The sequence below is a fragment of the Typopeltis vanoorti genome, chromosome 14 (assembly GCF_054136105.1).
Source record: "Typopeltis vanoorti isolate ZY-2024b chromosome 14, IOZ_Tvanoo_1.0, whole genome shotgun sequence".
NCBI classification, from domain to species: Eukaryota; Metazoa; Arthropoda; class Arachnida; order Uropygi; family Thelyphonidae; genus Typopeltis; species Typopeltis vanoorti.
In genome coordinates this window covers 84,857,307-84,986,680 of record NC_143562.1, presented here as the reverse complement: position 1 = coordinate 84,986,680, position 129,374 = coordinate 84,857,307, and the positions used below count along the sequence as shown (strand labels likewise).

Genomic DNA, 129,374 nt, shown 5'->3' with positions numbered 1-129,374 from the left:
TGTGCCCAGATTTGGTCACCTGGTTTTCAGAAGGATGAAGAGATGTTGGAAAGGGTGCAAAGGCGACTGACTAAGGTAGTTTCTGACCTCTGGAATGTCGAGTATGAGGAAAGATTGAAAAGATGTAATTTGCAGAGTCTAGTGGAGAGAAGGAAGAGGGGAGATATGATAGAGACCTACAAGTTGGTAAGGGGTTGTTATAGGATCAATTGTGGAGAAGTTCTGCAGAGAATAGTGGGAGATCAGGGGAGAACCAGAGGTCATACCTGGAAACTGTATAAAGAGGGTGTGAGTAGGGGAGTGAGAGGCAGGTTTTTTTCGTGCAGAGTTGTGAATGATTGGAATGCCTTGCCTGAGAGTGTGGTGTCTGCAAGGAGTTTGAATGTGTTTAAGACCCGGTATGATGAGATGTGTGTGAGATAAAAGGACCTCCTAGATGAGTCTTTGACTCCATGAGGTCTTGTTTTAATAATAATAATAATAATATTTTTATGAATGCTTCTCACTTAACCAACTCTTATCCTTCTCCACTTTCATTCCATTTACCTCTTTTCTTTTTCTTTGGAATATCTTATTATTATTATTATTATTATTATTCGTGACACCTCCAATGAGTCCAAAGACTCATCACAGGAAGACACCCATTGTACAACTCTCCGTCTCCACAACTACACCGAATCTCGACTACCAATCAACAACATCCTTTCTCAGAAAACAGTGCGTGAAAGAGTATTCCAAAGTTATAATCTGTAACTGTCAAGTAATATATTAGTGGGTTCCTTTTTTTTTTTTCTTAATCACTTACCAATGATGCTGTTGCTGTTTTACCACACAAAAGTTAGGAACCCTATGTATGCATTGATATACAAAATACAAAAAATTAAGTTTCATATTGGATAATAAATTATTAGATTGAACATCAAAATAGCTGGATTCAAAGCTCCTTTGCTTTACAGCATTATAAAAGGCAAACTATATACACATTATATTTGGAGCACCTCTGACAAAATTGCTTAATCTAAGTCTGTTCTGACAAGGTTCCAAGAGAGTGAAAATATGATTGCATTAAATGAAGGTGGCTGGTCCAAAACAGAACCTTCAAATTAAAGACCAGTTAATATCTTGGGAACAGTGGTTAAATTATTGGAAAAGTTGTTTAAATGTAAAATTTAGGAGTGGGTGGATAAGAAATTATGCAGTCACAAGGAATAATTACCTGATGCAGCATGTGATGGAATGTACTAGAAGTTTGAGAGTGCAAGATCTAGTAACTATCAGAGAATTTGTCTATAACCAATATGACCACATTGCCACCAATTGTGAGAGTGATTATATGGTCTTGACCTGGAAGGTGGCTAAATGTATGGAATTTTCAGTTAAGAGGGAGTATATGTGGAATTACAGGGCTGGTAAGTATGACAAAGTGATTGCTTGGATCAGTGCCATGCCATATCATGTGAAACTGCAAGGGCTAAATGATAATAGTGCATGGAAAGTGGTAAAACAGTGTTTGAGGGAATTAATAACAGGCCTGATACTTGAAAGGAAGAAGAATAACAAACTGCATACCTGGAATCATGAAAATACATCAAGCCGAAGTTATTAAATGGATGAATACCAACATTAAGCTAGAGCTTCAAAAAATGAAAAATTTCTACAGGGAATCCCAGGAGAAAGGTGACCAGAACAAAACAGATCTCAGAAGGATAAACAGTGTCATAGGAAAGACAAAAGAAGAGTATGATATGAAATTAACAGTACAGACGAAAAATAATCCCAGAGTTATTTCAATGTGTTGCAAGTAAAAGAATGTTCATAGCAAAATGATTTTAAGGAATGCCGATGGTAAGGAGGTAACTTAATCAGGCTAAATAGAAATTCTGTGATCATTTTGCAAGAATATGTCATTCAGGTGGAGATATCGCATTAACAAGAGGCAAAGGCTTGTATAGAAACTGGGGAAATGAACTGGTGTCACATATTACAGAACCTCGATGGGATTAGATGGTATACCAGCTCGAGTTTTAGAAGCATGTGCTAGGGAATTGGCAATGCCTTTGACCACGTTTAATCTTAGTCTCATGGGGGAGGAAATATGGAAGTTCTGTTGCATAATTGGGCTCCAAGACAAATGTAACAAATTAGTGACTGATTCTCAGGAGTCATAGTCAAGAGCAAAATACAGGAATGGATAGACAGATGATGAATACTGTATTGTGAGCAACATGTTTTGTGAAGGGTAGGTCATGCCTCAGTAAGTTGCTAATGTTTTATAATACAGTGATACTGCTGGACTTTGCAAAAGCATTTAACAGGATACTGCATGGAATTCTAATTAATAAATTGCAGCACATATGGATAGATATAAAGTTGGAGAAGTAGATAAGAGGGTGGTTGATGAAGAGATACCAGACTAGTTTACTCAGAAAGGCATGAAATTAGTAGTAGTCGCATGAGGCTGCAACTATTTAATTTGTACATTAACAATATAGGAAATGATCTGAGATGAACTATTCAGTTGTTTGCAGACAATGTAAAACTGAGAGAGCAATATATGTGGTGAAGTGTAAAGTTATGCATTTTCGGGTAAAAAGATTATCAGCTGTGTACCACATTGATGGAAAACATATGCCAGGAAATTGATGAAGTCAGGGGTTTTGGGATGTCAGTGGATAGGGAGTTAAACTTTAGATGGCATTTTGCAAAAGTGGCTAAAGCAACTCATCGGATTACTTAAGAATACCTGACGAGCAGATTATTATACCTCTTTATGGAGCCTTTTTAAGACACCCCCCCCCATCTTGATTACTGTGCACAGATCTTGTCACCTGGATTTCTTGTGAATGAAGTCAAGAGGATCCATAGGCGAGTGACAAAGGTGTTAGCAAGTCTATGGAATGAACCTTACGAGAACAGGTTGAAGATTTGTGGGTTACAGAAATTGGTTGACAGGCAGAAAAGGGGTGATATGTTTGAGGCATGCAAATTATTGAAGGGTTTTACAAGAATACAGATAAAGTTTTTCACATCAGGTCTGATGGTGGTAGAACTAGGATCCATCCTTGGAAACTGATCAAGAGTGTAGTTAGCAGGGGTGTCACGACTAGATTTCTTGCTTGGAGAGTGGAATGAGCAGAATAGGTTACCAGAGTCTGTTGTGGGTGCCATGACTCTGAATGAGTTTAACAGCAAGTTTTCCAAAAGAATGAAAAAAGAAATACAAAAGGCAAAGGAGTAAATCTATAGCACATATCAGAACTTTGGGCAGACAGCAGTCTTCAAGGCAGATAGTGGAAATACTATCTGGTTTGACACTGATGTATGCAATATATTGCTAAAAATGTTGGAACTCTTAAGAAATACTGATCTTGCAGCTTTAGTTGCTAATGCTGTAATCCCAGGTTATTCCTGTAAGAACACAAGCAATTAACAGGCATAATACATTGGTTTCATAGCCTGCTTTGCTTCGGCCATAAATACAAAACAATAATCAATAGCTGTAATCCCGAAATAATCAACAAAAATAGATCAAACTGTTAACCCTGCTTAGTTTACTAAATGAACTTAGTCTACATGGTAAATTCGTCACATCAATATTTCATGGGGAATTAAGCTTGATTCTTGCAGGACTCTCTGTTTCTGCTAGTGATATTCACCTACGAGGACTATTAACTATGTTTCATTCCAAGCACTGAATACTAAATTATAATAAACAATGATGTGTAATGGGGTCTTTTTGTTGGAATTGGTATGACCTTTCAGTGTAATATTCCATGAGTGCAATGTTATCTAGAATCTGGAACCTTTCCTGGGCAATACTGTTTTGTGTTGCAGGAAACTGGGTCATGTATGACCTCATAAATTTATTGTTATTTCCCTTTCTTTTTTAATGAGATTTCACCCACAAAAGGCAAAGAGGTAAACCTAGCACACGAAACCTTAGGCTGACTAAGGATTAAATTATCTGGACATTGTGTTAGAGAGAAAATACAGAATTCTACCAAGCTACTAGCCTCCAATAAGCATAGTTCTGCTTACATAACACCTAAAGACATTTGACAAAATTATGCCTGTCATTGGTAGGATTTCAACTCATGCTCAATAGGCTGGAAAACAGTGATTATTATTATTATGTGACACCTCCAGGGAGTCCAAAGACTCATTGAGGAAAAGTGTACCAACAGCATTGAACGATTGATCCACTTCCAACTACCAACTGTCAAACTTGCTTAACTTTTGCTGAGCCATTAGCAGCAGAGGGTCTGCTATCCATTTAGCTCACTAGATTGTTATATACTGTATATGTGATTGACATTGAGCAAGCACTACACTGAAATCGCAATTAATAAAAATCAAAAATGAAAGTTAAGCACAGAAGGAGAGCAGCTTAGCGATAAAGCAGCAGGGGATATTAAATAATAAGAAATGAAAATGACTAGATTTCTTGAAATAGAAAAAGAATGTGGTAGAGTGTGATGTGCACAGCATGAAACAGAAAATAGTGATAGTAAGAAATTATATATGGAAAAAATGGCATCGAGAATTGAGTCATACATTGTTTCCTTTCAAAAACAATGAGCTCTAAGTTATTTATTTATTATTATTATTATTCGTGACACCTCCAAGGAGTCCGAAGACTCATCACGGGAGGACACCTATTACAACTGTCTCCACCGAACCTCTACTACCAATCAATGGCATCTACCGCCCACCGCAACTAGTATTTTTTGTCTGTAAATTGTGTGTTCTGAAGGGCCAATTTGTATGAGGGATGAAAAACCCGAGTTTCCGTGAGAAAAAAAAAACCCTGCTACCTCCGTATGCGATCAGCTAACTCACCTTCAATTGAAAAAGTCCACGTAAAGATTCCTCCCATCACGACGAGAATCGAACTTAGGCCTATTCCAATCGAAGGGTGCAATGTACCGTCGTTCTTCCAATTGCACTACAGAGGCAGATTTATTTGCATTTCTTTGGGTATAAGGCAATACATCGAATAGACAAGTGAAAAAATAGATTTGTATATATTAATTTATAGATCGACTGACACTCAAATTTTGGTATAGGTCAACAGGAAGGTTGAGCAAGAAAAATCACAATGATTAAAATTACACATTTCACATATGGATATCAACAAATTAAGAATTCTTGCATTATTATATATATACAACTAATTTGAAAATGCAATTTTGGTATATTTTCTAACATAGGTATTGGAATCGCTTGTGTAGCCATATGGAAATTGTTTGCATCCATAACACTAGGTTGCCCAAAGAAAGCTGTTCTTAGTTCAAATCTAATTGCTGTCTAGAACTTTTTCTAGTACTTTCTTTGACCAGTTTATGAGTTTGTTGATCTTGAGAACAAGCAAGCAGCTTTTTAGTCGTCGAAACTTGTTTTTTGCAGTAAACTCAAGAAAAGCAACCACAGAACCAATTCTATTTCAGACAATAATGTATACTGCATTATTAGGGTTTGGGACCATGAGATGCAGCACTTGTTTGCCTCTCTTCAACAGATGCCAATTATAATTAGTGATAATCTTGAGCCAATTATCTCTGATTAGAATCCACTAAGAGCCTCTGTAGCTCAGTCAGTATACACGAAGTTCTTTGGTCGGAAAGACCTGGGTTCGATTCCCGTCAGTGACGTGAGGAACATTTAACTGGCCTCTTTCAACTAAAGGTGAGTTAGCCGGTCTCATACACAGAGGTAGAGGTTTTTTTCACCGAGAAACTCGGGTTTTTCGGCTCCCAGAACAGGCAAACCAGCCCTGTGAACACACATGGATTACAGTCATGAATACGTCCCAGCCATATGCCAGTCCTGAGCCAGATAAAATTGGGGGATTGGGGAAAGCAGTGGTGAACTATCCTGTAAAAATCTCACCAGGAACACTTTGTGGGCAATTTCTTTAAAGTCACCTAAGGTCAGAAACAACTGAAAGGAAAACCAGGTAGCATCCAGTAGAAACTGAACTTTCCCCTCAGTCTAAAAGATCAGAATTTTGTCCAAACTCTATACCAAAAAAGAGTGGTCATGATAGCATATCTCCTATTGTTCTAGAGGTTTGCACTCCAGAGTTGATCCTGTTAACACCTTCAGATTCTCTCCTGTTTCTAGAGTATAGAAAATGAACTCATGTTCGACCCATTATTAAGAAGGGTGACAAATCTTTATTATCCAATTACCCTCTAATTTCTCATCTTCAGTTTTGTTTTTATGTAAAAGAAAACTGTTAGCATCCAATTTCTACATTACCTTGAATTCAAAGAAGTGTTAAATGATCATCAATAAAGATATTCCTTTCTATTTCAGACAGTCAATAGAGACTCATCTTGTGTGTTATACATCTCTGGATAAATGCCAAAAAGTTTAATAATGGACTATTCACATTTCACTTCTGTTATGTTGAGCGCCACGATATTTCCAGTATAAAAATTTGCTAAAGAAATCTGCTAACACCTTTCACTCCACAAAAGAAGTATGCAAGGCCATTTAAGCTATAACTAACGTGTTATGAGAATTCACAACACAGAAAAGGAATCTCTCTCTTTACTCAGGGTTTCTTGGTCCAAAAGAATATTAAACACTGTGTCAAAGACTTTAAACCTGTGAATAGTAAACTTTCAGTAGTGAAATTAAAAAGCAAATCACTAAATACAAGTGATGCAATATTAACAAACCTTGGATTACCCAAGACATATTAGACCTTTTTCATCAGCTGAGAAAATTACGACCGATTTGGCTCATTAGGAACGAGAATTAACATTACAATTATCTGAATTAGACAGATTAAAAAAAAAAAACTTGCAAACAATAAGTGGTTATTCGAAGAATGTAAAGAAATTGAGGATTATCTTCCCAAGAATAACCATAGAATAGCATATTTAGAACTTAACAAAACCTTTTGTTTGTTAGCGCTGGATAATCGAGGATGAGGATGAAAAAATATTAGTGATCATGAAAATGTATTTTAAAGATGGATGGTTATTCAATTAAACTATTCGAGTATGATGGTAGCTTGGACTAACAAAATTTAGAGGAAATTGTCCCAATGAAACAGAGAACAGTGAGTATTCTGTAGTTAGAGAAGAAAGGAAAAGAGCCATCTTAAGATCAAAACTTAAAAAAAAAAAAAAAAACAGCAGGAATTGAAAATGTCCCATCAGAACTATTTAAAGAAGAGGAGAATCTATTGTTAATGTACGTCGCAAAATTTGCCCGCAGGTGTGGAACACTGGGATCTGTCTGAAAGATAGGAGCAAGATTATTCTTTTTCCTATTCCAAAAAAAAAGGAAACAGGAAAAAAGTGCAATAATTTTAGGACAAAAAGCCTCATCAGCTGTCCAAGGTATTTTTTTATTTATTTTATTTTATTTTTTATTTTTGGATATCTTACTCTTACGTATTATTATTATTATTTTATTGTTATTATTATTCCTGATACCTCCAAGGAGTCCGAAGACTCATCGTGGGAGGACATCTACAACTGTCTCTAGACCTAACCTCTACTACGAATCATCTCCATCAACGCAATCTACCGCCCACTTCCAACACCACCACAACTAGTAATTTTTGTCTGTAAATTGCGTGTGTTCTGAAGGGCCGATTTGTATGTATGCGGGATGAAAAACCCGAGTTTCCGGGAGAAAAAACCCTGCTACCTCCATATGAGATCAGCTAACTCAGCTTCGATTGAAATCGACCAGATAAAGATTCCTCCCGTCGCGACGAGAATCGAACTTAGGCCTATTCCAATCGAAGGGCGCAATGTACCGTCGTTTTTCCAATTGCACTACGGAGGCGCTCATCATATTGAAGTGAAAAAAATGGAATTCAAGTTTTCAGCCTAGATTTAAAACAAACAGGAGTACAATTGACCATATATTTAAGCTCCAAATCATTGGAGAAAAAAAAAATAAATAAAAAAAAAAAAAAAATCAGCTAACACCTTTTTATTCCCGTATATACGGGAGTAGGCGAGGCCATTTAGCCCTATCTAACTTTTGGAGACTGAGTGGGCAGTTCAATCTCCACTGGTACCCAATCAGAGACAGATGGCCCAAGGCTATCACTAATTAAGCGGTACGCAGTGAAGAGAGACGGCTCAAATGTGCCGCCATCTCGTGGTCTCTAACCCTAACACAATATATTTAATGTCTGAAATAATGTGGGTTCTACGGTCGATTTTCTTGAGTTTACAGGACGAAAAACCCGAGTTTCCGGGAGGAAAAACCTGCTTGCCCGTGCCAGAGATCGACTAACTCGGGAACCGGTCGAAAAAAGGCTTAGAAAAATTTCCTCTAGTCGCCGACTAGACTCGAAACCAAGACTTCCTTCGTGCGGCCTAGCGCGGTGGTGTGCAAACGCCACATCCACTGAGCTACACAGGCTCTGCCTGTGTAGCTCAGTGGATTTGAGAAAAATACGTAAAACTTAATAAAATAATGCCCATAATTTTGTTGACCTACAAATACAGAACGTCTTTGATTCTATCAGGATTAGTACCCCTTCGAAGATTCTGCAACGTTACGGAATAGACCACAAAATAAAACGGCTCACTGAATCCTTGTACTTAGCTTCTGAAATGATGATAATTGAAATAAAGGGGCATTATAGCACTCCCTTTCCAGTGGAGTGAGACAGGGAGTGCAAATTATCACCAATGTAATTCAACTGCGTCCTCGAATAAGTTGAAAATGAAGCCCTAAAGAACTGTGGTATTGGAATGACGGTAGGAGGAGGAAGAAAAAATCATCTAAAGTTCGCAGGGCGGTCGCCAGATTAGATCTCGCCCAGAGGCAAACAATTAAATATCGTCCTTGATGGATTATAAGACAAAATTATAAGAAAATCTCCAATTGCTAATTTGTTTTTAGTACAAGAGAAACTTTAATGCAAAACGATTACATAATATTAATTAAATAATTGCTCTAAGGGGATATCGCAAAATAAAACTAATTATAAGCTCTTCTAAATTTAAATTATAAGCTATGTCTGCCTCTATCTATATAGTTGCTAGACCAACCAATCTTTCTTGGAGCATTGCTGTTCGCAAATAATTTTTAATCAGTTTAAGCTTGGAAAAACTTCTTTCCGCACTTGCTACGCTAACAATTCCTGTTAGCGTAGCAAGTGCAGAAAGAAGTTTTAACAATTCCTGTTAGCGTAGCGACGGCGCCTACCGCAATATGGCTGAACGAGTGCCCTTATCAAGCCGCGTCGTGAGGCACGCTGCCTCTGTGCTACACCCTGTCGACAGTACTGAAAATTCGATATTGATCTCCTAGCGGAAAATAAATCTGATCTTCAGGAAATTGCCACAAAATTAGCTTAACTCTTAAAAATATGTCTTAACCATAAGTACCCAAAAATCAAAAACAATGACAAATATCTATTTCTAATCAAAAAGGAAGTGCTCTGGCAGATGCTGAAAAAATCCTACTCAAGGTGACACCCATAGAAGAAGTTGATCACGTTAAATAAGCAATATAAGTCGTGTAGCTCAGTGGAAGTGATGCTTACATTTTCTGCGAAGTTAGAACTGAGGTTCAAATCTAGTCGTCAACTGGTGGAATTTTTCTAATTCTATCTTCGACCGGTTCCCGAGTAAGTCGATCTCTGGCACTGGCAAGCGGGTTTTTTCTCCCAGGAACTCGGGTTTTTCGTTAATTAAACTCAAGAAAATCGACCGTAGAACCCACATTATTTCAGACAGTAACATATCTTGTTACGGTTAGGTATGGTACCAAGAGATGGCAACATTTGTTTGCCCGTCTCTTCACTGGTGCCATATATAATTAGTGATAGACATGGGCCAGCTATCTCTGATTGGTTATTGGTGGAGATTGAACTGCCCAATCAGTCCCCAAAAGTTAGATAGGGTTAAAAGGCCTCGCCAACTCCCTATAAGGAATAAAAGGCGTTAGCTGATTTATTTCATTTTTTATATCTTTAATAAAGATTGAAGATCAGTTTTTTCAAAAACGAATAATAGTTATCCTTTTATGGTAGGATTTCATGTTCCTTGATACCGTTATTCAGAATGGTATCAAGGAACATGATACCAATTTTGATGAATCTTTAGCTTTATTCATCGCTATCACTCAAGGTTCTGTGAAGAAGGGTAGATGACAATGAATGTGTGTGTGTGTGTGTGTGTGTGTGTGTGTGTGTGTGTGTGTGTGTGTGTGTGTGTGTGTGTGTGCGTGCGTGCGTGCGTGTGTGTGTGTGTGTGTGTGTGTGTGTGTGTGTGTGTGTGTGTGTGTGTGTGTGTGTGTGTGTGTGTGTGTGAATTAGTGACATACAGCATCTGAAATTTCGATTACTTTGTGAGAGTTCAAACTGTCCATATCAATCTTAATTATTATTCAGAAAGCTATAAAGAATGCATTTAAAGGATTTTCATTTCATAATTAATTAGAATTTAATTTGAATGCGAAAGTTTAATGCAAAGCCTTTAATGTGTAGGCCAGTAGTGATACACATACCAGCCACTGAATTAGAAAAACCTTTATGCAGTTGTACATAAAGTGAACCTCACTTGCTCAACGTATATACAAAATACTTGGTTACATGCGTAACCAATTCGTACTCGTCAATAGTATTGATCACAATGGGAAAAACAAAGGATGTTTTGGAGTTCGATAAAGGACTTATTGTGGGTGTCCATCTGGCTGGAACCATGATTTCAAAAACAGCGGAGTTCACTGGTTTCTCCAAAAGGTGAGTTATCTTGGGTGCTTAATCAGTAGAAAAAAAAACCACCTTGTTCATCTAAGAAGCATAACTGTAGTCCTAGGACAGCTTGTAAAGAACAATGAGGCTTATTATGGAGAAACTGAACGTCCTGTGGGAAGCAATTGACTGAAGCATTTAATGAAGGCTGTTTCTGACCAAATCTCATCGAACTATGTGCAGGGAAATTGAAGAAGATCTGTATTGGAGGTCACATGCTTATACGGAAACCACTGATTTCCGTATAAGCATGCGACCTCCAAATTCAGTGGCCGGTAAATGTATTTGGCTTGAATTTTCACTGCTCAAAAACTCCTTTCAAGTAAGTAAAGTAATTTAATTTAATTTAATTAATTTTTTTTTGTTCCACAGTCGTCCATAATACTTCATGAGACCTAGCTTTAAGTATTACAGAGAAAGAAGTTTTGTACAGATTTCATTAATGGTATCATTAAACATTGTTATTCCATTGTCTTTCAGTTCTTTCCAGCATGGCATTGTTTTCTTATTCAGCTATTATAAGTATAGAAAATAGCAATATTTTATGAAACAACCACGCAATCCAAAAATAAATAAATAAAGAGCCTGTGAGCTCAGTGAAAGTAGCGTTTACATTCCTCAACACTGGGCCACCTGAAGAATGACCTGGTCGATTCGATTCTAGTCCCGGACTAAGGAAACTTGTTCTAAGCCTTTCTTTGACCAGTTCCTGAGTCAGTTGAGCTCTGCCATTGGCAAACGAGATTTTGTCTCCCTCACACTTGGATTTTTCGGCTGATAAACTCAAGAAAATCGACCGTAGAACCTACACAATTTCAGACATTAAAAATGTTTTGTTAGGGTTAGGGACCACGATATGGATGTCGCTTAAAATTAGCGATATTCATGACCCAGCTATATCTGATTTTTTACCAGTGGAGATTGAACTGTCCAGTCAGTCTTCAAAAGTTACATCGAGCTAAAATAGCCTCTAATACTCCCTATAAGAGAAGAAAAGGTGTTAGCTGATTTATTTTTGATAAAGTGGAATAGCCATACAGAGCCGGCGGAAGCGGCCATTCAGAGAGCATGCGGGCGCCGCTACGAATGGGGTGCCGCCGCGGGGAGACGCCCCCTTTGCGCCTGCAGAACCACACATGCCCGGATCGTTACAGGGGGGCGCTTAGATAGAAATTGCATGCGGGCGCCAAAGACCCTAGCACCGCTTCTGAGCCCATATACAGGGTGTTCGGGATAAATTTGACATATTTATAATTAATTATATTTTTCCGTAAGTTACATGTATTAACACACACTTCTCTTCATTTAAAAGTTTGGACCCTTCTTCATTCATATACAAGATGTCAGAAAGGATGGATAGCTGGAACCCACCTGAATCATGGAAGAGAATAACTTGTATCATGATGATTCGTGCCCGCCATCAAAATAAGGATATTACGACTGCTGCCCAATGCTCCCTGAATACAGTAAAAACAATCAGGCATGAACTAGAGACTTGCAATGGTGACTACGAGGATGTAGCAAGAAGAAAGATCCCTAGCAGACGATCTGATTGCGTTCGTACAGCAGAATTCCTCGCAAATCTGCAGGAACAGGTGTTGAAGAACCCTGGCATTGGAATTCGGGCTTTGTTCGTGGAGTTGCTAACTGTAGTCAAGCCCTGGATAACAAGGGTAGCCAATGGTAGGCCGTATGTATGGCAGCAGGATTCGGCCCCTTGCCACACCTCTGGGAAAAGTCAAAAATGGTTGTCTGAAAATTTCTACGACTTCACCAGTCCAAATGTTTGGCCTCCAAACTCCCCAGACCTTAACCCCATGGATTATTTTGTATGGGGCGCAGTTGAAAAAGACACCAATCGCACTTCCAGTAATACAAAAGCCCAGTTAATGGATAAAATTAAAAGTTTTTGCGGCCCTTCCCAGGGAGACTGTAGCATCAGCTTGTTCGAGGTTCCGAAGCAGAATTGAAGCTGTGATCGATGCTAATGGTGGTTATTTTGAGTAAATCTTGTTGATAGTATTGTAATTAACTCTGCCTGTAATGTTTTTTTGTCAATTCATTAAATTTAATAGATACAAAGAAGATTTTCTTTTTCCTTACGAAACTGTCAAATTTATCCCGAACACCCTGTATTACATACATACTAACAGTATTCCTTGTTATATTTACAACTATTTTTACCTGCTTTCGTTTATAAGTGCCCATTTTTAAAGTCATTGGCTTTTTACTCAAGAATTCTTACGGCATTACAGATGTGTTTTTTGAGACAAATATATGCAGAATAATAGAGGAAGAAAATTTACACATACCTTGTTTGGATGTTGTTGTTTGGTTGTCTTCGTTCTGCAATGTGCATACTTCTGCTATTAGGCTGTTAAAAGGGGATGGTTTTTTTGGAAAAGTGGGGGAGGTTGAGGCAAAGTGGGAGAATTAATTTGAAAAAACCAAGGTTTTTTTAAAACAATATATACATATATTATTATTTTTAAGGTCGCTTTTTTTTAGGAAGGGGAAGGGTTTATGGGACCAGGGAGAGAGTTAACAGGGTCCGAGCCGTTTCGACCGTGTCTCATCGTTGGAACATCTTGGGATAAATGTAGGCTATGCCATGTCAGCTTGGTTTTTCTGCCTTTGAAGTGCTTGTGTTATCGCCTATTGGTCGGAGTTGTGACCTAATTTTTATGTTGTCGCGCTTCCAACACTCAGAGATTATGTAGGGTCGGTGGACGTTGAGTTTTCGTCACATTTTATGGCTATCGTTTTCCGATATTCTAAGCATGGTTTCGTTAGAATAAGGGAATCATTATAAGTTTCCTTCATAAAAACAGAATGATTTGCGGGGTATGTTTCTGTTCAAGGGCGTGAACTGATATTTCTGTTTTCCCTGTACTTTGTATTCTATTTTTCTTTTTGATATTGCGTTTTTTAGTGTTAAAATGCCCTATGGATCAAAACATCAGCGGACAACTAGCGGAATTGTTCCTAGAACACATAGAATCACCCCTACTCCCCCCCCCCCCCGCATCACCTTTTAGGGCAGATACGTGAACGATATTCTATACATTGGAGAATCAACACACATCACCACCTTAAGCATCCCTTAACAATTACAGCAACAGACTAAAATTTACCATAAAAACCGAACAGAACAAATCCATCAATCTCTTAAACCTGACATTAATGAGAACTAACAACAAAATAGCCACGAAAATATACCACAAACCCACGCATATTGGAAACTACCTCCATTTCCACTCATACCATCCATATTCAGTTAAAAAATCAGTCATCCACTCACAATTTATAAATGCGTACAAGTTCCAAACTAACCGTAATTATCTCAACACAGAATTAAAGAAATTAACACAGATTTTAAAAAATCGCAACTATCCCACACAACTAATAAATTACGCAAACAAAACAGCAAAAATCCATCAAAACAACCCAACAACCAAAACAAACTTCCAAAAAAAGTTATCAAACTGCCATACATCCAAAAAACCTACAAAGCCTTCAAATACATTTTCAAACACACTGTCTATAAGCTGGTATTCACCACAAACCAAAAATTGGCAACACTTCTAAAACCCACTGTCTCACAGTGTGAGATTTAGTATTTCTTTGTTTGTGTGAGACTCACACAAACAAAGAAATATTAGAACATCACAACGTAGTCTACAAATTTCCTTGCCAAACAGACTGTGATATCACCTGCACAGGCTCTACTATCAGGTCTTTACTACAAGAACACATCCATGACTGTGACATCCCTATTTCAGAACATTTTAACACTAAAAAACGCAACATGAAACAGAAAAATAGAATACAAAGTACAGGGAAAACAGAAATAGCAGTTTATGCCCTTGAACAGAAACATACCCCACAAATCGACAAGGCCATAATAATAGACAGACAAGACAACGAAACAATGTTTAGAATATCGGAAACGAGAACCATAAAATGTGACGAAAACTCGATGTCCACCGACCCTACATGATTTCCGAGTGTTGGAAGCTCCACAACATAAAAATTAGGTCACAACTCCGACAAATAGGCGATAACACAAGCACTTCAAAGGCGGAAACATCAAGCCGACATGACATAGCCTACACTTATTCCAAGGTGTTCCGACATGACACACGGTCGAAACGGCTCGCACCCTTACCTCTCTCCCCGGCCCCTTTTCCCATAAACCCTTCCCTTCCTCAAAAAAGCGCCCTTAAAAATAATATATGTATATATTATTTTTTACAAACTAATTCTCCCACTTTGCCTCAAACCTCCCCACTGTTCCAAAAAAAAAAAACCCTTCCCTTTTAACAGCCTAACAGCAGAAGTATGAACATCGCAGAACGAAGACAACCAAACAACAACATCCAAACAAGGTATGTGCAAATTTTCTTCCTCTATTATTCTGCATATATTTGTCTCAAAAATACATCTGTAATACCCTAAGAATTCTTGAGTAAAAAGCCAATGACTTTTAAAAAAAAAAGGGGTACTCCTACACGAAAGCAGACAAAAATAGCCGTAAAAATAATAGTTTTTAAGAGGAGTAACATGGGAATTTTCCCAGAAATAATACCAGTATTTCTTGTATGTAACTGCTTTTAGAATGAGGGAATCATTATAAGTTTCTTTCATAAGAAAAACAGAATGATTTATAAACAGTTATTCCTTGTTCCTTCGTATAATGAAACTGCTTAAAAATTGAATTTACATGTGTCGACAATGACCTCTTTCTTTACATTTGTGCTAAAATCCAAATCTCCTAAAATCGATAGTCCTGCATATTATAATCCCCAAAAGTTCTTCGTTTATTGACAGATTTACTAAAGTTGTAAATAGCTCGCTTTGCTAAATTAGGTGCAGTATTGCCATGGTCATCAACATTAGAAAATGTTGATGAATGCTATACAGTGCTAGTCTTTTACTTCTTTATCATAGATTGTAATTTTCTTCCAGTAAAATATGGGAATATGTCGTAGGAGCGCTATTCGTCATCCTTGAGCTATAACAAAAATCGTTTAATAGACAGCTGTTCCCTTTCTCCATTGCACAAATTCACAGAAGAACAAATGCAAATTGAATACAACCTAGCCTCAACTACACAACTGTAGAAATGTACAAAAACAACACAAAACAGCTACAATTTAAACATCAAATATTATTTTTAAAATTTACGAGAAACTATCATTGCAGTTGTCTTCTAAACAGTAGCGTGATGCAAAATTTAAAATAAAAAGAAATCCGCTAATGCCTTTTATTCCTCTGTAGGAGTAGGCGAGGCCGTAAATAAAATCTCCCCTAACGCCTTTATTCCTGTAGGCGAAGCTCCTTTAGTCTTAACTAACGTTTCCAAGATAAGTTTGTGTCCAGTTTCCATCTTTGAGTTCTCATTGATATAGAGCTCAAGCTATCAAGAAATCCAGGCTTTCAGGGAGTGATTACGGCGGTCAATGCGGCCATCTCTTGGTCCAAATTAGGTCCGAAATAATATGGGATCCATGGACAATTTGTTTAGCTCCGAGATTAAAAATCTCGCCTTTTCAAGAGGAAAATCCTTGAAGATGGGCGTTTTTTTGAATTGATTGAACTTGCACAATGAACGTTAAAGCAAGTTTTAAGCGTCTATTAAAACTTGTATTTCTGTTTCTCTCAATGATGATAGCCGTGATAGTACTTGTTGGAAAATGAAGAAATTCTGTGATTTGTCATTAACTGACTTCTGTCTTAGTGATTAAAGTACTATCCATCTGATAGTGTAAACATTAACACTGCAGGAATCAGCCTGGCTTTATCTGTCTGTCATCCCGAAATTCAGGAGATCAATCTTCTTACATTAAACAGATAGGCTGATCAAAGATTTATTTAGTAGCACGGTCACTTGCTACTTTTTTTTTTTTAATCATAGATCGTCAATTTCTTTGTTATCATTTCAGTAATCATTTGGTGTGCACTAATCGTTTCTTCATAAGAACAGAATAACGTGTACCTGAAACTTTAACTTCTGTATATCATAATTCCTAATCATCTCCAAATTCCATCGGTAAAATATTGACCTCCTTGGTTTAAAGTGTATTGCATATATACACTTTAAATACGCAGTTGCCCGCGTGATAAGAATCACGTGGGCAACTGCATAAACAAGATCTGGGAAAAAATGTTTTCCGTGATGTGACCTTATGTTGTTACTTAATGTAGATTATCTGCAGCAGTGTTTTATCAGCTGTTTAGAGAAACGTAAGAAAATAGCGCCATTATGAAATATCAGTGATACTTAACCAAGCAGTTCAGTGTTGCTACCTGTTTTATATTTAAAATTATGTATTACTTTCTGTATTTGGCGTGCCTCGTTGTTGTGGGTTCAGGTAAGAAACTAATCATTACTGTTTTGGCATTTTCGTGATCGAGTAATAGTATAAAATAATCTCTTCATGGAATTCAGTATGTAGGTGGTGTTATTGCCAGAAAGTGAATAAGGTGAAAACAATGTTTTCAGCCTCGTCCAACTTTCTGGCAGAAACCGCAGGGGGAAAAAAAAAAAAAAAAAGGGTTCCGCTCTGCGTGACCCTCTACAGAATAGATTACAAGGTAAAAGTTCAGGCAGCAATCCTTCCCTTCAACGGTAACAAGGCTAGAAATGAGAACGAATGAAACCTTTGATGGTCTTGGATACAGAGCTTTTGATCGAACTCTTTTGTTTGGGCAGCTATATTTGAGGCTTGCATTGGTTGAGTACTTCTTCCAGAACGTCTTTTTTTATTTATTTTTTAAGTATACGTTAAACAATTATTAAAAACGCCATCGGATCGGATTGCGAAAATTATTAATTTAGAGTTTTTATTAAAATTACTGTAAAAATGAGCTATCTGCATTAAGGATCTGTCTTATTTTTGCTAAGCATGAAATCGTCTGCCAAAAGTGGAGATTTGAGTTTTTGAATTCGATGAATTCTTGGATTCCATGAAGGTGTCACATAATGATAGCAATCTGTTCTAGGACCTTTTCTGATTCTCATGAAGTAGAAAAAGTCTATGTAACTGATCGCAAACATTATTTTAATAACAAGTGTAATTATAATTGATTATGAACATTGATTTTAATACTCTTACTCATCCGCATATTTAAGACTAGGATCCTCTACAGTGTAATTTGCAGCAGTATATATATATATATATATATATAAAACCAAGTTTATAAAATTACTTGGTAACCCTAATATATATATATATATATATATATCCTCTATCCCAGTGGCACACCCATGTGGGCCAAGGGACCCTGCCCCCCCCCAGATTCCTAATTAAAATTCATTCGATTTATTTATGTTGTGTGTTGTCTTCTATTTCTATTCTACTTATGAATTAGCAATTGTTGGAAATGCTCAGTCATAGGGGGTATGTGACGTGTAGTGTGTATTCTCAAATCGTCTACTCAACCCCCCCCCCCCCCCAAGATTAAATCTTGAGTGTGCCACTACTCTATCCTATCCTTCTCATCTGTCCCTTAGGATTGGTTGAGTCCCCTAATGAGGAATTTACAATGAATTAATGCAGTCAGCTCGTCACTCCTCTGCTGCATCCCCTAAGGGCAAGTATTCATGACTGTAGATCCAAACAGGGCTAATTTGCTTGTTCTGGGGGATGAAAAATCTGAGTTTCTGGGTGAAAAAATCCTCTACCTCTGTATGAGACTGGTTAACTTAGCTTTAGTCAAAAGAGACCAAATGAAGGTTCCTTACATCATGGATGGGAATCGAACTCCCCAAGATTAAATCCTGAGTGTGCCACTACTCTATCCTATCCTTCTCATCTGTCCCTTAGGATTGGTTGAGTCCCCTAATGAGGAATTTACAATGAATTAATGCAGTCGGCTCGTCACTCCTCTGCTGCATCCCCTAAGGGCAAGTATTCATGACTGTAGATCCAAACAGGGCCAATTTGCTTGTTCTGGGGGATGAAAAATCTGAGTTTCTGGGTGAAAAAATCCTCTACCTCTGTATGAGACTGGTTAACTTAGCTTTAGTCAAAAGAGACCAAATGAAGGTTCCTTACATCATGGATGGGAATCGAACCCAGGGTCTTTCCAACCGATGCATTTCATCTATATCGACTGAGCTACAAAGGATATATATATATATATATATATATATATATATATATATATATATATATATTTATCCCACACATGAGGGGTACAAGAATCTCTAGCACCTCAGCACCTCGTGTGAGATGCAGATGAGGGTTGAGAAAGAAGAAACCTCTTGACATTCTTCTTAAATAGCTGTAGGTTGAAATTGTTGGAAAACACATCATGAGCTTTCAGAGGACAGAGGTACATGGAATGAACGAGGAAGAGGAGAAACAGGTTTGATGAGTTTGCAGGTGTACTATAAAGGAATGTTGGATAGCAGCTGCTCTCGTTTTAACAAGCCTAACAGCAAGTGGAGGAATGATGTTTGCCAATTCATTGGTGCAGTGACCATGGAAGTACCTGTAGAAGAGACACAGAGCTCAAACATTGCATCTGTGAAATAGAAGTTGAAGTGAGTCTGTGAGGGGAAGGGTCATCTATGAGCTGAATTGCTCTCCTCTACACAGCATCAAGAATTTTTAAGGAGGTTTTAGGTTAGGATGGATTTGGGATTTATGTAGGGTTAGTAGCTGGGTGGGTGTAAAATAGCTTCTTGAACAGAAAATAATGTCTAGTTTTTCAGAAGCTGTGGAAGCTATTGATGTAATGTGTTTGTGCCAAAAGAGAGAGGTTAAAAATAAATGTCAGTCCAAGGAGAGAGAGAGAGTTCATCCTCATTAGTGATGTGTGTGTGTATTACTGAGGATGAAGGAAGACAAGTTGAGATCACTTTTGTGACAGAAAAAGGCAGGACTGCATTTTGGCAGCATCGAAGGTGACTAAGTTATTTTTTTCTGCACTGAAGGATGGTATGGAGATCATTGTTTAAGGCAGTTGCAGATGATCCTAACATAAAGGATGTCTGAGAACTACATGGTTTGTCAAAGCTGTTGAATGTAATTGTTTTCATGAAAGAAGTGAAAAGTCTAGACATGTGGGAAGAAGAATGGAAAACATCAAAAAACAGATCAACAATGAAAGAATTCTTTCCCAGCATCAGAAACAGACTCCGACTGAAAAGACGCCATTTCTCCAGGTTTAACTAATGGGACATGGAAAACTAAGACACTACTTACACAGATTCCATACCCTGGAATCACCATCATGCATTTGCAGTCCACACCTTCAACAGACTGTTGACCACATACTTTACGACTGTCAGCTGTTGGATTCCATCTGGATGCATGCCCCTAATGCAACGCTTCATCACTTCCGGAGACAAGTGGCCAGTGTCAAGACAGAGACTTATCGAAAAGTATTACATAGAATTAATTAAATTTGCTAATAAAATCAACTTCTAGTCCCTGTGATCTAACATAAATACTGTTATTATGTGAATTATACTGTATAGTGTTAATATATGTATATATAAAAATCTAAATGTAAATATGAAAATTGATACAAAAATATAAATAGAAATGTTAATCAGTACTTATAAGCTACATGTAATATAAGCATTGTAATGCAATGGAGCATGTAGGAATAAATTACCTCCTGGTAGGGTTACTATTGGGAGAAAAAAAAAAAAAAACTCTTACTCACTCACTCACTCACTCTTTGCAATTCTGATATATTGGAGACAGTGCAAAGGAGAGTGTTAAAAATTATATTAGGATTATGGAATACTGATAATGAAGACAGATTGAGAATTTGTAGACTGCGCACACACACACACTAGCAAACAGGAGAAAGTGGGGTGATATGTATGTCTATATCTAGATATCTATCTATCGTTATATATTATAAAAAGTATATGTACTTAACATAAAACTGTGAAGAAATAATCAATTTTTTAGACTTTTATTTAAACATAAAATTCACTGTTGAACTAGAGGATCCCCAAAAAATTACCATTCCTTGACATCCTTCTCTAAGTAAATGAAGAAGAAAGAAGATTGATCTTTTTGGTATACAGAAAACCCCTACTGCAACTAGATTTTTATGTGCCACTTCACACCACCATCCATTACAAAAAATAGGCATGATTACGAAATAAAACATTACTAGATGAAGCCTACAACATTTCGATTATGGAAAGAAAGAAAAAAAAAGAACTGCACTACCTGAGATATACTTCATCCTTAATTGGCATGAACTGAAGAAAACCAACAAAATTCTTAATGCACCTGTGACAGCTCCTTTACATAAATAAGATTTCAATGATGCAATTACATTATCTTACATGAAGAATGTTGTAACATTTGTGCTTTGTGATTCCAACATGAAAAAGTGGCTTTTTTTGATATAAGATCTCCAGGTTTTATATCCACCAAAACCCCCACATCATCCCATGAAAAAAACCAGGAGTTTGCAAAATTCACTACTCTTGTGGCATTTGCTATGCAGGGCAGAAGAAGATCTTGGGAGATTTACATATCTGAATATGTGAAAAATGTTGAAAAAAGAAGACAGCATAAATCAGGATTAGCCTTCCATACAACAGATACGTCACCAACAAGGTGACGTGTCTGTTGTATGGGCCCCAGAGCATTCTTGTGCCTCGGGTCCTGCCTGCCTTGGAAAAAGTGCAAGTACGGCTCTGGCCACCAAGTAGTTTGGCAAGAAACAGAAATGCCATATAACGATCCCACCACTGCCATTGTATTTTGCTGGCCTGGTTGGCCGAGTGGTGAGCGTATCCACTCTCCAGCCAAAAGGCTGTGGGTTCAAATCCTGCTGTGGGCATGGATGTTTGTGATTGTCTGTGAAAATATAGTGATGGAGGTCAATGGTAGATGTCGTTCGTGTAGATGAAAGTAGTTGTAGTTGGTGGATTGAGTGGTGGAGATGGAGAGTTGTGGAGTAGGTGTCCTCCCTTGATGAGTCTTGGACTCCCTAGAGGTGTCATATAATAATGTAATAATAATGATCATAATTGTTTTACAAGAAAGTTTAAGGAAGCCTCAGAAATATTTGTCCCAGATCCTCGCACAGTGCAGTGAAAACCAAGGCCTAATCCTACATCAAGTTTGGTCTGCTTTCATCAAAAATCTAACAACTGTAGATCTTGGATATGACATGTATCATGTCACAGAATGTGACAGCAACAACTAGCATTGTCCAATTCATATAGAGCAATTAATTAATATAAAGTTGTTGTTTTTTTTTCCTGGTAACTTGTTTGTATGCACTAATTTAAAGTTCTGATAACATTTGCTATGTGTAATTTTTTCTAAAGTTTTGGTACCTGCTGATGATGTAAGTCTGACCATTTATGAAACTTGTTGGGTTATATTATTTATTTTATTAAGCCTATAATAAATTTAGTTTAATCCTTCATCCAAGTGTGAGCAAACAAAGTTTGCACCTGAAAATATCTTCAGTACTGAGGTAAGGTGGTGCAACTCCGAGCAAAGGTGGACCAAGCTCTCATCACTCCTTGTCTCAGTATCTCCCATAATGCAAAGCATATCTTCTTGCAGAGATGTATATACTGCTAAGCATTAAGGGAAGGGCCACTACCCTGACTGGCTTCGATCTTTATTGAGGTCTCGTCAGTGGGAGGCAGACCCTAATGTGGAGATACTAAGGTAAAAGCGATAGGAGAGGTCGTATTTATCTATATAAGTTGCCAACAGGTGTACCACCTTATTATTGAATTACTCTGGATTTAGAGAAAGATGTTGGAAGTTTATTTTGCACTTGGTTAGACTATTGTTATATGTTTAGAAACGTGGTTTCATTACCAAAAATTAATTGAAGAACTGCTAAACCACAGAAACCACTGTTTATCTGGTAATTAGAGTTATGTTTTTCGTAGCCCATATCCTTCTCCTAGCTAGGAATTGTGTGGTTAGAACAAACTACATGTACTGTGTTTGTTCTAACTAATCTAATACTGTGTTTGGTTCTTGTTGCATTTAGTGGAAACATGGGTCACTTCAGCCACTTCTTTTTTAAGTTTCTTACATAGCTGTTTTGACAGCTTTCTATAACTCTAAATAACATCATTTTTAATTAGTGGTATATCAAGCCATCTTGACTTTTTTGCTCTAATTGGAAACTGACAAAAACATATTCTATATTATTTTGATGTTAATTACTCTGTGTTTTTATGAGAATATAGGGAGTGGTGAATAAGAGGGTTAAGAGCTTTTTTTATATGGAGAGTGGTGGGTGACTGAGTGGAATGCATTGGAGTATGTTGTGAATGCTAAGAGTGTGAATGAGCTTTGGTATGATAGATATGTTGCAGGCAAGGGAAATTTTCCATAAGTGTGTGGACTTTTGTAATATATGTGTACTTCTTTCACATTGTAATATGAACGATATCTATACTTCTGTGACAAAAGATAACTGATATTGAGTTTAATAGGTTGTGATGATGGAGATAGTTAAACTGATTAGTTTGGTCACATGTGCCTTCTGCTTGGTTAGGGTGAACAAAAAAATACAATGAGGGGCAAACACGAACCATTACATAACTAAAATCGAAAATGAAAGGAACCGTTACACAAAAGTAAAAAAAACAGAACCATATGGAGGCTGGCAGAGCCAGTCATTGTTCAGTAGGTGTGCATGATAGTTGGCAGAAAAGTTAACGTCTGATATGGGGAAAAATATAATAAGTGACTTCTAAATATCACATTAAATCATTCCTTGGTTTCTTTTGAGTGTGTCTTGTGAATGGATAACTATCATAAACTTTGATGTTGCAAGCACTGAAGCTGTCTTCTATGCAAGGCATGGAACTCTTGTCCCATTCAATATTGTGGTGAGTGTGGGAGAAGTGGAAAGTTGTATGAGCCATCTTCTCTGTCGTTATTAACATCTCCAATATGATTTTTTTGTTGAATTTCCAAACTTCTAGATGTTTGCCTTATATAAGCAAGGCTATAAGAACATGGAATATTGTTAACCCCTGGATGCTTGTTGAATGGGTTGTGGTCCTTAGGTGAATGTAATAGAGCTCATACAGTCACAATGGGCTTGAAAGCCACTCTTATATGAGTGGCTTTACATCACTCACCAACTTAGTCACTCTCCTCTGAATCCTCTCCAAACTTCCTCATCTCCAGGGAATCCAGGTGACCAGACTTGAGCACTGTAATCCAAATGTGGAAGTATCAACACCTTATAAAGGGGAATAATAACCTCTTTATCTCTGGATGTTAGTGTGTTCTTTAATAATTATGTGCAATCTTGGATACCTTATAATATTTTGGATACCTTATAAAACATAATATTTTATTTATCATCATTTTTTAATTCTCTTTAAGTGTATTGCTATTGTTTATTTATTTTTCGTTAAAATTGTCAAATCAGTAATTTTCTTATAAGTCCGGGTAAATGAATTAATTTGGATCAGTGGAAGTCAAACAGTGAGCTGAGTGAATACGATTATAAGCAAAGCATATCGTGTGCGTTTCGTTTATAATCGTGTTTACTCATAACTACATCACACACTTCCCACTACCCACTGTTAGAATTTCAGTTGCTCTAAATTTATCGTTGGATTTACCATTATTTTGTTCGCTAATTGATGTCATAAACATTTTTTATTTTAATAAAATAGTTAAAAGTTATTATTTTTTTTAATTTGAGGATAATCATGAATGTCTCAAAGAAATCGAAGGCGTATTATTTTCACAAGGAATAGGAAATGGAGATGAATTTGTAATTCATCTGTAGCAATTCCAAAAAAAGGTAATATTGAAAGACATTTTCGATCGCTACATGCAAAATATGATGAAGATTTTCCAAAAATTCCGAAATACGTGAATCAAAAATTATAAATTTAAAGGCAGGACTTTCTGGACAACAAAATATGATTTCGAAAGTAATAAATAAACCAATATCAGCCACTATTGCATCTTTGAAAGTTGTCATTTATTAGCAAAAGCAAAAAAGCCTTTTACTGATGGAGAGTTAATAAAAGAATTGTTTCTTGCAGCAGCAGAATCTTTATTTTCTGATTTTAAAAATAAAAATGAAATCATTTCGAATATTAAAGATTTACAACTTTCCAGAACAACGGTTATGGGAAGAGTTGAAATTTTAAGTGCCGATCTGAATACTCAGTTAATGTCAGACATTCACCAGTGTGTTGCATTTTCATTACAATTTGATGAATGAAACGACTTCACTGATACTGCCCAGTTAATGGTATTTCAAGATTATTCAAGTAAAGAAGAACTTTTGAAAATTGCACCATTGTTGGGAAGGACTAGGGGAGAAGACATTTTTTCAGCATTTGCTGAATTTGTGAAACAACACAAACTTCCGTTTTTTAAACTTGTGTCTATTACTACTGACAGTTCTCCTGCAATGATAGGTAATAAATCAGGCTTCATTTCATTATGTAAAAACGATGGCAAATATCCAGATATTTTAATGTACCACTGTATTATCCACCAACAAGTACTGTGTAGTAAAAGATTAAACACAAAAGATGTTTTGGATATTACATTTAAAATTGTAAATTCTGTTCGAGGAAAAGCCCTGCAACGATGGTTATTTAAATTACAGGCAGATGATGATAAGGAGAAATTAGCTGTGTTCTCCTACCAGAATCTTGGCTGACTAGCCATCAGTCATGCTTGTAGCATGTTGAGCATAGATAAGCCTGGGATGGATTTCCGTGGTGGGCTGGCAACCTACGACACGGTCAAAAACCCTGATGGAACTGATATAGATGGCAGTGCCAATATTTCGGTAAAGTCCGGAGGGCCATATCCAAGAAGTCTTAGTATCATGCCTCCACGTGGACCCCCTGGGAAACATGGTGTCGTAATGAGCCATGGCAAAGTTGATACTAAGCAAAGAGCTGGTAGAAAGCTATAAAATGCATCTCCCAAGATGTTATGTGGCCAGCATGGGAGATGTTAGGACTGCAATGACATCTGCTGTTTCATCATTGGCAGAAGAATTCATATATCAACGGCAGTGTGAAACAACTGGCAGGCAGAAGATGCTGAATACAGATCAATGGCTGACAGAGTGAGCCAAGTTAGCTGGCTTTAGCTGGCTATTGCAGACGTGGAAGAGATCGGGGCCTCACCACATTACTATCCTTTAGTCGACCATGGAGAAACGGAAATATTTTACAAGCTATGCTTTGGAAGTTGAAACCTCTGCAACGTCCCAAGCTGTAAATAGTTACAGGGAAGAAGACACTGAAACTGATTAAAACGAGTGCTGCAAGTGCACTCAATGATGATGTCAACTTAAATCCGAAAGGAAGGTTGGCATCTGATATTCCTCATTTGAAAACAAGAAACAGAGTCTTGAAAATTGGAACTTGAAACGTGAGAACATTATATAAACTAGGGAATTTTGACAACCTTATACAGGAAATAAAAAGACTTAAAGTTGATGTGATGGGAATTAGTGAAACAAGATGGCCTAACATGGGAAAACTAGAGAAAGATGGATTTACATTTGTATATTCTGGTGGGGAGAAGCATGAATATGGAGTGGGTTTAATGATTAAGAAAGACATCTTTAAATGTGTAATGGGGCTGTGGCCCATAAACGAAAGAATAATACTTATTAAATTATCCGCAAAGCCTTTTAACATCATAATTATCCAGGTTTATGCCCCTACGACGACTCATAATGATGAAGAAATAGAAGATTTTTATAATAACTTACAAAAATCTATAGAATATGTAAAATCAAATGAGATACTCATAGTGATAGGTGACCTGAATGTAAAGGTTGGAGAAGGGGAAGAAAATCCAGTTGTTGGAAAATTTGGACTAGGCGACAGAAATGAAAGAGGTGAGAGATTGATACAATTCTGCATTCAAAACAACTTGCACATAATGAATACTTTCTTTCAACATCCAAAGTGCAGACTGTATACTTGGACAAACCCAGATAACTCTAAAAAACCAAATAGATTTCATAACGATAAATAATAGATACAAAAATAATATAACCAACATAAAAACATACCGAGGTGCTGATATAGGTTCAGACCATAACCCTGTTGTGTCCACTTTAAAAATTAAACTAAAAAACATTTCTAAAAACAATCATACTGAAAGACTTGACTTCACAGCTCTGAATATACCTGACAACATAATGGTGTTTAACTCAGAAATTAGATCATGTAGGATATAAAACAGAAGACAATATACTTTGTAACACAGAGGAAATTGAAAACAGGTGGTCAAATTTTAGAAGTGCAATATATAAGACAGCTAACAAGGTTATCCCAAAAATTAAATACAATAAGAAAAAACCCTGGATGACTGAATTAGTACTAGAACTTATGAATGAAAGACAAAAAAAGAAAAGTACACACCAGTATAGAATACTCAGTAAAATTATAAAAAATGAATGCAGGAAGGCTAAAGACCAGTGGCTCAATGAAAAATGTAAAGAAATAGAGGAACTGGACAAGAAACACAATAGTAAAGAAATGCATAAATCAATCCAAGCCCTGACAAATAAAAGAAAAATTTCAACCATAATCCTTGTATAAAAGATCAAAATGGAAAAATGCTACTAGAGACACGGGATATCATAAAAAGATGGAAAGAATATGGAAAAGAACTGTTTGACTCTGATCGCACAGATGCACCAGATATATAAAATATGGATGGTGAACCAATTACATATGAAGAAATAGAATACACTCTAAGTCAAATGAAAACAGGTAAAACACCAGGCCCTGATCAGATCCCTATTGAATTGTTAAAGAAAGTAAATTAAAACACACTTAATGACCTAAAGGTTATTTTTAATAACATCTATGATTCAGGATATATCCCTGATGATCTAAGGAAATCCATCTTTGTCACTATTACCAAAATTCCAAGAACTTTTGAATGTACAGAATATAGACTAATAAGTTTAACAAGCCATGTTACAAAATTACTACTGAGAATAATCCTAGAAAGAATAAAAGGCACTTTGTCAGCAGAAATAGAAGACACTCAATCAGGTTTTCAAAAAGACAAAGGTACAAGAGAAGGAATCTTCAATCTGAAAACATTATGTGAAAGAAGCCTTGACAACCAGAAAAGCATATATCTTTGTTTTATTGATTACACCAAAGCATTTGATTCAATAGATCACAAGAAATTAATACATATCCTACGGAATAATGAGTTAAAAGGAAAAGATCTATGTATAATTATAAATATATACTGGAATCAAATTGCCTCAATAAGATATAAAAATACATATTCTGGCAAATTTGAAATCAAAAAAGGAGTAAGGCAAGGATGTGTCTTATCACCCTTACTGTACAATATATATAGTGAGCAAGTTTTTAAAAATATTTCAGAACTGAAGGGTGTAAAAGACGGAGGTAGGAACTTCAACTTCAGGTATGCAGATGACACAGTTCTTATAGCTGAATCTGAAGATGATCTTCAAAACTTAATCACAGAAATTTACAAAAGAAGCTTAGACATGGGACTAATTATTAACCTAAAGAAAACAAAGTGCATGATTATTTCAAAAGAACCAATAAATAAGAAACTGAACATAACTGTTAACAAAAAAGAAAATTGAACAGGTTCAGTCTTTTATATATTTGGGACAAATGTTTACAGACAGAGGAAATTCCCTTAAAGAAATAAAAAGAAGAATAGAGATAGCAAGAAAAGCCTTTACTGATATGAAAACTGTTCTAACATCCAGAGACATTAATATAGACACAAGAAAAAGATTAATAAAATGCTATATCTGGTCAAGCCTTCTCGACAACAGTGAAACTTGGACTCTAAATAAAGAAGCAGAGAAAAAATTAGAAGCTTTTGAATGGACCATCAGAAGAATGTTGAAAATGCCATGGACAGAAAAAATTAAAAATGAAGATGTTTTAAAGAAAGCAAAAATGAAAAGAACATTAATGAAAATAATTAAATAGCAAAAACTTAAATATTTTGGACATCTAACTAGACAAGAAGGCATTCAGAAATTAATATTAGAAAAAGGAAATTGGATGGAAAAAGAGGGAGAGGTAGACCCAGGAGAATGTGGTTCGAAGACATTAAGGACTGGACTGGCTTGAATTACCATAAATGTTCCAGAGCAGCAAAAGAAAGAAAAAGGTTTCCGTGACATGGTTGCCAACCTCCTTCTAGCAGATGACACTTGAAGAAGATGATAGGGAACTTCTGTTGTACAATAATGTTCGCGGACTCAGCAGAAGTAAATTTTTAGAAAGATTTCTTGTATTAATTAACAATATAAAAAATTTTCTTGATGAAAAAGGAGATATTTATCCACAATTGAGTGATAAAAGATGGTTGTTACACTTATCATTTTTAGTAGATTTCTGTACAAAATTAAGCAATTTAAATTTAGAGTTACAAGGTAGAGATAAAAATTTAATTGACATGTTAAGTTCAACAAAAACTTTCCAACAATACTTACTTTTATTAAAGAAAAATATAAATGACCACAAATTTAGACATCTCCCATATTTATTAAACTTTTTTGAACAAAATCAAGAAATGCTTCGCTGTGATTTAAAAGAATTTATTCGTGAAATAGAATTAGTTGAGGAAGAAATAAATTCAAGATTTAAAGATTTTAATAAAACTGAAATGATTGTATCTTTTATCAATAATCCATTTCAAGAAAACTTGAACATCACAGAAATTTCAAATAAAATTAGTGGGCTGTTTGATATAAACCAAGCTAAACTTGAGATAATAAACATTCAGAATAGTTTGCATTTAAAATCAATAAACAATAAAGTCATTTGGAAGTATACACATGAAAAATTTTCAACATTAACTGATATTTGCACGAAAAATTCTGTTGTGTTTCGGATCGACATATTTGTCAGAATCCGTTTTTTCAAATATGAACATCATAAAAAATCAATTAAGAAACCAAATTACAAATGATCATTTGTATGATTGTCTGCGATTGGCCACTTCTTCATATCAACCTGCCTATGAAAATATTGCAAAGTCCAAACAATGCCAAATTTCACATTAACTTTTTTTTAATCAACCAGCATTTTCTGTAACTTGTGAGTTTGTAATCAATCTGTTGTTTTTTTCTAACTTTGGTTTTCCAAAATAGAGAAATAAATATTTTATTCCAATATATTTGGGATTTAGCCGACCAAATTGTATTCTTATTGGTTAAACCAAAATATAGAATGATGGTACAACATGACAAAATTTCATGCTGGCTGGGGCGTCGCCCGGTTAAACAAGGCCCCCGTTGTTTTCGCCAGGGAACCAGGGCGAACAGCGAAAGTCAGCTACTGGAACAAATCTGAAAATAAACCCCAACTCAACATCACCAGAGTTAAAGATCGGTACTATCAATGTAAGAAGCCTGAATGGCAAAGAAATGGAGCTAGCTGAGGAATTAGATAAGTACCAGATCGTCATAATAGGGGTGACTGAAACAAAAAAGACCAAAACTGGTGAGATCTTTCTGAGCAATAAATACAAAATGTTATATTCAGGCAGTGACAATCAAAGAAAAGGAGTAGCCATAGTATTCAACACAAAATACGAGGCTAATCTTCTTGAATGGCAGGCAGTCTCAAGTAGAGTAATGTGGGCAAATATGAGAATGGGAAACTGGACAATGAGACTTATTTGTGCCTATGGTCCCACAGAAGGTTCTACTAAGGTGGAGGAATTTTTTGAGGCTTTAGAAAAAGCAACTGACACAATGAAAAATGAAAAGTTGGTCCTTGTTGGGTATCTAAATAGCAGAGTAGGAAATGATTGTGAGACATACAAAAATATTTTGGGAAAATTTGGAGAAAAGAGCAAAGCTAATAATAATGGCAAATATCTGTTGGATTTCTGCTCAGGACATGGACTGGTCATTACTAACACCATGTTCCAACATAAAAATGTGCACAAATTCACATGGAGAGAAGAGGCTAGGAATAAGAAAAGTCTCATTGACTATGTTATTGTTGATAGTGATGTTTTCTCCCTGGTGCAGGACACCAGAGTGTACAGAGGATTTGAAATTGGAAGTGATCACTATTTAGTCTTGAGCAGGATAAAATTGAATTTCATATTGAAAAGAATAACATGTAAGAAAGTTTTAAAGTGAATAAAAGTTGAGCAGCTCTCAGATGTGAACTGTAGACTAAAATACACAAAGATTATTGAAGAAAAAATGAAAGAGTTTTAGAACAGGAATCAAACCTTGGAGATTCAGTGGCAAACTCTGAAGAAAACATTGATTAATTCTGCCAGAGAGGCATGTGGTGAGGTTGTCTGTAAGGATAAAAAAATCAGAACTCCCTGGTGGACACAGGAAGTTAAAGAGGCAGCGAAGGAAAAGAAGAAAGCATACCAAAAGTTCCTGTCAAATAAGTCAGCTTGTGCTCCTAGAGAATATAGGGACAAATGCAAGAATGCTAAACACTGTGTAATACTAGCTAAACAAAAGTCATGGGAGGACTTTGGCAAGAAGATAGAAAATAAATATCAAGAAGGTGGTAAAATATTCTGGAGGTTGTTGAAGAAGCTTAAAAATGGAGGAAAGAGTGCTGTAAAAGGAATTAGAGATGATAAAGGTGACATGAAAACGGGAGAAAAAGATATCCTTGAAGTATGGAGTAATTACTTTGAAAAACTGCTAAATGAAACAAGCAGTGATGACAGCACAGTGGTAAAAAACACTGACCAGGCATGCAGTCAGGAATACATATCCATACTTGAAGTAGAAAAAGCCATCAAAGGCTTGAAATGTGGAAAGGCAGCAGGAGTAGATGATATTTGACCAGAAATGCTGAAGTATGGTGGTATAAGAGTCTTACAGTGGCTGCACTGCATAGTTCAGAAAGCCTGGACAGAGGGACGAATTCCTGATGATTGGAGTAGAGCTCTCATTGTACCCATATATAAAAAGGGAAATAAAACTGCATGTGAGAATTAGAGGTATTTCCCTACTGAGTGTTCCTGGCAAGATCTATGCAAGTATACTTGAGAAACGGTTGAGAAGAATTGTGGAAGAAAAGCTTGGTGAAGAACAAGCTGGATTCAGGCCAAATAGAGGCTGTCAGGATCAGATCTTCACTTTACGACAAATAGTCGAGAAAGCATGGGAATATAACAAAGATCTGTATTTAAGTTTTGTCGATCTGGAAAAGGCATATGACAAGGTGCCAAGAGAGAAGCTATTCAATACGCTGCAGTTATATGGTGTGAATGGGGCATTATATCAAGCAATACTTAGTCTTTATTTGAGTTGTAAGTCAGCAGTTAGAATTGAAGGAAGTGCAGGAAGATGGTTTAATGTTAAACCTGGTTTTAGACAAGGATGTACATTATCCCCTCTGTTATTCATTATCTATATGGATCACATTATGAAAGAAAGTGGTATTAAACATGATATCAAAATTGGAGATGTTAATGTCAGCTCTTTGCTTTATGCGGATGATGTTATACTTCTAAATAAATCTGCTATAAGTTTGCAAGATTCTCTGACTAAATTGAATAGCTGTTGTAATAGATATGGTATGAAGGTCAGCAATAAAAAGACAAAGACAATGAAAATAGGCAGAATCATTGAAAATGTCAACTGTGTTGTGAATGGAGAACCTGTGGAACAAGTGAAACATTTCAGCTACTTACGCACGATTTTTTACTGAAGATGGTAAATTAAATATAGAAATAGACAACAGAATCAGCAAAGCTGGTATGGTAGGAAGTCAATTGAATAAATTCATATGGAATAAGAGAGAAATTAGTCAGAACTTAGCTGCTTACAAGACAGTGTTCAAGCTAGTTTTAACTTATGGATCTGAGAGCTGGGTCAGAAGTAAAACACTTGACCAAAGACTAAAGACCACAGATATGAGAGTCCTGAGAAAGATTATAGGCATGAACAGATGGCATCAATGGCAATATCATATTAAAAACGAGGATATTAGGAATGAACTTGACATTGTCAACATCCAGGAATGCGTTAGCAGAGCTAATCTCAGGTGGTATGGTCACTTAAATAGAATGGGCGAGGAAAGATTAGCAAAACAAGTGTTCTCTGCCAGGTTGGCAGCAAAACGACCCAGAGGAAGACCAAGATATAGGTGGATTGATACGGTACAAAGTGCTTTAGACGATAGAAATATAAGATCTGATAATGTTGGAGTCTTGACAATTAACAGACTGAGTTGGAGGAAAATTGTAGATAGGAAATTAATAATGATGTAAATTTTTTCATGTACTATCATATCCTGTCCACCCCATGAGGGTACATGGCAAGAATTTGATGATGATGATGATATATTTGTTTTATTTGTTGTATTAAAATAATTAAAAGTGATAAATAAATTTTTAAATACACAAATATAAAAGTTTTTAGTTTCTTTAAAGTTTTTTAGGGCTGGGAGAGTGGGTCCTCCGAAGTGAGTGAGCGCATTTAACTGCATAGTTGTGCATAATAAGATAACGGTTGGGGGAGGTGATCTATATAAGAGAGTAGATTGCCAAATAACTTAGTATAGAAAAGTAGCTCGCATAGTAAAAAAGGTTGTGCACCATTGTAATCTAAAGTGTCTTTAGATTCATAAAATCTAAAATATCTGTCATAAAATTTAATTTTATGACAGAAAGAGTTAATAGATGAATGATAATTGTGTAACTCAACCATATTGTATTTCCAGATTATAAATATGTCACTCCACCAAAGTGGCGGTTTTGCATTTGTAGATAGCACGAAATCTTTTTCAAAGTTTTTCATGAATAAGTCAGAAATTCCATTCTCTCAGAAATAATTTGAGTTGAGGCAATGTCTAAATAGTTGAGAGATGTACAAATGCCATGACTTTGTCTACAGAAACATTTGTGAAACATCATCATCATTAAATTCCTGATATATACCCTCAAGGGGTGCACAGGATATGATAGTACTACATGAAAAATTTACATCATTACTAACTTCCTATCTACAATTTTCCTCCAAATCATTCTGTTACCTGTCAAGACTCCAACATTATCAAATCTTATATTTCTATCTTCTAAGGCACTTTTTACTGTATCACTCACCTATATCTTGGTCTTCCTCTGGGTCTTTTTCCTGCCATCCTAGCAGAAAACACTTGTTTTATTATTATTATTATTATTATTATTTTTTTTTTATTTTTTTATTATTATTATTATTGAGGCCTCCAAGGAGTCAAAAGACTCATCGAGGGAGGTCCTTCCTAAGACATAAAGTCTGTCAAGACTCATCGAGGGGAGGTCCCCCCCTGAGAAACACAAAGTCTATCATACCACTCTTTAAACTCGCTGACTGTTCTCGCTCCCACCACTCCATCAGGCAATGCATTCCACGGCTCAACCACCCTCCACACAAAGAAACCACTCCTTACCCTCTTGCTCACAGTTTCCTTTCGTAACTTCCAGGGATGGCCTCTTGTCATCACTCCTTCCTGCTGTTCAACCAAGCGAAAGAACTCCCCAGTGTCAACCCTGTAACCACCTGCTAATCTTTCCTCTCCCATTCTGTTTAAGTGACCATACCACCTGAGATTAGCTCTGCTAACACATTCCTGGATGCTGACAATGGCAAGTTCTTTCCTAATATCCTCGTTTTTTATATGATATTGTCATTGATGCGATCTGTTCATGCCCCTAATCTTTCTCAGGACTCTCATATCTGCGGTCTCTAATCTTTGGTCAACTGTTTTACTTCTGACCCAGCTCTCAGATCCATAAGTTAAAACTGGTTTGAACACTGTCTTGTATACAGCTAATTTAGTGTTTTGGCTAATTTCTCTCTTATTCCATATAAATTTATTCAGTTGACTGCCTACCATACCAGCTTTGTTGATTCTGTTGTCTATTTCCATATTTAATTTATCATTTTCACTAAAAATTGTCCCTAAGTAGCTGAAATGTTTTACTTGTTGTATTGGTTCTCATTCAAAATGCAGTTGATATTTTCAATGATTCTACCTATTTTCATTGTCTTTGTCTTTTTATTGCTGACCTTCATACCATATCTACTACAACAGTTATTCAATTTAGTCAGGGAATCTTGCAGACTTGAAGAGGATTTATTTAGAAGTATAACATCATCCGCATAAAGCAGAGAGCTGAGATTAACATCTCCAATTTTGATATCAGGTTTAATACCACTTTCCTTCATAATATGATCCATATAGATAATGAATAACAGAGGGGATAATGTACATCCTTGTCTCACACCAGATTTAACATTAAACCATCTTCCTGCACTTCCTTCAATTCTAACTGCTGACTTACAACTCAAATAAAGACTAAGTATTGCTTGATATAATGTCCCATTGACACTACATATAACTGTAGCGTTTTGAATAGCTTCTGTCTTGGCACCTTGTCATATGCCTTTTCCAGATCTACAAAGCTTAAATACAGATCTTTGTTATATTCCCATGATTTCTTAACTATCTGTCATAAAGTGAAAATCTGATTCTGACAACCTGTATTTGGCCTGAATCCAGCTTGTTCTTCACTAAGCTTCTCTTCCACAATCCTTCTCAACTGTTTCTCAAGTATATTTGCATATATCTTACCAAGAACAGTCAGTAGAGAAATACCTCTGTAATTCTCAAAGATACAATATCTAGACTAGCTAGAATCTGTTTTGGTAAGGTAGAAATTTCTCCCAGTTTTTGATGGAGGAGTCCATATGTCTGGTGCCATCTTTTAAAAGATTATTTTATTACAGCATCCTTCAACTACCAAACTTACAGCCACTAATGCAACTTGCTCCAATCCATATCTATTAATGGTATGGATTGGATCAGTGGTATAATTGCTCTGATCCTGTATAATTGGAGGGGAAATGGAAACTATATCTGTAAGGTGGCTATACAATAATAATTGTAAGCCAAAAAAATCAGTTCAGCTGTGGTTGAAGGATACTGTAATAAAATAATGTCTGCACAGCATTATTCCAAGTAAGTTTTAGTGAATATTGCTCCCAGAAAGTTATAAACTTAGGATTGTCCGAAAATTAGAAAATTTGTTTCCTTGCCCTATAAGACCACTCTGCTTATTTGAAACCACTTCTGGCTTCAAATAAACAGGATGACAGTAGTCTCATACTGAGTGATAAAAATTATTTTCCAGCTAAAGGCTGACAAACATCCACATCACAGCAAGATTCAGACTTACAGCTTCATTGGTTTCAGAGTGAAGATGCTTTCCACTTTGCCAACCAGGTTGATAACAGGCTGATTGTTTATTCCTATGAACACTTGATGATCTCATTTATAAGTGCATTCAAATTTGCTGGCTTGGGTTCACACTAAGAAAAAAAAAATACAACTGTGAATTTTCATTGCTTACATGAAATCAAATAAGCATTAAAAATATGCTTCATTTGCCATTTTATTTTATCATTTAAGTTTCATGTATGTAATTACATATGGTCATTGTCATTTAATCCCCTCACAATTGGGATTATGAGGAAGATGTTAATAGAAACATTAAAATTACTGATATAATGAAAACATCTTTTTTATGTAGAATAACAGTGTGCATGCTTTTAAACATAAGATACTATCAGTATTATTAATTAATTTTACTTTTAATTCATAATAAGCATTGCTAAAGGGAAAAATAACTTGAATATATATATTTATATATTTATATTTTAATAGCTGTTCCTGTTGAATTGAAGCAGAAATATCTCATACAACCATCTGCCTCCATCAAGAAATGGGTGGATACAGGTTGTGAATGTCAGAATTTCACTTGCGGATGCTGTGCCCACTTGGAAATTGCTAAGATTGGACTAAATGATACAGGTTTGCTACTCATTGGTTTAGAATATATTGTAAATGATCTGTGCATTGATAAATGTGAAATTTCAACATAAGAAAAATTTTTGTATATACAGCACCTGTATTCTTTACAGGTGCTGCTAACTGCAAAGAGATGGAATTTAAAGAAAAAAAAAAAAAAGAAAAGGAATGAGGAGAGCTGACCAGAGCTTCTGACTTAATGGACAATCTTTACTTTCCTTTGAGGCATCCCTGTTAGTAGGTATCTAGCTGAATATTGAGTGACGATTTAGGGTTAAGCTGACCAAATTGTGTTCTCTGTTGGCTTAAACCAAAAGACAGTGATGATGCAACAAGATGAAATGTCAAGGCATCTGGGATAGCGTCTGGTTTAAGTTCAAATCAGTGTAATAAGTATTAGTAAAAAAAAAAAAAAAATAGAACTGGCAGAAGAATTAAAAGTTCCACGTTGACATAATTAGTATTACTGAAACAAAGAAGACAAAAACACGTTAGAGTCTCCTAAATAACAACTACAACTATATTCAGGCAGCAAAAAGGACGGAGTGGCTATAATAGTGATATTGGGAAACATCAAAAAGGAGAATTGGACAATGAGACTTATTTGTGCACAATGAAATCAGAGAAAGTTCTGCTTAACAAGATGAAGAAGCTGAATTTTTCAAGTCATTAGAAAAGACATCTGACTTGAAGAAAAAGGAAAAGCTGGTTCTTGTTGGACATCTGATAAGCAGAGTAGGAAATGAATACTAGATGTGTGGAAATTTGGGAAAAATTTGGAGAAAAGAACAAAACTAATAAAAATGGTAAGTACTTGTTGGATCTGTTTACACAGATCCAACAAGTTACAGTTGGAACACATTGTGTTCCAACATAAAGAGGTACACACAAATTCACATGGAGAGAAGACAAAATAACAAGTCTTATTTACTATTTTATTGTCGATAGTGATATTTTCATACAAATGCCAAAGTATATTATTTGAAATAGGAAGCAATCACCATTTAGTTCTGAGCAGGATAAAAATGAATATCATGTTAATATCAACCAGAAATGCTGAAATACAGAAGTGTAAGTTTATAGTGGCTGCTCTGCAAAGTTCAGAAGTCATTGGCCAGAGGGTCGAATTCTAAATGAGTGGAGTAGAGCACTCATAGTATCTATCCATAAAAAGGGAAATAAAACAATGTGCGAATTAGAGGCATTTCCCTACTGAATGTCCTAGATCAGCACTTCCCAAACTGTGGGCCATGGCCCCCTTGGGGGCCGTAGCTTTTGTTGAGGGGGGCCATGAAATAATGAAAACAAATTTAAAATGTTTTAAGACTAAGTAGATTTTTTTATTTTAAAAGAAACGTATTTAACTTTTATTATTTATTATTTCTTTTTTGTTATTTTTTATATTTTAACGGAAAAATTCACACATTGGTGTTCGTTCACAAACTTTGCTTCCTGCGTATTTCGGCGCTTAACGAATATTAGTAAATATTGCTTATTCATATGTTTCATTTCAAAGCAGTGGTTGATTGTATTTACTTCCAATTCTCTCCAGGGAAATTCCAAATCTTCCTTTCCCTTTCATTGCGCGTTCCATAATCAGGGACTGTTGATACTGACTTTATATACATATCAAAACTCGTTTTTTATTATCACTGTCATCCAAGCTAGTTTTCTGTTACCAATAAAAGTTTCGCATATACTTCACACATGAAAAAAAGCTTAAACAAGTTCATGTGGGGAGATAGTAGTAACTCCCTTGCAGTGGTAAACGACACGCCCTCCCTAACAGCCACTATACTGCAGAGGCAATAAAAACAAGTACTTTTATTATGCCAGTGAATAAGGTATGAGGAGTCTGTGTAATATATTTCTCAACAAATAGTGCAATTAGAGACAACTGGGATAAAAACACACTAATTAATGAATCACATATCCCCTTATACAGAAACTATGCTGTATAGACTGAAACAAAACCATATGTTGCATGGGCAAACACACTATCTAACTAAAAACTATTGTTATTAATTAGATGTGTGTGAGTTCGATTTCCCAAGGCAGCAATAAAATTCAACCGAACGTGTTAAAATTCGTAAAAGTGTTAAAACTAATGAATGTTATGGCAGTTTCACATATGGAATTCGGTTGAAGAGAGTTAGCATTTCAACTCAATTGTCAGCTATGCTTTTATCTTTCGGTTGCGCTATCTTTTGTTAATTCTGCACCAATCATATGCACGTTTTAATAACCTGCCTTTGCTCTGTTTCGCATTAGGCTTAATTGCCGTAAAGGGAGAAAAGTCACAAAAGAGAAAAATGTTCCTGGTCCAGGGATTCCCTTATTCAGGTAATATTCACTAATTTCATGTTATCAGTCTGTGGTGTGCCAGTATTGGTAAGTGGTGATATTATTTGATTTATTCTACGTTAAAAATTTTAACCCTGAGATGGATGAGTGGCTGATAAAAAATAAAAAAAAATCCCACGAACAATCAGAAGTAGAAACAGACTCAAAAAAAAGGACAGTATTTTATATTTTACCAGAACAGCCCGCATCGTCTTCAGAACCAAACGGTAAGAGGCAAAAAATGTAATATATGCATTTGATTTTTGCAATATTGGCTGTGTTTGTTTTGTATTGAATATAAATACAATAAATATTATAATAATATATCTCTCTATTACGATTTTTTTCGAGGGGGGGGGCATGAATATTTTAATTTTTGCAAAGGGGGCCCTGACATCTGGAAGTTTGGGAAGCACTGTCCTAGATAATATTTATACAAACATACACCAGAAGAGCTAAGAAAATTGTGGAAGAGAAACTTGGAGAACAATCTGGGTTCAGGCCAAATAGGAGTTGTCAGGAACATTTTTAACAAGGATCTTTAAGTTTTCAAAGTCTGAAAAAGGCACCAAAAGAAAAGCTTTTCAAAATGGTAAAATTATATGGCGTAAATGGGACATTATTGTCTGAGATGCTTACAGCTCCCCAGCAGAAGCTGTAAATAATTGCTTCACTATGTGGTGAAACTGATGAGTCTTTAGTTTTTGTGTTCTTTTAGTTGCTGGAGATAAGGCATAGTTATACCTTGTTATTAAAATCTAGAACAAATTTTTAGTTTTGATAAAAGCAAGTTATTTTGACACCCTATCTTTTAGATCATCTGTAGTTACTAAGTTTCTAAATTACACTAATTGTAGTTACTAAATTACACCCTATCTTTTTATCATCTGAATGTCAACATGACCTTCCCTTAGTAACCACAGATTTTATGATGTTATTATAGTTGAGTGGACAAAGGGAATGAATACACCATGATACTTTTGTACTTCTTGAAAGCTTTTGACAGGATATAGCATGGAGAACTAGTGCATAAGTTGGAGGATTATAAACTGTTAGGATGGCTGGCTGACAAATATTTTAGATTTGAATAATTGATGTGTATAGAGATGTAAGTGCAAGATTTAAGGTGACTAGTGTGGTGTATCTCAGGGATCAGTCCTTGGTCCATTTTTGTTCATTATGTACATTAATGACATTGGGAAGGATTTGACAGAAAACATACTGCTTATTATTATTAACATCTGAACTCCATGGAGTCAGAGACTTGTTGTGGGATGTACACGCTGTTGCACACAATGCTCATCCAACCGTGCCTTAAACTAATTCAATGTGTCCACATTCACAACACACTCAGGCAATGCATTCCACTCACCAACCACTCTCCATGCAAAGAACCTTCTCCTCACTACTCTGCTCACACCCTCCTTATACAGTTTCCAGTGATGGCTTCTTGTTCTAATCCCCTCTTCCATTCTATGAAAAATCTCTTCTATGTCAACCTAATAACAACCTCTGACTAGCTTATATGTCTCAATCATATCCCCCCCCCCTTCCTCCTATTCACAAAGGTTTACAGCTTACATTCTCTCAATCTGTCCTCATGCTCCACATTCCAAAGACCACTGACCACCTTTTGTGAATCTTCTCTGGGCCCTTTTCAGCATATTCTCGTCACCATGAAAACCCAGCAACCAAATCTATGCACAGTAATCCATATGAGGCCTGATCAAGGCCTTATACAATGGTATCATAACCTCTCTATTTCTACATGTTAGAGTCCTCTGCATCATTGCCATTATCTGTTGTGACATCATCACAACTTGTGCAATGTGGCCCCTGAATTTCAGGTCCTTGTCCGCCATGTCCGCGATCTCAGATAAGAGATCCTCCTAGATCTCTTATCTCCTCTACTTCCTTTAAAGTTTCCCCCAAGTGTATACTTTGCATCCCATCATTGCTTACCAAATCTCAAAACCTTGCACTTTGCAACATTGAACTGATAGTTCCACTTACCTTCCCATTCATGCAATCTATTCAAGTCCTCCTGTAAGGTGATAACATCCTGATGATGCAAGGTAGGCGGGTTAATCAGTAATGTATCTGACATGCAATACTAGTAGGATGTTATGAATTGCCTGGAATTGTGGGGGAATAAGAAAATAGTTGCCAGTTCATTGTTAGTAAATGTCAGGTTTTGCACTTCGGTGTGATAAGATTTCTGGTGGTGTTTTACTTTGATATGTAAGAATAATGAAACGAAGGCATTTTGGGTCATTCAGGTGAAATCATCAGGTGGCTAAAGCTGCATAATTTTTAGTTTTGATAAAAGCAAGTTATTTTGACACCCTATCCATTAGATGGAAGAAAATATTTTATATTTTTCTTGTCATCCTGTTAATCATGGTGATGACCATTTTTATTTGGTGGATCCACAGAATTTTCACACTTTTGATGGGTTATCAAATTAATCAAAGTTTATTTCTCAATTATCCAACTACTGAATTTTTTAACTAACATTTTAATCCTTAAAGTGATTTTTTTTTAAAATTTTCATTTTCATGCAAACTAATCTCTCCTCTCCCCAGAGTGGCCATAGTACGTAACATTGGCTACATGTGGATCGAGGGTCTTGGATTTGATTATCTCATCAGAAGATGTTGTAAATGAGGTGTCACATCTTCCTCCAATTGTGAAAATGACCATGAAGTGATCACTTGGGTAGTGGACAGTCATATTAGGAAAGTCATGTCAGTTATAACTCTTTTGTGAGAAAGAGTTATATGTGAAACTGTAAGGCAGGTGATTATGACAAACTCAGGAGGTGATATCATGGAATAATGGGTAGTAGGGAAACCAACGCTGCTTGGTCACTATTCAATGACTGAGAGCAGTAGTGCACTCAGGATTTAATCTTGTGGGGGTGGCCGAGTTGAGTAGACGATTTGAGAATAAGCATTGCATACAACCTATTATTGAGCATCTGCAATGATCGCTAATTCATTAGTAGTATAGAAATAGAAGACACGACATAACATAAATAAAAACAATGAATTTTAATTAGGAAAAGATTTTTGGAAATTTTTCTAGTGTTTTTTCCTTTTTCTTTGGGGGAGCCATGTCCCCTTGCCCCCCCCCCCCATCTGGGTGCGCCACTGACTAAGAGTATTCTAAAGGTCAGGAGATTAAATAAGGTAGGTGTAAAATGTATGACTGAAGAGGTGAAGCATGCAATCTGCAAGAAAAAGGCATTGTGGAGGCCACACAAGATGAGTGGATCAGTTACATAAGGAGTACAAGAGCAGGCAAGGAAGGTGACTCAACTTAGTAAGATAGCAGAAGTGCAGTATTGGCAGCAGTTAGCAAATGAGGCTAAAAGAAATCCTAGTGAGCATGTTTGATATGTGGCCAGTAGAAGGAAGAATGATTATGGGAGAATCATGTTGGTCAGGGTTCATTAAAGTATTCCATCCTTGTGATTGTAACATAATGCAAAACTTCAGAGCAGTGGGAATGGGAGAGCAACCAATCACGGTGAGGGAGCAGGAGGTATATGAGGAATTGAGTAAACTTGGTGTCAATTAGGCCATTTAACTTGTTGGTGTATCACCATCTGTCTTGAGGGAATGTTCCAGGGAGTTAACGACAGCTCTAACTTACATTTTTAACATGAGTCTTATGCAAAGGCTTTCGACAGATTGCCAAACGACAAACTAGTAGTTAAATTGGAACAGATGGGGTTGGATAGTAGATTAATGCATTGGATTGGTTAATTTGTATGTAAATAACATTGGAAAGGGCTTAAATAGTGATATACAGTTATTTGCAGATGATTCAAAGTTGAGGAGAGTTGGAGAAGTAGAGCAAATGTTATAGCTTTGAAAGAGGATCTAAATAGAGAGAAAGAAGAGAACCATCAATTACCAACTTCTACACTACATCGAAGGCAACCAGCTATTAAATAACCACCAGTATGGATTCCGTTGCTGCCAATAACATGAGATCTGCTCACATATAGCACCCATCTCTGGGCAAATGCCACAGAGAAGTTTGGTGAATCTCAAGCAGTTGCACTTGATATCTCCAAAGCTTTTGATTTGGTTTGGTGCAAAGGCCTACTAAGCAAACTCCCATCATTTGGTCTATCTTAGAACTTCTGCAGTTAGATTGCTAGCTTTCTGTCTGTACACACACTATGTGTGATGGTGAATAGTTCCTTATCTTCTCACCATTCAACTAATACTGTGGTTCCACAAGGTTCTAGTCTCTCACTAACCCTCTTCCTTCTATATATCAATGACCTACTTCAGTTGACCTCCAACCTAATACACAGTTCTGCAGATGACAGCATATTGCACTCCTCCCTTTCATTTGATAAACTTTACTCTACACAAATCATCTCAACCTACAGAACATCAACCACCACTGCCCTCAATTCTGCTCTAAAAGCCATCCTCCAGATGGCCTTTAGATCAGATAACCTCATCAATTTCAGTTGATGAGGTTATCTGAGCCCTTCATCAAATTGATGAGGGGTTCAGATAACGTCAGCAATTTCAGTGCTAGCAAAAGGTAGTTCTGCCTTATTTCTCACAATAAAGCATCATTTTCTTTCACTATTATCTTTGACAACATTCAAATATCCAGAACCCTCTGGCTATTCTGACATCCACTAAGTTCCTTGTGATTGTCATCATTCTTACTTTGGGCAAACTGGACACTCAGTAGAAAAATGATTACAAGAACACTAATCTTACATCAGCAACAGGAAATCCGAGAAATCTGGCACAGCACAGAATAGATACAGACCACAATATTCTATGGTCTGAAACATATTTGCTTCATCCGTGTTACTATAAATTTGAGGGCTTATTTAAAGAAAGTGCTGAAACCTTACTTCACTATCCGAACTTAAATCAGAACAGCTGCCACAAGTTACCCGTAGTGAAACTAGTCAGTGTTTTTATTTTATTTTATTTATTTATTTTTTTTTTAAGCAACCAAATAAACCCAGTCTCTTTTAATAGGTGGCTTATACCAAATTTGGTAAAATTCATCCCTTCAGCCTGGGCACCTTTTGAAAATTAAGATTTTTTTTTCCTTGCATCTTTCGGCATATTTTCTTTATCCACTTATCAAGACATAATTTATTTAGGGGTCTCCAGGATAGTGTGAAGTAAGCAAATTACATATTTCGAGAGGTTTTATGTCACCAGCATTAATGTAAAAGTAGAATGAAACATAAAAATTATACAGGTTGTAACTTTTATACCTGTAACTGAGCTGTGCAAGCAATGTAATTTCATATTATTAGGATTTGAAAGAACAAGTACACTGTGGCTTTTTGAGAACAATGCGTAAATTTTGTTTTTTTATCAAATATGCTAGCTTTTCAGACATTCTCCTTTAATTCTTGTATTAATCAGGATAATCTGAGTGAAGGAAGAGTTGAGTTTTCTTCATTGTGAATTACTAGAATAATCAAGAAAAGAGTAACTGGTTTCTAATTTCATTCTGATCATATCTGATATTTTTTTCAACTTTTTGCACTGTTCTTTTTATTTCTTTTAGATAAAAATGTAGTTTCTATAAGCAAAAGAGAGAAACTCATTCAGGGTAGCTCATGCTTGGTTAACTGATTCCTGGAAAACATGCACTCCATCTCAAAGACTATCATAACATCTTCATCTGTTTTTTTTTTTTTTTTTTTTTTTTTTGACCTCATCCATTAAAGGTTGTAAACCTATAATACATTAGTACCATGGGTGGGCTAAGGTTTTTTTTTTTTTTTTTTTTTTACTGTTTTTATTGATTTTTATGATTTTGTATTTTTTTTTGCCTCGTCTGGAAATCCTGCTTTAGAGACCAGACATGGATTTTTTTTTTAAGCCACTTCAGGCCTCCATAACATTGAGTACATGTAGCCTTACCTAGTACTAGTTTTAGGTTCACTTTTCTCACACAGCACCAGAGTGATTTCTCTTCATGATTTTTTTTGTGTGTGCACGCATGTGTGTACAGCAAATGAGTCACAACATTTAGTACCATACAAACGAAACAATTTTTCCACATACATCTTTATAATGATATGTACAGATACATACAGTACTGCCTACATCCGATCTAAGTTTTACTAATATGGTTACATAATTCACTCTCATCTGTTAATTGAGATGATCTAGAATAAACAAGTTTATGAAGCACTTCTTTAAGATAAAAGATCAACAGAGAACTCAGTCATCACAGTTTTTCATCATGAGAACAAACTCAAACTTTGCACCAAGACATCTAACATGAGACTTAACAGAACTGTGGTGAGGATGTGATGGCAAATAACATGTTGAATCCTGTCTCAACTATACATCTACATGCTGGATGGGTTGCAGACACTCGTGTTCAAACTTGCCTGTATTACCACAAGCTCTGCAGCCTCTACAGTCCTTATAAGTTTGGACATGAGAATTTCAGTTTTATGTTTCCTGTTCATATCTTACTCTTCCTTTGATTAAATTCTTATCATATCTAATTTTAAAACTAGAGAGAGGCAATATAATCCTCAGTGATCATATTATTATATCACATCATATTATATCACATGAACAGTATAAAGCGCAGGCCAGAAGAGTAACGAGTATGGTAAGAAAAGCAAAAGTGGATTATGAAAGGGAATTAGCCATGCAAGCTAAAGAGAATCCCAAACAGTTTTTTCGATATGTTGCACGTAAAAGAAAAAATGTATACGGCAGAATGATTTTAAGGAATGGCGATGGTAGGGAGGTAACCGAATTAGTTGATATAGTGGAATTACCGAGCGAGCTTTGCAAGAGTATATCATCCAGATGGTGATATTGCAGGAATGAAGGAACCAACAGCTTATATGGGAATTGTGGTGAATGAAGTGGAGGTGAATAGTCTATTACAAGACCTTAATGTGAATACATCTGTGGGATTGGATGGTATACCAGCTCGTGTCATACGTGAAGCAGCTAAAGAATTGTCAGTGCCCTTGACCATTTTGTTTAATTTGAGTCTCGGGTCTGGGTTAGTCCCGATGGGGTGGAAAGAGGGGAAAATAGTTCTACTGCATAAAGGAAGTTCCAAGACTGCTGTTGCAAATTACCGATTGATCAGCATATCAGGAGTTGTTGTCAAAGTCTTGGAGAAAGTAGTCAAGAGGAAAATACAGGAATGGATAAATGAAAATGGGATACTGTATGGAGGGACAGCGTGGTTTTGTGAAGGATAGATCATGCCTCAGTAACTTGCTCAAGTTTTATAACACAGTGACGGCTGAACTGGATAAGGGTAATGGGTTTACATTCATTAACGATATAGGAAAGGATCTGAGAGGAACTGTTCATTTATTTGCTGATGATGATGCAAAGTTGGGTAGAGCAATAGTGAATACACGTGATGTCAAAATTTTGCAGGATGATTTGGATAGTTTGGAGGACTGGGCTAAGGGGAATGGATGTCAATTTAATGTGGCAAAATGTAAGGTTATGCATTTTGGGGTGAAAAGATTAGCAGCAGTATACCACATTGGTGGAACTGTACTCTAGGAGATTGACAAGGCCAGGGATTTGGGAGTGTTGGTGGATAGGGAGTTGAAGTTTAGGGGGGCACATTGCAAAAGTGGCTAAATCAGCTCATCAAATCACTGAAGAATACTTTGACGAGCAGAGACAAGCAAGTTATTGTTCCTCTGTATCGAGCCTTGATAAGACCCCATCTTGAAGAAACCCTAGCGCCCAGATTTGGGCGCTAGGGTTTCTTCTTGATGGGGAGGAGGTAGAGAGGATCCAGAGGCGAGTGACCAAGATGATAACAGGTCTATGGAATAAACTTTATGAGAACAGGGTGAAGATTTGTGGGTTGCAGAAATTGGTTGATTGGCAGAAAAGGGTTGATATGATTGAGACATTCAAATTACTGAAGGGTTTGCGTAAGGTTAATTCAGGGGATAATTTTGAGAATGGGACTGGTGGTTGGAGGACTTGGGGCCATCCATGGAAGCTGGGCAAGAGTGTGGTTAGCAAGGGTATTAGAGCTAGATTTTTTACTTGGAGAGTGGTGAATGAGTGGAATAAGCTGCCAGAGTCTGTTGTGGGTGCCATGACTGTGAATGAGTTCAAGGCGAAGTATGATAGATACTGTGTGAATGGTGAATAGTTGTTCTTGACATGATGTTAGGGCCTCCCTCTATGAGTCTAAGGACTCCTTGGAATTGCCCGTAATAATAGTAAAAATGAAATATTTTAGTGCCACATGCCAAATTCTAAAAAAAAAAAAATTCAATTATAGATTAGAAGTCCTCCAATTAGACATTTGTCACTTCATGTACCTGTATATTAATGTTAATTTTTTTTTCTTTTTAAGCATTCATTCATTTACTTTTTACTCTCCCGCTAGGTATTGTCATGTGGCATTAAAATATGCTGAAAGATGCAACAACACACACATTAAGTAAATAAATAAAAAAATTGAAATTTTCTTCATTTTCAAAAGAATGCCTAGGCTAAAGGGATAAAAATAACAGGAGACTAATTTTGCTTTATAGCCACTATCAGGAATATTATTACTATTATTATTATTTGACACCTCCAGGGAGTCGAAAGACTCATCGAAGGAGGGCACCTACTCTACAGCTCTCCATCATTCAATCCATTAATTGACCGCAACTACACCAACTAGAACCACCGACTACCACCACCACTAGTTTTACCACAATCACAAACATCCATGCCCACAGTGGGATTTGAACCTGCAGCCTTTTGGCTGGAGGTTCAAATCCTGCTCGAAATAAAAAAATTGCAATTTTCTTCATTTTGAAAAGAATGCCTAGGCTAAAGGGATAAAAATAACTGGTGACTAATTTTGCTTTATAGCCACCTATCAGTAATATCTGTCATAAAAAATTTTCAAACTTTTATATGTACCACACATAACTAATTTTTGGGCTTCAAATTCAGTTTTTTTAATTTTTTCCAAACTTTTTTTTTCATATAAAAATAAAGACTTCAGTCAAAGTGATTTTGGGAATATTATTATTATTATTTGACACCTCCAGGGAGTCCAAAGACTCATCGAGGGAGGGCACCTACTCTACAGCTCTCCATCACTCAATCCATCAACTGACCGCAACTACACCAACTAGAACCAGCGACCACCACTAGTTTTATCACAGACAATCACAAACATCCATGCCCACAGCGGGATTCTAACCTGCAGCCTTTTGGCTGGAGAGCGGATATGCTAACCACTCGGCCAGCCAAATTCTATCTATCTATTCATTCCATAACACACAAAAAATCATCATCAAATTCCTGACATGTACCCTCAAGGGGTGTACAGGATATGATAGTACTACGTGAAAAATTTACATCATTACTAACTTCCTATCTACAATTTTCCTCCAAATCAGTCTGTTACTTGTCAAGACTCCAACATTATCAGATCTTATATTACTATCATCTAAAGCACTTTGTATTGTATCAATCCACCTATATCTTGGTCTTCCTCTGGATCATTTTCCTGCCAACCTGGCAGGGAACACTTGTTTTGCTAATCTTTCCTCGCCCATTCTGTTTAAGTGACCATACTACCTGAGATTAGCTCTGCTGACGCATTCCTGGATGCTGACAGTGTCTAGTTCAGTTCTTTCCTAATATCCTCGTTTTTAATATGATATTGCCATTGATACCATTGTTCACGCCTCTAATCTTTCTCAGGATTCTCATATCTGCGGTCTCTAGTCTTTGGTCAAATGTTTTACTTATGACGCAACTCTCAGATCCATAAGTTAAAACTGGTTTGAACACTGTCTTGTATACAGCTAATTTAGTGTTCCGACTAATTTCCCTCTTATTCCATATGAATTTATTCAATTGACTTCCTACATCCAGCTTTGGTGATTCTATTGTCTATTTCCATATTTAATCTACCATCTTCACTAAAAATCGTGCATAAGTAGCTGAAATATTTTCCTTGTTCCACAGGTTCTCCATTCACAACACAGTTGACATTTTCAACAATTCTACCTATTTTTATTGTCTTTGTCTTTTTATTGCTGACCTTCATACAATATCTATTACAACAGTTGTTCAATTTAGTCAGGGAATCTTGCAAACTTATAGCAGATTTATTTAGAAGTATAACATTGTCCACATAAAGCAAAGAGCATACATTAACATCTCCAATTCTGATATCATGTTTAATACCACTTTCCTTCATAACGTGATCCATATAGATAATGAATTACAGAGGGGATAATGTACATCCTTGTCTCACACCAGATTTAACATTAAACCATCTTCCCGTACTTCCTTCAATTCTAACTGCTGACTTGCAACTTAAATAAAGAGTAAATATTGTTTGATATAATGCCCCATTGACACCATATGACTGTAGCGCATTGAATAGCTTCTCTCTTGGCACCTTGTCATATGCCTTTTCCAGATCGACAAAACTTAAATACAGATCTTTGTTATATTCCCATGTTTTCTCAACTATTTGTCGTAAAGTGAAGATCTGATCCTGACAGTCTCTATTTGGCCTGAATCCAGCTTGTTCTTCACCAAGCTTTTCTTTCACAATTCTTCCCAGCCATTTCTCAAGTATACTGGTATAAATCATGCCAGGAACACTCAATAGAGAAATATCTCTGTAATTCTCACATTCAGTTTTATTTCCCTTTTTATATATGGGTACTATTAGAGCTCTACTCCAATCATCATGAATTCGTCCCTCTCTATGCCTTCTGAACTATGCAGTGCAGCCACTGTAAGGCTTTTATACCGCCATACTTCAGCATTTCTGGTCGAATATCATCTACTCCTCCTGCCTTTCCACATTGCAAGCCTTTGATGACCTTCAAGTATGGATATGTATTCCTGACTGTATGCCTGTTGAGTGTTTTTTACCACTGTGCTATCACTGCTTGTTTCATTTAGCAATTTTTTGAAGTAATTACTCCATACTTCAATGATATCTTTTTCTTCCGTTTTCATGTCACCTTTATCATCTCTAACTCCTTTTACAGCACTCTTTCCTCCATTTCTAAGCTTCTTCAACAACCTCCAGAATACACACAAAAAATCAGACTTCTGAATTTAATCTAGGACCTGCAGGGTAGAGTAACAAGTGGGGAAAAAAGAAGCACTCAGAACACCTAAAGCAGGATTTTTTTTTTCTTTTGTCTAAAAATACTAATAAGGAATCAAAAATAACACACCCAGAGAATTTAAACAGCAGTAAAAAAATCGGAGACAATTTTGAAATAAGGTGTGATTAATTTTAAAAGCCTCGGAGATTATAAAACTTCTATGGATTCCCTAAATAAAAATGGTTACCATAAAAGGATACATTAAAAGGATGCAGGAAAATTCTAAAAAAAAAATACATCCTTCCTAAAGCAGGGGTGGGGAAACCTTTTTTCTGCCAAGGGCCATTTGGATATTTATAACATCATTCACAGGCCATACAAAATTATCAACTTAAAAATTAGCCTGCTATATTTGGTCAAACATTTAATTAACTCACCTCTAATGTGATGGCTGGAACTGTTTTTCTTTCGTGAGGTGTGTGATATTAGCTGGTATTGATGATGTTGCTACTAGCACCTGCATTTCTAGGTTTGCGTCTGTCAGTCTGGAGCACAGTCGACTCTTTGTGATGGAGTTTTGAAAAGAACTGCTCACAGCAGTAAGTTGTTCTGAACACAGATGCATATATCAATGCATGTCTCCTCAAAGTGGGAAATTCATCATTGCTTATGTAACGTTCATAGAACTCAAGCAGTGGGAGGTTGTTGTACCTAGCTTTCAGCTCATCATCGCTTTGCAGCTGAAACATGTCTGATAACCTACAACAAGATTTCATGTTGTCGGTTATCAGACACATCATCAGTTGGTTCCACATTGAATGGTGTAGCAAAGATGTTCCATTCCATTTGTTTACTTTTCACGTCCTTGAATCTTTCATTAAATGCCTCAATTAGTTTTGCACATTCATCAGCATGTTCAAGTGTCGTAGAAGGCTTTTGTCCTTCCAGAGTGGGGAAATGCACCTTGTTATTCCTTTTGAGTTGCACTTTCCACGGTCTTAATTTAGCTTCAAATAAGTTCACGTTTGAAAGCGGGGAGCTGAGAAGCTGGTTGTTGGCCTGCAGCTTGACGTTCAGCTCTGAGAGATACTTGGTAATGTCCACCGTGAACGCTAGATCACACAGCCACTTGCTATCATTGAGTTCCCTGACAGGTTTTCTCTTTATCTCCATGTACTGCTTGACTTCATCCCGCAGTTCGTAAAACCTCATGAGCATGTTCCCGTGACTCGGCCACTGCACTTCACAGTGATAAACAAGATCACCGTACTCAGGCTCAAGATCATTCAATAATTCCTTAAACTGGCGGCTGTTAAATCTGCTTTTGACAAAATTTATGCATGACACTACTGTTGATATCAACAGTAGTGTCCCTCAGCTTCTTTGCGATTAGCTCACTCACTGCATAACTTGTCTGAATAACGTTGTCTCTGTCACAACGAGGCCCAGTGAAAGCAGCTTGTTGTGATTCCAAACTCCATTGAAGAGCATTGATTTTATCCAGGCGCATTTGGCCTCCAATTCATTGAGTTAGCATGTTTTGAGCTGTAATGACTCCAGATTGCCTTTTTTCATTACTGCTAATGCATCACCACAAACTAGGCACACTGGTTTGCCTTTGACGTCAACAAAAGAAATAATTGTTTGTTCATTTCTCTTGGAAAGATCGACACTCTGCATCAACTTTTCTTTTTTTTGTAGTCGCCATTTGTAGGATGTTACACCACTTAAGTTTTAATAACTATCCAGTGTGTGTGTCACCAGCGACGTGATTATTTTGCTTTGATCGCTGTTCTAATCCTGCATCTTGGATTTTGAACATATCCAACATTTGTACCATTGATTCTCTAGGTCTTCTCGTTGGCTTCCGCGGCAGCCGACGAGAAGACCTAGCATACGTGTCTGTCCTGTCATGTATGAGAAGCATATGTGTCTGTCCCGTCATGTATGAGAAGCATATGTGTCTGTCCCATCATGTATGAGAAGCATATGTGTCTGTTCCGTCATGTATGAGAAGCATATGTGTCTGTCCCGTCATGTATGAGAAGCATATGTGTCTGTCCCATCATGTACTCGTATGTGTCCTGTCTATCCCTTAATGGACATTCCTTGCTTGTCCCACAAAATTTACATCATTATTATGATTCACTTAATATAAATTTATGTTGCTATGAAAAAAGCTCCTAGATTTATTGAATTTTGAGTCCTGCCTGCAGTCCTTGGCAGGGCCAGACCAAATGATTTCATGGGCCTTATAACAGCCTGTGGGGCGGACATTCCCCACCCCTGATCTGAAGGATAGAATAACCAGATGACTCACTTTCATCAAAATGCAAAATTATGCAGCTTCAGTTTAATTTGATAATTTCTCATGGAATGATCTGTTTGCATCTTTACAGGACCTTGCAACTTAAAATGGATCTTTGTGGCCAGATCTGGTCTCCTAATTTCTGAGGTAATGCAGTGCATAGCGTGCAAGGAGAGTGCTAAAGATGCTGTTGGGATAGTGGAATGTAGATTATGAAGTCAGATTGAGAATGTGTGGACTGGAAACACTAATATATAGGAGAAAGAGAAGTAACATGATAAAGAGCTACAAACTTCTGAAAGGGTCATATCATCAAGTACTTCATTATGTGAAAGAGATTTTAGTCAGAATGTAATAAAAATGAAGTTCAAGTCATCAGTGAATTCTTACACTCTGAATGATTTACCCAATTTAAATTTGGACTCAACCTCCCCTCCTTTCAAAATACCCCCCTTCTGAGCTCATGCAGCAATCCCACTGCTTTCGTCATATGAATACCCCTTCCCTGTTTATTCCAGATCACTCAGTGGGTAAGTGGCAACCAGGTAAAGACACACTGGAAGACATATGAAGTCCTTATGTAAATAAATTGTAAGGTCAGTGGAACACATTTTTAACATATCTTAAGGAAAGGATATTTTTTGTCATAAAGGGATACTTTGAAGAAAAATTCTTGGCCCCTTGATGGAATGATAGTGAGGATTATGAAACTTTTCCATGTACACTTAGTAATTTTTTGAAATCCTTCTATAACCAGTCTTTCAACATCTGAAATTTTCAAAGTTGTATTTTTAGCTGCAACATGCCCCTTAATTTGTGCCCAGATGAGTTCTATGGGATTCAGTTCACAATGGTGTGGTGGAAGACAACAGTGTGTCCTTTCTGTTCGCCAGTACTGTCAATGCGATATTTTTGAAACTGACTCTTGACATTTGCCACCAAGTTCATTTCACCATATCAGAAGAAGTAAAACCGATTCCTTTTCCCTTCAGCCATTTCTGAATGTCCTTTTTGTGTGTAGCCTGAGATGCCACATTTTCCAGTCGGACAGAATGGTAAGGCGCATTGTCCATTACAATAATGTAGTTAGGCTCAATGTTTGGCAAAAACATGTTCGTGAACCAATGTTCATAGTGCTTTCCATCCATTTCCTTATGATAATCACCTTGTGATTTATGCATTTGTAAAATTTCAAGGGCCCCCTGTACAAATCATAATGCCAGCATGCATTATGATTATATGTGACCCCTTTCCACTTGGTGCTTTCAGGCCTATTGTTAAGCCCAACAAAAATGCTTGACGAGCACTTTTTACTGTCATGTCCTGGAGAACTTTAGTGCAGGTGTGACCGGCATTCACTCAGGTTTTGTCTGTATAATAAATTTTTCGTCCTTCGCAACGATATTTCCTGATAGAATGCAAATACTGGCGACACATAAAATTATATCTTCCCTTTCAAGTAATGCCGATGATTCCATTCTTTTGGTTGCTTTGTTTTGGTGTAAACAAAACCAAGGTCCTTGAACAACCGGTAAGTTGTTAATGAAATGTGAGGGAGATCTTCATCATTGTTTACAGCAGTCATTACCTTATATATTGTAGGAATTTCATTCTTTCAGAAGAAATCGTGCACTTTCTGATGAATTGCTGACAGCGTAAAGTCGTCATATTTCACTGAGCATGTGCATAGTCCTACAGTGCTAGGCCTCTTCTTTCCCATCGTGGTCAGTTCCTTCTTCATGCGGTATACTGCCATCTTGTTTACACCTATCAGTTCTGCTGTTTGTTTCACATTGCCCACTGTTTCATCAGGATTTCTCCTCCATAAACCAGCATAAACATTTAGTATGATGCATTTTTCAGAGCTTCTCAGAGGTTTGCCTTTAGAATGCCTTACTAATTTAGGACTACTGCGAGTGGGAATACAAGATCCAACACCACCAGTCATCTCCGCCATGTTTAGGGTAACGTTGGCGATCAGCGGAGAGCACTTGATAGATAAATTGCATTTTCCAAAAATCAGTTCTCTGTAACAATTTTATGTTACAGAGAACTGTTAAGGAACTGTTTTATGCAGTGTATGCCTATAGTACGAATGGTAAGAAAAGTTGGAAATGTAGCTTATTCTGCTACTTTCAAGATAACCTAAAAAATAGTATAGTAAGTTAAGTTAAGGGGATAATATATCCCTCATTATTTTAAAGCCGGATACGAAACTAGGAGATCTAAATCTAAGAGTTTCATGCCGAAAAACTGTCGCGATATCTATCGGTTTACTTAAACCTTGGTATTATCCAGGTCTACCTACTCAGTGATGAGATCTCAATAAAGGTCGAAACCAGTCTGGGTTATGACCTTTCCTCATAATGTAAAACAGTAATACATCTCCTAGGAGCTGCATTTTACATTATGAGAAAATATTAAGGATAGTGATGGAGCTTGCTCCACCTTTGCCCCGAGTTGATCTAGTTTTGTACTACCCAGGTGTTGACTTATGCTTGGATTCGCCGATAGTTCTTCAGCATGAAACTCTTAGATTTCGATCTCCGAGTTTCGTATCTGGCTTTAAAATAATGAGGGATTTATTATCCCCTTAACTTAATTTACGCCACCGGAAAAAAAAATAGGCTCTTTATCGTAGAGTATAGTAAGGTTGCTTACCATATATCGTAATCCTTAGGGAGTTGCATGAAAATAATATTGTGTGTATATTATTGTATGTTTGCTTATAAGAACATTCCTGCACCATAAAGTTGTAATGTGCAGTTGCTCTACTGATGGCAGCTATGTTGACACCAGAATTTTGCTTTGAATCTCTGTAACAGACATGCACATAGTTGTGAAGTTTTAGAACTGTTGTTGCTGGGTAACAAGAACACTAGCAAACGAGTAGGCAAGCAAGAAGGGGAGAGCTGGAAAGGAGGAAAAACTACTGAGTTATCTTTATCTACTCTCATTGAGGAACTATAAAGTTAATACTGAAGGATAGTATAATGTATCAAGCTTTCATACATCAGTGAGAATGTTATGTGCTTAATGAAAAACAAGTGTTCTAAGGAGCAGGATGGAATCTGCAGTAAAGATTTTATTTGGAACTGTTGAGTTAAATGTATTCTTATTGTCTGGGTGATTATTCTTCATTCCTATTTCAAACTACTTGTTTACTACAGGAAGATACATGCAAGTTTATTAATCAAGTGAGATCTTCATACCATCTTTTATTGTGATAGCAGGAATTTTAGAGGTAAGACAGGCTGAATGAGACTGTGTGAGTAGGAACTAAAAGAACAACAAAGAGAAGATAAAGAGGACAGGAAGTTCCTGTATAGTCAAGAGAAACCTACAGAACTTTTACCTGAATGTTATATTCTTTGTTTTAGAGTATTTGAGGTTGTCCTTCAGAATTTGAATTTAATTGTGAGAGTCAGAAAATCAGGGAATTTCTCTTTGAGCTCATATTATGAAATTCTAGAAAATGGCAATATATTTGTTGTCTGGATTGAATTAAAATTTAAGAGTGACATATACAGAATATTAGAATTTACTAATTGTAATTTTGTAGAGAATATGAATGTCAGATCTCCATAGAGAGAAAAAGAGAATTACTTAATATACAGAATTGAATCTGTTGTATATTATTATTATTATGTGACACTTCCAAGGACTCATCACAGGGGGACACTCTACTCCACTCTGCTATACATATCTAGCTGTCTCCTCTACTATTTAATTTTCCTACTACACACAACTACCATCAATGGCATATACTGCCCATTACCACCACCACAAACAGTATTTTTTGTCTGTAAATTGCATGTGTTCTGAAAGTCAATTTGTCTGTACACGGGATGAAAAACCCAAGTTGCCAGGAGAAAAAATCCTGCTGCCTCTGTATGAGATTGGCTAATCAAATGAAAAAGCCTATATAAAGATTCCCCTCATAACAACGAGAATCAAACTTAATTGTTTTCCAATCAAAGGACACAATATAGCATCATTCTTCCAATTGTGCAATGGAAGCCAATAAAAAACATAGCCAACATAATGATGCACCGTGATAAACTATCATAAAAATTGAATAGTCGTTTCAAACAACATTGTTTACAATAAATAGTTTATTCATTCTTTGAAAAACACAACATGCATGCTTATTCTAACCTACTTAAAATAAAGTTATATTTAATTTTATTATAGCAAGATGGGGGAATAACTTAAGGGATACAACTTCTTTACAGGATTAACATGGTTATTAAGAATTATAGATTCAGGATCCATTACTGCTGTGTGTTAGCTCTAACTTTATCAAAGCCCTGTACTGTAAAATAGTTCTTCAAAATGCCTAATTTCAAAATAATAATAATTTATTGTAAATCCATTGTGTATTAAAAATAACTTTGAGTAACTGCATTTTCCTCTTTTATACTAGGTTGTATAAATCTTACCTATATTCCACATGATTATGGTATTTCATTTACCATCACAATTGATAATTTGACAATCTACAATGAGACAATCTCAGGTAAGTTGAGCTAATTTTCTCTTATATTTCAACCAATTCCATTGAATGACACTAATATTTAGTGTTTTTGCTGTTCCATCATTGCATCACATTAACCTAATCACCAATTGACTATCCTTTAATTATTTATTAATTCAATATATGTTTCATTTTAACTTTCCTATAATCTGTTGATTATAGTGCATATTAGGGATGAAATAAGATGTGAAACATTACTTGAAGTCTGTATCATGTCTTTTATGAGGTGCTATCAAAAAGAAACTGGACTAGACTAATAAAATCTTTACAACTTACCCAATTTAAATTTGGACTCAACCTCCCTTCAAAATAGTCCTCTTATGAGTTCATGCAGCAATCCCACTGCTTTTGGCATGCTTCTTAGAAGTGTTTTAGTTGAAGTGCATCAGGCACTGCCTGCGATTCATCTTGGATCTCCTTAATGGTGTCGAACCACTGCCCCCTTCAACTTCAATTTCATTTTTGGAAACAAAAAGAAGTCACAAGAGGCTTAATCTGGTGAGTATAGAGGATGAGTGCCATGCTGTTGGGCACCATAAACTCTCACATTGTTAAGGCATGGTGGGAGAGAGAGAGAGTTGTTAGTTGTTATGGTGGAAGAGCCAGTTGCAACTTCACCACAGTACTGGTCTTTTGCGACAAGCATCTTCCTCATCTTCCTTAAAACGTTGCAGTAGAATTCTGCATTGACTGTCTGACCAGGTGGGACATACACTCGATGCATACTTCCCTTAATGTCGAGAAAGATCATCAAACATACTCTTTGTTGCATTCCTGACTTGCCTTGCCTTCTTCAGTCTTGGGGAATGTGGACTCTTCCACAGTGATGATTGCTGTTTTGTCTCCCGGTTGTAGCCGTAAACTCGTCTCATCCCCTGTGACGATCCTTGAGATGAAGATTGGGTCATCAATGACCTTTTGACAACGATCTTGACAGATGTTCACATGGTGCTCCTTCTGGTCAGAAGTCTAGAAATGGGAAATGAACTTGGCAGCTACCCAATGCAGGTTCAAATCTCTTGTGATGCATCGATCTGCTTGGATGATCTGTCAAATTTTTTCAACAGATCATCCATGGGTTGTGCTGGTGAATGTCCCAGCTTTTTGTTGTCCTTTCTTAAAACATTCTAAGAATTCAAGCACTTCCACTTGTTGACATATTCTAAGCTGGTTTCATAGAAATTCTCGACTACCTCAAAAAACTTAGCCTCATTAATTTCTCGTGAATCTACTAACATATTAAGTTGTTTTTTGACATCATTAGTTACAAACACTTCACTTGTATGTGTTTAGCCATTAACCTATCAGTATCTCTAGAGTGGTGGTGAAGATATTGAAAAAGTTGGCAAGAGCATACATGAAATGAGTTAACAGAGAATCTATACAATGAACAGCATGGGTTTACTAAGAGAAGGTCATGTTTGAGTAAATTGCTCACATTCTATAATAATGTTATGGTTCAGTTGGACAAAGTGGATGGATGTACCATAAAACTTTTGAATTGTGCTAAGGCTTTTGACAGGATACAGAATAGAAGGCTGTTACATAAGTTGGAGGATATTGGATTATGAACTGTTAGCATGATTACAAGGATGACTGACTGACAGATATCAAAAAGTTGGGATGTGAGTCTGCAAAATTTAAGGTTATCAGTGGTATATCCAGGGGATACATCCTTGGTGTATTGTTGGTCCATGGATGTTCACTACAATCCAGGTGATCACTCTTATCAACTGGAGGAATGCATGAAATCCCACTCACAGTTACATCCTCTGATGAAATGATCAGATCCAAAACTCTCACCTCTCCTTTACATGCTGGCTGAGATGTCTCTCAAGAAATTCCTTTTCCTTATTCCTAAATGCTACCTCTTCATTCCAATTTATACTGCTATAATTAAAATTGACCATAATAATCACCCTTCCTTTGTTCACTAACCTAAGTTGTTTATACATTTTTTATCACCACCCTCCACATTCCCTGGCCTATAGCAACATCCAACTAAATATTTCTTCCTGTCATCCTCCACCTCACACCACACTGCCTCATAACCATTGCCACTATTTCCCTCTTTCATGTCTACCTTATGTGGACATACTGTATTTGCCAGCATATAAGATTCACCCCCTTTTTTTGTACACATTTTTTAGGAAAAAAACTTTATCACTGAATATTATAATGAATTTACAGTATTTCAAATATAAAGTAATAAGTAGGTCTACTTTCAACAAATAAGTAATCTAACTAGAAAAGAGTACCCACCTTTTCATCTTCTTCATCAAAACCCAGAAATTCATCTCTTATCATATTCTTATAATTTTCTCAGTTTGGGGTGGCACGAAATGCCTCTCTGCAACCCTGTTTCCATGTTCTTTAGCATACGCAATCACACATAGCTTGTATGCAATATTGTAGCAATGCCAACGTTTTTCTGCCATAATTTGCCAATAAATTTAGAGAAAATTTAACAGCAGAAATTTATCACCGTTCACAACCACCGCCGACAACAATTGGAAAGTTTAAACGAACAGGAACACAGCTGTGGTCGTCTATGACAGCACATGCGCATCCACTGAACTCTACGTAACTGGAATGCTCTCACACACCACAAGGAAAGAAGCAAGAAAGAAATCGCGTAACTCGGAACAGAGAAAATTTCCAGAAATGAAAGTAATAAAAAACTGAGTATCGGCCTATAAGACACACCCTGTTTTATAGACCTATTTTCAAAGGTAAAAAAAGTGCATCTTATATGCCAGCAAATACAGTAATTCCCCTGCTATCATCCGCAACACTCCTCTTCCCTTCTTTTCCTTTCTATCCTTGCGAAAACACTGTACCCTTCCATTTCTGTTTCTGTTAGGATATCATCTTCATTCAACCATGTTTCACATATTCCAATGATTTTGGGGAAAATAAACTCAAGATATGCCTTTTTTATCTCCCTTATTTCTAATATCCTGACATTTGTAAATAAACACAGCAATTCATTTTTAGGCTTATAACCAGTCCTACCCAAGCCACTTGTTGGTTGTGATTTCCCCTTAATTGCACTTGCCCATTCACCTTTATCACTGCATACCACATATGTCTGCTCAGTCTCAACTACAACCTATTCCATTTCTATGCTGATCATTCCCATCCATACATTTGCTACTACTTCCTACATCCACTCTCCCAATGCTATGCCATGTCTCCCTGTTCCTCTTGCATTCCTATTCTCTCTTCATCTTTCACACTATTATTTCCATTACCAAGCACTTCTGTCTCTTCAATACCACTCTCCTGATCTTTCACATCTCTTGCTTGCATCACACACTGCACTTCCATTTAGCAATAGCTTCTCCAGTTCATTCAGTCCAAAGCCATTCAAATGCAATTTATCACATCTGTATAATTCCATTCTTCCCTCAAATACATGGCATACATCCACAAACTGCACTTCCTCACACAGCTCTGCTAGCATACCATTCATGATTCTGGTTCTGTATTTCAACTCATCATTGTTATACTTTGGCAACACACTGACAACCTTTCCCACCATACTGTTATCTTTCACTCTGCTCAATAATCTCTTGATATTCACCCTTACATTCACCTTACATGTCCACTTAAATCATTTGTCCCCACAACCACCACTAATTCTCTTGCTATTTTCTTCCTCATGTCCAAAGCATGAATTATTTAACTTGCTCATTCTCCCTATTGCATAGCAGACCTTATGCTCTCTCATTAACCAGTCCTTTAATGATGGAATCTCCATGCACTTCTATTCTGAAATCACTCATCTCTTTTACCCATTTTTCTTTCATTCAATTAATTTCTTTCACTCTTTGTCACTCCTGTAGTCTCACTACTTCTCATTCTGGCACACCTTATTTTCATTTCCTCATTTGTTCTTCCTTTCGCTCCCTTATCACTTACTTTTGCTTCTACATTCTTGCATTCTTTCACTCACTCTCTCATTCTCAGAAGCTTTCATTTTCATTTCATTAATTCCTTCAGTCTGTTTCACATTCGTTAATTCGTAGTCTAACAGAATATAGCACTTCCTACAAATACACACTTTCTCTCATCTCCCATTCAATCTCTCCACAAACACATCTTTCATATTTCACCCCACATACATATTACACTCGTGACATCAAACCTTTCTTGAAAAATCCACCTTGTTAACAGAATTTGATTTTCTTCATGTTCAACTAGTTGCACTGGTTGATTCCTGTGACTTCATGAGTACCACCATTGTATTCTTTCACAGAAGGCACGATTCAAAATTTTCAATTAATAAAGTTAATAACAATTCTCCAGGGCCAAAATCATACAAACACACTAAGTTATCAATAATAAATAATAGTGTACTAAAATTCAATCAATATCACCAATTATTGTGCAAAATAGTACTTATCTTTTTTGGAACTCTTTGTTAACACATTGCAGCTCTCTAGTGATGATGGAATGTAGATTATGTAGACTGCAGACACTGTCAAATAGGAGTAAGTGGGGTGATACAATAGAAACCTACAGACTTCTGAAAGGATCATATAGGATATACTTGTAGATTGAATTTTTCATTCTAACAGGGCATCTATGGAAGTTGAGAATCAGTGTAATCAAAAAAAAAAAAAAGTGTGAGAGCTAGATTTTTCTCTTGTGGAGCTATGCATGATTGGAATAGCTTGCCTTTGGAGGTGATAAATGCAGGTAGAATGACTGAATTCAAGAAAAGGGCTGACAACTAGTGGATGATATGCAGCTTCCCTCAATAAGTCCCTGACTCTAGAAGTCATCATCAAATTTCTGACATGTACCCTCAAGAAGTGTACAGGATATGATAGTACTAAATGAAACTTACATCATTACTAACTTCCTATCTACAATTTTCCTCCAAATCAATCTATTACCTCTCAAGACTCCAACACTATCAGATCTTATATTTCTCTCTTCTAAGCCACTTTTTGGTCTTCTTCTGGCTCTTTTTCCTGCCAACCTGGCAGAGAACACTTGTTTAGCTCATCTTTCCTCTCCCATTCTGTTTAAATGACCATACCACCTGAGATTAGATCTGCTAACACATTCCTGGATGCTAACAATGTCAAGTTCTTTCCTAATATCCTCATTTTTAATATGATATTGCCATCTATGCCATCTGTTCACACCCTTAATCTTTCTCAGGACTCTCATATCTGTAGTCTTTAGTCAAGTGTTAGCTTTGTTGATTCTGTTGTCTGTTTCCATATTTAATTTACCATCTTCATTAAAAATCGTGCCTAAGTGGCTAAAACATTTTACTTGTTCTATAGGTTCTCCATTCACAATGCAGTTGATATTTTCAATGCTTCTGCCTATTTTCATTGTCTTTGACTTGTTATTGCTGACCTTCATACCATATCTATTACAACAGTTATTCAATTTAGTCAGGGAGACTCTGGTAATAATAAGACAAAATTTTAACACTGATTAATCTCATGCTATATGAAGTTGCTTATTTTCATTGTCTTCTGCCTATTTTCATTGTCTTTGACTTGTTATTGCTGACCTTCATACCATATCTATTACAACAGTTATTCAATTTAGTCAGGGAGACTCTGGATGTCTCTGATAATAATATGACAAAATTTTAACACTGATTAATCTCATGCTATATGAAGTTGGTTAACTTATTAATATTTATAGTAATCAAAATAATTTTACGATGCAATTCATGGCAAATTCACTAATTTGTTATGAATCACTTTCTCCCCAAATGCCATTGACCATTTATGGGGAAAGTTGAGCTTTGCAATCATCTAAGTAACAGCAGAACTATTTCCCCCCCCTCCCTCACAATACACACATCCAATTTTTCTTAGCCATGACCTCGGTCTGAAGTGGTTGAAGTAGGAATATGATGGTGGTCCTCAGTCAGTATGGGAAATACAGTTGTAACTTTGTTATTGTCCATTATACAATATTTCTTTGCTCTTCATCTATTAAATACAATATCCTGGTTGGTTTCTTTTCATATTTTAGTAATGCTTAAAATATTACTCCTTTTATTTCATGGCTTTCTGGTTTCGGTTGTTGCTTTTTTTTTTTTTTCCCTGTATACATGTTAGTATTGTAATACTTTTTTTCCTGTGCTGATTTTGGATTCCACAGCATATATAGCATGTGCACACACAAAATCCCACAGCAGTTTTTATTCTATTATTATTTTTTTTAATTTCTGAGAGCTGAATACTAGTTTTTTTAATTTACTGTCATCATCATCATCATCATAATTCATCAGATTCCTGATATGTTCCATAAAGGAATGTATAGAATAATATGCTAGTACTATATGATTTACTTTACTTTACGTTATTACTAACTTCTTATCAACTATTTTCCTCAAAATTAGTCTGCTCTTTTTCAAGACTTCATTATTGTCAGATCTTATATTTCAGCCTTTTAAGGTACTACTTAAAATCTATGATCCATCGGTATAACAAATAACCTGTTTGGAGGATGAAAGAAGGTTGATAGTATTTAGGCCTTTTTCTTTGAGCATTTCTTTTGATTTTTTTTTTTGTACAGAGTTTGGTAATTTATGGATTAGATTTATGGAGGTATTTGGAGGTAAAGGACTGGAAAATAGAGGTTCTTTGTTTATGTGAGCATTTAGCTGATCAAGACCTATTTTCTTCCTGATAGTGTCATCATATTGTAAAGTTGATGATCTATGAAGTCTGCATTTTTGATTCCAATGTTCATAAGTTTTTAGGGAGATATGATCGCTTTGGTAGCTTCTGATATTATTTATGAATTTTATGGTGACAAATTTTCATCTATCCTCCAGCAGGTCAAGTCCACATTCCTGTTGGGCTCTGATGTTGTTAGTGGATGAGACTGCACCAATGATAATCTTGGATGCTTTTGCTTGTATTTTGTCTAATTTTTCCTTTACTGATGAGACCGAAGGTGATCAGATAGGTGCTGCATATTCCATTATTGGTCTTATTAGTGTAATGTAAGTAGTTTTGAGGATTTTTGGCTTTGCGCCCCAATTTGTTCCACAAAGCCTTTTCAGTATATTTAATTTTTTTAGAGCTCTGTTGGAAGTGTTAGAGATGTGTTGTGCAAAACGTAATTCCTGATCAAGTGTAATACCAAGATATTTTGGATTTGTGACTTTTTCAATTAGCTTGTTGTTGATCATGACTTTGGGATTGTAGGAATGTCTATTTTTCCTGTCTGAACAGGACATTATAGAGGAATGAATATCAATACAGATGATAAGAGAACATATAGAAACTGCAACAACTGCCCCAATACCGAACTGACACCCACTCACATCTTTACCTGTCCAGCAATTACAGCAGCCTTGCAAGAAATAGATCCTAATCCTGAACAACAGCTCTATACAAACAAAATAATCGACATAGCCAAAGCAGTTCAAGGAGCACATGGAAACATCTAAGATTCTTCAAAGGACAAGACAACAACAACAAGGTGCTTCTAACTTGCATCAATCTAATAAAGCAGCATATAGTCTTCCTTTGGGTCTTTTTCTGGCATTACATACTTGTTTGATTAGTAGAGATTTGATTCAGAATCCTAATCCTGAACAACAGCTCTATACAAACAAAATAATCGACATAGCCAAAGCAGTTCAAGGAGCACATGGAAACATCTAAGATTCTTCAAAGGACAAGACAACAACAACAAGGTGCTTCTAACTTGCATCAATCTAATAAAGCAGCATATAGTCTTCCTTTGGGTCTTTTTCTGGCGTTACATACTTGTTTGATTAGTAGAGTGCAAGGTTTGTCTCAGTTCTTCCATTACAACTGGTAATTGCTTTCTTTTATATATTTCATTGTGACCTATGTTTTTACCAAGTTATTTTTTTTTTAGGAATACAAGCTTGAGTCAAGCAAACATCAGCATACTTTGATCAGTTTATAGTTTTCATTTTCTAATACATTGTTCTAAGTTAATACTACTGTTCAAAAAATTAATGAATCATAACTAACACCCAAATCTTGCTACACATGCAGGTTTTCTTAAGTATTTTATTATGATTATTATTTCAGCCTTCTGGCAGGAGACCTAAGTCCAATAAAGAGTGACTATTGCATTAATTATCAATTACTTTTAAAAAGTGCCCTACCCTACATTTATGTTTTAATATATTTGAGGAGAAAATTGGAATATGTGAAATAAAAAATCAACCTTAAGTACTAACAGTTAAGCTATATATTTGCTAAATACCACTGAGGCGACAAACAAAACACATTCATCTTCTCTGATTCTCAGTTGAATAGGATGACCTGCCCTTTCCCATATTCATGCCTCTCTTACATTCTCTCTCATCCTTTAACTTATTTATACATACACTACAAGCAATATTAGCATGTTCAATAGAGATAAGACATTTGATAATAATTACTTATTATCAAATGTCTTATCAAGTCACTGTATTCCTTGATGTCCATATGAACTGCTTAAAATTTCTCATTATAATAATAATAACAAAATCCATAACGTCTTTCACTAATCGATTACTGAACTGCTTAAAATCTCTCATTATAATAATAATAACAATATCCATAACGTCTTTCGCTAATTGATTACTAATTGAATATCACCCATCTGACATTCAAAAACACAGAAAATTGTCAACAGCAATACCAGCTATTCAACATTACATCAGGATTTGTGTTGCCAAAGTTAATTCTTCTCTAACTAAGCAAAACTACCTTTTTCCTTGCTCATAAGAGCAAGGGAAGAGGTGATTTTGCTAAGTTTTAAGGGATTTTTCTCTATGGGATTCATCCTGATCTGATGGAGGATTTTGCTGTTAGCCTTACTTAAATTTGTGTAATGTTGCTAACAATGATATTGAATTTATTGTAAGTTTTAAGTTTGTGTTGGTCTTGAGAAAAAAAAAATTAGGAATAATTCTGTGAAATTTTCCTTTTTTTCCTATTACTCATTAAATGCCCCTACCATTGTGTTTTTGTCCTTGTTCTTCACTGATTTTAGATGCAGGCATTATAGTAGAGTAGTCTTTCCTTACTTCCCTTCTTACTACATTTCTCATGTAATATGTGATTTTTATTATTATTATTATTATGTTCACAGAGTTGGAAGACTCATCATGGGAGGTTCATTCAACTGTCAGCATATTTATCATACTGAATCTTAAAATCCTTAACACTCTCTGCATTAACAACCTATTCCAGTAATGCATTCCATTCACTGACTGTTCTCCATGTAAAAAATCTACTCTTCACCACATTTGTACATAATTTCCAGGGATGGTCTCTGGTTCTTCCTCTCTTGCCTGTTACTCTTTTTATGATCCCCCTCTGGGTTAATCTGATAAAAAACCCTCAAAATTCCCTTAAACATCTTTATCATATCACCACTTTTCCTCCTATCCACCAAACTCTGCAGTCTACATTTCTTCAACCACTCTCCTTAACCAGCATTCCAGAGTCCTGATATTGTCTTAGTCATTCATCTCTGGACCCTCTCCAATGTTTCCTTATCACGTTGAAAACCAGGTGACTAAATCTAAGTGTGGTCTGACCAGTGCTTTATACAGTGGCACAACCACTTCCTTATCCCTACATGTTAGAGTATTTTTTATCATAGCAACACTATGATGTGCAGTCTTTGCATAACTTGCAATATGCCCTCTAAACTTCAGTTTACTGTCAACCATTACTCCCAAATCTCGAATCTCATTCAATTCCTACAGTATAGCACTGTCAATATACTACACAACCTTATATTTCTGCATTAACAAAATGCAAAACCTTGCACGCATTAATATTAAAACTAAAACCTCACTCCTTTGTCTTTTTTTTTTTTATGTTGAGCTCATACACAGTAGGTTGGTTGGTCAACCTATAGTACATTAGTACCGTGTATGGGTTGTGGGTTGGGAAAGGAGGAATTTGTTTACATTTGATTTGAATGACTTTAAATTGTATTCCTTGGAAAACACAGCAGGTGGGAGACTGTTCCACAGTGCAGTAGTTGCAGGGATGTAGGAAGAGGAAAAGAAACTTGTTCTGTTTGTTTCTAGGTGAACTGTGAAGAGGAGATGTTGTGCAGCAGCAGATGATGTCTAAGTCAAAAGTATATTCAAATCTTCCTGAAGGGAATTAACATCAGCAGTGCTACTTATAATTCTCCTCCCAGCTTTGCATCATCAGCAAACAGCTGAAGATCTATAGTTAGTCCATATGATATATCATTTACAAATAAGTTAAACAGCAGGGGCCCAAGAACCAAATCTTGTGGCATGCCACTGGTTACTCTCCTTTTTTGAGACATTGCTCCATCATACACAACTTGTGGGTATTGTTCAAAGAATCAATCACCAATCCATCTAACCAATATACTATCTATTCCAATCCTCTGCAGCTTGTACACCAATTTATCATGTGGTAATCTATCAAACATTTGATTCCATCAAAACTAATGCAATAATCAAAGCACTCCAGAATCAGGGAGTTCCCGGAGAATATATGGACCTCCTTCTCCTCCAGGAAATATACCACACTGCAATAATCCAACTTTACACAGGTAGCAATAAAATATCAATTGAAAAAGGTGTCTGACAAGAAGACTCGCTATCACCCAAATTTACAACAGTCCTTCAAGAAATATTTAATAATATAAACTGGACACACCTTGGTATAAAAATTAATAACAGAAACTTAACACACCTAAGATATACAGATGATATCATAATTTTTGCAAACACTCCAGAAGACCTTAATATAATGATAGAAGACCTGTATCATGAAAGCAGAAAAATTAGTCTAAAAATAAACAGAGAAAAAACTAAAATCATTTTGTAACACCAAAAAACATAATAATAGAAGACAATTTCTTGGAAAGAGTCTCTTCATATACATACTTAGGTCATCTCATTGATGTAAACTGTGGACTCCAAAAGGAAATAAATAGGAGAGTTCAACTTTCCTGGAGTGCATTCAGAAAATTGAAAAGCATTTTTCAAAACAATGATGTCCCACTCTGTTTATAAAGGAAGACATTTAACCAGCGTATACTTCCAGTCATCACATATGGTTGTGAAACTTGGTCGCTAACAAAAGCACTGGCAAATAAACTAACAACAACTCAAAGAAAAATGGAGAAGTTGATGCTAGGCATCACGTTAATGGATAAGAAGCCAGACTTACATCACTGACATTATTCTTCACCATAAGCGACTAAAATGGAAATGGGCCGGACATCTATCCAGAAGAGAAGATGAGCGATGGACCACCATACTACGAACTGGATTCCAAAATAAGGGAAACGAGGTCGAGGACGTCCTAAAAGAAGGTGGAGTGATGATTTGTCAAATTTTGTTGGGGGAAATTGGTCAACCATTGCCGAGAACAGAGACAGGTGGAAAGAACTGGAGGAGGCCTTCGTCCAGCAGTGGACAGAAAATGGCTGAAAAGAAGAATCTATCAAACACTTTTTCAAAGTCCAAGAATATCACTGTACATGATTCTCCCTTATCTAACACACTCATTCCCTTATCATGAAATGCAAGTAAATTGCTAAAACAAGATTTATCCTTTACAAATCCATGCTGACCATCACGAAGAATGCTATGTACATCAACCCAGTCTTGTGTTATATTTCTAACCAATCTCTTGAACACCTTGACTACAACTGCAGTTATATAGACTAGTCTATAGTTGGAAACTTCTGTCCTAGAACCATGTTTGTGGAGAATAACCAGGTCAAGGGCATAGTGCTTGACCTGGTTATTCTCTGTTTTTCCCAAAGTATTTTTTTCTTTTTAATGAGAGCAGAGATATTTTATTGTAGTTTCACTGTGAGAATCTTATCATTGTCTGGTTGAATTTTGTATACATCCTGGACTTTATGAATACTATCATATCATAGTTGTTTCCATAATTTCTGAGATGTATTTTGTAACATTCACTTCCTGCAATACAGCACCGTCAATATAGTACAGTAGTATAGTATACTACTATACTACTGACATACATTATGGAATTACAGATGTCTAGAATTCAAGTATTGGGTTGCAGATGGGATGTCTCTATTCGTAACTTGATTTTTCTGTGAGACTGGTGTTAAGTTCTCATCTTGTTCTGTTGGAAGTGAATATTAGGCTATAATAAATGAAACTGTATACAAGACAGTGTTCGAACCAGTTTTAACTTATGGATCTGAGAGCTGGGTCAGAAGTAAAACACTTGACCAAAGACTAGAGACTGCAGATATGAGAGTCCTGAGAAAGATTAGAGGCGTGAACAGATAACATCAATGGCAATATCATATTAAAAATGAGGATATTAGGAAAGAACTTGACATTGTCAGCTTGCAGGAATTCATTAGCAGAGCTAATCTCAGGTGGTATGGTCACTTAAACAGAATGGGCGAGGAAAGATTAGCACCAGGTTGGCAGGAAAATGACCCAGAGGAAGACCAAGATATAGGTGGATTGATACGGTACAATGTGCCTTAGACGATAGAAATATAAGATCGGATAATGTTTGAGTCTTGACAAGTAACAGACTGATTTGGAGGATATTGTAGATAGGAAGTTAGTAATGATGTAAATTTGTCATATAGTACCGTCATATCCTGTACACCCCTTGAGGGTACATGTCAGGAATTTGATGATGTTTCTTTCGTTAGGTGATTTTATATAAACGTGTGTTAGATCTGAAATGGGCAACTTCACTTACAATGAAGTCACCCATCCAGATTCTAACAGAATATGCCCCACTAAGAGAGCATACTTGTCGTTTCAGCAATTAAGTTCATGTCATAGAAGAATTAATATCATGATCAATAAGATGAACGAAATATTTAGTATGTGTTTGACAGATCTAAATTAGAATTGTAGATGTAAGATAATCAAAGAGTATATGTAAAGATAATTACTAGTGATTTATAACTACACATGCAAGAGTGTCAGTACACTGCTTAAGAAAGGGCAATGGTCGCTCAAATACCACTGTAATATTGTAAGACCCGTGGTTAGTGGAAAATATCTAGAGGCACGCGTTGCCGAAAATGGAAAGCCCTGTATGGCGGTGCAATGAGGTCACCCAGTCAGGGATGAATCGAACGGCAGAATATGCAAAATCTATCTCGAAAAGACGCCGCTGGAAGGGGAGAATATATGCAGCAACACAGGTCTGGATCCCTCCCCCCATTTGTTTTTGTTCCGGTTTTCTCTCCGTGTGCTTCTCAGTGGTCGACGATGTCCAACTCCTACGTGCCCGGAGTTGACTACCATAGGTCCTGGCAAGGCATCGCAGCAGACTACGGCAGATAAAATTACGTGCCATCGGCAAGGAAAGTGCATCGATGTAATTCTTGAAGATGCGAGCACCAGACTCGAAGAATACACGTGATTTCCACGTGGCAGCAAACCTTGAACAACAAAGTTTTCCACTACGAAGGAAGGACGGAAGGAACCCCGAAAACCTGTGCAATGTAGATAAGTACTTTACATATTCTTTGTCCCTTAAACATTAGGATGACTGTGAACGGAAGAAATTTTGTGTTTCAGAATAAAAATTGAACTTTGAAGATTAAGCAGATTATAGAACAGTTTAAATCTCATTGGACTGACTGTCCGAGAAACATGAATTTGTTAAGAACCAATGTTTTAACCCATACGAAAAGGAAACAACATGTGTTTGTGCCTAACGAGCACCTGATCAACTGCATATAGTATTTTAACCATTTGAAGGAAACATTCTATGTAATGAGAAAAGGTATGAGAGAGTGAGTGAAACCTTAGATGATTTTAACTTAGTATTGCTTACATAATGTCTGTGTCTTGTATTACTTATGAGTTCATTAAATGTGTTTCATTGTTTCATACGTGTGTGATCTGACCATGCAGACTGACTCTTACCACTCATAAAAATTACGAACCTGTTAATCTGTATATGCACGCGGGGATTCCCAAAGTAAGATAAGAAGGAAGGGCTATGACCATAAGATTAGAACACCTACGGCCTCTGATTTAGTTGTAATTAGATGCAGAAATTAGATGCCACATTAGTGGCATCTAATTTCTGTGACCCTCCCTAGGTTGAGATATACTCTGTACCTATGCGCAGGCTGGCGCAGTATATAAATTCGTCTGAGAAAAAAGGGGATGCCTCACACAAGTTAGAGAGTAGGTAATCTAAGGGCCCTTAGATTAAAAATATGAAGATAAAAGAGAAAACGGGATTTGAAGCAAATCCCTTTTTCTCTTTTATCTTCATCCCTTTTTCTGAATTATGTTGATTTCAATTCATGGAAGTGAGGGTTACATACTTTACATTATTTGGACAGATAGTATCTGTTCAATTTGTCATCATTGTAATTTGGAAGGCATCTAGATTTGATTTCTGATTATATATGTTCAGAGTGGCTGTATTTTTTCAAGTACAGTTTTGTATCTTTCTGGCCACAGAATTTTGTACTCCTGTTTATTGCTTACATTTTGAGCAAAAGCAGATTTTTGAAGTATTGCATCAGGTATTTGGATGAAAATGAGTTTGTTTTTTTTTTCCTCTTAAGATTGGAAGGGTCTGTTTTTTTTTTTTCTTACTTCTCTGTAGCATTTTATCTAGTTGAGTTTGTTGGTAAACTTGATCATGACTGAGGAAGGAAGATTTTTTATCCTTCACATTTTTTGCAATAATAATAATATTCACTGACAGAATTTTAATATTGTTATTATTTTAAATAATAAACTTCTCTTACTTCTTTTACAGCTCATAATCCTCCACCCTTATGTTTTGGAGCACCTGGACTGAAAGAATATGCTGACTTATGTATCCGATTTTATGATCTTAATGTAACTTCACACAGTGTGCATGGGTGTGTTGAGCTGGAGGGCAGGCTGCATCATGTAATTGTTGCTACTTATAAATTGGGTTGTTTTAACTTTGGACAAGATTCAGTTTGGAAAATAATACATTTAAAAAATGCAAATACAGTTAATAGTTCTAAGCTGACTTATGTGCCAAAGCACTTCATGTCTAAAAGATACTGATTTCTGATTCTAGTATCTAAAAAAAAACTTTTTGATTTGGCAAACAAGCTTTTGAAATTGGTATATTTGAAGAAGTTATCACAGGGAGAGATCATAATGCAATAAGATACTCGTACTCTTGTTAGAATATTTTTATTCCAATTAAATGGGACATTGGTGTTTTGCTCATAGGCAGTTGACATTGGAGAGAGCTGATATATTTCAAGAAGAAATGAACAGGAACAGCTTACAAAACTTATAAATGTCATACAGAATGAAATCTTGGTTCCTCTTCAGAATGCATGATATTTGGAAGTTGCTCATCTGTTCTAGGATGAGTGACTTCCAAATGTAGTTAAAGTCAGAAAGATTTGATACAAAACATTCTGATACAATCTTTCCTACGCTGATAATCACCAGCAGACATCAAAACATGTCAACATTATATGTAATCTGAATAAGTATTTTAATGAGAATTCCTGGTATCTTATTGCTTTAAATTAGGCATGTTTTTAAGAATACAAAGAGACACATCTTTAAACATATAGGATGCTCCAGTGTGTATGTAATCTAAAAAATCTAGCTGCTCCAATCTAAAATAATACAGTTGACTCTCACTATAATAAACACTGCAGCAATGCTGCAAAGGAAATTCTCTTTAACAAACTATGCTTGTGGTCCCTGTAAGTTTGCTATAGCAAGAATTAACTATATTTGATATAAAAATCATCAACAGTAGCCTAAAGGTGAGTGTTGACTATTAAAAAAACGTAATGAGGATATTCCATATTTGCAGTTTATTCCCTAAACTGAAAAGGTTAGGGAATAAACTGAAAAAAAGTAACTTTCAACAGAAACTATTTAATTCTTCAGCCCTTTTTTACTTTTATAGTAGCATGCCATTGGCATCTCTTGTCTAAAGATATTTATAAGGAGTGTAAATTTATAAGCTTAGAAAAAGTTTTAATAAGTTATAAAGTGTGTATAGAATGTAGTTATTAGAGAATGCATATTAAGTACTACGATTCTTAGTAGCAGGATTTCTTGGCATTCAGCAGAGGTTCAAGGTAATTATTTACTCTACTGTTTGAATATATTCTACAGGTTCCAGATTTCTTCACTGCACTGCATGCTATTTTCAAAATAAACGTTTGCATATACAGGTAACCCTCGTATAACGCGGATATTAGGTTCCACAAAAATGCTGCATTATATAAATTGCATTATGCGAGACTCAGATCACATAGAAAAAGTAGGATTAGGTTCCAAAATCGTTTTTTTTTTTTTTTTTAAAGTGAAGAGCCAATAGGCTTCATTTCGGCAATGTAAAACATTATTTAAATTAAGGGAATATTAAATCCCACATTGTTTTAAAACTGAATAAGAAACTCAAAGATCGGAATAAAAGAGTTTCATGCCGAATATAGTAACTATAAACGTATCGGCGACTACTAGCGTAAATTAAAGCACGTAGTTCAAGTACGTAGTACAAACTAGGGCAACTCGTTGCAAAGGGGGGGAAAGTTCTGATTGCTATTCTTAGTATATTCCATAATGTAAACCCATCTCCTAGGAGATGTATGATGTTATACATTATGGTGGGAGGTCACTACCCAGACCGGTTTCGATCTTTATTAAGATCTCATCAGTGAGTAGCTAGACCAAGTATAATACTAAGGGTATAGCGAAAAGAATTTATCTAATAAACAATGTGGAATTTAATATCCCCTTAATTTAAATAATGTTTTACATCGCCGAAATGAAGCCTATTGGCTCTTTACTTTAAATAATTTATGGGTGCACCTTTTTGACAACTCTTATAGCAGAGTATATAAGTTCTTTTCACTATACCCTTAGTATTATACTTGGTCTAGCTACTCACTGATGAGATCTCAATAAAGATCAAAACCGGTCTAGGTAGTGACCTCCCACCATAATGTATAACATCATACATCTCCTAGGAGATGGGTTTACATTATGGAATATACTAAGAATAGCGATCAGAACTTTCTCCACCTTTGCAACGAGTTGCCCTAGTTTGTACTACGTACTTGAACTACGTGCTTTAGCTTACGCTAGTAGTCGCCGATACGTTTATAGTTACTATATTTGGCATGAAACTCTTTGATTCTGATCTTTGAGTTTCTTATTCTTTTTTTTTTCTTTAAGATTATATAAACAATGAAATATCCAATAAAGATATATTTTTATTTAACTCAAGTAATTCATGTAAGTTAAGAAAACAAATAAACTATGAAACAAATACATAGTATAAAATTATAAAAAATTATAAATTGTACGTAAACTTCATTGCACATAATACATAAATGTTTTAGGCAAAATAAAGTAAAGTGCATATTTTAATCGTCATCACTCTCTTCAAAACTAACATTTCATAGGTATTCTTTATTCATGAGTGGCCGGACTTAAAATCTCTTGGACATCATTAGTATAATTCTCATTGCATACTTCGGTTGGTTTAATTATCAAGAAGTCAGTAATAAGATCTTGCTTGCCACTATGCTGCAATTTTTTATTAAGTTCATAATACGGAGCTAACCAAATATCCAATTGTCTCGTGAATTTTCCCGAGTACTCCATTGAGAGATCATTATCCATAAAATAACTTTCTTGCCAATCTTTCTACTAATTTCTTTAAACTGAATTCTTTAACGGATTCATCACAATCAGAATCTTCAGCAGAACTTTCCCCACCCTTTGGTTCAGCGTCATCTATTAATTCTACCAGTTCCTCCTCATTTAAATCTATTTTCCCATCAATTAATTCACTAATTTCGTTTCTTATAACTATATGCACAATACGGGCAGACGCAAATTTAACGAAGATAAAATTAGATTTTTAAGTCACGTGTTGAAAAATATATGAAAAGATAAAGGGCTACTACAGTTTGTGGACCGTCTTATATCAAAACCGCGTTCAACAAGGGTCACTACAATTTGTAGACTGCGTTGTATAAGTACTGTGTTATATGAGGGTTACCTGTATACTGATGCTTTTATGTAACTTCACATGCAGTAGTCTAAAGAGTTAAGGTCGGAAAATCCAGCTGTTTAAGGATCTGTCACTATCACCAGTCCAGCCATGAGTTAGTCACTTCATATAATAAGAAACCTATCATAAAAAAAATGCAGTGAAGCTCTTTCATTATGAAAATACATGCGGTCAAGAAAGAGGCCTTCCCAAAAAGTCCTATCGGCTGATTTTTGAAAAAAAAAAAAAAAAAGTTTCCCTATTGATTGTTGAATACATATAGTCTAATGAATTTTTCCCTCAGCAAGTCCAAATTATATATTTACTGAAAATCAGCATGAAAAGTTAATTTCATATAATGTGTAAAGAGTTTGCTAGCCTGTACAAGTAATATACATTTCATCATGAGGAAACTGTTTCATTTGCAAGCATAAGTATTTGTGACAAAAGTTCATCTCTCACAACTCATAATCTGCCTCTTTGTAGTGTTATACTTCTTACAAATAGCATGAATGTAATGCTCTTTACTTTGGTGTCTTTTAAACATTTACATTAAGAACTCTGATGCATGAGATATATACCAAGTCAGGGCCATTGCCAGATTAGATTGTGCCCTGAGGCAAACAATTATTGTAAGAAAATATAAGAAAAATATAAGAAAATCATCGATTGCTATTTTGTTTTTATTACAAGAGAAACATTAATGCTAAATGATTACATAATAATATTAATTAAATGTTTGCTCTACGGGGATATCGCACAATAAAAATGTTTATAAGCTCTTCTAAATTTAAAGTTAGTCTAGCAACTATATCGATAGAGGCAGACATAGACTATATCGATATAGTTGCTAGACTAACCAATCTTTCTTGGGCCATTGCTGTTCGCAAATAATTTTTAGTCAGTTTAAGCTTGGAAAAACTTCTTTCTGCACTTGCTACACTAACAGGAATTGTTAGCATAGCGACACCGCCTATGCAATATGGCTGAACGAGCACCCTTATTAAACCGCGCTGTGAGCCTGGCTGCCTCTATGCTACACCCTGTCGATGGTACTGTACCAAGCACTTGTACTGGGACTGTTGTACTGCTCCAGGCATTCTGTTTTGAACTTGGTGATTAACATCATGTTCAGATACAAACAGCAAATAATCCACATACCTACTAACATCAGTATCTCAATAAAAATAAAAACTGGTTGATTAGAGAAAATTGCAGTCAGGAAATCATGTTCAGTATTTCTCAACATAGCTTGCTTCCATTGCCATTATATAAACCATAAAAAATTGTGGATATCATCATACTCCTCATTTGAAAACTTAGCATCTTTTTAGTAAAAGCAGGCAGTTGAAATCATACACAACAGCACATAATGTGTTACTGTTTATAAACTGTGAGAATGCTTGCAAGAACTAAACATGATCAGATGCTACAATATGTTTACAGTCAGTTAGTGCTGCAGTTACTAGCGGCCAGATTGTAAAATAACTGCATGTTTAAATCTATTCAGAATTGACAGGAATTTTTTGCTTCATATCACTGAAGGAATACTTCCCACCCCTAAATTTGGCAGATTCTTCCTGTATGTTTTAATACAAACTTCGCTGGTAGTTTGACATTGGAATAAGTTTGTGATCATCTATCAGTAGGGGGAAAAAAGCTGTAATAGTAACTAATAAGATCAGTTTCATCCTCCTCCTACCAGACTTCATCAGGTGCAAATGCATTAAATTAGAGAAAGTAATTCATGAAAACATAACTTAAGACATTGCAAAGCACAAATTATAATTGCAGGTTGCTCCTGCATGCTTCTGATTCAGGTTGCTTCTGTTTTGCTTAGGTTCATACTCACACTTTGTAGTCAAATAGCAGGCTGAAGTTCAGGTTTCAGAGGTGAGAAAGTGCTGTAGAAAGAGATGTTGCCTTCCAGCCCTGAGACATTTCAATAAAGTAGTCAGTGACATAAAAAGTCACGTGCACATACATACACATTTTACTGTCTTTTATGTTATCCAAAAAATGTAAACAGACCAGTAAACAGCCTGGAGCACCATTAAAACATGACATGTAGCACAATATTCTACATGTTTAAAAGCAGTACTCATATTGACTTATTTATCTCCCATAATTAAAAAAAAATTAACTAATCAAGTCCTACTGAAATTTGGGAGATCAGAGAGATTTATTTGTAATAAAGATTTTCTGTGTAAAGATAATTTAGGAGATTTGAGTACATATTCTGATTTCAAGTTAAGTTTTATTTTATTAGTATTATTTAGTTTCTGTGAAACTTTATTAATTTTTATATGAATTACCTTTATTTTGTAAGCAGCTTTCTTTGTAATAAAGAATTTAAATATAAGTCTGCATGTGTAATTTACTTGTGAACATTGCAAAATGTGAATTTAATTTTAATATTGTCTGTTTAAGTCAATTATACTCCATTAAATTTAATTATGTGGTTGCAAAGCTGTTATAAAAGTAGTCTGTGCAGACTGATCTAAATTTAGTTTTGCAAAAAACTAAATTTAGATTTAAATTTAGATTGCAGAAAACTAAATTTACATACTTTAATCTAAAATGTGAAAATTTGGTTATTAAAAGTTATATATTTTATTATATTTTAAAAGTAACTTCTTTTGTTAGTCTTTTTAAGAAAAAGTTATAATTGCTACATTTTTCTAGTCTAATAAATACTTGTCATTGGTAGTAATGCATTAGTTAATAATATGATGATAGTCCATAGTAAAATGTTTTGTAAAATTTCTGCAAATTATAAATATACATTTTGATTATTCTTCCTAGAACGGGAAGGAAGGAGAGAGAGAAAGGGGGGGGGAGTGAAATTATGATAAAGTTCATAAGATAATTAAACAAGTCTTTGTGATATAAATGACACCCAGGAACCAATCAATTTACTCCATTATAAGAAGTTTAAAATGTCCAAATATTTGTTTACATTGTTAGAAATATAAGTAATGTGAATGTGTAACATATGCAGTATAAATGAGGTGGATTACACACAAGTTAAGTTTTATTTTATTAGTATTATTTAGTTTCTGTGAAACTTTATTAATTTTTTTATATGAATTGCTTTTATTTTGTAAGCAGCTTTCTTTGTAATAAAGAATTTAAATATGCATTCATGTGTAATTTACTTGTGAACATTTGGATCTTATTGATAGATATACAAGGTAACTAGTTATGGATTGAAGTAATATCGATCTTATGAGATGGATGATTAGTTACAATTCAGTGATATAGCTCTTCTCAAAAAAAAAAAAAAAAGTAATATTAGAGAACAGTAGTAAACCACCTGAACCTTCATAACTTAGTAGTGATGATGCTCATTGCTAGGAAAGACCCATTAATTATTATTACTATGGAGGTACCTATGCAAATTATTACTATTGCATGGGTACCTCCATGGAGTCAAGCACTCATTATGGGAGACCCAAACTATCCACATAATATCTGTCCTATCTCTCCTTGAATCCATTACAGCACTCACAATTGACTATGGCAACCCATTCCATTTGTTTATCACTCTCCAAACAAAAAAATATAGTCCTCACCCTTTCTAAAGCGTTGATATGACCACAGCCAACTTTTTCAATTCATAAGCACTCAATCTATCCTCACAGGGAGCATCCCTCAGACCACTCACCATCTTGGTCACTTGCCTCTTGATCCTCTCCACCATTTCCTCACTCCCAAGAAACCCAAGTGATCAGACCTGAGTACAGTAATCCAGATATGGTCATATTAAGACTTTCTGGTCCTTGAATGCAGGCATGGATTCAGATCCCACTCCTGACAGCTGTTTTTTTTTTTATTTTTGAGGAACAAGGGGTCACAACTAGAAGTTGTGTAAGAGTATGCAAAGGTTCTTTGCTTGGAGAATGCAGAATGGATTTGTTTGTGAAAATTGTGTGAATAACGGTTAGTGTGAGTCTCGCAACGAGTCTTTTGACTCCACCTGTATTAATCCTTTAAGTAACCAACTTTTACAATCCTCAATTTAAATCTGTTGTCATAGGGAGTAGACCACTTACCATCTTGGTCACTTGCCTCTGGATACTCTCCACCACTTATTTCCTTGGAAACAAGGTAACGATACCTGAATACATTATAAAAGATGAATGATAACTCCCTTATCTCTGCTTAGTGTGTTCTTCAATAACCAAGTAATTCTTTGGCAATGTTGCCTCTGTACTTCGATTTATCTACTATCCCGTACCCCCTTCAAATCCCTGTATCAGTTTCTTGGAGTAGAGTTCGCTCAGTGTGATATACAGCTTGTAATTTTATTTTTTTACCCCAAAATGCATAACCAGGCCGTTTCGTGGGTTTGCAAAATTTTTGTGCCCCCCCCCCCTTCCATTATAAAAATTAAAAAACCCGAAGTACAATAACACGTTACGAATCATTTTATTATACTGCACATATTAAAATAAAGAAAAAACGAATGGTAACAAAAAACATTGGGTTTCATTACAGAAAAATCTTTTATATCTTCTAAATCTAAATTCGTACATGTTTCATTTTCTATACTTAATATGGATAAATTTTTTAATCTTTCTTGGGAAATACTCGATCGTTAGTGAATTTTTATTAATTTTAATTTTTGAAAAGGATCTTTCTCCAGAAGCAAGTGTTAATGGTATTAAAAAAATTACGTAAAGCTATTACCAAATGCGGAAATAACTTTGTTGTTAAATTATTTTCAAATATTTGAAAGGCTTATGTGTTCGTTGTTCATGGTATTTTATCAGAACACAGAATTATAAGTAATTATTTATTGACTTATTGCTGATATTTCGCTGGTGTTATAAAAAGCATCTTCAGAGCACAAAAACATTTTGTCACAGTATGCGCGACTACAACAATATGGTGTAACAAAGGGACTAATTTAGCAAAATTGTAGCAACAGGCAAAAAGACAAGTTCTAATTAGGCACCCTCTATCTAAATATAAATAAATATATATATATATTATATATACTGTGTAAGATAAACAAAATACTAAATGCTCCTAAGAAACCCCTTCCACTATCCACCACTGAACTACAACAAAACGGTCACCATCCCATACGTTAAAGACACATCGGAAAAGATATCTAGAATTCTCAATAAACAACTATGCACTGTATTCAGACTGTGTGTCAAATTAGCAACTCTCATCCGTTCGCCCAAGGACAGCATCCCTCCTTTATCACATCCGGGAGTCTACAAAGTACCCTGCTCGTGAGATCAAGCCTACTACGGTCAAACAGGAAGAACTGTGGACATTCGCATCAGTGAACATAAAAGATACATCTGGCACTATCATTATGGCAAGTTGGGTCTAGCAGGCCATGCTTTGGATACCCCTACATACAGGATCAACTGGAAGAAAACAAAAGTACTGCACAGAAGCTTTTACAAGATTGTTCTTAGAAGCAACAGGAGTCCTGAAACATACTCCGAATCTCAACAAATATGGCTATAAATTTGCCTAAGATTTGGGAGACAGTCATCTTAAAACACAACTAGTACCTGCTTTCTCTTTTTTTTAAATTTTTTTTAGGACTTTAGTCTTTGTGTTATTGCTACTATATATATATATATATATATATATATATATATATATATATATATATCAGCAATAAGTCAATAATTAATTATTTATAATTCTGTGTTCTGATATATACCATCAAAATGAAATAACATATTTTCAAAGATAAATTGCAAAATATCTAAACATGTCATTTGTGGTTTTAAATAATGTTTAATAGTATCTAATTCATCGCATAAATCTAGGGCATTTATATTGGAATTTTTTGAGTTTGAGTTTTTATAATATACTCGTAGTATAAGTTGACTCGAAAAATTTCTTTAAAAATAAAAATTGAGAGTTTTTAAGTAAAATTTTTATACAGGCGTCAACCACTAAGATCATAACTGCCTTTTTAGTCCTTCCATTCTTTGTTTTAGCAAAAGATATAAAATACCTAGTTGACAAAAGAAATTTTATTTCGTATTGACCAGTTGACCAATAGTGAACTAAAGTGCAATGGCTCCTTTTAAAAGAATGAAATATGACGCGAGTTTTAAGTGCAAAGTGATTAAATTTGCAAAAGAAAATACTGTGTTGCTGCACGTCAGTTCCGAGTAAACGAAAAACTAGTTCGCTATTGGAGAAAAAATTAAACTAATAATGAAAATGCCAAAAAATAAGTGCGCATTACGGAAAGGAATTTGTAAGTAGCCTATTCTGGAAAATAATGTTGCGTGTTGGGTTCGAGAAAATCGCCAAAATGGACTCATTATAACGAGAAATAATATTCGTTTATTTGCTTTGAAGTGGGGCAAAGCAAATAAAAAGGACAGCGAAAACTTCAAAGCTACAGTGAGTTGGTGTAGCCGGTTTATGGAAAGGAAAAATGTAGTGCTTCGACGAAAAACGAAAATCACACAGAAGCTGCCAAAGGATTTGGATGATAAGTTAAGTTTTCAAAGATTTATAATTGCTAAAAGAAAGCAAAAAAATTATTTATTATCTGAAATCGGATATATGGATGAAACTCCAGTTATATTTGACATGATAGAAGTAAAACTATTCCTTTAAAAACAACTGGACATGAAAAAAGCCGTTTCGCAGTTGTACTTGCTTGTATGGCTGATGGTACTAAATTAAAACCTATGATAATTTTTAAAAGAAAAACAATGCCAAAGATCAAAATTCCAAGAAATGTTTTTGTCCATGTTCATGAGAATGGTTGAATGGACGAAGCAGGAGTTAAGCTGTGGATAAAAGATATTTGGAATACACGACAAGGTGCATTAAAAAATCCAAACAGTCTTTTATATGTTCAAATTGCATTTAACGAGAGCACAAAATCTTTATTAAGAGAGAATAATAGAATAATACCAATATGGCAGTGATTCCAAGTGGGTTAACTTCACTAGTGCAACCGTTGGATGTTTGTATAAACAAGCCATTTAAAGACAGTTTAAACAGTGTGTGTGAATGGGTAGCGAAAGCATGGGATGAAATAAAACCAGATACAGTAATAAAATCTTTTAAAAAATTTGCTATATCTAATTAGCTATGATGCTCGAAAGATGATTTTTTTTTTTTTACAATGATGACGAAATTGATGCTAAATCTGATGGAGAAAACGAATACAATTTACAGTGAAAATTAAATTTTAATTATGTAGTTCCCTACCTGTTTTCTTTTGTAAATAAATAATTATATAACATGTAAATAATTTTTTCTGTAAATAAATTTGATATAAGTCGAAATATTTTTACTTATTAACCATTTTATATATTGCTAATAAATTTAACAGAATATGATACATACTAGTTTTTTCTTGGAAAGCAATCAATTTTTGACCCGGCGTATAAGTCGACCTAAAAAATGTAGTACTTTTTTATAATGCTGAAAAGTCGACTTATACGCCGGAATATACGGTATATCAGTTTCTTTTCTGGTGTCATTAGATAATTTATTTTGTAGATCTAGACAATATTTCATTCTTGTTTCTTTCGGAATGTTTGATAAACGTAGATATTTATTAAAAATCATCAACTCTGTACTTTGAGCACAAATTGATTATGTATATTATTAATTATTTTTGAGAAACACAACTCGACACTCTAGGCCATTCTAGGTTAAGTAAGACAAAAAAAAAAAAAAAAAAATGCGGAAGAAGCTTACTCAAGTAATTTGGAATAAATATATCCCGTATGTTTATTTTCATTACGAAAACAAGAGATCCCATTTCACTATGTATTAAGCATAAAATATTTATTTTTTGTTTAGTGTTAATTACTTTGTTTTTGTATATTTATATTACCATTCTTATTATTTATTGTATGCAGCCATTATTAGATGCACTCACTCCGCATTCTCTATTTTACTCCTAGAATGTTTGTTCAGTGTGCTGAGAGCAGTGATTAAAGTAAGTTGTGTTGACGCTCGTACCATTTATTTAACTACCCAGCGACTCAGCCGATCACTGAAATCTCTCACATTCGAAGGTGACAAATATGCACAAACAGTTCGGTGTATTATTTATTCCCTATTTTTTATTAACGTGTTCGATTATACCGCCCCTAAATTGTGCCGCCTTAATTCATTGCACGCTTTGCACCCCGGTACGGAATGGGCCTGTGCATAACTTTATAATTTTCACATTAAACTGACATACATTATTATTTTTTGCTCATATTGTCAGCCTATTAAATCATCCTGCAAGCTCTTTACATCACCTTGATTAACTATTACACTACCCATCTTTGCATTTGACTGAATATCATTTATGTACAAATTAAACAGCAGTGTTCCAAGCACAGAACTTTGCAGCATGCCACTTATCATCTGCTTTCTCCTGCATTCTGCTCCTTCATATACTGCTTATTGATATCTATCAACCACTCTTGTATCCATATCACAAGTTTCATATCTGTCCTTATTTATTCCAGTTTCCATAACAGAGTTCCACGTATTATCTTGTCAAATACCTTTGCAAAAATCCACCAGTATCATTGTGTAGCCATTCCCTTTATCAAACTCAGCTGTCAAAAAAAGTTAGTAAAATACTAAGACATGACTGACCCTTCAGAAAGTCATGCTGCCCTTCCTAGAGTATCATATTCTTATCCACCTATTCCTGAATTCTCTTTTTGACCAACTTTTTAAGTACTTTTACAACCACTCCAGAGATACTGATCTGTAATTTGCTGCCACAGACTAAAATCCTCCTTTATTATTATCAACAGACTTCCATGGAGTCAAGAGACTCATTCTGGGATGAGTTATACAAGAATTATTTTGCTCTTCCACTCCCTGGGGATTTTGCCAGAGCTGAGACTTAAATCAACTCTTGTATTAAAAGGCATTTCCTGTTTCCTTGCACATTCTTGTAAAACGTGAGCTGATATGAGCCCATCTACTCTCACAGCTGTGTTTGCAGCTAGGTTCTTTAATATCCTAAGTCATTGTCATATCCCCACGTGCCCTCGAAGGTATACAGAGGTCTGACATACGTCGGTTTACAGGTCGAAGTTAACCCTGTGAGAATGGCCAGTCCTCAGCAGAGTGCCAACAGCATCGAACGATTGGCTCCCCTTCCAACTGCTAACCGCGCTCAGACTTGATTAACTTGTGAGAGCCATTAGTAGCGGAGACTCTACCAATCGACCAACCTTTGTGGCTTAATATCCTAAGTACCTCCAGATAATCAGCCCTTTTTCTTACATCAGTCCCTGTCATCTGTCACAACAGTATCCTCCTTGGATGATACATCCTTTGTGAAGTGGTCACTCAGTAACTCAACAGTTATTTCTGCCTCTATAACGTCACTGCTATCAGTGCTCATTAAAGTCATTCTTCCTCGTACTTGCCACATAATGAAAGAATATTTTAGGATTTCCTTTGACCAACTTGGCTATTTTTTTCTCATAATCTGATTTTGCCTTCCTCACTATGCTGGTCAACTTTCTTGCCTGACTTGTACTGTTTATGCGTTTGCTGCTCACCTATATACCTTCCTTATATACCCTCCAAAACATTTTCTTTCTTTCTTTTTTTTTTTTTTTTTTGCATCTTGTTTTTATTGATGTATTATCCTGGTTCTTAAGATAGTCAGCCATGGTTTGATTAAGAGTATCATAGACTCCTGCTCTGTTGCTCACAGTGGCTCATAGGTTTTAAACTGTTAACCACATTGTATGTCAAAAATTTGAAGAAAGTATTGAATTGCTGTGATTTTGCTTTCAACCTTATTTTTCATTTAATACTAACAATTCATGATATTCAGTTGGATGGTAATTTAAGTCCTGTATAGTTAAAATTCAGTGTAGTACGCCATTTTTTTTAATCGACTGCTTTGTTGACACTGTATAATCTCTTTGTTATTAGTCATTTCTTTCCGTGAAATTGCTCCCCCCCTCCCTTTCTGGATCACTTTTTCTTCTTTCTTTTTTTTTTGTAAATTAGGTAAAATAGTGTCAGAATAAAAATACAAAAACAGTGGGTTTCAAATTTAGTTGAAAATAGTTGAATGATATATTGATTCAACCTGTAAACATGTGAGTGGATAAATGAATGCCAATACTATCTTTCATTTCAGGCTCGTTTAGACTGAATTTTACAAGAGATAAGAATATAAGATGTAACTATATTTCAAATGTTCGGTTTTCAATGTAAGAAACAGCTCCGATTGATATCGTTAGAATGATGTGACTTGTAATGGAGGAATGACTCCCATCCCTTACAATCTTCCCCTTCATATTAGTCCGAGTGGGCTGAAATTCACTTAGAGCATAAACAACATAACTAGTGTGTTCGACAATCTGTACATGTGCTACAAAGGGAAACCCTTTAATTTCAATCTCCTAGTCCAATCTCCTTATTTTTGTCCAATAATGCTGAATTTATCAAGAGATATAGAACAATGTAAAGAGAACTATATTCCAAATTTGGCTAAAATCAGTTGTGCAGAAGTGTGTGGGCAAGAGACTTTTTTGACAATTTCCACTTTTCAAAGTGCTCGTGTTTTATAATAGTCGGGCTTAATTTGTCAGGATGTGTCCTTTTTTTGATAACCTTTCGTATAAATATGGCAGATTAATTATACACTCAGACGCCGTTACAGCTGGTCGAATTTCGGGCCTAACGATTCTTGTAATAGTCCTTAACTCACTCCAGTATTTGGGTTAAGAGGCACTCAGAAACTTTTGTTGCTGGGTATTTCCGAAATGATTTTTCATCAGGTGCCTGAAACAACAATACTTCGTGAGGATTTTTAAAAACATTAGCAAGAAATGAACAAAAACACGAAAATAAACACCCAAAAATATTTCTGGATTCTTTACAAACTTCTCGACTTTTAGCAAAGAAAAAACAAATTATCATCTATACTCCCTCTCAATTCTGAAATTGTTAGTTGTTAATGTTTGTCCAGTAATAAGGAAATATCACCGAACTGTGTTGAGATGGGTCGATTCAATCGCATTGTTTATATATATATATGTAAAGAAGCCAACCACAAACTACAAGCAGAGTTTGTTGAAACTAATGTCATGAACATGTGAGTTAGAGCCCTGACAAATGGATACAATGGTTCTACTTGAGTCCCATTTTAGCCTACACAGAGATGAATTCTAGATTGTTTGATCTGGAATGCAGTACTATCCATCCGCCAAAAAAAAAAAAAAAAAGGGACACTTATGGTGGAGGCAATGATCGCATGTAGGACAGAATAATGATAAATGTCTGCACATCTCTTCATGTTTTTTATAGGACACCATAATTGTGCAGATTACTAAGAACAGATCCTTTAATCCTATGCACGAATCTGAAGGATTACAGTACGCATAGATTTTTTTTCGTGCATGCAGTTCTTGGGTATTTTCAGTTTCAAAATACTTCTCCGTCACTTGATTTCTATGAGCAGTGCCACTGTCATGATTCATTCATCCAGTTCTCATCTGTCAAAGAAGTGTTGAATTTCCCTGATTAGGGATGTCAAACAATTAATGCAGCCAGCTTGCCATTCCTCTGCTGCATCCCTTTAAATATATTTTATGTCTGCAGATATGTGCACGGGGCTTGTGGTTTGCCTGTTTGTGGGATGAAGAATTGAGTTTCTGGGTGAAAATTCCTGCAGCTTCAGTGAGATGAGCTAACTCACTTTCTGTTGAAAAGGCTGTGATAAAGGTTCTGCATCATAGACTGGATTCAAACCCAGGCCTTTCCAACCTTTAAATTGCTGCACGTAAACCGATCGAGTTGCGAAAGCAACTCGATCGGTTTACGTGATTTTCTTCAGCCGATACATTCCTTAGAACGGCTAGATTCCCCACTTACGGGACGGATGGGTGAATTAATGTAACCAGCATTCCACTCCTCTGCTGTTTCCCCTAAGGGAAATTATTGATGCTTGTAGATCTAATTGTTCATGGGGCAAGTTGCCTGTTTTGGGGAACAAACAAGACCGAGTTTCTTGGAGGGAAACCCCTCCACTTCCAAATGAGATTGGCTAACTACCATTGATTGAAAATACCCGATAAAAGGTCTTCACGTCATGGACCCGATTCGAACCCTGGTCTATCCAAAGAGTTCGTCTGGAGCTATGGAAACTCAACCAACTGATGGAAGAATAGAATTTGTTGCCACAGAATGTTAGAGCATGGTCTACTGCTATTCACGAGCATATTGTATTGACTTCTTTAATGTGATTTTGGTCATTTTTTAGAAAAAAGTTATTCTAGCATATTTATTTTGTTATTCGGAATAACTCTAATGAAATAGTAATTTATTATAACTTTTTTGCTATTTTACAGAGCCAAATTTCAAGCTTGATAGACATTGACTGGACTTCGTTTGTACTTTTAGAGAAATATGGGCAAACTCATTTACGATGGCCTCTACATACTTTTTTGTTCAAAATATAAATAAATAAAAAATCAACTAACGCCTTTAATTCCCATATAGGGAGTAGGCGAGACCGTTTTAGCCCTATCTACCTTTTGGAGACCGAGTGGGCAGTTCAATCTCCACTGGTAGTCAATCAGAGATAGCTGGCCTAAGGCTATCACTAATTAAGCGGCACGCAGTGAAGAGACAGCCCAACAAGTGCTGTTGTCTTGTGGTCCCTACTCCTAACACAATATTTTTGATGTCTGAAAATAGTGTGGGTTCTACGGTCGATTTTCTTGAGTTTACGGGACGAAAAAATGTATTTTTTTCGTAAAGGAAATGTAGTTTTTTTCTCCCGAATTTCCGGGAGAAAAAAACCCGCTTGCCCGTGAGAAATCGACTAACTCGGGAACCAGTCGAAAAAAGGCTTAGAAAAAGTTCCTCTAGTCGGCGACTAGAATCGAACTCGTAACGCTCTTTCTGCGGACGGTTTAGCTGAGGAGTGTAAACATCACTTCCACTGAGCTACACAGCCGCTTTTTCAAAATATTAACTTTGCAAAAATCATGCCAGCGAGCTTTTTTGGTTCTCTTATATTTACAAAAAATGAGAGCAAAAAATATGGACTGAGATGTAGCAAGCACGGACGTCCAGGAACATACACAAACACATGCAGGAAATCAAATGAACAGAATTTCTGGAAATATTGTCGAGAAACATTTTCTCGAAAATGTTCTTTGAGAATGCTGAAATGATCACTGCGAGTAACAGGGCCGTACTTTCACTTCTCCCAAGGCGTTAGAGTGTTCTGGAGCCCGTCATTGTTTCGGCCCTTAAATTGGCTCTAATTTTTCGGAGTTCTCAGCTAGAGCTTCGTGCGTTTGTGCATAAGTAAGGCCTTGGCGAGTAGTGCACCTTTTGTCTATGGGCGACTTCTGTCCATTTCAGAAAATATCTGCTCGTAATTCATGGCTATAGTATGGAGAAATTTTTTCGTAAAGGAAATGTAGTTAACTGCCAGCATTCGTAACGTCTATGAAAACAAACAAAATAAAAAAACACTACCCTAACCAGAAGACTATCAGACTACTTTTTTTTTGCATTGTGTAGAGCATAGAGCACAATTTTTTTCACAAATTTAGCTATGGCTAAACTATTTTGTGTACTTCTCTGGGAAATAAAGACATTGACGGATTTATTTATTTATTTTTAAATAACTAGGAAGTCTAATGTGAAGAAAAAAACGCAGTTTCTACAATAAATCATTATGAATAAGGTCATTTCATATGAGCAAAGACCTGTCAATCATCAGAACTTCCTGTATGCACATGCAATTGCTGTAATACGTTGTTTGGATCATTCATTATATTGATCAACCATATGCAAACTCGCCAGTAGATCAGCTTCCTTCCCGTCAAGAATTATTGCCAAACATCATAACATATGATGGTAAAAGCTAATGTTTAAACGTCGAAATTTTATACTTAAAAAAAAAAAATTAAGATTTTTCTGGCCAGGTTAGCAGAATAATTAACATACTTATGATCCAAATAAGCTACGTGTTCGAATCATGCCGCTGGTATGGATGTTTATGATTGTCTTTAGGTTATAGATTAAATTTATCACCAGTGGAATCTACTGCCCCACTTATTGGAGTTCTGAAGTGGCTTGAAAAAAGTTCCATGTTTGGTCTCCAGGGCAGGTTGTCATTGGGCTCTACTAATGATGAAGAGTAGAGATAAGCTGCCTATTGATTTCAAAAATTAAAGCAAAAAAGAAAAGCCTTCTAAAGATTTTTTTTATTTTCCTTATTTATTTTTAGAATGCATCTATATGACTTTATTGGTTCATAGTGTAATTTCAGTTGAAAAATGCTGGTCTAGAAGAAATTAAAGATGATTAGACACATTTTTATGAAATTGATTCATAAACATTTAAATGTTCAGTTATGCTAGGTAATTTGTGTTCCATGATCAGCACTATGTACACAAAGCTGTTCTAGGCCTCAACACGTACTGATTTACGAAATTTAATTTAAAAAAAAAAGGCACCAAATTGGTGCCTGAGAACCCATCACTGCTCATTACACTCTGCTTATTGATTTATTTTGTTAATCATTTTTTAAATGAAACTAATAATGATGGCAACAATGCAAAAAATGTTAAATTATATTGCCACTTTGTTGGGTTTTCCTCCAGAAAACTCAGGATTTTAACCCCACATATCAAGACATTCATGCTATTTTAGACAATAATACACAGCATTAGGGTTAGAGACTAAGATGTCACTTGTTGTCTGCTGTACTCTCCGTCTGGGATACCAATAAAAATCATTAATAGCGTTTGGGCCAGCTATCAGGTAACAACTAAGGGTGGAGATTAGCATACCTTCATTTTTCAAAGAGTTAGAGCTGAAACAGTCTTATCTATTCCCTCTGGTGAATAAAAGCAGTTAGCAGATTTTTTTTTTTTTTTTTTTTTTTTGCTACTGCTTCAAATTTTATGATTAGACTATTATTTCTTTTATGGGGGACAGAATGAACTGTATCACTGAAATATTTATAATATACTTTTATTTGTATAATTTAAACCAAAATCAGAGCCTGTGTAGCTCAGTGGATGTGGCGTTTGCATACCGCAGCGCTTGGCCGCACGAAGGAAGACTTGGTTTCGAGTCTAGTCGGCGACTAGAGGAAATTTTTCTAAGCCTTTTTTGGCCGGTTCCCGAGTTAGTCGATCTCTGGCACGGGCAAGCGGGTTTTTCCTCCCGGAAACTCGGGTTTTTCGTCCCGTAAACTCAAGAAAATCGACCGTAGAACCCACATTATTTCAGACATTAAATATATTGTGTTAGGGACCACGAGATGGCGGCACATTTGAGCCGTCTCTCTTCACTGTGTACCGCTTAATTAGTGGTAGCCTTGGGCCATCTATCTCTGATTGGTACCATTAGAGATTGAACTGCCCACTCAGTCTCCAAAAGTTAGATAGGACTAAATGGCCTCGCCTACTCCCCGCATACGGGAATAAAAAGGCGTTAGCTGATTTTTTTTTTAAATCAAAATCATTAATTAAAATTAGCTTCAATTTTTTACATTTGGTTGCTTCTCATCATAAAATCATTAATGAAAAAAAATGATTACTGATTTCTGATTCGTAACTGATTTCTTTTTGCAGTTAAATATCCTGCTATGAATTGCTATAAATTAATAGAAATTTTGTTATAATCTTCATGAGTGAAATCGCGAGATTTACTCATTTAAGAAAAATATGCTTTAATTTAAATTCCACTGTAATACTTATTTAATTCTGTGTATGAAAATTTCAAGAGTTCGCTATTACAGTAAACCCTCGATTTAACGGACTTCGAATTTAACGGACAAAAATTTCCGGTCCATATGTCACATCTGAAAATTAACATCCTGTTAATTTTAAAATGCTTTTAACAAAGATTTGCTAATAATTAAATTAACAGGTTATTTTTTGTTATTAATTTCCTGCCATTGTTAACAAATTTTGACGAATATGCCATCATATGTTGGGAAAATACTGTAGTAATTTAGCCGACATAAATGAGTCACCGCTCATAAAAGATATTCGGATAATGATTAGGACGTGATCACACCAATCGCACTGTAATTGGTTCTTTTGTCGCGTGGCGTGACTTTCTGCGGCAGTTTTATTACACACATTTTCGTAATTTTTAAGAATTAATTATAAAAAAAAAACAGCAGAATTCAAAAAAGTTCAAAAAAAAAAAACTCGATAGTTTTTTCAAATCAGGATTACCTAAACCAAGTGCCTCAACATTGAACATTAACTTCACATTAACTTATTTAAAAGTGTGAAAATTGTGCGTAAAACATTTTTTTTTTTTTTGTTATTACAGTGCTAATATTGATAAAATTGCAGTATAATGTTACAGATATTTTTATTTAAAAAAATTCGCGATTTAACGGACACTCCTTAGCCCCTATTAGTCCGTTATATCGAGAGTTTATTTACTGTATTTGTACCATACATGGGCAATAACGATGATTAACTGTTGGTTTTAAATTTTTCCGATAGATGGCAGAATCACACCGTGAAGACAAATATAAAATATTCTTAAATGGGAGAAGAACGAAATGTAATTCGCATTTGTAATTAATGATCTAAGAGGAAATTCTGGGATATTATGCTTGGAATGTTATACTTCCGCGGAGAAATATATAAGTGTAATAAAAAAAAAGATGGAAAATGAAGAAAAATTGTCCTATTTTGTGTCCCTAGTTTTATATTACTTACCCTTCAAGCTAAAGTTGATTTCAACAGTTCAGCTGCGAGCTTAAATGTGATTTGGCCTTAATCACAGCCGCGACTTGTAATCACAGAAGACGCTGCACACGAGCTTACTGATAGGATAAGACATCCGGCTCGGGGGTGAATCGCTGGTGCGAAGGCAACTGATTGCAGCGGATGACAAATATTTATATTAATGGATGGTGTTTGCATAACTAATGCAGGAAGTGTCTTAATGTGTCATTATCACTTTACGCGAACCAACTACGCTATGGAGGTAGGCTCTGTGAAAAATGGAGGACTCACACCACAGACGCGTTAATGATCAAGAGAGAAGTAGTTTATGAAGGAAGCTGCAAATATCTAATGCTAAGTATAAGAACTGGCATGGCTACAACATTAACTAGTTTGTTTCTTGCTTCATGACATTCACACATTTCAAACCGTAGATTAGTTTCACTGTACTAGGAGCGCCTGCGTTTTTCCCCCCCTTCTTCTTTTTCTTTTCTTTCTTTTCTTCTTTTTGGTTTATTTTTTATTAAATCAAAAAACTAAACACGAATAACTTATTTTGGAGTGGATGGAAACTTTTACTTATGACCAGGTGCTGCATCTCTAATGTTTTTTTTTTTACATTAATTTATTTCTTTTTCTCTCATTTCATTTGTACGTTGGTAGGCTCAACAGGACTCGTGCCATATATATATATATATATATTACTGAATTGTTTTTGCCTGTTAACGTTTTTCTTTCTTATGTTATATGCGAAATAGGTTTTGCTGAATGCGACTTTTTATATTTTTTTTATAACTCTTCGGCAAAGTTCCAAAATGTTTTCACTTCATTGTCCTAATATACCTTTTTAGCACTATGGGGAAACAGTTTTAAGTGATCTAATCATGGTTCATGTGGCATTGATAATGTCAAGAAATCTTTGAAACCGTTAACGTAGGACATTGGGCATGATCGAAATTGAACAAAAGATAGGAACAATGATTTATTTTTTTTAAATTATACATGAACTATTCACGAATAAATAGTTAATGTATTGCAATACTTGGAGCTTTTCGAAAAGAAGATGAGAGACCGATCTTGTTTATATCGATGATTGCCAATACTTAAGAGATTTTCTCCCTCCAATTCTCAAATTACATGGGGCTTTTCTAGTAATAGTTTATATATTTGGTAACTGAACCAAATGCCATTCTTCCCCACCCCCACACACATACCTACCTGTAAATACACCTCTCCGACGTTTCAAGTTACCTAGTTTGAAAGAGAGTTTTTACTCTTTTAAGGTTTCTGCCTGGTCTTTGACGACAACCAACGAGTTCGAAATAGCTGTCAGGGCAGTGAAATCTTAAAAAACGGACCAAATTAGAAAGCGAATATATGGACTCTTGGGCAGCGTGCATGTTTTCTAAAGTGGTCTGCGCTAAGGCGACTCATAAATGCCGGCAGTAGTAGTATGGCAGGCACTAGTGACCAGATCAATATCAAGATAAGATAAGGAATCGTGACGTGATTAGTTGTTCATGTGATGACGTCTTTGTGTGTGACGTCATGAGTTTCTAATGTTAGGAATTTCCCTGGGGACATATGTGTCAGTGACGTCAGTTCTTGGGTTTTGGTTTGCATATGGAATTAAGGGTGATGGTAGAGATAAGGATTCGTGTTCTGATTGGTAGTGCACTTCTGACCAGATCAAGATCAATATAAGATAAGGAATCGTGTCATGGGTGTGTGTGCTGTTATCAGATGTAGATAAGTGACGTCATTTCTTATTTGTAAATAAGTGACGTCATTTGTTAGTTGTAAATAAGTGACATTATTGTTTTGAACGGAATGGAAGATATATTAGTGGAAAAGGAATCGTGTCGTGATTGGTGGGACACTTTTAACCGGATCAAGATCAAGATAAGATAAGGAATCGTAACGTGTATGTGTGTTATTATAAAGTTTGGAATGTTTGAAATTTCGCTATGGCCATCGTCTGTTAGGGACATGACGTGGTGTGTTTGGTTGAATTATTGCATTGTGGGTGTTTTAGAGATAAGAATCGTGATTATATGTTTGGAAATTTCTGGGGAACATATGTCTCTGTGTGATATCACATGGTGTTTTGGTTTGCGTATGGAATTGCAGGCGGTGTTTTAGAGATAAGATAGCTTGGAATTTTCCCATGGTGACACACATCCGTCATTGTCATAATGTTTTGTGTTTGGTTGTCTATAGATGGTTGTACTAATTTTCCAATACATCTTGGGGTATTTTTTTCCTCTTAAAAGGTGGGAATTCTTAGAGTAGAGTGGTGATGGCGGCTGTGATTAGGTTTTTCTGAATAATTTAATTATATACTGCTGTCCCTCAAACAGACACTTTTTTCCGTAGCTCATCAGTATTTTCTTCTATATTCATATTCTAATTCATATTTTATTCATAATTCATCAGAATATTTTGATTTGTCTAAAATTAAGATCTTAAAGTTCAATAAATAAACAAATCGTGTGTGAATTCACGGTGATTTCAAAAGTGATCTTACTTAAACATGCATAACACATCAAAGACACTGTTTGTTCTTTTAAGTTTACATATTTATTTCACAGATATTATTTACAATGCAATATGCAGAAATAGGAATTTATAGATATCACCTAATGCATATGGTTTTATGGTTTTTCTTGTCGTAACGTTTCTTTGATGAGACATGTGTGATTGCCTGATTTTGATACTGCTTCCCAGATGAGTATGACAATTTCCACGTACACTAATATTAGCAGTGCAGCTATAAAAGCAAGTATCTGCCACTTTTGTGATGGTTCTTGATTTTCACCCGCTAAGAAAAAGAAATCTATCTGTTCTTAGATTAAATCAGAATAAACAAAATATGCGGCTACACCCCTTTTAATATCAACTGGATATTTTCCTGTAATTGTACCCTTTCAGTTTAACACCAATCTGATTAAAACCCAGTAGAAGGCTCAAACCCGAGGCCTCCTTGGGAAACAGCAGGTTGTAATCTTTTAGGACTGTCAGAGAAATGGTGTTGTTTGGGTTCTTTTTTCCAGTAATCACAGAACTCACATCAAACACTGCTTGAAGAAGTTCAGAGGGCGAATTGTAACCGCCATGAGGAATCTTGTTCACTTTGTAAAATCCTTCTTTAGACTTTTCGAAAACTTTATTTCCTGTGATGTTGTTGTTGTCGATAGTGATGACTCCTCCTCCAAATGCATGTATCATATGAAACTCATCGGAATTGATGTTATTATATTTTCCCCGAAGATAAATTTCGGCAAGAGCAACTTCCCATTTACCTTTAAGTCTGATCTCGTGTGGTAATTCCACTTGAAATTTCGTTTACATGTTTGTAGGAAACATTTTCATACTGGCGTTACTGGGAAGGGTTAAATAAAACATCTTGGTTATGAACCCAAGAATTACACGATGAGGTATAACCGAGCCACTTAACAAAATACTGAAGCTTTCCTTTCTGTTTGCGGTGTTTAAGTACTTGTTCGATTAGATACACGTCTTCCGGAAGTTCATTGGATATTACAACCTTTTGCAGTTGGGGTTCATAGAAAGTTCCCTCCACTATCTCTCCGTCCCGACTGCAAACTCTATATACTACAGGGTTTCTATTAATAACTTGAGCAATAGTGAACAATTCTCGTGTCCAGTTACCCCAATACCCTTTTATAAATTTGTGGGTATCATCACTTAAAACCACAAATCAAAGTCCCGACATTTTTACACACTCTTCAATGTGATTTGTAGATCTTTGTTTTCAATGTTCTGAAAAATCTTTCTGAAATGGGTGCTTTCATTTCGCTCTTGGTAGTGTAGAAATGAATATTATGGTTCTTAAACAATGCACGAACTTTTTGCAAAACTTTCTTGTTGCAAAACTTTTTTCCTTGATCAGTATTTATGTATCATGGCACTTCCTTTTAAAAAATAGACTCGAAAGCATTAACAACAGAGTCTGCTGATTTCTTCTTCAGTGTTCGAACCCATGCAAATCAGGAAAAACAATCAACGCGTACAAGAAGGAAACACACACACCCCATTCTCTTTTGAATGGGATGACACATCTGCCAAATCACATTGAAGAGTGTGTAAAAATGTCGGGACTTTGATTTGATTGCGTTTAAACTTTCTTCTAATGGGTTTATGTCTCACATAAGTAGGCTGTGTTGCTAACCAACTTTCCACGGTTTCATGTGGCAAATTTGTATGTATCTGTAAAGCTTTGATACTTCCAAAACTAACTACTGTATTAGGATTATAGTAATCTGCTAACTTTTCCATCACTATCAATAATTTTTTTTTCTTTGTAGGTGTAAATCAAGAACCATCGCAAAAGTGGCAGATACTTGCTTTTATAGCAGTGCTGCTAATATTAGTGTACATGGAAATTGCCATACTCATCTGGGAAGCAGTATCAAAATCAGGCAAAATCGGTAAAAAAATTGTTGTAACATTTCTTTGAAATGTTACGACAAGTAAAACATCATATGCATTGGTGATATCTGTAAATTCCTATTTCTGCATATTGCATTGTAAATAATATCTGTGAAATAAATATGTAAACTTAAAAGAACAGTGTCGTTGATGTGTTATGTATGTTTAAGTAAGATCACTTTTGAAATCACCGTGAATTCACACACGATTTGTTTATTTATTGAACTTTAAGATCTTAATTTTAGACAAATCAAAATATTCTGATGAATTATGAATAAAATATGAATTAGAATATGAATATAGAAGAAAATACGGATGAGCTACGGAAAAAAGTGTCTGTTTGAGGGACACCAGTATATAATTAAATTATTCAAAAAACCTAATCACAGCCGCCATCACCACTCTACTCTAAGAATTCCCACCTTTTAACAGGAAAGAAATACCCCAAGATGTATTGGAAAATTAGTACAACCATCTATAGACAACCAAACACAAAACATTATGACAATGACGGATGTGTGTCACCATGGGAAAATTCCAAGCTATCTTATCTCTAAAACACCGCCCGCAATTCCATATGCAAACCAAAACACCATGTGATATCACACAGAGACATATGTTCCCCAGAAATTTCCAAACATATAACATCACGATTCTTATCTCTAAAACACCCACAATGCAATAATTCAACCAAACACACCACGTCATGTCCCTAACAGACGATGGCCATAGCGAAATTTCAAACATTCCAAACTTTATAATAACACACATACACGTTACGATTCCTTATCTTATCTTGATCTTGATCTGGTTAAAAGTGTCCCACCAATCACGACACGATTCCTTATCCACTAATATATCTTCCATTCCATTCAAAACAATAATGTCACTTATTTACAACTAACAAATGACGTCACTTATCTACATCTGATAACAACACCCACCTACCACACGACAGTTATCTTATCTTGATCTTGATCTGGTCAGAAGTGCACTACCAATCAGAACACGAATCCTTATCTCTACCATCACCCATAATTCCATACGCGAACCAAAACACAAGAACTGACGTCACTGACACATATGCCACCAAGGAAATTCCTAACATTAGAAACTCATGACGTCACACACACACTGACATCATCATATAAACAACCAATCACGTCACGATTCCTTATCTTATCTTGATCTTGATCTAGTCACTAGTGCTCACCATACTACTGCCGGCAGAGGTATTCTCGTAAGCTCGCTGGTCAATTTATTTTTACGAATCTATCATAGTTTTTATATTTGGCTTTGAAATAATACTCGATCTAATATCCACTTGATTATTCTAACAATATGAAGTATTTTGACATAACGCATTTATGGTTAGTCATCGGAGGTGTAGTGGGATTTGTCATAATGCTGGATCAATTTATCTCTAATAAATACAAATCCGTTTTAATAATAATAATAATAATAATAATAATAATAATAATAATAATAATAATAATAAGAGTGGCCTGTTCCAGCCTTAGAAATCATCGTTGAATCTCTTTAGAGAATGTCCTGGTTTTCTTTTTCCTACCATGGTTTGTAATTTAAAACTTGTTTTGCTAATCTTTCTGTTTTAATAATAATAATAATGATAATAATAATAATAATGATAACATTTTATGTTTCAGAATCAATATTTCTAGAATCGCTATATTTCCTTAGTGGGGCAGGCTTTTACTTCCTAATTTTTAAAGATATTCGGTTGTGCAAATTTTATAAATTGCTGTAAGCAGTTTTAATTTATATTTTCTCATGAAAAAGGTTTTATTTTATTTATTTTAGATTTGAATATTCAATATATGATTTAATAAATAAATTTAATAAAGGTTTACATCTTTACTTACACGTTTAATATATTTCGACAGTAGCGCTGTCATACAACACAAGAAATCGTCTGCTTTTACTTGTGCCAAAATGAAAGAAAAGTAAAAAAGTAAAATTTAAATCATTTTTATAGATGCAATGGAATTTTTGCCTGAGGAAGAATCTGTAAGTATCCTAAATATATTGTGTAGTTATTCTCTTGTTTGGTCAAGTATCATATTACAGATTAATTGAAATGTTCTGCACTGCACACATATCTTGATTTGATTTAGGCTTAAAGTATAAAACGAAAATACTCTCACTGCTTGAAACCTTTGCGATTTCATTGTATGTATACACAAATAATGGCTATAGCTCCTGGTATTTTTAATATGATATCATATAACTTAAATTGAAATTTAATATACCGGAATATAATCCTTTATATTTGTATATAAACACACAGTTACCTGTTATATATAATATATATGTGTGTGTGTGTGTGTAAAGTAAAACCAGGTTTAAAATAGCTTGGTATCTTTAACATACATACATATATATATATATATATATATTGTCCTGTACACCATACTTCATCTTCACAGAAATCATTATTTAAGATACTATTGAAAACAAGGTGTATAAAATAGCATTATTTTGTAAGAGTTTAATATTATTACTTATTTATTTATACATTTGCTAATCGGATAAAATTTTCAGATGTAGCAGGTTGACTGCCGAACTGTTGTTTGTGTACTCATGATTGGAAATGTACCACGGTTAAGTACTATATATTTTATCTTTCTCGAACTCCACTGAATAACAGAGTGATTTCTATAGTTTAGTTTTGGGGAGTGTTAAAATAAAAGTGCATTACAGATATGTTTCCTCCCCCCCCCCACTCTTTTTTTTTTTTTAAAGAAAGGTAGGCACAGTATTTGTTTTGCACTACTGATATTTTATTACTTCAATTTTCTTTTGTAAGAATTTTTAAACATTTAAGGGTAGTTATTTAATATTCTTGAAAGCAGAAGTTTATCCCCGTCTCTGCTGAATAATATTGTTTAAGAAAGAAAATGCGAAAATGCTGATTTGAGATCAGGAATTAACTGTCGTTATTTTAAAGCATATTTTATAGATTAATATCCTTTTAAAAAGAGATCAGCGAAGCTAGTATCACCAGATTGTCTTATGACCGCTGTGTGGCCATCAATCCCAATGAAATAACTGGATCAATGCCTTTTGAGCCAGTTATTTTGGAGTGCAGAAAAAGTCATTGCTGATTTTGCTAATCTAGAAGTGCCGTATTTTAGTAACAAAGAAGTATTGCATATTTACTTAAGGTTTTGAAATTAATAAACTCATTCCTTTTAGATGAGTGCATCATTAATAATACGTATGGTAAATAAATAGATACATGGAACTTTATCTTTATCTTTATATCTTTTTAACTTTATCTTTTATTAATTTGGAAAGGGCAGCCGTGTTGCGATTTGTATTGGTGCGTTGGTATAAAAATAGGTTTTCATTTGCTCAAGACGAATGTGGTGCATTATTTCCATGAGATCACGTTTCGCTTTTAGTAGCTCAGTGGTAAGATGCTTGCTGCTACTTCTAAACGTCATTGCTCAGGTTTCCCTTCATACTTCGTGATAATCTTTCGCCTTTTTGAGTCCAATGTACTACTCAATTTTTTGAATTGAAAAAAAAAAAAAAAAAAAATATATATATATATATATAAATTTAAAGAAATTAAATGAAAGAGATTAAAATGACCATTTTATAGAGAAATAGTTTTCACAGTTGATAGGTAATCATTATTTTTCTCTATAACAGAAACAGTCGGGAAGTCAAAGCATTCTAATCTTTAAATCACCTTAACTGTTCGAAGAATTTTTACCTTTTCATTTTTTTTTTCTTAAGTATAATCCTACTGGAAAAAAAATTCATCATAGTTAATAATCCGAAGGCCAAAACAGATTTGCATTCAAAAAAGCTTGTGTTACTTAATATTTCTTTGACTTTGTAAAAGGTAAGGGATTTTAATGTGGCTAAATTATGCGCAGTTTATATCACTAAGCTAAAAGTCTGATATATTTCTTCATAGTAGTTTTAAACTCAGAACGACATACTACATTCTCCTCTCAAATGATATATGGATGGTGTATCACGGAACTCTTTTTCGAGGATTACAGTCTGCAGATATTTTAAACGTGTGTTCCACCATCGCTACGAGTTCGAATTAGATGATCTAAAAAACCCTTTTGACATATTGATACTCACTATAGTGGCATTTCTTATACTGCTGCTGCTTGATTTAAGTCTTATATTGCACTCAATGACTTAAATTATATCACTAGAAAACCGGCTACCATCTGATGATACGAAAGGATAGTGGAATCTTGGAAAGAAGCAAAAAAAAATAACTTTATCTTTTATTTAAATTAAGGGGATATTAAATTCCATATTGTTTTAAAACCGAATAAGAAACTCAAAGATTGGAATCAGAGAGTTTCATGCCGAATATAGTAAACTATAAAAGTTCGCCGAAATGAAGCCTATTGGCTTTTTATATTTAAGTAAATTTATTTTTTATAGTTTCATGGATTCCATGAAACAGTTCTTCTTGCTGCTTGACGTTAGTTAAGTCTTATATTGAATGATTTAAATTATATCACTAGAAAACCAGGCTGTTATCTGGTGGCTGTGTTTCCATGCTCCATGGAGACGTTCGTAAACGTCAGAATTAGGAATTTGCTTCCAAGTGCAAGTTTGTATGCCTTTAGCTTGTCGAAAAAAACAAATGAATCTCATCTAGAAATGAGACACATCTGGTCTACTCTAAGTTAGTACTGCGCAACCTACAGACCGACACTTTTAATGAGATGTCCATACCTGGAGCATCTTTTTTTTTATGCTCCACGAGGATCAATTTCCAAAGCTCAAAATCCTGCACAGGTCGCCAAACATATATAAACACGCAATCTTATTTTTATTGAATTCATTTTAATGTTTTAAAGTAAAACAAAGTGTCCATATTAAACTAAAGCAAGAAAAATATTAAAAGCATATTCTTTTCGAACACATACACACACACACACACTATAAAAGTTACTCCTAATTGTTTTTGTAAATATCGAGATTTTTATTTTACCATTTTCAAAATACTATATTTAACATTAGTGCTTTTAATATTTCATTTATGAAATAAGCAGAAGGAATGCCTTGAGAGATTCGAAGTTAACACGCACTTGCGAGTTTATCTTAACTGCGCTATCTTATGTAATTATCAAACCATCCTTATATTCTTTCATCCCTAATTTTAGAATGGTTTTGTAATTCATTGTATTATTTTTTTATTTATGAGCTCCAATGCAAAATGTCACACCGAATATATAAAAACATAAAAATAAAATAAAGATAAGGAAATGAATGAGAGATGATGAAAGTGATTAGTCATTATACGGTTCACCTGCTGTTCGTGTTTTGTTTATATTTTTAAATCTGTGTTTATTTCTTGTTTTTTTAGTTCCGCCATTGAATTCGTTGGTCTCAGACTGTGAATTTGGGGTTGTTTTTCTTTGGATGCTCCAATTTTTTCACTCAAAAATATAAAACCGACCTTGAATACATTTGGTAGTACTTCCTTCAGTAATTCCAAGAATTACTGAAGGAAGGACCTAAGGACCTATTTCTCATGATGGAATGCAGGAATAATAATAATAATAATAATGTTATTACCAACATTGTGCTTCCTAGTTTACAGGTATTAATAACCAAGTAGAAGTAATGTCTTTTTGAACGTAGTGACATGATTTCCATGATTTTACCATTCATCATGAATACATTCTACTCGAAGTATTTATTGTAGTTTAACAAATTAGCGGAGACCAGTCGCAAGGACGATTGCACATTTTCCTTTAGCTTGAAAAGACCTGGATTTGAATCCCTTCAAACAATGTAAACTAACAAAGAGACTGAAGTTGATATAATGTACTGACTTCATGGCCTTAGTTGTTTCTTTCCTGATTCCAGCTTATAATAACAACAAGGTTATTAAAATGTATAAATGATATCAATTGAATCATTTATACATTTTAATAACCAAGTTAATATATTTGTATAGTTAGGTCCAAAACTTAAAAGGAAGATTTTGCATATGAATGGTGCTTATCACCTTTGACATAACGATATCAAAGGCGGGCAGTAACTTTTATAGGAAACAGTTGCAGCCAGCATAATAGAATATGTTGCTGCTGTATTACATTCCGTGCTAACTAATGTAAAAGTTTACCTAAGAATGCAGTCATAAATTTATTTTAAGGTAGACATCGCTAAACTCATTATACTTGTTTCCTCTTCTTACAGTTGTCTTAATTTAAGATAAAGTTTTATATTGTATGCATAGCTAAATTATAGAAAAATGTTTTTTTTTAATTATAAAAGAATTAAGTTTGTGATATTTTAATTTTTCTTTAATTTTAATATAAATTTTATAATAAAATGTATTGCTGAAGTATAGAAAATATTTTTTTGAAATTAAAATATGTAATTAACTATTATAACAGGTTTATAATAGGCTACGTTACACACTTTCTCATGGAACTGTAGTAGTTTTCAAAACCTGAGCACGACTGTTGAGTTTTATCCCCCCCAAAAAAAAATAATAAAAAAAAAAAAATAATGAAAATAAAATAATGGGATTTGTTGTGGTTTAGTATGGTGTCTTTATATTGGTAGATCTTCCGATCTCTTTTAGGCAGGTGGAAACGTGGTCATCTATCTATGATGCTAAATATGTTTTAATTTAAATAATTGTAGATTTAAAATTAATATAGTAACTTTCATTTTAATTTAATAGAATTTTAAAGTTTTAAATTTATAATAATATTGAATTATAAATTAAATTACTAACCTGTGGATTATTATTATTATTATTATTATTATTATTAATAAAATTATAAAACACAGCTTCATGAAAGACGCAAAACCTATCCAATAACTAGCAAATGACTTGAACCAATACTTTGCAGACTCCACCCAAGAACTGCACAAAAATATTCCCCCAATCACAAAACGTGACGCTCCACTTGGACCACAATCATAACAGACATTATGGTTCCCAACCATAAAAGAAGCAGAACTTCTCTCTGCAAGACATCAAATCAAACCAAACAAAGGCCCAGGAATTGATGGTATAAGATCTAAAGATATAAAGCAACATGCAACTAGTTTAAGTCCTATCCTACTAAAATTAATAAATAACATATTTAAAACAGGACAGATACCAAGTATGCTAAAGACCGACATAATCACACCGATATACAAACATGGAAAAAGAAATTTAATCAGCAATTACAGACCCATAGCAACATTACCAATTATCAATCAAATTATGGAGCGGATCATACTGAAAAAACTCACAGTATACACAGAGACCTTTCATATTATCCCCAAAACACAATATGGTTTTCAGAAAAATAAGAGAACAACATCTCTCTTGGAAGACTTTACAGACGTAATTAATACAGCCTTAGACAAAAACAAAATTGCGATGGTAGTCTTTATTGGTCTAACTAAAGAATTCGATACACTCCCACATCAAACCTTGTTAGAAAAGCTGAGGCATGTTGGAATAGACGGGCCTCTTCACAGGTAGTTGACAAACTACCTTCAAAATGGAAAGCATATCACACATATCGGGTCAAACCGAAGCAGAGAGCTACCAGTAACCTGTACTCTCCCCAACTCTATTCAACATTTACACGCATGATATTAATCAGCTACCACTCAAAGGTAAGATATTCCAATACGCAGACGATACAGCAATAATATCCGTCCATAATAACGCAAGCATAGCCCAAAAAATATGCAACATGACATAAATCTGATCATAGACTGGCTCATGAAAAACTCCATACACCTAAACTCAGAAATGACAGAATTAATGATATTCAGAAATCCACTGACTCGACCAGTTGATAACAAATATATAACCATCCACTTTCCAACATAAAAAACACACAGAACAACAAAACCACTACAATCACTCAGGTTGAAATAATACGATACCTTGGAATTTACTTCGATGCAGATATGAACTGGAATAGCCACATAAACACATGGAATAGCCACATAAACACATGGAATAGCCATCTACACAACAAACTCCGAACAATAAGTGGCAAATTCTGCAGGTTAAAAGACATAGTTCCCATACGCCTAAAAACACTAATATACAAAGCACTATGCCAAAATATACTAAGATACGCTATAACAACGTATGCTTTCGGTGCACCCTACAAATTAAATAGATTAATGTAGCTACAGTACAAAATGATAAAACTGATCTTTTGGGAACAAAGAGAAAATAACGACCTTATATACATTGCAATGTCAGAACACAAAATACTGACAGCAAAACATTTATGTCACTATGCAGCTTTGCTAAAACATTATTTCGATGCCAACTACAGGACAGTCAGAAATACATATCGCATAACAAGACCTCAGACAACTAACTATATCACATATAAATACAATAATCACTACGGAAAGGCCACACGAAACGTCTACATCCCCAAACATGATAAACAAATTACCTTTAGAATATAGAAACCTTACATACTACAATAGCCTGAAAAGAGCTCTAAGGACATACTATGAACAAGAAACACGCACCCAAAATACCATACAAACTTAATGAAACACAATATATTCGTTCAGGCTTCCAGTTGAACGACGCACCAATACATTCTAAGTTATTTGTGGGGGGGGGATAGGTGGGTGGGTGTGCGTTGACGCGAATTTCTCAATCAAAAATTTCGTAGCTTCCCAACACAGAAAAAAAAAACAATAAATAATAACCAACTGGTGTCATCCTCAGATAAGCTCACATATAAGCTTCGAGGATGAAAGCAAAGAAATTAGTTCTCATCCAAGATATATCATATGTAACTAAATGCAAGTAATGTACGTATCACATGTAAAGCAATGTATGTAATGTATGTATTATATGTAAACAAATGTATGTAATGTAAGTATCATATGTAAACAAATGTAAGTAATGTATCATATGTAATCAAATGTAAGTAATGTATCATATGTAATCAAATGTATGTAATGTATGTAATAACTGTAACAAAAGTATGCAATATAGAGTGATTATATCCATTGATATGTATATATAGAGTGTAAAATTGCAAAGAAACATCTGTAGCAATCATCATCATGAATATTATAATAATATACGTTGTAAACAGTTATTGTTATTATTATTATTTAAAAAAAACTTTATGTACCAGAAAGTATTTGTTATGCATAATTGTGTTCATATAATGTATGTAATTTATCTGAGAAATAATAAAATGTCAAAAAAAAATTATTATTATTATTATTATTATTATTATTATTATTATTATTATTATTATTATTATTATTATTATTATTATTTTCTCCCGGAGGGCTATCAGCTGGTCATTTGCCACCAGTATGGATGATTTCGCCGGTTGGAATCCGCGATTCTTCGCTGGTTCTTCCCATTGTACTTGGACTGTCATCTTTCTCTCGGGCTGTTCATTACGTAAAATGGTGTGAGGGTCTTCATGTTCTCTCTTCAGATTTTCCTATTAATGTGGGTGCTCCTTGGGGCTCTTTTATTCCAACCACGCTGTTCTTCATATGCATAGACTTCCTGCTTTCACTAATCTCGGGTTCTGTTTGCGCCTTTGCTGCTGATGCTTTTCACTCATCCTACCTACGCGATGGGTGACATGGTGCTCAAGCAATTCAAGCTTCGGAATTATCTATAGTAGATGCTCTAGACGCTGATCTCTACGCCATCCTGCAGTGTGGTGGTAGCATGGTCTCCTTCCGTGCTTTTAGAACATGACTTTGTCTTTCTCTCTTTCTTTTCTAAAATACTTTGGCTCTTCTTCTTTTCTCGCCAATGATGGTGCTCAACTTTATCGTCAAAATCAGATTTCTCTTCTTGGAACAACTTTTACTGCTGGCCTTTCCTGTCATAGCCACATCATTTCTGTGGCTTCCTCAGCTTCCAGAGAAGTTGGCATCTTCTTTCGCTCAGGACGTTACTTTTCATCTGTCCAGTTGCTTGCTCTGTATTGCACGCCAAATCTTGCACGCCAAAGCCTGGCTGATTTGTCCCAAATCAGCCAGGCTTTGGCGTGCTATTCTCGCATTTAGGGTGGTGCACATAGGGCCTCTCTAGGAGTTTGCTACAGACTCTCTTTGGTGACTGTCTCATGGATGGTCAGTTTCTGAATTGTGTCTCTTGTGTTCCATGAGCGTTATTCAGTCGAATTGGCACCCATTCTGTCCCCTATTTCTGTTCAACCTACGGCAGCGCGATCAATGGCTGTCCAACATGCTTTTACAGTTGAACTGCTGACTCACCGGGATGGCTACTCCTAGTCGTCTTTCATTCCATCTGCCTCAGTTCTGTGGAACAGTCTTCCCCATGAGATGTTTTTCATGGGTTACAACCTCAACCGCTTTAAAAAAAATTTCAACCAGCCCACGCACGGAATTTATTTGCTATATTCCTGTGCAGCCTCTAGTGCGTGAAGTGATATAAAAATATTATAATATATACGAACACTAAAATAATACATTTTATTTTAAATTACATCTATTTAAAGAATAATTATTTTGCTTTAAATTAGAAAAATAGGAAATTGAAATGTAGTATATGCATCAAAATTTTAAATCCGACATATAACTCAAGGAGGTTGTTACTTATCACCAATGAATAAACTTGTAAAACTGAACGAGTTGTGTTTTCGTGATTTTATTCTATTCAGCCTTAATTACGGCCGTTCAACTTTTCATCAAAAACTTTTCATCAAAGGCCGTTCATCAAAAACCTACTGAGCACTTCTTCACACCAAAAATAAAAAAGTAAAAATAAATCAAAAATAAAAATCATCCAACGCCTTTTTATTCTCGTATAGGGAATAGGTGAGGCGGTGTTACCCTATCTAACTTTTGGAGACTGAGTGGGCAGTTCAGTGTCCACTGGTAACCAATCAGAGATAGCTGGCCCAAGGCTATCACTTATTAAGCAGCTTTCAGTGAAGAGACGGCTTAACAGGTGCCGCCATCTCGTGATCCCTAACTATATATATATATATATAGAAAGTATTTTACCTTGGGTATAATAAATGTTAAAGATACCAAGCTATTTTAAACCTAGTTTTACTCCATTTCCCAAGTAAGCAAACAGACAAACAAGCCAAGTTTGCGCCTGCAAGTGTTGCAAGTCTGGGAAATGGAGTGAAACCAAGTTTAAAATAGCTTGGTATCTTTAACATATGTATGTGTGTGTATATATATATATATATATATATATATATATATATATATATATATATATATATATATATATATATATATATATATATATATATATATATATATATATATATATATATATATATATATATATATATATATATATATTATATATATATATATATATAGATAATTATATTATATATATAATCCCGAACTCCCCAGGGTGTTCGGGATAAATTTGACATATTTATAATTAATTATATTTTTCCGTATGTTACATGTATTAACACACACTTCTCTTCATTTAGAAGTTTGGACCCTTCTTCATTCATATACAAGATGTCAGAAAGGATGGATAGCTGGAACCCACCTGAATCATGGAAGAGAATAACTTGTATCATGATGATTCGTGCCCGCCATCAAAATAAGGATATTACGACTGCTGCCCAATGCTCCCTGAATACAGTAAAAACAATCAGGCATGAACTAGAGACTTGCAATGGTGACTACGAGGATGTAGCAAGAAGAAAGATCCCTAGCAGACGATCTGATTGCGTTCGTACAGCAGAATTCCTCGCAAATCTGCAGGAACAGGTGTTGAAGAACCCTGGCATTGGAATTCGGACTTTGTTCGTGGAGTTGCTAACTGTAGTCAAGCCCTGGATAACAAGGGTAGCCAATGGTAGGCCGTATGTATGGCAGCAGGATTCGGCCCCTTGCCACACCTCTGGGAAAAGTCAAAAATGGTTGTCTGAAAATTTCTACGACTTCACCAGTCCAAATGTTTGGCCTCCAAACTCCCCAGACCTTAACCCCATGGATTATTTTGTATGGGGCGCAGTTGAAAAAGACACCAATTGCACTTCCAGTAATACAAAATCCCAGTTAATGGATAAAATTAAAACAGTTTTTGCGCCCTTCCCAGGGAGACTGTAGCATCAGCTTGTTCGAGGTTTCGAAGCAGAATTGAAGCTGTGATCGATGCTAATGGTGGTTATTTTGAGTAAATCTTGTTGATAGTATTGTAATTAACTCTGCCTGTAATGTTTTTTTGTCAATTCATTAAATTTAATAGATACAAAGAAGGTTTTCTTTTTCCTTACGAAACTGTCAAATTTATCCCGAACACCCTGTATATATATATATATATATTTTTTTTTTTTTTAATGTCTGAAAATAGTGTGGTTTCTACGGTCGATTTTCTTGAGTTTACGGGAGAAAACTCCCCTTGCCCGTGTTAGAGATCAACTAAAATACGCGAGACAAGTTGACTTGTTCATACTGGTACTGCTTTTGTTGGGAGTTTTTTTTTTTTTTTTTTGGGACAAGTACTGAGTTGGTCGATCTGGGACATAGGTGGCATGGCCAATTTCTTTTTTAAATTCTCTTAAGCAACAGACAATATAAAGCAGTGCAAATTTTGTTTGTAGTTATTTCTCTCAAATTGGCTGTGTTAAATAAGAGAATGAGAAAAACGTGCGGTAAACGAGCGGTAAAGAAATATGAGGCTAAGGATAGCCATAAAGGATTTACGGACTGTTCAAGAAAAGGGGAAGTGCATTTTTTTTTTCATAGCGTGCGAAATTCAACATTTGTGTCCTTAACTCAATGGCTACTAATGTGATCGTCGATTGGCCAACTCGAGAAAGTAGAGCTCGCATGCACACGTTCGCTTGTCCGCATCTGATAGCGTTCCATCACTAAAATTTCTTCTAGCGATAGTGTGGTCTTCCTTTCATGTGGCCCAGAAAAAAAAAGAAACGCAGACCAACCATCAACAACTGTTTTCGTTGAATGTATGAAATATTTTCTCACGACAGGCATCGCGTCATTCTTTCTCCGTTCCAAGTGGAAAAAATAGCTTTGAACAACCATTGGAATAAAGCAATGCCAAGTTCACTCTCTCAAGTGCCCTCCCTCTCCATCGATCTTCAAGAGGTTGTCTGAAATGGAACTTCCATGAGTTTGATATTAAGTCCATTACTAGTTCATCGTGGTTTCTGTTTACGTGCAAGATTGCTAAATCAATGACGAGAAATATGATTTTATTCTATGACTCACAGTTGTAAGCGTGTCATCATCTTTCCGATTATTCCTTTTCTTTCTACCGTATTAAAATCCCTCCTTTTATATCATATTTTTATGCACAAGAACTTTTCTTACTCCTATGCTACATTTTCGCTTTATTGAAATACCTGAAAAGAAGACACATAATTTAAATAAATAGACTTGAAGAGAGAGGATAAGCGTATGTATTATCATTACATTTGGGTAGAGGTGCTTAGTCTTTTTCTTTTTGAGGCAGTGGTTTGGGTGACAAGGTACTAATAGCTCTAAACAGCAATTGTGATTCTTTTGCTTGCTTCATAGGTTACTGAAATTTATTTTAACTTTTTTTTATTCCCTTCAGATAATCAGTAATTTTCAAATCTTGTATCCTAATTGTAATACAGATAAGGGTAATATTGTTCCTTTTGTTAAATTTAATACCAAATTCAATACCAATCCTTAATTCCCTTATATTTGAACAGTAAAGATATAAGATTAAAAAAAAAAACTTCTATAAAGTCAAGTTAGTTCCAGTAGGAATAGAAAACAGCTCAAATGGTAGACCGTAAAGAGTATTAACTCTCATCAAATAACAGTTATAGATAAATGCCACACTTACAACAGTATTATTTAATATTGTATTCCAATCCCACGTACAGGTTAGTAACTTGGCAAATTTATAAGATGACAGGCTGAAGGTTAAATAACATAGGATTTCCCCAAGTTTCGGGTCTCCGATAAGCGTGAAGGGAATCTTATACCTGCCGACGAAATTGTCTAATCTAAGTTCTTAATATGAAAACGAATATTTGACTCTGTAGTACATATAGTACATATTTTTAAGATATTTTTAGGTGGGAGCGTCAGCTTAAAAAACATATTATATTATTATTAATTATTAATTATTATTATTAATAAGTAATATTAATACATTAATATTACTTCACAAATAGATATAATTATTTTCATTCGCAACGCCATTGACAAAAGTCGGTCACTGATGTACCCGAACAAAAACAGGCAAGAGGCCCAGTTGTCTACCATTATCTAAAATAGGTTTTCGATGTGTACTTTAATTTTAGCATATATCAATTAGCACAATGACAGCAGACTATTAATAATTTGCTTATGCTTTATGCGTACCATAAGTAAGAGAGAATGGTGAAATACAATGATTAACACTGAAAAGCAGGCGGTAGAAGAATGCGCAACAAACAAAATCTCTCTCTCTCTCTCTCTCTGTGTGTGTGTGTGTGTGTGTGTGTGTGTGTGTGTGTGTGTGTGTGTGTGTGTGTGTGTGTGTGTGTGTGTGTGTGTGTGTGTGTGTGTGTGTCTCGCAAAAAAGCAAATGCTAGGTACAAAATTCTTTATATAAATACTCATTAATATTTTATTCACTAAGTTATAATTTATTAATTTGACTAATGCATATCAATTTTCAAGCACTGTTAGCTTTAATGTTGGTGTCCTCTAATCGCAGGTTTCCTACAATAGAGGATTAAAATTGTAAAATAAATCTCTTCATGTCTTTTATTTCACAAAGGAAGTAGGCTAAATGGCCTCGTCTTCTACTTTTTGTGAACTGGGGGGGGGGGGGGGGAGAAGCCAGTCTTCACTCTTATCCAATCATGATAACTGTTGACCCATGACTATCAATGATTTTTTAATTGGCATCCGGGAAAGAGAGACGGCAGAAAACTATCACCATCTCCCGATATCTAATCCTGACACTATATAACTGTTCAGAGCAGAATTTTTGATTGTCATTAGTTCGGTTGTTTTTCGTCAAAACCTATCAAGAAATTTTGCGATAAAGTACGTTCAAAGAATTCTGCTTCTGTACTTCCTGTATAATACTGACGAGTGTGTTCTTAAGTTATGATATGTTTATTAAATCTGAATCATTTTTGGTTTATGCACTCTAAACACGTAATTTTATTTTGTTTAATTTTGCCACCAGTGGTCTGATTGGAACAAAAATTGAAATGACTCAGATTGTAATTAATTCATTCATTCAGAGGCCGTTTCCAGTCCGCGCGGTTAGCCTAGTGGCTTTGCGCTTCGCAACCATATGCCTGCGGAAGGAGTGTCCCAGGTTCGATTCCCGTCGAAGACGTGAGGAACCTGAGAATCTTCCTCAGGCATAACCAACTTAGCTGGTCTTGGGCGCGGGTAGTAGGGTTTTTTCCGCCAGTTTAGCTGGCGTTTATCATCCCGCCAACCAGCCCCGTGAACATACGCTTTTACACTCAAAAATATACCCCCCCCCCCCAGCGGCAGACTAGGCGACAGGTCGGTTGGAAGTGGTACTAACAAGAAATCGCATCTAAGTAACACGCGGACGCTGCACGATGGGAAGCTGGAATAACGCGTAGTGAAAGAAGAAGATGCTGTCTCCAATCCGCAAGTTCAAAACTAGTCCAGTTATGGTACGAATATATATATATATATTCGTACCATTACTGGACTAGGGATTTTTTCTACTTTTCATTAATTTATATATTTTTTGTATTTTTATTTATTTTTACATAGTCCTGAAACTCTGCTCTAGAGAGCAAACATGGAACTTTTTCAAGCCACACTTCAAGCCTCCAGTAATGTGGAGGTGGTCTCACTGGTCGATGAACATCTCCCGCCAAAATGCAATCACAAACATCTATGCCTACGGCAGTATTCGAACCTGCAACCTGTTGGTTAGAAAGCGGATACGCTGACCATTCGGCCAATAAATATGAATATACAGGGTGATCAAAATTACAGTATCCCTGTTTAAGGCCTTGTGGTGCGCCCTCCAGTGATCCAAGTGCTGCCAAACTTTGCAGGAATACATTGTACGTCATGCGGAAGCGATATCTGAGAGAGAGAAAAAAGTAGTTCCAAAATTCAGCATCAGGGATGCTGTATGATATACCTAATGTAGATGTAATACTTTTTCTCTGTGTGTAAGGAGAGGAAAAGCGGCACAACATAAATAACACAATTTTATTCACTTTCATTATGCATTCTCGGGCTGTACTTGTTCAATGTGCTGCCCTTCCCGGTATGCCACAAACTGCATCTTATGCACAGTATGTTCAACGGTAGAATGCAGCTGGTCATGACTGATGTTGCGTACATGCTGCGTGAAGCTGTCTTTCAGCACTGGCAAGTTATCAGGATGATCCCGATAAACCTTGTCTTTGAGAAATTCTCAGAGCCAGAAATCACAGGGGGTCAGATCAGGTGAACGAGGCGGCTATGCAGTGGGAAACGCACTGCTGATCATTCTGGCTTCCGTGAAATGTTCTCGAGGAACCTCCTGTACGGATGGACCGATGTGTAGAGAGGCTTCATCCTGCATGAAAATTACTGAATCCATGCGCAAACGGTGCTGTAGCTGTGGCACAACAAAATTGTTTACCATATCGCGATTCCTCTTGGCAGTAACTGAGTAGGTCACAGGACCAGACTGGCAAATGTCCTCAAAGAAGAATGGTCCAATGACAAACGCAGCTGTAAACACTAGACAGTAACTGTGGGTGAATGAAAGGAATCTGTTGGATTGCATGCGGGTTTTGCGTAGTCCGTAGCCGGCAACTTAATGTCAGGGTTATCTTGAATGGATAGAAATGCAGAATCTTCCGTAGAATTTTTCATACAGCATGTGCACTGCAGGAACCAATGCTGTTATTCATAGCCTGCTCCACAACGGCAGTAGCAACTTCATTCGCTTGTTGTGAACTGTTTGGTTTGAGACCTCTGGTGGGTCTATCTCCCAACGATCCGATTTTTTCAAAACGACTAATCGTTCGTCTCTCAAAGCACATGGAGATAGTGTACCTCGTCGACATTTGTTCAAGCACCGAAATTCGCGGAGTGCAGCAACAGCATTGTAATGGTGAGAAAATATACTTTTAATCATCCCAATGTGTTTATAGAGTTTTTTTTAAGATAGCTTGCAGTTAGCCTAGTGGCTATGAGCTTTGCAACCATATGCCTGGGGAAGGAGTGTCCTAGGTTCGATTCCCGTCGACGACGTGAGGGATTTAAGGATCTTCCTCATCCATAGCCAAGTTAGCCAGTCTTGGGCATGGACAGCAGGGTTTTTTCCACCAGTTTACCCGGAGTTTTTCATCCTGCAAGCAGGCAAACCGGCTCCGTGAACACACAGGATACAGCCATAGGATATAGTACGGCAAGTAAGGCAATGGGAAACCACCTTACTCATAGTCATTTCCCTAGATGGTGACGTATATATATAGCTTCCCCTAAACAGCCGAAAGGCTATAACCACAACACAATAAAATTTACTATTTTATAACAAAAAATAAAATGTGGTATATCTGGATTAGAATCAGATACTCCGCAATATACACATATACACTGCATGGAAAGAAGTTAACGTACACTCCCATGGGCAAGGTGCATCGTACCATGTAACAAGTTGCGTGCTTGTAGCCAGTATAAATTGGAGGAACACGATGCTCCCAAGTGAGTGCAAATGTGTCCGAGTGAAATGACTGCGAGAAGCGAATTGACGAAGTTTGAAAGAGGTGTTGTGATAAGTTGTCATGTTGTAGGCCTATTTGTTCGGCAAATTATTGACAAATTGGGAAATTTCAGGTCAACAATCAGTGATACCATACTGAGATGGAAGCGCAGGAAGTCAACTGCAAGTGCTACCCGTAGTGGACAACTCACCAGGGGCGACTCGTGCATAGGTACTGCGGAATTGCAGCACCCCCCAATTTTTTTCGATATATAAATATATTTATTAATTTATTTATATTTGCTTGTAATATTTAATTTTATCATCAACAATCCTATACAATTATCTTATTTTCTATAAAAAATAATTAAAATCCATCTTGTAGCACTTAGGAGGGCGAAGGACGCTAGCAGCACTGTTTTTACCACAGTGTCATATTGCTAGTACTGTATTTGCTACGCGCGCAAGTCATAGTGAGATGCGAGCTATTAGCGTAATGCGGCACTGTCCGTTGCGCAGTTCCACTGTTGTTTATATGCAGTTTGAGCCAGTAGTAGAGTGTCGTAGTGCTTATCGTGTTTACTCCGTCTCTTTAAATATTTGGATATCACAATTTAAGACATTACATTTGTTATAGTTTTTATTTTAGAACATTATTGGGGTTATGATAATGCATTTTATTTTTAAGTAATTTTGAATTATACTAAAGTGTATCATTTTATCGATAATAAGCAATATTTTTTCATGAAACAAAACAAGAAGAATATATTTTATTTTTAAGTACTTTTGAATTATACTAAACTGTATAATTTTATCGATAATAAACAATATTTTTTCATGTTTAATTTTTTTAAAAATTTTACCGTAATTTTGATATTTTATCCAAACACGCATACACGTGTATTTTATAGAAACAAGTTGCAGCACCCCCACGATTTCAAACCACGAGCCGCTACTGCAACTCACCGAACATGACCGTAGTGTGCCACGAAGGATAATATGCAAAAACCTCCATGCGTGGGCCGACACGTTAAATGCGGAGTTTCGGGCATCGACTGGAACACGAATCTGCACAAAATTCGGAATCGAGGCCACAACATGGGTTTCCATGGTAGTACCACAATATGCAAACCTCACATTACCCGAACCAACATGCAGCGTCGTTTTCAGTGGTGCAAAGAGTGTGTACAGTGGGACGTGGAAGCTTGGAAAGTTCTGTTATGGAGAGACGAATCACGCTATGCTGTCTATCGAACAGACAAACAGGTGTGGGTGTGTCAGATGCCTGGTGAATGTTTCTTATCTCACTGCATAACCCCAATTATGAAATGCGGAGTTGGCGGTGTGGTGGTATGGTTCTCTTTTACCTGGTTTGGTCTCGGACCTCTGTTTGTGGTGCCACGAACATTGAACTCAGAGAGGTATCTGAACATTTTGTACAATACAATGTTTCCTACTCTGTGGCGTTTCTATGGAAACGCTACAAAGGCCCGTGTCATAAGGCTGCTGCTGTAAGTACTTGCTTTGTGGTCATGAACGTCAGCACACTTGACTAGCCTCCATAGAGCCCCGATCTCAACCCTATTGAACATCTGTGGAATAAACCGATCGTCGGGTGAGGTCAGGTATTGCGAAAAGTATTCCCCGTAGAATTGCTGCAGTCATCGCGGTGAAAGTAGGTCTTGCATATTAATAAGATGGACGCCATTAATCAATGTTCCTAATTTTGAATTTATGAATTTATGATTAATATTAACTTATACAACTTATAAACGCTAAGCACCGAGGCCCTCAGACTACATCTGATTTCTCTTCGTATGCTATGTGTAGTCATTTTCGGCACAAGTACATAACACCACCACCAACCTCCATGGCCTGCAAAAAGATATTTTCTGCTCAAGATACTGCTTCTTACCTGTACAGTTGGTTACCTTTACGAATTCCAAATTTTCACAACCTCTGATTACTGTTGTCGTATTTGAAGCCGTGCACCAAAAACATATACACGAGAAGTTTTGATTCAATGTTATGTTCAACTTTAGTATTAGTACTGTGTTGGGCTCACAAAATGGAGAAAGAATCAGAAAGGGATGCATAAGCGAGGAGGTTTCAAAAGACGGAATAGTGCTGAATAGCTGCTGTATGCGTTTCGACCAGTTTCGAAGAGAGTAAAAGAACTATCAATGCTAGTTCCGATGAACAGTGGCCATGGAAATATTTGAAGAAAATACATACAGTCGAAATTGAACATCTCCTGGAAAGATATGGAATAATTTGATGACGGATAGGTCTTTAATTAGTCTTAATGCTTCCTCTTTAGTGTGTAAGATATTTTAAGGAACTCTTAGGGAAATTCCTTGAAACGTGATGAAAAATACTGGAAGATTGGATGGATTTGTTTATTTTTTATGTCAGTCTCATTCACGAAAGGTCATAAATCTATAGTACATTATTATCAGCACTATGAATAGACTAATGATAAGATAATCCGGAAAAACTGCTCCGGAGAAACATGGAACTTTTTTCAAGCTGCTTCAAGCCTCCAATAAGTAATGTGGTGATCTACCACTGAACGATGAACATCTAATTTCTTAAAGACTGAGGAGTTAATATTTGTAATGTTTTAAGTAAGAAAAACTGAAGATTACAGTTTTCCAGGCTTTCTTACTTAGTGAAATCCTGTCTTGTCCCGAGTTGCGGTGTCATACTGCGACCGGAAGAAAAATGTTTATTTTTTTTTGTTAGAAATAACACAAGACTGATTTTTACTGAAAGGAACATAAACAAGGGAATTATCAAGAATCCATTAATGGTTTGTAAATCGGAATTTAATGTAGTAGAAGTTATTATTCTGAAAGTTTTGTGATTTGTACGTGGGTGGTCTAAAACTTTCTCAGCCTCAACCATAGATGACAACACTATCGGCACTATTTCCTTTTCCAAGTTGGTACATCTCTCATAAGCATTCATGTGAAATTGCAAGTAGTTATTATCAAGTAGTTTGTTTTATACAGCTGTCTGAAGCAAAAGTGTTCCTTGAAATGGATAAAATTGAGTATCTTGAGGTTATAAAATTCTTTGTAAAAGAAGATTTAATGCCAAAAGAAATTCATTCGAAGTTCATAAACCTTTATGGGCACTCTTCTTCTTCGTTTTCGACAATTGAGAATTGGGCTGCCGAATTTAAACGTGGTTGTACCAGCCTTGATGATGATCCACGTGAAAGACGTCCAAAAAGTGTAACAACGCCAGAAATCATTGATGAAGTGCATGATATGGTTTTGGATGACTGGACGAATCAAAGTGCGTGAAATTTCTGGGACTACAGGCATTTCAAAAGAACGTGTAGGATATATTTTGCATGAAGAATTGCAAATGAAAAATCTTTGCGCAAGATGGGTGCCAAGCTTGCTCACAGCAGATCAAAAACGCACTCACATGAAAATCTCTGAACAGTGTTTGGAGCATTTTAACAAGAATAAAACTGATTTTGTGCGTCGATTTATTATTACGGATGAGACTTGGATTCACAATTACACACCAGAATCCAAACAGCAGTCAAAACAGTGGACAGAAGCCTGGTGTTCAGCGCCAAAGAAGACAAAGTTGGTTCCATCAGCAGTAAATGTCATGGCATCAGTGTTTTGGGATGCTAAAGGCATTTTGTTTACTAATTTTCTTGAAAAGGGTAAAACAATAACCGACGAATATTATTCCGGTCTTTTAACCAGACTAGATGAAAACATTCGTGAGAAAAGACCCGGTTTGCAGAATAAAAAATCATCTTTCATCAGTATAATGCATCTTCCCATAAAGATGTTTTGGCAATGGGAAAATTAAGAGATCTGCACTATGAATTGTTGGAACATCCATTCTATTCCCCCAGATTTGGGCTCCTTCTGACTTCTATCTCTTCCTGGCTGGTCAGTGTTTTTCTTCGAATCAAGAGGTGATTGCAGATCTTACTGAGAACCACTACAGGGACGTGATAATGGCACTGGAGCATCGATGGAATAAATGTATTAGTCTTAAGGGAGATTATGTTGAAAAATAAAAATGATTTTTTTGAAATTTTAAATTCGCAGTCAAATTTGATTTGCAGTCAATTGAAAAAGATCGTTGGTATATAAAAAGAAGAGAGTAGAGAGTAGGAGAGAGAGAGAGAGAGAGAGAGAGAGAGAGAGAGAGAGAGAGAGAGAGAGAGAGAGCAGCTTCGTGGAACGCCAGCATGAGTGCACCGTTCGAGGGAATACATAAATATATGAACCAAGAGCAGCCGCTTGCGATTTCATCAAACTCCGGCAATTGTCTGAAGGTGGATGACATAAGCAAGAAAGCCCCCTTTTGATAGACTATTTATACTGGTGATCATTTATTGCCTTATAAGTTTCCGGATAGCGTAGTAAATTGACTGTTAATAATTTTCTCCATTGGTAAAGAGAGAAGCGAAGTGAAGTGCGAGAAATTGAATGATAATCTGATGGTAAAGATTATTACACTTCTTAGGAATGAGTTGAATACAAGCTAAGTTCCAAGCTACATGATAGATACTCCCACTGAAATAGGAGAGAATGAAAAGGTGGTGTAGAACACGAGTCAGTTGCAGAGAACAAATCAGAAAAATCGGAGAAATGCCATCAGGACCAGGAAACGTTTTGATATTCACTTTGGACAAGATTCTTCTATTTTCTTTCTAGCGAAAAATCAAAAAGGGAATTGAATGTTGTTGTGTGTTTAAAATGGTAGAAGCACATTTCTAGAGAACATTTTAAAAGTAACTGAAATTAATACGTAGATATTTCGTAGATTTAGGTCAGCTCTCGTTTTCAGTCAAGCTTCAAACTACAGAACCATTTCTTGTCCTTGTCTTTTGTTCACTTACCGTGGTTCTCTAAGCCTTCCTCAGATTATGTTACCAAGGGTTATAACCTCAAGGTATTCAAGAAATTCATTGGTTGGTTCTCTTTTTTGCTTCTTAATCACTTGACCACACTCATACAGAAATGATGTGCTATAGGTGTTTTGCGATCTTTCGCAAAGAACCGTCTACGAGAAAATGTCTAGATAGAGTCTGTGTGAAAGAGGGAGTCGCCAGTTTAGCGAATCTCCCTCTTACAGATTGCATTCAATTTGTGTGATGTTATTATAAAATTATTTTTGGTGCTCCACCCCATATGTAAGAACAACATTCCAAGACAAGGAAGATTTGGGATTTAAACAATGTCAGGAATTGCACAGGTGAGAATTAAGTCTTGAGCTGAGAAGGAGATCTAGGTTTTTAAATGCGGGGGAGGGCTATATGTATGTGTGCTTTTTTCCAGGAGAGAAATGTAAGTCTGTCCAAGAAGAGCGATCCGATCTCACTTGGAAATATCGGTATTATCAAAGATGAGGGAAGGTGAAGTGTAGTCTTTCTTGCCTGAAATAAGATAGAGTTGTGTTTTGCGCCATTGAAGTTCACCAGGTTGTTCGCACTCCAATGAAATATAGCAAGGTGATGAGTGTTTAAGGCATTGATCAAGATCTTGTAGCTTAGGATACATTGCAGAGGTTGTCAAACAAAAAAAAAGAGGAATGTCATTAGCAAAACTTTGGACATGATTTGCAGTTAGTAATTTAGGCTCAGTTATGAACAGAAGAAAGTGCATGCGCAAAAGTACAGAGCCCAGAAATTACCAGCCTTTATGGGAAATGCGAAGAAAATAATAGATCCAATGGACTGCGTTATCCCCCGTTGAGGAAAGTAGTTTTGCTCATCGATGTTAATTTTATCCTTATACTTCCTACCTAAGCTTTTTTGTAACCTCGGATATAATTAGTCCGTGTTTCTCCTTTTTTATGATTTCATACCTGCATTAACTTCTCTCATATATGTTTCTGATATTGTTACCTCATTCATACTGAAGGTACCCACAATATAATGGTGAAAATTATATAAATAAAAAAAGTTTATTTTATGTAAGTAATCCGTTTTTTATTATAATTTTATATCACCTTAAATCCAATTAAAGATGAATTTAATGAGGTGATGTTGAGTAAAACAAAACAAACATAATATACAGCATCTCATAATTCACTGATTCGTAAGATTAAAAAAACTAATTAGAATTAAAAACACGTGTTCTTTTTACAGTAGACGATTAATATGAGTTTTAATATCTGTCTCATGCACGACATGTAAACCCTATAACACATTAGTGCCGTGATTGGGTAAATAAAAACCATTACTAATAAAGAGTTCTCGAAGAAAACATAAATTTTATTTCACATCTGCAGAGATAGGGGAAAACATATTTGTGGTTATAAAATATAAAGTTATTGAAAACAGTTAAAGTTGTCGTACAGATAAAATTGCCGAACACTGGCCTACGCATACCAAAATATATTTTTTTAATCGCCACAGAAGCGACGGTAAGCCAGCACTTGTCACTTGAAGAAGTACATAATATAATAGATGTAGTCGTTTAATTGTCGATTGAAAATGTTTTTCATTGATCGACTTTATCTGTTTTCACTGTCCAAAGTGGGCTGAAATCATGTGTAAATTGGTATCCCCCCCCCATTGGAGATACTCCCGGAGAGGCTAGAAATGTAAGTCGATCCAAGACTTTCACTGAAGTTTTTTCCGATATCACTTTGGAGAAACAAGCGATCAAACACTATTACAATTTGAATGGGGAAAATGAGGAGACCATTTTTAATTTTATATCATTAGACATAAGTAATCGACTGCAAAATATTTTCACTTGGTAGAGAAGTGCATTCGAAAGGCTCCTGTGCAGGAAACGTCAATTTATTCGAATGGTTAACGGCTGACCTTAAGAAGTGATTAAGAACAAAAATTATTTTTATTTATAAAATTAAAACAATTTACAAGTTTAACCTATGATAATTAATGTTTTGGTAATAGTTTCACAAGTATCGCTAGAAAAAAAAGCAAGCGGACATTGCTATTAAGAATTCAAAAGAAAAGATTGTATAATTTATATTGTAATTGTATCAACCATAAGCGCACATATTATTACAAAAATGTAACGATAATTTTTAGAACTGTTGTTCCACTACTCTCTGTTGTGTGAGAGAAAAACGAACTATGAAACAGTTTTATGTATACTGATTAAAATTATGTTGCTTTCATGCTTATCGTTGTTACCCAGTTTCTCTAACAGTTTTTCTGATTCATTCTTGTCTGCAACAATTTAAACTCTGATTTAAGAAGTTATAATAACTTCTATTACTAAAATGAATAAATAAATTCTGGTATTTCTATGGAAATATTCAACTTCAAAACATATTCAAATTCTTGTGAATAATGCAAAATTCTGGCAGTAATAATTGATATTAAGGATCCAGAAAGTATTTTTTCGTATTAGGAAACATAATTTTACCAGTTTCATCAGAAAATGTACAAATATAATCAAAACTTTTATTTTGTTTGCCACTCAAGACTGGACATAGTTTTAACATAAACGTTTGCTGCTCTGCATAGCGTTGGGTTCAAGCAGTAAAGATATATTTACCATTATTAGCGTTCATGACATTTTATTTGTATACATTGGAAATTAAAAAAAATCCGCGAACTTTTTCAAGAGTTTCCTGAAAAATGTCACGAACATGAAATTTTCATATAATATTATTGCATAACATTATGTAGAATGTCTTCTTTTGGGTTTTGTTCAGTGAAGCATATGTAAAGGCACATCCAGGGTTGACTGCTGAAATGCCTCTATTGGTGCAGTGCTCCGTACAAAAATTTTTCTTCGTTCCTTTACTTTTCTTGTGTGAGTCCCTGCAAGCCAGACACGTATCTCTGCCGAGGTCTGCACACATTAGATGCATTATACAGCAGAAGTGGACAATCAGGAGGTGCCCTAATCGCTCTATTGACTGCTACTTAATGTCATAGCTCACTACGCCGGAAGTTCTGCCTCACTTGGACACCGAAGCTGCCTAATTTTCGTTTCATCCTACCGGGGACTCAGCTGCTGCTCTCTCGCGCGCGGACCTTGTGAAGCGGGCAGGAGGCAATCATTGATTTTCGCTTTACGCGACCCGGTATTGCGGTTCAAGTCGGTTCGCTAGTATGCCGCTGACCCCTGCGGGCAACACTTGGCATCATGGAGGGAAAATTCAACAAAGGACGTTAGGTCTCCGCGTCTGAAGACAGACAAAGACAAGTATACGAGCAGCCAGGCCTTCCTATTACGCGCAGACGTGGGTCAACCTCATTCAATTGCTGCTTTGTACTGCAACACATTTCTGGGAGATGGAGAGGTGTGTCTACAGCTTTTTTTCCTCTGATTGCGTCAGGCACCATCTTCTGTGAATAAGTTAGGACTGTCTGGCACGTGTCAGTATGTAGTGTACAATATATTGTAGCATCAGTAGTGCAGTGTAGTGTAGTTCCATTGTTTGAACGAAGTATTCAGTTTGATAATCTAGAATACTTCATGCTTAGTTAATGCATTATGTCGCTCTCTTTTCAAAATATATATTTATGAAAAATAGTCCGGACGTAATTTTTGCTTTATGTTTCTGATTTTGAACTAAAACATACTTTTTTGCATTCAGAAATTGAATTTTTTTTTATTTATGTCCTCTATCCTTTCTTTCTTTTCCCCACTTTTAGCAATGAATGCGATTAAAAAAAAATTAAATCTTTCACAATTATGAAAATTCCTGCAATATTTAGGAAAAGTGAAACTAAAAACAAAATGCAGCGATATGTATAAAGACACATTGTTGAGCTGCTTTGCATTCAAAAATAATCTAATCGTGTCTCTGATCTTACGACGCGATGGCAACATCTGGATTCGGATCCGTTTCTTCCATAGTGAGTGATGTGTCCCCAAGCATCTAAACCCCTGCCCAGTTCAGAAGTGTGAGTGCCTCTCTCTCTCTCTCTCTCTCTCTCTCACTTCCCACTCTTTATGGACTTTGGTATTCAAAAGACATCCATACCAACTGGTGACAGGAGTTGGGCACATCACCGACGGAAGCTCACACTGGGGAAAAAAGAGCCACAAAATTTGCATAGCAACCCAATCAGTCGGCAAGGGGGTGAACAGTGAACTAGCCTCATGAGCGCCGGCAAATGTCTTCCGTGACAGAAGATGAATAGACCACGTAAAGCCGAAGCATGCTTGGCCTGCTGAATGCCTATAGGTAATACAATTACTGCATTTTTCTAATACAGCTCTGTGTGGCTTGGCATGTGAAGAGATATCATTAGTCGTGTGGGGACCGAGTTGAGGCTCATATAGGAGAGGAGACAAAGTAGAAGGAAAATGAACAAAGGGATGTTGGGACAGAGAGCAAATAAGCTAAAATATGAAAGGTTAGAAAATAAACGCGAAAGAAAAAAAACAACAAGGAAATTGCTTCTACACTAGTGATAAAAAATATAGCTTTCTTTTGTTAAAGTACAATCAGTTGATAGTTCCATAGGCGAAAAGGATTTATAGAATAAACATTTCATTTTTATAAGTGACAATCTAATAGGCTAAGATAGACTAGATAAAAACAAAAAATGGACATAGCTAGAAAGATATAGATGATCACAAACAGGGTTAAGGACGAATTGTCAGAGAAATGGGGAGATGCAGTTATGAATTAATATAGTCCGATTGTCTTAAGTGATCTTTTTTTATGTGACTCCTGCTCACGAATGGCTGTAAACCTATAGCATATTAGAACCGTGGGTGGACTAAGAATATTTTAATGCATTTTTTATATATTTTAAAATATTTTGACTAATTCCGAAACCCTGCTTTAGAGACCAAACATTGAACTTTTTCAAGCCATTTCAGGATCTAATAAGCTGGCAGTGGTTTCACAACAGATTCGTCTCCCACCCAGGTGCAATAACAGACATCCATGCTTACTGTAGGATTCGGATCTGCAGTTAGCTACTAGAGAGCAGGTATGCTGATCACTCGACCAACCAGGTCTACTGTGTCAAAGTAGCGCTTTATTAGAAATAATTACTCATCTTCTTTTCAGAGATGATATTTGCTCTTTGTGAGCGTACCTAATTAGCATGATAATGAAGAATTCAACTGTACTGAATGGAATAAATATCTGCCTCTTATGTCTTCTGCTTTCGTATGTTGTCGATGCCCAGTTCTAACGCATATGGCATTGACAACAACATGGATGCAAAAAACTGTTTTCATAACTGTTTTTAATTAAATTAATATTGATAAATATTAATTTAATATCCATTAACCAATTCCATTAATATTGATGCACATTAATAGGCGGTAATTGTTAATGAAATTGTCGCTACCATCTTTCCCTAAATTTAACTCTGTTCTTGGCTAAACTATGATAATGGGTCAGAAGTTCTAATTTTCAATCTCAAATCTAAGCTAAATCTGAACGCCATGACAGACATGGTGTCATTTTATTTTATTTTATTTTTCATCATTTCATTTTATTTTTCACCAAGTATTTGGTTTCGAGTTATGCTCGAAATTATTATTTTTGAACTTGAGCTGCTGACACTATTCGGTTGTGAGATCATTTGGTTTCTCTTATCATTAGAATAAATTTAGTTTAATCCTTTATCCAAGTGTAAGCAAACAACATTTGCGTCTGAAGTATCTTCAGGACTGAGGCAACTCGTGGTAAAGGTGAACCATGCTCTCATCACTCCTTGTTTCAGAATCTTCCATAATGCAAAGCACATCTCCTTTCGGACATGTATAATGCTATTCATTAAGGGAAGGGCCACTACCCAGACCGGTTTCGACCTTTATTGAGGTCTCGTCAGTGGGAGCCAGACCCAGAAGTGGTGATACTAAGGCAGAAGCAATGGAGAAGTCATATTTAACTTCTATATCTATTCTTCTATAGTCATATCTAACCTTATTATTAAATTACTTTGGATTTAGAGAAAGATGTTGGAAATTTTTTTCCACTTTGTTAGAATATAATAAATTTAGTTTAATCCTTTATCCAAGTATAAGCAAACAAAGTTTGGGGCTGAAGTATCTTCAGGACTGAGCAACCCGCGGTAAAGGTGTACCAAGCTCTTATCACTCCTTGTCTCAGACGCAAACTTTGTTTGCTTACACTTGGATAAAGGATTAAACTAAATTAATTATAGTCTAACCAATTGGGAAAAAAAATTCCAATCCTTATCATTAGAAATTGTGCTGCAGAATAGAACTGAGGTTTTGCATAATATAATTGTCTGCTCATTTTCTGATTAGTTTCCGCCGGAAGTAGTGATTAATCAAGTTTGATCATTCGAGATCAAAAGCTAACGAACAAAGACGACCGTCTCCTTTAAATTAAAATGTTGGATGACACTTTGAACGAAATCATTTTCATAGCAAATTTCCTGGTTTTCAGTTTGTTGAAGCCATTAAATAAAATTTGGAAAAAGAGTAAAAAGTGAAGTGAAAAATATTGGAATTCATTTTAACGACAAGCAGTGGATCAAATGTATTAAAAAACAAATCATTAGCATCACACTCTTAAATCGTAATGATCTCATAGGAAGTGATTTAATATATTTTATGTGTTGTTATTGTTCTTGCATTTCATGGTCAACGAGATATTTTCGATACAAAATTTCAGTTTTTCAGCTTATCGTTTTCTCATTGAAAAAAGCATCTCACTCTCTTTAAAATGCTAGAAATAGTCATATAATTATGAAGATTTAGTCATCGTCTTCTGCTTCTTTACAGTGTTGGGAATTTTGGATATCTTTCCTTGCTTACGCAATATATGTTCGTTTCGTAGCTGCACGTTTTTGACAGAAATAAGGTTCTGTCTGACTAACAAATATAACATACAGACAATACAGTATTTGTGTGTTATGCATTTTGCAGGAATTCTAAAACACACGTGCACTCAGCGAAGAGCGTATAAAGACACATTAGGGGAAAAGAAAAAAAAAACGGCTAGTGAGGTGGCAATAGATCTAGACAGAAAACAGAAAGATTCGATAGATTCTGAATAGAATGAATATTCGGCCGCAAAAAGTTGTAAATCTGTAGTATATTAATACCAGTACGGAGGTTGGTCTAATGGTCCATGAACTTTGCTCTGGAGACCAAACATTGAACTTTTTAAGCCGTTCGAGACTCCATTATACAGAATAGTGGTCTCACACCTGGGGATTAAACTCATTTACCACTTAAAGACATTCATAAACATCCATGCTACAGCGAGACGCGAACCTGTAGTCGGTTGGTTGGAGAGTGATGGGATGTGCACTCAGTTACTTAACTGGGCTGGCAGGCCAACTGTCTGCATATGAAAATATGATCTTTCTGTCGAGGGAGATAGTAGAATGAATCTGTAAACTTGTTGTTGATCGGAAGGAAAATAACAGAAAAGAGAATAAACCAGATAGAAATGAAGCGGAATAAATAAATAAAATAAATAAGCAAAGCAGATAAGGAATGACAGAGAAATGAAGTGTTAGAGTGAGAGAGAGAACAAAATTTAGAAAACTTATGTCTGAAGTAGTATAAAAGGTATAAAAGAGGAATACAATTAATGAAAGATGAAGAAAATTTCTCTCCACTAATTTCTTAAAGGTAAAAAAAGAAAAAGAAAAGAAAATCCCGCAGTGGGCATGGATGCTTGTGATTGTCTGTGGAAATACTAGTGGTGATGGTAGGCGATAGATGGCGTTGGTGTAGTTTCGGTCAGTTGGTGGATTGAGTGGTGGAGACAGAGTTGTAGAGTAGGCGCCCTCCCTCGATGAGTCTTTGGACTCCATGAAGGTGTCAAATAATAATAATAATAATAATAAAATAGAAAAAAAATCAAATCACCAAAGAAATTGAGGAACTGAATCTAGAGAGAGAGAGAGTGAGAGAGAGAGACCAAAAGGACTCGAAGAGACAGAAAATAGAAGTTGTGTCAATTAAATGTGCAGTGACCTAACACGTAATACAGGTATCAGACTCCAAAATATAAACTGCAGACCTCTTGGGGACCGCTCAGTTCCTCTTACTACACTGTTTGGTATTGATAGCTGCATTTTTACTTTCGAACAAACAGCAAGAGGAAGCCATCCCATGCCTGTACGCAGGCCATGTGGAGAATAAGCTAGTTCTATTTGTGCACTCCTTGTACGACGGCCTTAGAAGTAAGTTGGGGGAGTTGGAAGAAAACAAATACGAGTCCTAATCAAATTACGAAAGGTTCCCACAGGATCACTGTAGTAGCGACGGTTTCGTCACGGAACACCTTTCTGTAATTACCGCTGTGTCATCTGCGCATTTGCTTCCATGCTCCCTGCCGCCCGCCTGCCGCTGCGTTTCCAGAAGACCTCCGTTAAAATTAAACGTAGCGGACATGACAGATGAGGTGGAGGATTTAAAATTCCATTCGTCTCACTTTAAAACAACGCCGAGCCCCGTGTACGAATTCAATGTTTTATTCATATGGAGGTCGGAGCACCCACATGGAGACGCTGACCTCCCCTACTCTCTCTCTCTCTCTCTCTCTCTCTCTCTGTCTTCCTCATCTAGCGTGTCGTTCTCCCCCTCCTTCCTCTACCCCCTCCGAAAAATACCTGAAATAAGGTCACGTGCAACAGATGCGTACCGATACCGACTGATTCAATTAGCATCTGCTGCAGCGATTGTCTCTTGGTGGCTGGAGTGGATCGACAGCACATACATATGGAGGAAGTGAAACACCATTAAAGATGTAATTCGGAAGGACTTCACGCCAAGAGGGAGACCAGTGTTTGCTTATTCTTTCACAGCGCAATAGATCTCCCCTTGATCTACGTCTCTGCGTAGCTAGACCAGAATGAGATTAACGCTGTTGTTAACGATACAGAGTTCTGTACAGTATTTGCAGGCTGCTTTTATCAGGCGACAAAACAATTACGATTTAATTTTCCAAAAGTGATACATCAGTATGTCTTTTCCATCTAAATATCGATTCCCTTCAATGGCAACTTTTCAGAATTGTTTTCATCGACATTTCTGATGATAAGTAATTTGTCGACGTTTTCAGAATGTATCTCCTCTCTAATACATGAAATCTGTGTGTGTCCGAACAATTTGTAGAAGGAATTAATCATCTCCAGTAATAATTTTAATTTCCATGCTTCATATACTTATTGCTTTAAAATGTGACCAGATGTGAAGCTGATGAACAGATAAGAGAAGAAATGTTCTTCTATCTAGATTTTTGCTAAGTTCTTTTTAGAGGTCATTTTAGGCAAAGTTTAATGTGAGTTATGTTCGAAGTAGCCTTTCTGAGTTGCCGTTTTTTTTGTTTGTTTAGAAGGCCATAATTTGCTATAGGAAGGATCACAGCTTACCCACATTTATTGCTGGGGAAATACAGGTTTTCTTGAGCCTTTTTGTCTTTCGGGAATACGTTTTGAAGATAATGTAGGGAAACGAAGCTTAATAAGAGAGGAAAAGCATAGGATATTTCTTAGTGTGAAAAAAAAAGATGGGGATAGAAAAATGGCTGTCTCAGTAAGAAAGGATAGCCTTCTCGCAGTTATTGGATCGAGCTGAAACTGAACAGAAGTTTCGGATGATGAGCATGGGTAATTAGTATAAATTTCTAGGTTGGCCGGAGGGGGGGTATTGTTAAAGTTTTGATTGTTGTGAGCAGGGTTGCCAGATGAACACAACAGCTTATGGCCAAAAATAGCCACTTTAGAAAAGTATTAGGCCAAAAATATGGCCAAAGATATAAAATGATTGAATTGTGTGAATTAACATACCAATAATTAAGTGTGCATAAATTATGCCTATATATTCGACTACATATCATCAAAAATACTTTTAATTAAACTTAAAATACTTACAGTGAAACTCAGCTGTTAATTTGACAGCACTTCCTCAAAATATTGAATATCTTGTTCTTCTTTTTTCTGCAGTCGAGTCGTAAAGGGTTTTGCTGTTGTGCATTTGTAGCATTTTGGGAGTACATTTAAAGTTTTGGCAGCACATGTTGTTATCACTTAAGAATGAACGGATTCTTACAATTGAATCCAGCAGTTTAATTTTCATCCTGTTTCTGGGTTTAGTTTTGATAGATGTTACATAAGAAAAAATTCGTTCAATTGCGTTACTTGCTGGCACAATAAGGCATTTTAGGGCATAATTCGACAGTTCTTTAAAATTATTGTGTTTGGATACTGCTTTCCAAAATTCTAAAGCTTCCTTAGGGATTCCATCTTGTTTGAAGTTTTCTTCTTCATTCCACGCAACAAGGCTAATTTTTCTGTATTGGTCTTCGACTACATCAACATCGTTTATTAGGTGGAAAAATGGCAGATCAGAAAATGTTCCCTTTTCTGTTTGGCTTAGAATAACAGTAGGATTTAAAAGTGACAGACCTTTAAATATATCAGCTGACTCAGGGAGCCGCTTGTTCACTTGATTCAACGATTCTTGAAGCATGGCTTGGCACCTAAATTTCACAGACTTTATTTTCTTGTTCCATATTAGGAGAAGTGCTAAAGCTGATCAAGTACGTCCTAATTTCTTGATCAAATTTAATTCTAAAGTCTACATTTTCTACTATTTTGCATGTTCCATCTTCGTTGCACAGCCTTTGATAAAGACTATCTCTGTGTGTGTGTGCGCAGTTCTTTGGCAAGATCGTAAGGATCAGTATAGGTTTGCTGGAACAAAACATTAAGCCTTTCGAACTCTTTAACAATGGGAGTAGCAAA

At 35.7% G+C, this 129,374-nt stretch overlaps 1 protein-coding gene across 1 annotated transcript; it reads left to right on the top strand.

Moving 5' to 3' along the window:
* Nucleotides 1-16,891: 16,891 nt before the first annotated feature.
* On the top strand, nucleotides 16,892-78,005 carry LOC150099721 (uncharacterized). Its single transcript, XM_090403744.1, has 4 exons — nucleotides 16,892-17,115; nucleotides 36,423-36,569; nucleotides 56,745-56,837; nucleotides 71,612-78,005. The coding sequence occupies exons 1-4, from the start codon at nucleotides 17,070-17,072 to the stop codon at nucleotides 71,890-71,892; spliced, it is 567 nt and encodes a 188-aa protein (XP_090259870.1). The 5' UTR covers nucleotides 16,892-17,069; the 3' UTR covers nucleotides 71,893-78,005.
* Nucleotides 78,006-129,374: the final 51,369 nt, after the last annotated feature.

Bases quoted from the DNA above. Each gene is read 5' to 3' on its own strand.
- LOC150099721 (XM_090403744.1), top strand. From the start codon at position 17,070: ATGTATTACTTTCTGTATTTGGCGTGCCTCGTTGTTGTGGGTTCAG. The intron at 36,570-56,744 runs GTTTGCTACTCA...CTTTTATACTAG, and splicing joins GATTGGACTAAATGATACAG to GTTGTATAAATCTTACCTAT. The intron at 56,838-71,611 runs GTAAGTTGAGCT...CTTCTTTTACAG, and splicing joins CTACAATGAGACAATCTCAG to CTCATAATCCTCCACCCTTA.